The sequence below is a fragment of the Bos grunniens genome, chromosome 24 (assembly GCF_055505025.1).
Source record: "Bos grunniens cultivar Pamir isolate PY7600 chromosome 24, Bosgru_T2T1.0, whole genome shotgun sequence".
Taxonomy (NCBI): domain Eukaryota; kingdom Metazoa; phylum Chordata; class Mammalia; order Artiodactyla; family Bovidae; genus Bos; species Bos grunniens.
Window position 1 is genome coordinate 60,420,326 of NC_141188.1, and position 142,907 is coordinate 60,563,232.

General features: G+C 42.7%; 4 long non-coding RNA genes across 5 annotated transcripts in view; 2 read left to right on the forward strand and 2 right to left on the reverse strand.

The window, feature by feature from the left end:
- LOC147346383 (uncharacterized) overlaps positions 1 to 5,386 on the forward strand; it is a 23,441-nt gene extending 18,055 nt beyond the window's left edge. The window contains exons 1-2 of one of the 2 annotated variants that reach the window (XR_015153585.1): positions 4,062 to 4,731; positions 5,121 to 5,386. This is a non-coding gene — a long non-coding RNA (uncharacterized LOC147346383). Of the gene's footprint in view, positions 1 to 4,061; positions 4,732 to 5,120 lie in introns of those variants that run through there. The other variant, XR_015153584.1, reaches the window with a different exon arrangement.
- A 7,784-nt stretch (positions 5,387 to 13,170) lies between these two features.
- On the forward strand, positions 13,171 to 74,874 carry LOC147346384 (uncharacterized). The gene is made up of 2 exons (XR_015153587.1): positions 13,171 to 13,299; positions 74,489 to 74,874. It is a non-coding gene; the product is annotated as an uncharacterized LOC147346384 (long non-coding RNA).
- LOC147346385 (uncharacterized) lies at positions 46,562 to 64,003 on the reverse strand. Its single transcript, XR_015153586.1, has 4 exons — positions 63,873 to 64,003; positions 55,202 to 55,318; positions 47,438 to 47,574; positions 46,562 to 47,269 (listed from the first exon to the last, which is right to left on the reverse strand). It is a non-coding gene; the product is annotated as an uncharacterized LOC147346385 (long non-coding RNA).
- Positions 74,875 to 102,353: 27,479 nt separating the features above from the next.
- On the reverse strand, positions 102,354 to 111,521 carry LOC147346386 (uncharacterized). Its single transcript, XR_015153588.1, has 2 exons — positions 111,320 to 111,521; positions 102,354 to 102,518 (listed from the first exon to the last, which is right to left on the reverse strand). It is a non-coding gene; the product is annotated as an uncharacterized LOC147346386 (long non-coding RNA).
- Positions 111,522 to 142,907: the final 31,386 nt, after the last annotated feature.

A 142,907-nucleotide genomic window follows, 5' to 3' on the forward strand; every position in this document is an offset into this window, starting at 1 on the left:
CCTAATTAAAACATTTATTGAGTGCCTACTGTATGAGTAGGTGCTTCCGTGGTGACTCAGATGGTAAAGAATCTGCCTGCAAAACAGGAGACCCTGGGTTCGATCCCTGGGTCGAGAAGGGAATGGTGATCCACTCCAGTCTTCCTGCCTGGAGAATCCCACGGACAGAGGAGCCTGGCGGGCTAGAGTCCACGCGGTTGCAGAGAGTTAGACTCGACTGAGCGGCTGACACTGTGCTGTGTGAGTACTGCATCGTGCCAGCGTATCAGACACTGCGCTAGAAGATACGCAGAGTGGGGACAGAATACGGTCTGATGATGGTCCCCTTGGAGACCTGTGTGAAACCAAGGAGCACACACAGGGGTCTGGAATTACAGTTTCCTTCAGATTTATGGAGGAACAAGTATCTATAAAGAAATCTACAGTATGTTCATGATGTCCAGTAAAAAAACAGGAGAAATTATTTCTTGGCAACGGAGCAAGTTACCTGCTCACTGCATCTTTCAGCACCTTGTCTCCTACGAGGCTGTGGTTTCTATGGCTCAGCCAAAGCCCCAGAACTTCGCACGTGAAACACGGTTTATCCCGGAACTTCTAGTCAAGCTAAACCACATATTTATTTTTCTTTGACGTTTCAAAGAATGCCTTCAGAGTTTCTTCTCATTACCACCAGGGAGGAAATCTATTAGAATAAGTTTCTCATAATGCTAATTCATAGGAGATCTTGATTTATGTTACACTAGATAACCAGCTTTAATTCTAAACTGTAAGAGAAAAAGTAGGTCTTTAGTTTTGATGGGTCAAATGACTCGGTTGCCAGCACCAGGTTCGTGACCATCTCCAGTGCCGACCTTCTTTGGCTGAGTGACCTTAAGGGTTTATTTTTCCTGCCCTGCGGCGCTTGTGGGGTCTTGGCTTCCTCACCAGGGACCGAACCCCGGCCCCCAGCAGTAGAAGTGTGGCGTCCTAGCCCCTGGGTCACCGGAGAAGTCCCAAGAGTTTCACTCTCTGTCCTGGAGCCATTCATCTTCTCATTTTGCCCAGGTCTTTCAAGTTTCTGTATTTCTTGTGTTTTGTAAATATTCAAATCAACCTATTTTCTTAGAAAACATATATGGCCATGCAAAAGGAACAAAGCCCCACTGTAAACATAGTACTTTTACATTAGCAAATTCCTTTCCAGTCACTTTCACAGGAGTACCTGTTTCACAGATAGATTAAACAATAAATCACACACTATTTAGCAGAAGAAACAAGCAGGGACAAGTTCCTATGACTGCCCAGTAGATGGCGCCAGATCCCACGTTACCAACCGGCCCCTTCGGAAACTGGGATGGGATTTCATAAATCTGGCAGCATCTTATTTCTTTGAGGAGGAGCAAATCGTCTTCACATTTTTTTGTTCAACTGTCATATAGCCCAAAGCTTTACGCTTTTGAATTCGACACACTGAAGGGATTGTTATCTTTGAGGGCATTTTTTAAAGGTTTTAACACTTGTGGAAAGCCTATAAATAAAAGCACTCTTTAGAGGTACTTAAGCGTTCAAGGAAAAATGTGCACACTATAGAGTTCTGAAATACTTTTTGAATAATAACAGTACAACATCGCTTGTGACCTGTGTATGGATGAGAATGATTTTTTTTTAATTGAGGTATAGTTGATTTACAAGGCTGTTAGTTTCAAGTGTACAGCAAAGAGATTGATCCAGTTACACACACACATATATATTTTTTCAGTTTATTTTTCCTTATAAGTCATTATAAAATATTGAGTATAATTCTCTGTGAGGCTGATTTTTTTAGGTGTTTAGAGAAGTTTTCATCTTCTCACACTGTTCCCATGAGCTCTGAATCCGCTGCTCGCTGCAGGCTGCGCTCTGGGCCTTGTGCAGATGGAGCGACAGGACAGTAACTTGCTTCCGAGGTGGTGGGTTCTTTTTGTAGCAGTAACGCCAAGCGGGGAGTAAAGCAAATGTCACGCTTAGGCTACTGAATACAACTGTTGTAGTAACTAACCCGAATTAACAGTTCAGCACATCGGTGCGCATAATGCAACCATATCAACACTTTCCAGTTTTTTACATAATTGAACAGTGCTTGGGGTTTTTGTATGAATATTTTTGGAAAGTGCTGTTTTCAGCATCTTTAAAAATGTGTGACTTTATATTGTGAGCATCACTCTTTGCTTTATACATTAAGGATATATTAATATTTACATTGGGAGAAGTTAAAATAACAAAAGTAATAAATTATTCTGCCTTCATATGTGGCCATTTGACATTTGACTCTTGTAAGATCTATTGGAATATTTGCATTACAAGTAGCTGTTCTTTACTTTTCTTTAGATAAGTGGCCGTGTTGTTACCCTGTGTATTTAGTATTCCACAGGTGAGCCACCTCCACGGGGTTCATAGTTATTTGTTTCTTAGTATATATTCTCATCTAAATCATATGGAAATTCACTTTGATATATAGCTGAATTTTCCAGCAAAATAAACTTATTTTTTAACCAAATATGTAAACATAAAAAAGCTATGTCATTTGAAACCTTCTTAGGTATTTCCTACTTTCAAAATATACTAAATATTTATAATATCTTCCTTTGATGAGATGCTCCACTTTATAATATTAGTCATCTCTTCTTATTTGCTGCTTGCTTCTAAATTAACATTCCTACAGAGTGCCTGTGATTTATGGTTTTGTATGTTTTATCATCTAGGTAATCTAACTACAAAAATTATTTAATAATCAGTATAGCATAGATACAGATATCAGAATGCATTCTGGCTGAAAATACCTGCCTAACCATGCCATGGTCTACTAGCTGAATTTCAGCATCTTAATTTACTTCCTGTAAATAGTCTGACTCACCAAATGGCACTCTGAATATTAGTCTGAGTCCCAGATATTTGGTTTTGTCAGAAGAACTTGGGCCGGGGATAATGTAAGTATTCTGGTTCCCACTGAGAGGACGCATTTCCTCTTTGTTACGGATGAATGAAGTGGCATTTAGTCCACTGGGGTCGTGAGAGTTTAGCGACTGGTCTGGAAGACTGAGGGTCAGCTCCGTTACAGCAAAGTCTCCAAGCTGTGAGGCCCTTCCAGAGAAACCAGCTTACCCCGTCCTTCTATACCTGACATCTCTCTCTCCTCTTTCTTTGGCCGAAGTGTGTGGGATCTTATCCCCGCCCCCTGTGTCGGAAGAGCGGAGTCTAAACCAGGAGCACCAGGGAAGCCCTGTCACACCTCTCTCGCTTTGTACTATCGTCAGCAGAGATTGAGGAAACCTAAAGGATGCACCGGGAGAAATTCTCCACACTGACACAGAAAGAAGTCAAGTGGGTTCTTTAGGATGAGATTCATTTCAAGATAGCTTAATGGATGCTTTTAACTCAGAATAGCAGGGCTGCTGGGCTTCCCTGGTGTCTCAGAAGGTGAGGAATCTGCCTGCAATTCAGGAGACCCGGGTTCGATCCCTGGGTCAGGAAGATCCCCTGGGGAAGGAAGGTCATGGCAGCCCACTCCAGTGTCTTCCCTGGAGAATCCCATGGACAGAGGAGGCTGGCGGGCTGCAGTCCCTGGGGTCGCACGGAGTCGGACACAACCGAGAGACTAACACACAGCACGGCTGCTGATCCCATTAACTCTGCAATTTGGGAATTTAAATCCTCGATTCCCCACTTACTAGACCCATGAACTTGCTGTCTCCGTGTTAAATGGGGTTTACAAAATTCCTAATACATAGTGTTTTAGGAGGGATAAATGCACACAAAAGTCTTAGTACAGTCCCTAGCACAGAGACACTGCTCAGTGAAAACTGGTATCTTAACTACTTTGGCTAGGGCATTAGCCCAGAGTGAATGCTGATGACTCCCTGTCATGGCTGGTTTACATCTTATACGCTCTCCTCACGGTTTCCTCTCTCCATCCCCCTTTCCTGAACCTGCCTCTCCCTTCACAGGGGAAGGACCAGGTGTTATCCCTCTCAGCACCCTCCTCACGGTTTCCTCTCTCCATCCCCCTTTCCTGCACCTGCCTCTCCCTTCACAGGGGAAGGACCAGGTGTTATCCCTCTCAGCACCCTCCTCACGGTTTCCTCTCTCCATCCCCCTTTCCTGAACCTGCCTCTTCCTTCACAGGGGAAGGACGAGGTGTTATCCCTCTCAGCACCCTCCTCACGGTTTCCTCTTTCCATCCCCCTTTCCTGAACCTGCCTCTTCCTTCACAGGGGAAGGACGAGGTGTTATCCCTCTCAGCACCCTCCTCACGGTTTCCTCTCTCCATCCCCCTTTCCTGAACCTGCCTCTTCCTTCACAGGGGAAGGACGAGGTGTTATCCCTCTCAGCACCCTCCTCACGGTTTCCTCTCTCCATCCCCCTTTCCTGAACCTGCCTCTTCCTTCACAGGGGAAGGATGAGGTGTTATCCCTCTCAGCACCCTCCTCACGGTTTCCTCTCTCCATCCCCCTTTCCTGAACCTGCCTCTTCCTTCACAGGGGAAGGACCAGGTGTTATCCCTTCAGCACCCTCCTCACGGTTTCCTCTCTCCATCCCCCTTTCCTGAACCTGCCTCTTCCTTCACAGGGGAAGGACGAGGTGTTATCCCTCTCAACACCCTACCACCTTTAGGTTGACCTTCTACATCCTTTCCTTGAAAGCGTTGTTTCTCGAAGCACTGTGTTTCTCGAAGCACAGTCCCTGACCAGGATCACCTGGAACCTTGCTAAACATGTAAATTCTGGGGCCTCACCACAGACCTGCTTCCCTGGTGGTTCAGTGGTAAAGAACCTGCCTTCTAAGGCAGGAGATGTGAGTTCGATCCCTGGGTGGGGAAGATCCCCTGGAGGAGGAAATGGCAACCCATTCCAGTATTCCTGCCTGGAGAATCCCATGGACAGAGGAGCCTGGCGGGCTATAGTTCCTGGGGTTGCAAAGAGCTGGACACGACTTATCCACTGAGCACCCAAGTGCCACAGGCCTACTGGATCAGATTCCCTGAGCAGGGCCCGATCAACTATGATTTACTTGGTCCTGCTGAATGCTAGTTTGATGATCAAGACTACAAACCTTGAGCCTCTCACATTCCAAATCCCCTTGACCCAAGTGTTCTCTCCCTGAAGGTTCTAGAGAAATGAAGTCATTTCCCAGGATGTTTACCGTGAATCTAGGGGATTTTAAAGAGTGATTCATGGCTGACGTGGCTTGACTCATCTCTGCACAGTGGAAACAAGCCTGGGGAAAGAGACTGCAGAATCCATGGGGAAGGACTTTCCTGGTGAGCCCCTGGGGGCATGCTGTTAATATTTTCCGCTTTTTATCTCTTTGTTTGTTGATGCTTCCATGGCTTTTAAAAATCGATTTGTAATGGACAACAAATTGTAAGCTACTTAACATGTACAGTGTGATGATTTGACATGCATTGTTATGGACTCCAAAGAGTGAACACTGACCGGGATCTTCAGAATGAATCCAGGTGGAAGAAAGCAATTCTGGATGAGGGCCCTTGAAGCTGCCAGCTCCCCCGTGGCTGTGTTGTATTTGTTTTACGAGAAGAATCCATTCTTATTGGATGGGGTCGGACATGACTGAGCAACCAACACACACACACACACACACACACACACACACACACACACGCAAGACCCTGTTCTGAGTAGGCCTATTTCTACACCTTTAATGTGCCAATATTTAATTGCGATAGTCCCTGAAGGGCTGCTGGAAAGTTTCTGCCAGTGACACACACAGTGGGTGGCTCTCTCACTTGTCATTTCGATCCACTTTCCTCTTATGATGGAATACAGAAAGCTAAAATCCACTTAACGCTCGCTGACAATTAGGGTGTATACAGGACCAGAGATCACCCTGGTCCTTGAGGGGTAAGCCGGAGTCCAGGGACCTCGAGGAGAGCCTTTGCTTTTGGATACAGATGACTCTCTTTTCTGATCTGGTTCCTCATCTTCTCCTGGGGAAATGGCCTTGCTTGGCGGAGCCTCCTAAGCAGCTTGAAACCATTAGGAAGAAGTCACTATCTTTCAGCTGCTGAAAAGAAATTAACAAGTGTCTGCCTCCTGATATCAGTATGAGAAAAAAAAAAAAAAAATCATCACATGCCTGAACTGTTACTAGTTGGATTTTCTGTCACTTGCAGCCCAACATGCCACTTCCTTATTCTGTTAATTTACAATGTTGTTTTAATCTCTGCTGTACAGCAAAGTGATTCAGTTATACACACACACACACACACACACATATATATGTGTTCTTTTCCATTATAAAAACCCCTTCCTTATTCAGTGTCTCAACAGAACTAGGCTAAAAGAAAATTTTCATTAATAATTTAGAGTGGAGATAGTAATAAGACAGAGGGATCAAGGAGAAAGGACAAATGAGCCTTGGAGACTGGATTTAGGAAGTTAAGGAATAAATTATCAGCAGGTTTCTATCTGGGGTGGAGCCCCATCTGCTTCTGTTTGCTCTTTCTTCCTTTTTTTTCCTAAGACTTTTTTATGTGGACCATTTTTAAAGTCTTGAATTTGTTACAATACTGCTGCTGTTTGCTTTGGTTTTTTGGCAGAGAGGCCTGCGGGATCTTAGCTGCCTGACAGGGATCGATTGAATCCTCCCCCTCTGCCTCAGAAGGCGAAGTCCTGACCTTCGGGCCACCAGTGAGTCCCGTGCTCCTTCTATGGACAATAATTTTATACAAATGTGATCTCCTATACAGGTTCAAAGAAGGGACCCCAAATGGGTGTTAGAATATATTTGTTCTGCGTGCACTGCTTCTCAATGGGGTTGCACTTGACATTTTAGATATGATGTTTCTTCATTTGGAGAAACGATACATTGTGGGATATTTATCATAACAAGGGTCCGCTCATTAAATGCCTGTAGTGCCCATCTGTTATTTTGACAAACAAAAATGTATCCTCGTATTTCCGCTGCCACCTGGGAAGGTGGCCATGTGTTTGGTTGAGAAATACCTCCTTTCTCGCCTCTGATGCTGTGCCCTGCACACTCCAGTATGTGGTTAAATGGCTCATATTCAGCGACATGCTGGTAAGCTAGCTCTCAAAAAAAAAAAAAAAAGCCTTAAGTTGTATCCTTTGCCAATTTCTGGGCTGTAAATATTTCAACACAGCAATTTTCATGTTATCTGAGGTTTAACCACTGGCTTGTAAAATTTCTGAGTATTTAATAATTGGCTCTTGAGAGGTGGTAGGGCTAGCTCCAGCACATCCCTGGGCACAGAAGTTCAGAGCTGGAAGCTGGATCCTCCAGCACCCCTTATTTTATGAAAGAAAGAACGCAGTAGAAGGTTTACAGTCAAGTGTGTATATTTTGCCGTGATCAGCCAGTCTTTGACCACACAATGCCCCTATCAATTCCCCGGGGCTGCGGGGCGGGGCGGGGCGGGGGCGGCGGGGCAGGGGTGGGGGCGGGTAAAGTGTTATGCTCTTTGCTACTAAATGATTATGGGAGATGGAAGTGTCTCTGTTCATGGATTTAGCTATACATTCATTTCCAGCACTTGGCCTTTGTCCTTGTGAGGATTCTCATAATATCTGCACGTTGTTTAGGTTAAACACAGAAGGTTGCATTTATCTGATGCTTCCCATGATGCAAAGGGGCATCCCAGGTGGCTCAGTGGTAAAAAATCCACCTGTAGATGCAGGAGACGTGGGTTCAGTCCCTGGGTCAGGAAGATCCCCTGCGGGAGGAAATGGCAAACTGCTCCAGTACTGTTCCCAGGGGGCGCGCTCTCCCCCATCCCCGGGTCTGCAGTAGGTAAACCTAAGTCTCTGGCTGGAAAGAGAAGAAGCTCCTCTTGGCGAGCTGCATTCCCCTGAGGTGCAGGGCATCTTCTCTTGGTCAGGAGAGAGGCAGCGCTTCTCTCAAGGTCTAAAGGGCTGCATCTGAGACAGCCTTTTGGAGCTCGGGGCTCGTCTGTGAAACTCCAAAGAGGGAGTGGGAGTCTTCCATTTTATGGGACTAGCTGGTTGCTGCTGCACCTGTCCTTGATTTCAACTAGAGGTACCCGGTTATCTGACTTTCTCCGCTCTCCCTGCCTCTCACATTCACTAAATCAATACTTCCATGACTATATACAAAACTCTCAAGTTTAGACCTTAGGTCATACAGTGATTTAGACAGAAGCCTAGACACCATCTGTAGGATGTTCCCTTGCCTGGTGCAGCCTGACAGTAATTTTATGGGATGATATGCAGCTATGGTGTTAGAGCCAGGACTAGAACTCAAGCGTCCCAATTTCCAGGTGTCAATTAACTAGACTAATGTCATACAGCGAGTAAATAGCAGACCCTGGACTCAAACCTCAATTGGCTTACTCACTATATACAGCTTCTTTTTTTTTTTAGAGAAAGGGAGGTAGTTTCTGCCAACTTTCTTTAATCTCTTAAGTAGTTCCAATAATTCTAGGCTTGATGTGACCTTGGAAAAACCATACATAGCGTTGACTATATGGACTTTGTTGGCAAAGTAACGTCTCTGCTTTTTAATACGCTGTCTAGTTTGTCATAGCTTTCCTTCCAAGGAGGAGGAGTCTTTTAATTTCATGGCTGTAGTCACTGTCCACCATGATTTTGGAGACCAAGAAATAAAATCTATCCTTATTTTAAAGTTGAGCAAACTGACACCCTGAGAGACCCTGAGAGGTTCAATAATGTGGAGAGGTGCCTCAGGCAGAGCTTGTCTGCAAAGTTGGAGGACTTTCTCTTCTGGACCACTGGTCAGGGGTACTATTAATATGTTCTAAACTCAGCCAGGAACCATCAATACCATCATAAACATTAATTAGAGCCACAGTAGAATATCAGGAAGTGGGTGCTGGGAAATCTGTTCCCATCTCCAGTGAGGAGCTCCCCAAGCCACTGGTTCCATGGAAGTGGTATTATTCAAGGTGGGATGGTGCTGGGAGAGAGAGTGGCAGGGGGCAAGGGTTCCCAAACTTCAGCAGGATCACAGCTGCCTGGGTGCTTATTCAAACACGATTCTTGGGCCATCCATGCAGGGATTCAGCTGCAGAAGGACGATGGAGGGACTGTGCATCTATATGTTTCATTAGCATTTGCAACATGAATATAAAGGGAAGGTGAGAAATGAAACAAGAATGAAGGGATTGAGGGTCAAGCATTGAAAAGGCACGCTTTGCTCAGCTTTGTGTTCTGAATTTAATGATTGTTGTTGCAGGGTGCCATGGACAGGCCAGGTTAGAAATATCTCTTTTGGAGCCCTTCTTGAACTGGTGGCTGAAAAATCCAAGACTGTTTTTAAACATAACATAGAGGAAAGGAAAGTAGCCTAAATACAGATATTGATTTAGATCAGAGGTGGGCAGAACACAGCCAGCGTGAGATAGGTCTGGGACCTGGGACCCTTCGCTGCAAAGCTTGCCCCTGGACACACCTCCCCTTCAGCTACAGGGTACGAGGCAACCACACGGAACTGAACATAACTGCGGGTACGGCTGGAGAAGCCCTGCGCCGAGAGGTGCAGAGAAAACTCCTCCCGTTTCTCAAGAGCCGGGAGCAAAACACTGCGTGTTGGGAATGAGAGCAGGGATGGCACATGTCCCACACGCTCAGCGTCACACAGGGATGGGCAAGCTACCCGAGCCACGCTCCAGCCTGACCCCTGGGCCCCCCTACTCCCACCCCGTGGCAGGAACAAGGCCCTCCCCCCACTTCCAGGAGCAAGCAAGGGAGCCGGATACTTGATTTCACGCCCGCCGGCAGCTGGCCCAGGAGCCCCAGAAAGCCTTGACTGAATTTCTTGTCTGGCCTTTAGTCAGTTTCTGTTGATCAGGGAAGGCAAAGAATCATGGTCGGGATCAAAGGACCAAATCCAGCCCACTGCCTTGTCCTGTCAATTAAATGTTATAAGAGCACAGTCTTACGCATTCATTCACCTACAGCCTAGGGTGCTTCTGTGGGGCTTCCCAGGTGGCTCAGTGGTGAAGAATCTGCCTGCCAGTGCAGGAGATGCAGGAGACGAGGGTTTGATCCCTGTGTCAGGAGCATCCCCTGGAGAAGGGGGTGGCAACCCACTCCAGGATTCTTGCTTGGGAAATCCCATGGATAGAGGAACCTGGCGGGCTACAGTCTGTGGGGTCGGACATGATTGAGCGTGCACGCTGCGTGCTACAGGATAGCATAGAGAGTTGCCACAAGAGACCATGTGGCTCACAAAGCTTAAATATTTAGGGTTTGATTCTTTCCAAAAAAAAAAGTGCATCAACTCCTTTTACAGAAAAAAAAATATATATATATTTAAAGGTGATTTACAATATTGTGTTAGTTTCAGGCATACAGCTTCAGATTCTTTTCTGTTACAGGTTATTACAAGATATTGAATATAGTTCCTTGTGCTATACAGTCAGACCTTGTTGTCTACCTACTTTATATGTAGTACTGTGTATCTGTTAAACTCCTACTAATTTGTCAGTCCCCTGCCTCTTTCCTCTTCGGTACATAAGCTTTTTTCTATGTCTGTGAGTCTATTTCTGTTTTGTAAATGAGTAAGTGATACTATATAATATTTGTCTTCGTTTGACTTCACTTAGTATGATAACCTTTAGATCCATCCATAGGGCTTCCCAGGTGGCTCAGTGGTAAAGAATCTGCCTGCCAATGAAGGAGACACAGGAGATATGGGTTTAATCCCTGGGTTGGGAAGCTCCCCTGAAGGAAAAAATGGCAACCCACTCCAGTATTCTTGCCTGGAGAATCTGCTGGACAGAAGAGCCTGGCGGGCTACAGTCCATGGAGTTGCACAGAGTCAGACACGGCTGAGTGACTGGGACATGCAGATCCATCCATGTTGCTGCAGTGGCATTGTTTCATTCTCCATATGGCTGAGTAATATTCCATTGTACACGAGACCGCAACTTTATTCCTGCACCTGTAGATGGATGCTTAGGCTGCTTCCATGTCTCGGCTGTTGCAAATGGTGCTGCTGTGAACCCTGAGGGGCATGTAAATTTTCGACTTAGAGGTTTCGCCTTTTCCAGATATATGCCCAGGAATGGGCTTGCAGGATCATATGTTTTTAAAAGAATCTCTAGACTGTTTTCTATAGTGGCTGCACCAATTTACATTCCCACCAAAGGTCACCCCTCTGTTTTTTAGAGAATGCGTTTAGAATATAGGTCCTAAGTAAGCTATTAACGTATTCTTAGGGCTTGTGTCTGGAGAAGGAAATGGCACCCCACTCCAGTACTGTTGTCTGGAGAATCCCATGGACGGAGGAGCCTGATGGGCTGCAGTCCATGGGGTCGAGAAGAGTCGGACACGACTGAGTGACTTCACTTTCTCTTTTCACTTTCATGCATTGGAGAAGGAAATGGCAACCCACTCCACTGTTCTTGCCTGGAGAATACCAGGGACAGCGGAGTCTGGTGGGCTGCTGTCTATGGGGTTGCACAGAGTCGGACACGACTGAAGTGACTTAGCAGCAGCAGCAGGGTTTGGGTCAGGAAGATCTCCTGGAGAAGGGAATGGCAACACACTCCAGTATTCTTGCCTGGAGAACTCCACGGACCGAGGGGTCTGGCAGGCTACAGTCCATGGGGTTGCAAAGAGTCAGACACCACTGAGCGACTAATACACACACAGGGCTTGACTATGTGCAGAAACATACTTGGATCTCACTGTCGCCCCAGCCCACATGCCAGAGTAACCTGTGTGGACAAAGCCAGATAACGACACATATGGCAGAGGCAGCGTCTCTGAAGAATATCTTATCCTGTTATTGCATTGAGTTTTGAAGGAATTTAAACGCATCCCACTCTCCTTTTTCTAAAAAGCTCAGAAATTTAGACAAATTTCAACCTTTTGGTTTGTGTTTTTCAAGCTTCTGCTTTTCTGAAGATCAGCTACTTTGCTGAGAACAAGGAAAAACGGAGAAAAGGAGACGGTCTCAGGGTTCTTTGTGTCCACCCCAGTTTTATAGCCTCTGTCTTGCTGAAAGCCAGGAATCTGCCCTCTTTTTCCCAAGGCCACTGACAGACTATTCACATTCTTGCTTAGAGATTGAGAGAAGCTTTCACGGTTCAGCTGCTGACTCATCCAAAATACTAAAGCATGCCTGCTGAGCCCTGGCTCTGGAGATGCAGAGATGTATAAAATGCATTCTCTGCTCGCAGCCTACAAGCCGCAAGAGACACAGAGCAATTACCTGGAAGACAGCCTCAGATGTGCTGAAATAAAGCAACTATGGCAGCCCAGGGAAGGTCCAACCAAGACTGCTTGACAGAACAGAAAAGCACATATGCTTTGTATCTTAAGTGATGCTTGTCTTTACAACACGCAGATTTAGATGTCAAGATGTCCATTCATTAAAAAAAAAAAAAAAGCATTACTCTCGAATCTGAAACTAATCAGCGTCAAATAGAAGAATCATGTTTAACTTCATCATCTTCCACCGATCTTTGCCTAGTTGCTGTATCAGGTGAAGCCAGTTGAGATTGGGTTCAGGGCACAATGTGGAGCCCCTGGGTGCTCAGGAGAAGACTGGGGTTCAGACAGCACAGGGGACCCTGGATGCCTGGCGTCTGGGCTGACGTATGAGCGAGGTGTCTCCAGGAAGGGTACCTTCAATCAGTGTCCTTAGAAGTGGGTCTAGGCTATTGAGCTGGCACCTCTTTCCAGGCAGACTTGTTTTAATGGGTAAGGAGTAAAGCGAGCTCTAAAGCAAGGCATCTCCAATGTCCCTGCAAATCAGGGTTATCAGCTGAGTTTTCCTCTTTTGGCCCTGCACCATGCAGCTTTGAGATCTTAGATCCCCAAGCAGGGAACAAACCCAGGCCCTTGCATTGGGAGGTGGAGTCTTAACCACCTGTCCACCAGAGGAGGGCCCCTGCTGAGCTGTTTAGACTCCTGCTGCCCAGGGCCCTCTCCAGAGTGACCACATCGTAATATCTGAGGGGAGACCCCAAGGGAATAGTTTTAAACTCCTCAGAGGAGCCCAGAGTACAGCCATGTTTTGAAATCAGTGGATCTCAATCACCTGAAGGGCTTGTTAAACTTAGTCTGCTGAGTTCTCCACCCCAGGGTCTGATTCAGTGGGTCTGGGCAGCTGGAGAATTTGCATTTCTAAAACATTCCCAGGTGATGCTGACCTGGGATGGTGGGGTCAGCACGTTGTGAACCACTACTGTAAAGGAGAGCAATAAAGGGGGCGGTCGTTTGAGAAGCAGAGTTCCTGCCTTTTGAGGAGAGAGGTGCAGAGACCAGGCTGGAGACGCATGTGCAATGTGCCCGTGAGAGACACGTCCCTGGGACGGTAGGCACCCACCTTCAAAACGGCCTCGGCTAGCGAGGAAAAGTGCTTTATGGGGTGTATTTTTCTCTTTCTTTTTTTCAACCTCTTTCTGTTTCAAACTCTAGTTCTCTTTCAAACTCTAGTTCTCTTTCAAACTTTCTTTCTCTTTCAGACTCCTCTTTCTCTTTCTCGGACTCTCTTTCTCAAGCTGTCTCTAAAACGCTTTAAATCTCTCTCTCTCCCTTTCTCTTTCGAGATAAGAACTTTGTTAAAATACTAAAGAGCATTTAAAGGAATCTGGCACACTCAAAATGGCTTTAATTTTACAGAAAACTTGAAATTTGAAAAATAAAGTAGCTTTTTGCAAAAAAGCAATCTTGAATGATAGATATTTCTGATGGAACAGCTTTGTCGCTCTACAGGAAAAACTTGCAGTTATGTAGCCCGAAGAAATATGCCGTAAGAAACAATAGTTGAAAAGTAATACACACAGAATATGAATAATTCAATATATTTGACCTCTTTGTCTTGATGTCAGCAGAGGAGCACACCTAGACAATTACCTTCATTATTTATGAAACGGTCTCTTACTGCCCGAATCTAATTTCTTCAGCCCATCTTCCACTTTAAAATGGATGCTCATTATATTTTATTTTAAATTCCTTTTAATAGCCGTATTCTCAATTGAGTGAATAATCTCCTGGATACACTGCTTTCTCCTTTATTTAAATATTCTCTCAGAAAATTATTTCATCTTTTCACGTGACTTTGCCCACTTTGAGAACTCAAGAATATTTAAAAACTCCTTGCTGTAGAGGTCATGCTTTTATGGCGAAGGGCTCTTACAGGATGCAGAATCTGTAGAAGGTAACCTGTTTCAAGAAGGAGGAAGCAAGAGGGGGCAGAAAAAGCACCTGCTTTGGAGCTGACCAGCTCTGCAGCTGTGGCCTGTTAACAAGCCAGTTTTCCAACGTGAGAGTTACTGTGTCTCCAACAAGGTTGCTGTGGGTGTTCAGTGGGGAAATACAGAAGTGTCTGCTAGCGAATGCTTTTTCAGTTCATACATGCCCGTTCCTCCATTCCTTGCAGGGTCTATTTCATTTGTCAAATGTTTGCTTAGATCCTTCCCTGTGGCATGTTTCAGGAATATAGAGATGGATACATGTTCCTTCTTCAGGAGGACTTCATAGTCTAAAATGAAAGTGTTAGTCACTCAGTTGGGTCTGACTCTTTGCAACTGCATGGACTGTAGCCCTCCAGGCTCCTCTTTCCGTGGGATTCTCCAGGCCAGAATAGTGGCATGGGTTGCCCTTCCCTTCTCCAGGGGATCTTCCCAACCCAGGATTAAGCTGGGTTCTCCTGCATCGCAGGCAGGCTCTTTACCGTCTGAGCCACCAGGGAAGCCCTTCATAGTCTAAGGAGATAGACAAGCGGACACTTGCAGGACAACGTGGCTGGTGCCGCATTGGAGGGTGTCTGTGGGGTCCACGTGCTCTCTTGGCCTCCCTCCAGGCCGGAGGCGCAGGCAATGGTGAGGGGGGGGGGCCCTCCTGGGGTACTTCGCTCTTCTCAGGAGTCACAGCTTGGTGCTGTCTGATATCTGAAAATTGTTCCTGTTTTTGTCTAAGTTTTCACTTGTAGTGTGGGGTAGTTCTGGACTGTCTTCCTCATGGCCAACGTGGATGTCCAGAAAAAGCATTGTGCAATAAATCCTGAAAATTCCTCGAATTATGAACATTTCTTCTCTGTAATATTCTCCAAAATATACAAATTTGGGGGATTTTAGAAATAACTGCCAAGAGTATATAAGGCTTGTGTAGGTTACTCCATCTGCTCAAAGTGACTAAGGGATTTACTTTCAGTCAGTTCTAGTTTCCTGGACTTAGAAGGCAGGATTCACAGCCTCATTCTTAGGGCCCAGGTGTTACAAATTTAATCCTATAACATCTCTTTGTAGAACATTACACTCTTGTAATTATTTAATTAAACATCCCCTCAATACTATTTTCCTGATAGACTTTAATCTTCATAAAGTCAAGCACCTACATCATTTTAAATGGTGCCTGCACTATGCCAAAGCCTTTGGGTGGATCACAACAAACTGGAAAATTCTTCAAGAGATGGGAATACTAGGCCACCTGACCTGCCTCTTGAGAAATCTGTATGCAGGTCAGGAAGCAACAGTTAGAACTGGACATGGAACAACAGACTGGTTCCAATTTGGGAAAGGAGTACGTCAAGGCTGTGTATTGTCACCCTGCTTATTTAACGTATATGCAGAGTACATCATGAGAAATGCTGGGCTGGAAGAAGCACAAGCTGGAATCAAGATTTCCAGGAGAAATATCAATAACCTCAGATATGCAGATGGCACCACCCTTATGGCAGAAAGTGAAGAAGAACTAAAGAGCCTCTTGAGGAGAGTGAAAAAGTTGACTTAAAACTCAACATTCAGAAAACTAAGATCAAGGCATCTGGTCCCATCACTTATGGCAAATAGATGGGGAAACAGTGGAAACAGTGTCAGACTTTATTTTTTTGGGCTCCAAAATCACTGCAGATGGTGACTGCAGCCATGAAATTAAAAGATGCTTGCTTCTTGGAAGAAAAGTTATGACCAACCTAGACAGGATATTAAAAAGCAGAGATATTACTTTGCCAAGAAAGATCCATCTAGTCAAAGCTATGGTTTTTCCAGTAGTCATGTATGGATATGAGAGTTGGACTACCAAGAAAGCTGAGCACTGAAGAACTGATGCTTTGGGTGTCAGAGAAGAGTCTTGAGAGTCCCTTGAACTGCAAGGAGATCCAACCAGTCCATCCTAAAGGAAATCAATCCTGGGTGTTCATTGGAAGGACAGATGCTGAAGCTGAAACTCCAATACTTTAACCATCTGATGTGAAGAATTGACTCATTTGAAACGACCCTGATGCTGGGAAAGATTGAAGGTGGGAGGAGAAGGGGATGACAGAGGATGAGATGGTTGGATGGTATCACTGACTCAATGGACATGAGTTTGAGCATATTCCTGGAGTTGTTGATGGGTAGTGAGGCCTGGTGTGCTGCAGTCCATGGGGTTGCAAAGAGCTGGACACGACTGAGTGACTGAACTGAACTGCCACTCTTAACTTACTTTTTTCATACAATGAATGCTGAGAGGAGAAGCTTAAAAATGCTTTTCCTAACTTTAAGGGACTCTACAACACTCTTACACTGAAAAATTTGTTGTAATATTAGTGAAGCCAGAGTCAGTGGTGGAAAAATTTCAAAGGATTCAGCAACCATTTATTGAGCACTTAATGTGTTAGTCACTCAGTTGTGTTCAACTCTTTGCGACCCTGTGGACTGTAGCCTGCTGGGCTCCTCTGTCCCTGGAATTCTCCAGACAAGAATACTGGAGTGGGTAGCCATTCCCTTCTCCAGGGGATCTTCCTGACCCAGAGATTGAACCCAGGTCTCCGGTATTGCAGGTGGATTCTTTACTGTCTGAGCCACCAGGGAAGCCAAAAAAGTGAAAGTGTTAGTCACTCAGTCGTGTCCAGCTGTTTGTGACCATTCAACTATGTTCTCCTTGTTATTCTCTGCCCTTGATGTATTGAGTATCAATAACAAAAGGAGAGCAACAGCCGCAAAGATCAGCCAGGGCAGAGTGCGTGTGCAAAGGAATAGTGGACATAATTTATGTGACACACCTGAGTAAAGCCAGTGTTTTAGACGCTGAAAAGTGGTAACTGACAGTGATGAGCAATGGAGAAGAAAAAGAAGGGCACGGGGGGTGCGAAGGAGTGGGGGTGCCGGGCAGGTTACGATTTAAATCAGAGAAAGTAGGTCTTCTTGAGAGAGACAGCTCAGAAGCATCAAAAATTTGAGGGAGGTGAAGGTATTAACCAGGCCAATATAAGAGCAGAGTGTTCCAGACAGAAGGATCAGGCCGGGCTTGTCGAATGTGTCTGGAGTGTTCTAGGAAGAGCTGAGAGGCCAGTGTGGCTGGAGGGAATACGAGACAGTGGAAAGAAATGAAATCAGGTCAGGGAACAAGGCAGAGATCACACAGAGCCTTGTAGACTAAAAAAATAAATTAACTTCCTCTGAGATAGTTTTCAACATTAAGTAAAGAAACACTGTCCTCTAATTGTAATTTTCTGAATCAAATAATTATAGTTTCATTATTATAAGTCAATAGACCTCAGAATTATTAAAACAGATCTTTGAATAATACAGGGAAGATCACTGACCTTCTTAGTAAATCGATATATTCAGAAACCTAACTTTATGAGGACAAATTTCATAATAAACATGGATTTAAAATAAGCTTTGTGAAAACTGTCATTCAAATACTTAATTTTTTCCTAATTAAAGGCTAACCTAGTGTTTGTAGCATCAAAAGCATGTGATGTGTATCACCAGCTTCTTTCCTTAAAAATTAAGTAATATTTAACATACATTTTATTTTATTCTTTAAAAACTGGAGTATAGTTGCCTTAAAATGCTGTGTTTCTGCTGCTTTTGTTGTTGCTCGGTCGCTCAGTCGTGTCTTGACTCTGTGCGACTCATGGACTGCAGCACGCCAGCCCTCCCTGTCCATCACCAACTCCTGGAGCTTAATCAAACTCATGTCCATCTCCAGCCATCGTATCCTCTGTCATCCCCTCCTCCTCCCGCCTTCGATCTTTCCCAGCATCAGGGTCTTTTCCAATGAGTCAGTTCTTCACATCAGGTGGTCAAAGTATTGGAGCTTCAGCATCAGTCCTTCCAATGGATATTCAGGACTGATTTCCTTTAGGATTGATGGGTTTGATCTCCTTGCAGTCCAGGGGACTCTCAAGAGTCTTCTCCAGCACCACAGCTCAAAAGCATCAGTTTTTTAGTGCTCAGTTTTCTTTATGATTCACTCTCACATCCATACTTGACTACTGGAAAAACCATAGCTTTGACTATACAGACCTTTGGCAAAGTAATATCTCTGCTTTTTTTGTTGTTGTTGTTGAAGACTTTTTTTATGTTTACTTAATTAAAAAAAGTTTTAATTGGAGGCTAATTACTTACAATATTGTGGTTTTTGCCGTACATTCACGTGAATCAGCCATGGGTGTACATGCGTTCCGCATCCTGACCCTCCCTGCTGTCTAGGTTTGTCATAGCTTTTCTTCCAAGGAGCAAGCGTTTCTGCTGCAGAACAATGTGAATCAGCTCGATGTACACACATCCCCTTGAGCTTCCCTCTCCCTGCTCCCCCATCCCACTCCTCAAGGTCATTACAGAGCACTGAGCTGAGTTCCCTGTCTATACCAGCAGGTTCCCACTGGTTAGTTATTTTACACATGGTAGTGTATGTAAGTTTTAAATTATTATTTTATAATGGATGAATTAAAGATTTTAGGGCTTAGAGTAACTTTTAAAAATATTCTGATATAAAATCAAATATCAAGAAGGATATAGAAAAAAGAAAGCAAAAGAAATTCCAAGGAGGTAAAAAAAAAACCCCAGAAATCATCACACTCAAATAAGACTAATTTCAAAATGAAAATACATAGAATAGGCAACCCCCCTGTTTTTAAAAAGACAAGTATTCGAGCTTCCAGAAATGTGATAATCTGAGCTTATGTGAGTGGGTTATCTTAAAAATACTTACATAGTATGAGCTCAAAAGACCATGATCACCAGTACTCAAAACAAAAAAGGAAATAAAAACGACCATAGTAAGGAGGAATCACGCAAGCCCACAGTAGTTGGGGACTGGCTTTCTGATGGTCAAATACTGACACAGGTGCGTGTGAATTGAGTCAGGACTGAATGTCCTGCGTTAATTCTGAGCCACAACCCACTGCCCTGGTTTAAGGAACTGGGAACATTCCACGCACTGTTCCTGAGCGAAGCCGGGAAGCGGCTCCTTGTCCAGGGTTTGGGACGGAGGAAAAGTCATCCATGAGGATTCTGGTTTCCTCTCAGATGTAAACATGAAACTTTTCTCATAACCCTAGGTACAGGAGACGCTCATAGCATAAATCAGTCAACAGCTGAAGACAAACGTGAATAAAAACCAATAAATTATAAACCAATAAATAAAGGCAGAAAACAATGACATAGACATGAGTGTCGACTCCCTAAGAATTGGAAATATTGGGAAAATTTGAAATTGACCAAAAATAGACTTCAGATAATAAACAGATTTCAAGTGAAACAAAAGGTGATGAAAAAAGAACATGAGAAATCAGAAAACGAAGTCCTAGAAATGAGTACCTCAATCACTGAAATCAAACAGATACTTGATAGATGAGCTAACAGCCATCAGATACAGATAAAGGCAGTGTAGTGTTGAGGCTGTATTGGAAGAAACAGTCCGAACAGCATCAGGAGAGACAGTGATGGAGTGTGTGAGCAAGTATGGGATGCAGAGGGTAGAATGTTTATGGCCGGCGGGGATCGACTCTGCGGCCAGCCTGGGGGAGCATCAATTGTATTTGTTTCCTTGGGCTGTTAAAAGAACCACTATTTTCTAGGTCTGTTTGTTCATCATTGCATCCCCACCACACTGTCACTTTGTAATAAGTCTTGCTGTCTGGTCTGTAGAAACTCCAACTTTGTTCTTTAAATTTGGCCAGGTTCTTTGCCTCTCCATACAAATTTAAAATCAGCTTATGTATTTTCACAACATATCTGCTGGATAACCAGAATTACATTTACTACATAAATAGATTTGGGAGAATTGACATCTTTATAATTTGAGTCTTCTCATTCCTCTATTATTTAATCATTCTCTGATATCTTTTAGCAATGTTTTTAAGTTTTCTCTGTATCAATAGCTTGAAGTGAAGCCAAGCTCAGTTGTGTCCAACTCTTTGCGACCCCATGGACTGTAGCCCACCAGGCTCCTCGGTCCATGGGATTTTCCAGGCATGAATACTGGAGTGGGTTGCCATTTCCTTCTCCAGGGGATCTTCCTGACCCAGGGATCGAACTCGGGTCTCCCACATTGTAGGCAGATGCTTTACCATCCAAGCTACCAGGGAAGCCCTTATTCCTATGTATTTGATATTTTTTAGAGAATTGTATATGGTATTGATTTTAATTTTATTCTCCAATAGCTTTTTAATTCTTAATGTGAGTATATATACCATATTGAGTTTATAACCAGTGACTTTGGTAAATTCTCTCTTTAATTTTGATAATTTGGGTTCCTAGGTGTGCAATCATGCCATCTGTGAATGACAAGATTTCTTTTTTCCCTTTCCATTATACTATTTACGTATTTATTTTTTGCCAATTGAATTGGCTAGGATCTTCTCTATAATATAATTAGAAGTGGTTGTGGTGAATATCCAGGTATTTTTTTCTCATCTCAGGAAGAAAACTTTCAATAATTTTCCACTACCTGTGATATTAGCAATAGTCTTTTTTTATAAATAACTTTTATTAGAAGGATAATCCCTTCTAGATTTCATTTGCTGAGAATGATTTTTTTTAATCATGAAATGCATTTTCTGCATACAATATCTCATTTATTCTATCAGTTTGGTAGAAATCTATTAAGGACAATATTGGGGCAATTGATGAAATTTGAATATGGACTGTATTAGAACACAGATTTCTTCATTTTGTTAATAGAATTATGTTTATGCATAAGAATAGCCTTTTGAAGATTTATGCTAAAGTTTCTATTTCTAAAACTTACTTTTAAATTCTGCAAAAAATAGTATCTATCTCTCTACTAAGAACATAAAACTATACACATTTGTACCTGTCTATATACAAATATGGTAAAATGCTAATAGTTGGTGAATTCAGGCAAAGGGTATATGGGATATTCTTTTATTATAGGTTTGGAATTTTTCAAATAAAATTTTAGGACAAATAAGGATTCAACTATTATAATAAATTTGATATTGAACTTTTACCTTTCTCAAAGGCTGTCCTTTTCCATTTCAATGTAATATTTACAAAACCATTTATATATTAAGCCCAGAGGAAATCTCGATAAATGTCAAAACTGAATTCAAATAGACATTATTCTCTTTCCATATGAAATGAACTGTGAAAACTGATCTCAAATGGTTAACTAAAATGAATCAATTTTGGATTAACATTTAGATGAATACTTATTCAAAAATTAATTTGAAATTCACATTATATTTAGATATGAAAATCATATAAAATTATACAAATTCTGGACAAACCAGAAAAATCAGAAAAAAATCCACATTTTAAATGTTTCACTTTATTGTTAAGAAAGAAAAAATAATGAACTAAAAAAATGTTCCAGGAAAGTAACTGCAGAGTAGCCTGTTTGCTTTTGCTATTCTCATTGCTGCTTTCCTAGTTATTTCCATGCCGCAATTTCTTCAGTACTTCCTCTAAGAATGAGCACCTTGGGTTTCAAATTTCTGCTTTACAAACAATGCAGAGCAAGAATACTGGTTAAAAATTAGTTAGAAACAAAATGCCAAAGTAGAGATAAAAGTGTTCTGACACTGTATGTGAAGTTTGGTGTTGAAAGATATATATACATACAGCAGCACCCGGCCTTTGGCACACCCAAACTCTCAATAACGGAAAAGAAAAGAAGCATGATGATCATCATGTTCCATCAAATGTTTAATAAAATGGTCCTGATGATTAGTTTTTCATCAGATTGTTTTCTGATAGGTTGAGGCAGGAGAAATAGCAGGCTACCAAAACAAAAATAGATTATTAAAAAAAAATCGTGGTATATATGGAACTATGTGTAATTTTGTTCTATATTTTCCAAGTCTTTTTAAAAATGTGTTATCATATTTTCATAATTATAAAAAATTAAAAAGACATTAACACACAAAATGGATGAGTCCTCAGGGAGGAGACACCAACCAGCCCAAACTGCATTAACTGTATTCTTGATTAGAAAGTGAGCTGGGGCATGGGGTCAGGGGAGCAAATGTCAAGCCACAGTGCTCTGCATTCTTGCCAGAGAAGAGCCTCTCATGCAGGGAATCAATTATAAGCCCTACAGTGCGCGTTTACACACAGTGCTGTGAAACGCAGACAGCAAATGTTCAAGGAGGGGCCTCGAGTTAGAAAGAATTTGCAAATGAAAATGCACAAGTGGTAGCGACTCGGAGAAGAGGACGGTCTGAGGGGAAAGCAACCTGAAGAAAGAAGAAAGATTGGCTGTGTCTTCATAGTTTATGTGAACTTCTAAGAGGGGCTATAACTCATTTTGAGAGCTTTAATGAAGCATCACCGACCTGCACAAATGGCGTGTATTGAAATAACACAGTTTGGTTCAGGTTCTAACATATTCGTATACCCTTGAAACCGTCACCACAATGCCTTCTTGCTCCTTTGTAATCTCTTTTCGGTAGTTCCCCCCACTCCAACTCTAGTCAATCACCAGTTACTTGCTTTTTCTCTGTAGATTAGTTTTCATTTTCTAGAATTTCATACAAATGGAATCATACCCATTACCTGATTTTTTATTTGATATAACGACATGAGATTAAGTGAATGAACTTGCAGCAGCAGTTCATTTCCTTTTAGTGCTGCGTAGTGTTCCATGCCCGGGATGTTTACCTGTTCACCAGCTGATGGACACTTGGGCTATTTCCAATTTTGGCGTGTTAGAAATAATACCGCTAGGAACACTGGGGAATATAATTACTTCTTCCTCTTCCTCCCCCGCCTTCCTCCTCCTCCTCCTCTCCCCACCGCTCGCTCCCTCCTCTGTAAATACCGGGGTGCTGTGGAACGGCTGGGTCACGTGGGAGGGACATACTTAACTTTTAAAGAAGCCATCAGACTGGACTCCAGTGGCTTCCCGTGTTTGTATTCCGACCATCAGAGAAGGAGATTTCTGGTGACTCTACAGGGCCACCAACACTTGGTAGGCTCAGTGTAGTCATTCCAGGAGATGGGTAAAGATATCACACTATCGTTTTAACTTGTATTTCCACGAGTGTAGAAAAGCTGGTCCTACGCCTGCTTATCACCCCCCAACAACAGGAGAGGACAGAACCCCTGAGAGCCACGGCACAGGAGAATTCATGTCCCCTTGCAGACCTTAGTGATCATGAGAAACTCGGGCGCAGGGAGAGGTCCTGGGAAAAGCCCCCACGTGGCGTTGGTCCATCTGGGCCGCCAGGGGTTCTGTTCACCCCTGCTGCTCCACAGTGGGACTGAGCGACCCATCAAGAACTCCAGCTGAGTGCTTCCTACCAGCGTGAATGCCTTCCAGTACACGTCCCACATACACACATGCTCATGTCCTGCATTTCGCTGGACATGCCCGCCTTTCTTTGGATTTGGGCGAGTGAGGAGTTGTCCCATCATCAGCTTTTTGATGAGGTTTTAACAGTTGTGATCTTGCCAAATTATCTTTTTTTTTTTTTTTGGAAAAGGTACATCCTTTTCATCTTTTTACATCCTGATCATAAGCCAGAAGGCAATTAATATCATCTGAATGAACTTGCATGTGAAATGAGGTGAGGATGGGAGATGTTTTAAAATGGTCAGTCAATTTGGTCACTCAGTCATGTCCAATTCTTAGCAGCACGCTAGGCCTCCCTGTCCATCACCAACTCCCAGAGCTTGCTCAAACTCATGTCCATCAAATCAGTGATGCCATTCAACCATATCATCCTCTGTCATCCCCTTCTAGTCCTGCCTTCAATCTTTCCCAGCATCAGGGTCTTTTCCAAGGAGGCAGTTCTTCGCATCAGGTGGCCAAAGTGTTGGAGTTTCAGCCTCAGCATCAGTCCTTCCAATGAACATTCAGGACTGATTTCCTTTAGAATTGATTGGTTGGTCTCCTTGCAGTCCAAGGACTGTCAAGAGTCTTCTCCAACACCATAGTTCAAAAGCATCAATTCTTCAACACTCAGCTTTCTTTATAGTCCAACTCTCACATCCGTATATGACTACTGGAAAAACCATAGCTTTGATTAGATGAACCTTTGTTGGCAAAGTAATGTCTCTGCTTTTTAATATGCTGTCTAGGTTGGTCATAGCTTTTCTTCCAAGGAGCAAGCGTCTTTTAATTTCATGGCTCCAGTCACCATCGGCAGTGATTTTTGGAGCCCCCTCAAATAAAGTCTGTTACTGTTTCCACTGTTTCCACATCTATTTGCCATGAAGTGATGGGACCAGATGCCATGATCTTTGTTTTCTGAATGTTGAGCTTTAAGCCAACTTTTTCACTCTCCACTTTCACTTTCATCAAGAGGCTTTGAGTTCCTCTTCACTTTCTGCCATAAGGGTGGTGTCATCTGCATATCTGAGGTTATTGATATTTCTCCTGGCAATCTTGATTCCAGCTTATGCTTCATCCAGTCCAGTATTTCTCATGATGTACTCTGCATAAAAGTTAAATAAGCAGGGTGACAATATACAGCCTTGATGTACTCCTTTCCCAATTTGGAACCAGTCTGTTGTTTCATGTCCAGTTCTAACTGTTGCTTCTTGACCTGCATATAGATTTCTCAGGAGGCAGGTGAGGTGGTCTGGTATTACCATCTCTTTCAGAATTTTCCACAGTTTATTGTGATCCACACAGTCAAAGGCTTTGGTGTAGTCAATAAAGCAGAAATAGATGTTTTCCTGGAACTCTCTTGCTTTCTTGATGATCCAATGGATGTTGGCAATTTGATCTCTGGTTCCTCTTATTTCAATACAAATTTTACTTCCCAAAGTTACAAATATATTAGACAAAAGCATCACTTAAGTGGGAGTCAAAATGCTTCAAACATCCAAACGTTAGAATTTTTATAAAAGACCTCTTTTTCAAACAATAATCGCTGATTATATAAAATTCTGTGGCAATAATCAAGGCAGGTATACTTCTCAGTGGCAGTATCTGGTGATGGCACGATCCACCCACATGCAAATGAGTTTCAGTGACGTTAAACTAACGCAATTGATAGTCTGATAAAGTGCTGCTTTCTTGCCAGTGATGTGAAGACTTAAAAACTATTACAATATTGCCTTGTAATTATGTGCACATGGTGATTTTCTTAATTATTTTCTTCTGTTTTTTACTGAAGTACAGTTGATTTACAATGTTTCAGGTATGCAGCAAAGTGAGTCAGATATGTATGTGTACACACACACACACACACTGTTTTTCAGATTCTTCGCCATTATGGGTTATTGTAAGATATTGAATACAGTTCCCTGTGCTATACAGTAGGTCCTTGTTTGTTTATTTTATGTGGTATGTATTGGTTAATCCCAAATTCCTAATTTATCCCTCCACCACCCCTTTCCCTTTTGGTAAACGTACGTTTATTTTCTGTTTGTGACTATTTCTGTTTTGTAAGTAAGTTCGTTTGTATAATTCCTTTCACGTTGCTCACATAAATGATGGCACATGATACTTGCCTTTCCCCGTCTGCCTTTTCCCTTTTGTGGTAATCTCCAGCTCCGTCCATGTTGCTGCAAGTGACATCATTTCATTCTGTTTAAAGGTGTATAATCCCTCTTCTTTGTCCACTCGTCTGCTGATGGACATTCAGGTTGCTTCCATGTCTTGGCTATTGTAAATGGTGCAGCTGTGAACACTGGGGTTCATGTGTCTTTTCAAATTAGAGTTTTCGTCTTCTGGATGTGTGCCCAGGAGTGGGGCTGCTGGATCACATGGTAACTTTACTTTCAGTTTTTAAAGACCCCCGCTGCCGTTCCCCATAGGGCTGCACCAGTACACATTCCTGCCGACGGTGGGGATTCCTTCTTCTCCACACCCTCTCCAGCACTTGTTATTTGTAGAATTTTTAATGATGGTTGTTTTGACTGGTGTGAGGTGATTGATTATCTCATTGTAGTTTAGGTTTGCATTTCTCTAATAATTAACAACGTTAAGCATTTTTTCATGTGCCTGTTGGCCACCTGTATGACTTCTCTGGAGAAATGTTTGTTTATGTCTTCTGTCTGTTTTTTGATTGGTTTCAATTTGGTTCAGAAAAGAAACCAACTGGTTTCTTTTTGATATTGACTGTATAAGCTGTTTATATATTTTGGAAATCCCTTGCTGGTAGCATCTTTTGCAAATATTTTTCTCCCATTCTAAAGGTTGTCTTTTCATTTTGTTTATGGTTTCCTTTGCTATCCAAAAGCTTATAAGTATGCTTAGGTTTTATTTTTGTTTCCATTACTCTAGTAGATGGATCCAAAAAATATTGCTGTGATTTGTGTCAAAAAGTGTTCTGCTTATTTCCCCCAGGAGTTTTACAGTATCTGGTCTTACATTAAATGGTCTTTAATCCACTTTGAGTTTATTTTTGTATATGATGTTAGCCTGTATTCTGATTTCATTCTTTTACATGTAGCTGTCCAGCTTCCTTGGCACCGTTTAGTGAAGGGACCGTCTCTGCCCCCTTGTATATTCTGGCCTCCTTTGTTGTGGGTTAATTGAGCATAAGTGCAGGGGTCTTCTGGTTTTAAGAGAGAAACTTTAGATACAGTTTAATATAGAACAGCTTTTGTTGTTGTCGTTCGGTCATTTAGTCACGTCCAACTCTTTGTGACCCCATGGACTGCAGCACGCCAGGCTTCCCTGTCCGTCACTGTCTCCCAGAGTTTGCTCCAACTCATGTCCACTGAGTTGATGATGCCATGCAACCATCTTATCCTCTGTTGCCCTCTTCTCCTCCCACCCTTAGTCTTTCCCAGCATCAGGGTTGATACTATGAGTAAGTGTGGGTTACAGGGCTCATAAGAAATATATAAACGGAAGTACTACTTAAACTCTAAAACCCTGTACAAATCTAAGAGCTCAGGATGGTGACGACTGCCTGAAACATAGTGGCTTTCTAGTTAGAAAGTTAATAACTTCTCAGTCAAATACTAGGAAAGCTGACTGAAGTCTATTTCAGATGCCAAGCAAAACACCATCGCGGGAAGATTTCTCACAACTTCCATTGACGGTTACATAACACGCAGATACATTTTAGGAACGATATCTTCCTTCTGAGAAGATTACTTTCCTTCGTTGAGCTATGTATACCTCTCTGTTAGGTTTCAGCACAATTTCTTATCATCGGTGGGCTTGGGGCCCAGCATATAAACATTTTATTTTGGCAGAAGGAATTACCATCGACAGAATACGGGTAGGGTTAACATGGTATGTCTTTTTGAGGAAGCTGAAAGGTCATTGTTGAAACTATAAACTGAACATAGTCTGCCAATCACTGGAGTTAATTCCTCTGTCTCATCTGGACCAGCACCTGGTGTTAGGTGCAAGGCACGAGAAGGGCTGCACGTTGCAACCGAACTTACGCGAGTCCGTGTCGACCGCTGTGCTAGGCTTACAGAAAATCTTAGCAAATCCAATGCATGTTTGGGACTAAGCCTCAGTATTTCAGGTGGCTAAAGTCATTGAATTAGCCAAATGTGAATATAATGGTTGCTATCATTAGTAATGTTTATGAGACAGCTTTTACACAGTCGCACAATTTTAGGGAAGGTCGTTCATAGCCTTCCCCCCCAAAATAAGAAGGAAGGACCCAGGACAAAGCACCCCACTTGGCTTGCCCTCAGCTGTACCCTGGGCTTCCCTAGTAGCTCAGACGGTAAGGCATCACCTGCAGTGCGGGAGACCTGGGTTCAATCCCTGGGTCAGGAAGGTCCCCTGGAGAAGGAAATGGCAACCAACTCCAGCATTCTTTAAAAAAAAAATTTTTTTTTAATGGAAGGATAATTTCTTTCCAGAATTCTATGGTTTTCTGTCATATATCAACAAGAATCAGCCATAGGTACACCCATATTCTCGCCTGGAGAATTCCATGGTCAGAGGAGCCTGGTGGGCTACAGTCCATGGAGTCACAGAGTCAGATGTGGCTGAGCGACTAACACTTTCATTTGGCTTTTCCAGCTGTGCCTGGTTGAAACTGTCACTGAGTTCAACGCTGAAAGGGGAATAAGACATGGAGCCTGAGACAGACTGGAGGGACATTTGTGAGCGACACATTCCTTCTTTGACTCAATATATATTCCTTGAGCATCTGCTTCGTGGTGCAGTGGATCGTAGAATCCTTTCCTCCTGTGACTGCTAAGGCCACCCCACCCTTTCTGTTCGGAGCCCCCTTCTCCCTTCCTTGCTGACCCCCTGGGCTGTGTATCATGGTGCCCCTCCCTCCAAATTTGTTAACAGAGTTGGTTACGTGCAGTAGACTCTTCCTAAGGTTTACTCCAGCCCTCAAAGCATAGATTTTGCCTTAGAGGTAGGAAAGAACCCTAAACTTGTATCTATGAGAACTCCATTTAAGGGATTTCACTTGGAGATGGATAGCAGACTCTAAGCCCTGCCAGTGTTGTTTCAGAAGCTGGATTCACTTGTCTCTGGAGCCAGATGCTCTTCTGGATTTCCTAGTTACCAGACTTTGCTCTTGATTTTGTTTTTTAAGCTAGCTTGTTTGAAGAGGTAATTTACTTGTTTTTGGTTGCGCTGGGTCTTTGTTGCTGTGCTGGTCTCTTCTCTGCTGCAGAGCACAGGCTTCTCAGGCTGTGGCTTCTCTTGTTTCAGAGCAGGGCTTGAGGGCGCAGGCTGCGGTGGTTGAGGCACACAGGCTTAGTTGCCCCAAGGCAAGGGAATCTTCCTGGACCAGGGATCTAACCTGTGTCCCCTACATTAGCGGGCAGATTCTTATCCACTGTCCCACCTGCGACGTGCTCCCCTTGATTCTTAATCTGCTTCCTCTTGGGTTTCTGTCTCTTGCAACAAATAGACAGCTGGTAAATAAATGCATGATGAGTCAGACTCTGTTCTAGATTCCAGAGAAGCAGTGGTGAACAGGACCCAGAGCTTGTACTGATGGGTCTTCCATCCATAGGTGTGGTGTGTGTGTGTGCAAGATGTCCTAGACATTCCCAGGGAGAATGACAGAAAAACATGATCTACTGATAAAACTTTTCATTGTCCTAATTCTTCCCTGATTTACTCAGGCTGCTAAATCTGAATCCGTGAGGTGTTTGCACGACATACATACATTTCTGATGCTTGGTTGATTCAGGCAAGGTCTCATAGGTTTTTTGTAAGTTTGATCCTGAACCTCTGTTGGGGAATTCTCATTCTCTGAGTCAATAGAGAAAAATCTGCATCTGTGGAATAACGTAGGACTGTGTGACCAGGAATCTGTGGTTGGGATATACAGTGAGGTGATGGAAGATACAATCACCAAATGTAAAATCAGGATGGAAGTGGTGAATGATTATAAAGCAAAAACACCCTTCTGTTTTTCTGTACTCTTACTACTCAGAGCATCCTCTGTACTCCAAATAAATGTGTATGGACTTCCCTTCATCAAGCAATTCTGGGACACCAGCTGGGGACCCTACAATTTAACTCAGTTCTGACAGTATCTGCCTGGAAATAGCACCAGATCCCAGAGGTGAGGGCCCAGTGCCACAGTCTGCCCACTCTCCTCCCCACACCCCAGATGCCAGTCTTAAGTCCAGGTTGTCACCTGCGCTTCTGAAAACCACTATGGACTGAAGGTTCCCACATCCCCCTCCTCTGGTTCGATTAACGTGCTGGAGTGGCTCACAGAGCTCAAGAAAACATTTTACCCCCTAGAGAACCAGGTTATTAAAAAGAATGCGACTCAGGAGCAGGCCGATGGAGGAGATGCATAAGGCAAGGGATGGGGAGAAGGGCCTGGTGGTTCCAGGTTGCTGGTCTCCTCATCTCTAATTGGCCACCAACCTGGAAGCTCTCTGAACTCTGTCCTTGTGAGTTTTCATGGAAATTTCATGAAGCAGCTATGGTTGATTAAGTCACTGGTCAGCAGTGGTTAATTAAACCTCCCCAGAGGGCAGAGGTGGGTTTGGAGAGGGATGGGGCTGAAAGTCCAAACCTCTCATCACAAGGTGGATTCCTTTGGCAAATAGCCTCCATTGTTAGGGGTTTTCTGGAAATTATTAATACTTTTTGGACAAACTCAGGTGTGTTCAAAAGGAGCTTATTATGAATAATGAAAGATACCTGTCAGGAAATGTTGAGGGTTTTAAGCTCTGTGGCAGAAACAAGATTGAAGACCAAATATATGCATTTCTTCTTATAAACGAAAATATTACAATCGTAAATTGGATTCTGATGGAAAACATTAACGGGATTTACGAGAAAAGAATAAAAACATTAGAAAGTTGAAAGAAAAGAGGACAGAGAGAAAAATCATGTTTGGAGATTTCAATCTAAATTATAATCAGAATCCCAGAAGAAAAAATAGAGATAGTCTTAGAAATAAGACAGACTGACCTGAAACATATGCTGCTGCTGCTGCTAAGTCGCTTCAGTCGTGTCCAACTCTGTGCGACCCCATAGATGGCAGCCCACCAGGCTCCCCCATCCCTGGGATTCTTCAGGCAAGAACACTGGAGTGGGTTGCCATTTCCTTCTCCAGTGCGTGAAAGTGAAAAGGGAAAGGGAAGTTGCTCAGTTGTGTCCAACTCTTCGTGACCCCATGGACTGTGGCCCACCAGGCTCCTCTGCCCATGGGACTTTCCAGGCAAGAGTACTGGAGTGGGGTGCCATTGCCCTCTCTGGAAACACATTCCAGTCTACTAATAAAATGCTCACCAAGTGTCCAGCAAAATTGATACGTCGGAACCAAAGCCGTGACCCATGTTTCTTAAAGTGTGTCCCACAGGATGATACTCTCATCTGATGCTTGGTGACCTGAAACTAACGGACCACCAGATGTTTCTTCAGCAAAGGTGAGTTTGTTGACAACTGGAATTCAGGGTCTGCAACCAAGGCAAGCCCCACACAGGAAAGGAAGGAGACCCCATCGCTCTTTCCTAGAGAAGAAAACGAATTAGGAGGGCTGTGGGAAACAAAGAGTCCATGGCTTTTCATTGGCTAAATCCTCACCAGGAAAGAAGAGGAGTCTCTTTGTTCCCATTGGGCTTGGCCAATGCAGTCGGGTGTGAGGGCTTCCCCTGCTGGTCGCCCAACTCCGTTTAACTGAGATTTCTGTTCATTAATTTTTTTATGTGCTCATTTGGAAAATGGTTTCATGGCCTGAAAAGTGTGGGAGATTTTGCACAATACAATGGCTTCTGAAAGACTCACATTGTATATTTGCTAGTTAAATGAAATAATCAGAAAAAAAAATAGGCCAATTTATTTTAACCCACTATGTCTCTAATTTATGACCACTTTTGGGTGGGGGTAATACTTTCAACATGTGTTCTAATAATGTTGCACAGAACTTATGTTAGTGAAACAATGCCTCAGACATTTGCTGGTTAAACCGGTAACTTTCCACATATCTGTTTATCTCTACCATCTCTCATCATGTTCTTGATTTCTATCTCCCATCTATGTCTTCTACGCAAGCATTCAGGAAGGGTTTTTTTGAACAGCATGAATTCAAACATATTTATTGAAGATAAAAAGTTGAATAAAGTGAAAGTTATTAATAAATATGCAAAGACTTAGAATGTGTGCACCTATATGCTTGTTCTGCAAAGTTTATGCCATGTTGTACTTCAGATTCACAAGGATTTAATTGTCTAACTTATTCAAGAAAGAGGAAATTTTATAAATGCAATGACAGTAAGAACTGAAAAAAATTTAGAGTTGGGTCTAAACTATCATTGCAATTATAGTTATAAAATAATGCAAAAATTAGAAAGTAACTATTACTTGTTAAATGATAATTTAAGAATCTCCAAATTATTTAAGTGGCGAGCAGGAAGTTGTGGAAAGGGAAATGCTAGGGAAATAAAAATATGCTAACTTATAATTTTATAAGATGAAAGTTAATTTTTCTTGATATGATTTGGGAAAAAAGTATCTAGAATTTCAAAATATAAATATTCATAAAATAAGAAAATAGAATGACTATCTTCTAAACCAGTGTGTTAAAAAAAGATAAAATAATAGAGAAAAGGGGCTTCCCTAGTGGCTCAGCTGGTAAAGAATCTGCCTGCAATGCGGGAGACCTGGGTTTGATCCCTGGGTCGGGAAGATCCCCTGGAGAAGGGAAAGGCTACCCACTGCAGTATTCTGGCCTGGAGAATTCCGTGGGGGTCGCATAGCGTCGGACACGACTGAGCGACTTTCACTCACTCACTCACTCAGAGAAAAGACTGAAGTGAGACACCAGGTGGTTATTTCTAGGACAGATTAGGTGACTTTTTGGCCTCCTTTAAAACGTGTTGCGTTTTCATTATGCGTGTGTGCATGCTCAGTTCTGTCCAACTCTTTGAGTTCCCATGAAGTGTAGCCTGTGAGGTTTCTCTGTCTATGGAATATTCCAGGCAAGAATACTAGAGTGGGTTGCCATTTCCTCCTCTAGGGGATCTTCCCCACCCAGGGATCCAACCTGCATCTCCTGCACTGGCAGATGGATTCTTTACTTCTGCATCACCTGGGAAGCCATTTTCCTTATACTTGATACCAAATTTATATTACTTCAATGATTGCAAAAGATGTCAATATGTGTGTATATGTTTAAGAATTAAAGTCAATGGATTTTGGCAATATATATCAAGTCTTAAAATTTTTCAAACCCTTTAAGCCTGTCATTCCACTGTAAAAACCTATTCTAATGATTACATCTGAAATATAGACAAAGAATACAGAAGAAAGGTCATTTCATCTTTTTAAATGAACATATAAGTTATACCAAATGTTTCAAAAATTGACTATTGATATTTCACTATTTTATTGACTGAATTTATGGTGGAATTTTGAGGAACATATACTTGCAAATGGAATTGTCTTTCTGAAATGTTTTTCTTCCACTTTTTATGACAGTGATACATGTCCATTGAGGAAAATTATAAAAATCATAAAATCGTAAAGATGTGTCAATGTAATTACAGCAAAGGACAGTAAAGAGTTAGGTTAGGCACTGGGATATGCCAAGAAATATTTTTCAAATGAGTGAGTCACTACATCAGAGAATAGGTTCTGGCTGAATGACGGTTTCAGTGAACTCCTCATGGATTGGATTTATGATATTTCAATGAAAGTGAACATTTAGCATTTTTTCCAAAAGTTATCCTCTCATAAGCAGTTTCCACGAAACCACTGTGATATAAATAGGCCTCCTCATAAAGTATATCAGTAACCGACGAATAAGGAAATGAGTATTTTACAGCTCAGAGGATTTTATGTGTAGTAGTTTTATAATAGAGTGAAGTTACAATGGATAGCGGGGGGACTACAGCACTTTGTTTTACTCCTCGGTTTTAAGAACTTCTCTAGAGTGGCTGAACGGCTCTTAAAGCATCTCAAGGCATTTGTCATTTAGCATGCTGTGTAAATGAAGCTCGGCTCGAGCAGTAATTGAAAAGCTTTATAGTGTCAGTGCTGGCTCCCGTAGGAGGCTGGACAGGCTTCCAGGTACCAGATGGAGGCCCAGGAAACAGGAGGAGCAGGAAGCAGCTGGATCTGCAACAATCAGGACAGTGGCAGGGGTTCTCAGGGAGAGGATTAACTCTAGGGATCCAGTTCAGGTAAGGGCACGGCAAGTCTTATCACACAGATGTTCCTATCTACAGAGAAACCTGTGGCTATTGTTTAAGGACAGAGTGGAGACAGGAGGGTGTCAATCAAAAATAAATTCCTTTTAGGAATTCAGTGAGAAATTTAGATGGGGAAAGAACAGGAACAGGCTTGATGGAAGCTATAAGAGGGAGTGTGTCAGTAATGAAATGCGTGCTGTGCTTAGTCACTCAGTCGTGTCCGACTCTTTGTGACCCCTCTGGACTGTGACCAGGCCCCTCTGTCCATGGGATTCTCCAGGCAAGAATACTGGAGTGGGTTGCCATGCCCTCCTCCAGGGCATCTTTCCAACCCAGGGATCGAACCCAGGACTCCTGCATTGCAGGCAGATTCTTTACTATCTGAGCCACCAGGGAAGCCCAGTAGTGAAATGAGAGGATGTAATATCTGAACTTTCCAGGTTGCCAGAGATGTTGGTGGGGTAACTTAATTAAAAAAAAAAAAGAATTCTGAGATTGAGGTCTCAATGCTAGCTGGTCAGTTAAAGCATCATTGAAGCTGAGACTTGCTACCAGTCATAGAAGGAGGCAGTGGGGTTTTCGGCTGTGAGATGAGGCATGAAGCCTGGGCATGAAAAAAGAATGCATTTATCTTGACTTCTAACAGCACGACACATATGGATGACCTGGAAGATTTGTTAAAACACAGATTATTGGGCTTTGCCCCAAGTTTCTGATTTTAAAGTAGAGTAGAGACTGGGAATTTGCGTTTCAAACAAATTCTCAGGTTATATTGATAATGTCTGTCTGAGACCCACAACTTAACACCAGCTACAAAGCGGATGCCATATTCTGCAGGAGACTGAGAGGAAAAAGTAAGGATATCGATCGTGAAGTAGAAAGAAAGAGAGTGAAATGCAAACACGCTGAGCCCCAGGAGGACACTGGATTGTCACTGGCATGTCCAGGGAAAAACGGTGCAGATTTCCAAAGACTTTATGTAGACGCTCTTCATGAAAGCAGAGCATAAGTCCCCCGTGCTTCAGTGCAGGATGTGCATAGCGACCTCCTTCCAAAGGGCACAGTATGGAAAGAGACTGTCTTAGTCTGTTTGGACTGCGGTAATAGAGCTGTGATAGAGCACCATACACTCGGTGGTGAATAAACAACAGACATTTATTTCTCGGAGTCCTGGAGAATGGGAAATCCAAGCAAGATCGTGGGCCAACAGGTTTGGTGTCTGGAGAGGGCTTTCTGGCTGGCTTTTCCCTGTAATCTGTGAAAACATATGTGTGTATATATGTGTTTATATGTGTGTGTGTGAGCATTTATTATATATATAATGCAAATGTATAATATATGTTTATATATTATATATATGCGTGTGAGCATTTATTATATATATAGTACAAATGTATATGTTTATATATGTTTTACATATTATGTGTGTGAGCATTTATTGTATAATATATGTTTATACATGTTTTATATATTATATATATATGTGTGTGTATATATATATCTCTCAGTTGAGTTGAGAGGCCAGGAGGAGGCATTTTCACACCCAGTGAGGACAGCGAAACGGCAGCACCAAGGTGACGAGAGAGCCCTCTTCCTGCCTGGAAAGGACTCGGCGGGTGAAAAGCCACGGACTCTGCTTACTGCAGTCCTCCCAGCTTCCTTTTCCTCCCTGTAAAAGCGGCCTCCTTCCCTGTGTGGTCACACGTGCATACACGTGGTTGCAGACCCAGACTAACAATCCTCTGCTGATCCTGTGTAGACACGTCCTTGTTAGAAAAGTATCTGCAGTCTGTTTGCTTCAGGTCTGTGGGTCTTAAGGTGGAACGGGTGAGGGACCTCTCCGAGGTTTCTTTTGTAAGGACGCTAATCGCATTCATGGAAGGGCCTTCCCAGTGTCTCAGTGGAAAAGAACCTGCCTGCAATGCATGAAACACAGGAGGTGTGGGTTCGACCCCTGGGTGGGGAAGATCCCCTGGAGAAGGAAATGGAAACCCACTCCAGTATTCTTGCTGGAGAATCCTATGGACAGGGGAGCCTGGCGGGCTACAGTCCATGGGGTTGCAGAGAGTCAGACACGACTGAGTGACTGACACTTTCACTTTCTTTGCAAGACATAGTTACTCTAAGTCAGTCAGTAAACAGATATTTGATTTGCCTCTCTGTTTTTCAAATTTTCCACTTAATAAATACAACTGATAAATATTTATTTTTTGATCCATTTTGAATTACAAACTTCAAATGAAACAACTTTTGTAAAACCAATTTCTGTTTTTTTCTAAAAGATAGCACTTCCTTCCACACTGCTAATAATGGTTCCTTAAATTATGTTTGATTTCTGCCTTCTACCTTTCCAAAGATTCTTCAGAGGGTTTGTTTTTTTTTATTCACCACACGTCTATTTATTATCTTTTCACTAATTAAAATACTTTTTGGTGAAATATTTCAACAATGCAAAGTCCTCTTTAATTGCCTTTGGAGGATGGTAGGGAACCAACTAAGTAAAGAAGCCTTCCTTTCAAGGCTTTCATTTGGAGCTTTTTGATTGTTGTTTAAACTCTGTCCTAATGATCAGGCTATTTAGATTTTCTATTTCTTCATGATTCAGTCCTGGAAGGTTGTAGGATTTTAAGAAATTTGTTCATTTCCTCCAGCTTGTCCAATTTGTTGGCATGAACTTGTTGATAATAATCTCTTATAAACCTTTGTATTTCTGTGACATGTATTGTTATTTCTCCTTTCATTTCTAATTTTGTTTATGAGTATTTGCTTTTTTCTTAGTAACTGTGGCTGAAGGTTTGTCAATTTTATTTTTTAAAGAACCAGCTCTTAGTTTCAGTCATCTTTTCTTTTGTAGTCTTTTTAGTCTTTTTCATTTACTTCTGTCCGGAGTCTTATTCTTTCTTCTACTGACTTTAGATGTTGTTGTTCTTTCTTTAGTTCTTTGATGTATAAGGTTAGATTGAGATTTTTCTTGTTTCTTGAGGTTAGCCTACATGGCTGTAAACTTCCTTCTTAGTACCACGTTTGCTGCATTCCCTGCATAGATTTTGATATGATTTTATTTGTGTTTAGGTAACTTTTTCCTATTGCTCTTTACCTTTATTATTTTTAATTGAAGTGCTCAAACTACCGCACAATTGCACTCATCTCCCATGCTAGTAAAGTAATGCCCAAAATTCTCCAAGCTAGGCTTCAGCAATATGTGAACCGTGAACTTCCTGATGTTCAAGCTGGTTTTAGAAAAGGCAGAGGAACCAGAGATCAAATTGCCAACATCCACTGGATCATGGAAAAAGCAAGAGAGTTCCAGAAAAACATCTATTTCTGCTTTATTGACTATACCAAAGCCTTTGACTGTGTGGATCACAATAAACTGTGGAAAATTCTGAAAGAGATGGGAATACCAGACCACCTCACCTGCCTCTTGAGAAATTTGTATGCAGGTCAGGAAGCAACAGTTAGAACTGGACATGGAACAACAGACTGGTTCCAAATAGGAAAAGGAGTACGTCAAGGCTGTATATTGTCACCCTGCTTATTTAACTTCTATGCAGAGTACATCGTGAGAAACGCTGGCCTGGAAGAAGCACAAGCTGGAATCAAGATTACCGGGAGAAATATCAATCACCTCAGATATGCAGATGACGCCACCCTTATGGCAGAAAGTGAAGAGGAACTCAAAAGCCTCTTGATGAAAGTGAAAGTGGAGAGTGAAAAAGTTGGCTTAAAGCTCAACATTCAGAAAACCAAGATCATGGCATCTGGTCCCATCACTTTATGGGAAATAGATGGGGAAACAGTGGAAACAGTGTCAGACTTTATTTTTCTGGACGCTAAAATCACTGCAGATGGTGACTGCAGCCATGAAATTAAAAGACGCTAACTCCTTGGAAGGAAGGTTATGACTAACCTAGATAGCATATTCAAAAGCAGAGACATTACTTTGCCAATAAAGGTTCGTCCAGTCAAGGCTAGGGTTTTTCCTGTGGTCATGTACGGATGTGAGAGTTGGACTGTGAAGAAGGCTGAGTGCCGAAGAATTGATGCTTTTGAACTGTGGTGTTGGAGAAGACTCTTGAAGGTTCCTTGGACTGCAAGGAGATCCAACTAGTCCATTCTGAAGGAGATCAGCCCTGGGATTTCTTTGGAAGAAATGATGCTAAAGCTGAAACTCCAGTACTTTGGCCATCTCATGTGAAGAGTTGACTCATTGGAAAAGACTCTGATGCTGGGAGGGATTGGGGGCAGGAGGAGAAGGGGACGACAGAGGATAAGATGGCTGGATGGTATCACTGACTCGATGGACGTGAGTTTGAGTGAACTCCGGGAATTGGTGATGGACAGGGAGGCCTGGCGTGCTGCGATTCATGGGGTCGCAAAGAGTCGGACACGACTGAGCGACCGATCTGATCTGATCTGATACTTGATTTACGGTGCTGTACCAATCTCTGTTGTATAACAAAGTGAGTCAGTTATACACATACTATACATTCTTTTTTAAAAATGTTCTTTTCCATTATGGTTTATCCCAGGAGATTGGACATATTATATCCAATCCGATAGTTCCCCGTGCTATACAGTAGGACCTTGTAGCTTATCCATTCCAGATGTAATAGTCTGCATCTAACAACCCCAGACCCACGTCTATGTCCCCCCCTCCCCCACCCCTTGGCAACCCCAGGTTGATCTCTGTGAGTCTATTTCTGTTTTGAAGATAGGTTACTTTGTGCCATAATTTGTCTTCTTTTCTGACTTGCTTCACTTAGTGTGATAATCTCGTTATATCCATATTACTGCACCTGGCATTATTTCGTCCTTCTTTATGGCTGTGTAGTAGTTCGTGGTTTGCATGCACCACATCTGTATCCATTCATTGTGGATAGACGTTTAGGTCATCTGCATGTTTTGGCTACCGTGAGTAGTGGTGCTATGAGCATGGAGATGCACGTATCTTTTTGAATTATAGTTTTGTTACTAATGAAAGTAGCTGTTCACTTTTCCTACACTCTCCCCTTAACCTCGAACCTTAAAAACCTATCCTGATGAAGAAGAGTCAGTCTTCTGACTCTGTTTCTCTCCTCGGTTTTGTGTGCTTCTGCGTTTTTGTTTCTAGTGGTGGAGGTCCTTTCAACATCTCTTGCAGGGCAAGCCTAGTGTTGATGAACTCCTTCAGCTTTCGTTCTTCTGGGGAAGTTTTTACTTCTCCCTCCCGTCTGGATGACGACTTTGCTGAACAGAGTATTCTCAGATGGCAGTGCTTGTTTCAGTGCTTTGAGAATGTCATTTCACTGCTTCTTGGACTGTCGAGTTTCAGCTGAGAAACCCGCTGCTGGCCTAATGGGGCTTCTTTTGTAGGTCGCCGTTGTTTTTTTCCTGGTTGCCTTTAAAATTCTTTGTCATATGACTTTCAACATCTTTAATATAATGTATCTTGGAGAAGGCCTTTTTTGCACTGAGGTGTAGGTGTGTGTTTAGCTTTTAATTCCTTTCGTAAGTTTGGGAAATTCTCAGTGATGATTTTTAAAATTGAAGTGTAGTTGATTTAAATGTTGTGTTGGTTTCTCTGTAAATAAACTCTCTGCTCTCTTCTCCTGCTGGGATACCCTTGACTCTAATGCTGGTTTTCCTGTAAGAGTTGGATAGCTCTTATTGCCTCATTTCTAAAATCTTATCTCTCTTTCTTCTATTTGTATCATTTCTAGTTTTCTATCTTCAGCCTCACCAATTCTTTCTTCTATATGGTCTGCTTCATTTCCAAGGTTTTCAAATGCATTCTTCATTTTGTTTATTGAGTTCTTCAGCTCCAGAATTTGCTTGCTTCTTTTTTAGAACTTCTTCTCCCCCGCTGCCTTTTTTTTTTTTAAAGAATTTCAGTCTCTTTGGTAAAGTATTCTTTCTGCTTATTAATTTACTTCTAGCTCATTAAATATTTTTTCTGAGTTTTCTTGTAGGTTGCTGAATTTCTTCGACTTAGTTTGGTTTCTGTAGGATTGTCATTTCCTTTTTGTGGTACAGTGTTGCTGTGGTTCAGGTTGCTTGATGGGTTGTTCCCCTGCTGGTGCATCTGAAGTAGCAAACACCGTTCTACTTGCTTAAAATGATTCAGTAGGTAAGGAATGAAACACCTTTCGTTTGTTTCCTGGTAAGTGGCTCTACAGGCTTTTGGTCTCTCTTAACTTGAGCTGCCAATGCAGGAGACAGGGTTCAATCCCTGGGTTGGGGAGATCCCCTGGAGAAGGAAATGGCAACCCACTCCAGCACTGCCTGGAAAACCCCGTGGACAGAGGAGTCTGATGGGCTGTGTTCACGGAGTCTCAAAGAGTCCGACAGACTGAGCGACTAACCAGCAACCTGAGCTGCCTCTGCTTACATTTGAGAGTGAGCGCCTTCCGCCCTCTGCTGCCTCTGTCCACAGCATCTCCCAAGTCCCGTTAGCTCTTCTTGGGCTTTGCTGGTGCCTCGCTGGTGCGGCCTCCTGGGGCACCTGGGGCGTGGGCTCGTCTCTCACACCCGGGATCCCGTGAGGTGCATGCAGGCTGTGCATCTTGCAGGCGGAGGGCAGGCACGCCCGGGTGCCTCTGCCGTGACCCTCGTTGTAAGGTTCACGGGCTCTGCCACTGCAGGCTGGGGTGGGGGACGAGAGGCTAGAGTCATGAGCATCTCCGCATATGGAGGGACAGAGTCCCAGGCCCCACTGCCTCCGCGGCCCAGTTAACAAGGGGTACCGCTGCCCCGGAAGGACAGCTCCCCTGTGCTCGGAGGGTCTCTGGGCTGGGGGCTGCCCTGGCTGGAAGGCTGGGCTTGGCAGGCAGGGCCTCTGCCGCTCACTGGGCTTCGCCGCCTAACTGTAGGCGGGTGACGTTCTCCAGCATCCTGCTGCCCTGGGCAGAGCCACCTTTACTGAGCCGTGGACGCTTTACTAGTTGTAGACCGAAGGGGACAAACAGAGGGAACAATTCCTTCCGCCAAGCCGCTGACGTCACTCCAGGAAGCTTTAGTGTTAATGACAGTTTATCCTTTTAAAATGAGCTGTCCTTTTGTAGATTTAATGGCTTTAAAGAAAACTCTAAAAGAGGATTGAGAAGATTTATGTCTTTCCAGACTAGAAAAATCCCCAATACATTTTTTTTTTTGGTTTTGGTATTTTGCTGTTTTAATTTTCAATTATATTGCAAACACTCATTCTTTGTGATATGAGAGAATAAAGTAAAGCAAATTTTGGAATTTATTTTTGGCTATGCATTTCCCTAATAATTTATCAGTAGTAGGTAGTATATCTAGTTTGTCCAGCACTGACTGTCTCAAAAGAGAATGTAGAGTTCTGTCTTCAATGGCATCTCAATCCAATTGAAAGAGGAGGATGAGATTATTAACACTAGAATATTATGGGACAGTGTAGGTATTAGTTTGTATGCTAGGATGAGAAAAGCAGATACGCTGTGGATAAGAAAGGAGAGAGACCTGGAGCTAAAGCATTCACGGTGCCCTTCATAATATTAGTGGGATTTGTGCATATTGGGCTTCTCTGGTGGCTCAGCTGGTGAAGCATCCACCTGCAGTGTGGGAGACCTGGGTTTGACCCCTGGGTTGGGAAGATCTGCTGGAGAAGGGAAAGTCTCCCCACTCCAGTGTTCTGGCCTGGAGAATTCCATAGACTGGATAGTTCATGGGGTCACAGATTCGGACACAACTGAGCAACACTTCACTTTCACTTGATGCATATTAGGGCTTCCCTGGCAGCTCAGATGGTAAAGAATCCGCGTGCAATGCAGACCTGGGTTCAATCCCTGGGTCGGGAAGATCCCCTGCAGAAGGGAATGGCAACCCACCCCAGTATTCTTGCCTGGAGAATTCTTGCCTGGACAGAGGAGCCTGACAGGCTACCATCCATAGGGGTGGCAAAGAGTGCATATTGATGGATTTGCTATGAGTGCACAGAGGATGGTGAACATATGGTGGGGTAAAAACCAGTGACAGTAGTGTGTACTGTCTCTTGGTATATAAATCGGGACACCAGATACCAAGGAGTAGGACGTTTGAGACTGAAACCAAGCCTGAATCCGTGTCGTAGACTTGCAGTGAGCACAGGCTGAGCACAGAGCAACAGCTAAATACATACTGTTGAATCTTTGGAATAACACACGGTGAGGCGACCTGTTGATTTGGGCCCCGAAAGTTCGACTTTGTGTTGTGTGTGATGAGAAGACAGTTTTCCCCCGCACTTACTGGCAGTTAACACGTTAGTCATATCCTAGGTTAGAAACGGGGGAGTAATTGGGTTTGCATCTTGATTTTGAAAATGCAGTCAAAGTTTTATCTTTTCCTACTTTGAAGTACCTTACTATTTTTTCTCTTTTCTATCTCCTCTCTGCCAGTTTTCCAAATAACACCAATATCCGTTCTCAGCTGCACTCCTGTTGAAGGTTCCTGGTGATTCTCCAAATCTTCCCTATACACACTTCCTGGGCTAAAATACTGCCAGCATAACCTCACTATTGCTCAACAACATACGAAAAGCTCTTTATTGCCTTTAAGGTACATTTCAATCTTCCTGTTTCTAAAGTGTATGGTGTCTGTTACTTATTTCCTGCCAGTTTTCCGTGTCTCCCTGTGGAGCCTTTCTTTCAATCATTATGTTTATCCTCAATGTCCCCGGCTCATAAGAAAGTTTATTCTAGACTGAGTTAATTTATTCATCCTAATTTCCCAGCGTAGAATGCTGTTCTCCTTTCCTTCTAGTTAGACTTATATCATTTATTAATTTTTTTCAGCTGGTGCTGCTTTAGTAAAAAAAAAACAAAAAACAAAACTGCTTTCAGAAACTCTTTAGCCCATTTCCCTAGCTCCATGATGTAATTCATTGGCAAATTTAAGAAAGGTAAGGAATGAGCTGCTTTTCCATGTCTTCATATCAATCATACACATAAAGGAATAAATAGTGGGTGGAGAGAGCCGGGTTCATCACAGGAGCTTAATATATGTTGATTTACGAGTGGGCAGAGGACAGACCACAAGTGAGTCAGCCCCACGGAACTGAGGTGGGGGGACTTGCACCCACCATTGGGCACTGCAGCTAAGATTCCATAACGACTACTCCGTTTAACACATGGACAGGAAATCCCCATTTAATAGTTACTGTATCCTGTAAGAGTAGTGCTGTAATTGTCTTGAGTCTCTCCCTCTGGTCATGTTCCCGCTGAGTCTACCACCTCCTTTACCTGCTTCCCCTCTGATTTCCGGAACAGCTTACTGTCATCTTCATTTGATGTCACCTTTCCCTGGTTCCTTTCATTGGTTTAAACTCGATGACTTAAAAAAATTACTTGTAACTGAAGGATAATTGTTACTTGTAACTGAAGGATAATTGTTTACAACGCTGTGTTGGTTTCTGCCATACGTCAACATGAGTCAGCCATAGGTGTCCGTCTGTCCCTGGGATTCCCAGGTGGCGCTAGTGGTAAGGAATCCAGGCAGGCAGAAGACCCAGGCTCCATCCCAGGCTCCATCCCAGGCTGGGAAGATTCCCCTGGAGGAGGGCATGGCAGCCCATTCCGGTACTCTTGCCTGGAGAATTTCATGGGCAGAGGAGCCTGGCAGGCTGCGGTCCATCGCATTGCAAAGACTCAGACATACATTTGTCCCCTCCGTCTTGAACCTCCCTCCCACCTCCCACCCCTTCCCATCATTCTAGGTTGTTATAGAGCTGTGGTCTGCTGCTGCTGCTGCTGCTAAGCCGCTTCAGTCGTGTCCGACTCTGTGCGACCCCATAGACGGCAGCCCACCAGGCTCCCCCATCCCTGCAAACTCGATAATTTTTCTATTATCTAGGATAATCTTCTATCTTTGTTTTTCTTGATACTGAAGATCAGTTTAGCCCAGGTGGTATTCAATGAAATGTGTCCAAGGGATTAGAAAAATGTGTTTGCAATTTTCTTTCCTTGGTGTTTTAACTCGGTTTCCTTGTTTTGGGAAAGCAAATACTGTAATAACCCAGCATGGAGGAAATGCCAGCCTGTAATTCAGTCTCTGACTGACCCGAGAGCTCCGAGTCACGCTGACAAGGGTGGTGGGCCTGCCGTTGATGCATTTCCCGGCCGCCCTCCCAACTTTCTCAGTCAAGGTTCCCCTAAGCCAGCGCCCTGTAAAGGTCATCCGAGGTGCGGCCCAACCTCAGAATCTCCTTTCTGCATAGGAAACAAAAACTCTCAACTTCAGTGCTCAGCTTATGCACGTTGAGTTCACTCAGACTCTCGTCCATCTAGTCAGTGATGCCATCCAGCCATCTCATCCTCTGTCATCCCCTTCTCCTCCTGCCCCCAATCCCTCCCAGCATCAGAGTCTTTTCCAATGAGTCAACTCTTCGCATGAGGTGGCCAAAGTACTGGAGTTTCAGCTTTAGCATCATTCCTTCCAAAGAAATCCCAGGGCTGATCTCCTTCAGAATGGACTGGTTGGATCTCCTTGCAGTCCAAGGGACTCTCAAGAGTCTTCTCCAACACCACAGTTCAAAAGCATCAATTCTTCGGCGCTCAGCCTTCTTCATATTCCAACTCTCACATCCATACACGACCACAGGAAAAACCATAGCCTTGACTGGACGAACCTTTGTTGGCAAAGTAATGTCTCTGCTTTTGAATATGCTATCTAGGTTGGTCATAACTTTCCTTCCAAGGAGTAAGCGTCTTTTAATTTCATGGCTGCAATCACCATCTGTAGTGATTTTGGAGCCTGCATTAGGGACAAGGGAGTGGCAACCCACTCCAGTCTTCTTGCCTGGAAGATCCCATGGACAGAGGAGCCTGGTGGGCTAGAGTCCATGGGGTCACAGAGAGTTGGACATGACTGAGTGACTAACACACACACCTACATTAAGACCTCTGTAATGGGCAGACTTATCTTGATCTATTTTTTCACACATAGGTCACTGTCTCCAACCTTTTAAGACTTTCCTGATCTAACTAACAAACACAAATCTCCCTCCATCCAAAGCAAACCAAATTTCAATAATGATAGTTTCAGCAAAAAATAAAATTGTGTAGCATATTCACATATAGGCATTCCTTGACTTAAGGATGCATTGTAAACCCACTAGTGAAATTGAAAATTTCATTAAGTCAAAATGTATCTAATACACTTGACCTACTGATTATCATAGTTTAGCCTTGCTCACCTTAAACAAGCTCAGAACACTCCCTTAAACTTGTAGTTGGATAAAATCTAGTACAAAGCGCATTTTATAATAAGGTGTTGAAGATCTCATGTAATTTATTGAATGCCGCAGTGAAAGGGAAAAACAGAATGGTGGCATGGGTTCAGAAAGGTTGTCTGCGTGTCAGTCGTGCGCACTTGTGACGGTGCGGCTCACGGGGGCCCGTGGCTGCCTGTCACTGCCCCGCGTCACAGACAGCACTGGACAGCCGATCAGGAGAACATCAGAATTCAAATTCGGAAGTAGGGTTCCTACGTAATGTGCGTCCTTCCCGCACCATTCACAAAGTTGAAAAAAGTCAGGGACGACACAGTGAAACATTTTACAGCCATTGATAATTTCATTTCCCAAGAGTATGATGTTAAGATGCTCCAGTATCTTCTTCAGTGGCTCAGCGGTAAAGAATCCTCCTGCCAAAGCAAGAGACATAAGCGTAGGAGTAGGAAATGGCAACCCACTCGAGCATTCTTGCCTAGAGAATTTCATGGAGAGAGGAGCCTGGCGGACTACAGTCCATGGGGTTGCAAAGAGTCGGACACAACTGAGCATGCCCACACACACAGGCAGAAAAAAGCACTATCTCAATTTTGTAAATTTGTATGTTAAATCCTACCCTTTCCTCATGCATGTCCAGAAAAAAAATTATGAAAGGAAAGATATTTGATGTTGACAGGGGTTAATTCTGTGTGGTGGGATTAACTATGGGGTCTTTTTTTTTTTTTTAATGCATTTTCTTTTCTAAAATAGATATGTGCTTTTGAATAATTAGAAAAAAATGCTAAAATATATTTTCCTTAGATATTAGATGCTCCAGAGTTGCCCTGCTGAGTGAAGATATCTCTAAAGGATAAGAGAGCTTATTAGCTAAGTGAACTTATTAGCTAAGTTCACAGCCATGGGGCACAGCTGCCATCAAAAACTGAGCTGTCAGGACTGGTGGTTCAGTGGCTTAGACTCTGTGCTCCTAATGCAGGGGCCCAGGTTCCATCCCTGGTCAGGGAACTAGACCCCACGTGCTGCAACTAAAAGATCTTGCATGTTGCAAGCAAGACCTGGTGCAGCCAGATAAATAATAAATACATATTAAAAGAACCAAGCTGTCAGAGGTCCCATACGAATCCCTCAATCAGTTTGAAAGCCACTGTATTATGTGAGGAACTTTATTAAACTTTTAACTTGAGAGGACCAAGTCCTGAGTTCATGAAGATATTCAAAAGGGAGTTGGAGAAAAAAGAAACCCTAAGAGCTCCATAGTTTCATTCCAGGGTTGCCTGGTTTGTTGAAAAATTGGCATAAAACATAATTATCCAACTGGGGGCAGCTCCCAGACAAGAGAACATTTTCTTTCCATGACAACAATACTCAATTCTATGCAGTCTTGCTCCACACACTTACTGCCTTAGATAAAGACGGTGTCTTAATTCATAGGCGTCTGTTGTGTCCTGGCTGAAGCTCAGAGCTTCACTTATTGCTCAGTCTCAAAAACTATCCTTAATGAAATTTTTTCAGTAGCATTATCTCCACCTTTTCATCAGTGGCTCTTGTTTTTCTAAATTATTTTAATGTTATTCTTTAATAGTTGTCAAACTTTTGGGGGAGTTAAGAGAAATATAAGCAAAAATATGCAAGTATATGATCAGTATTACTTGTTTTATTTCTTATACACAGGATGTATTTTTAAATAATGATAACCTAGACCATAGTAAGGAAATAAATATAAAATACAATATTTTAATTTTTCCAACTTGACTTTGGGTATTCAACTTTTGCATAAAAATGTTATCACCGTTTTTCTTTCTTTTGATCCTCTAATTCACTGCTGCTTTGTAATTTAAGGTATACATAAATTAGTTTCTCTATAGCTAGCCAAGAACATTTTGAGCATTAATTTGCATTTTTATCGGTCAAATAAAAGCAGAAATTAAATTAATGCAAAATTCTGCTAATGAGTTCTTGATTTATAAAAATGAGACATGCTGTAAGAAACATGAGTCATTCATTTAGAGTTTAATGTAGAGAAGGCAAAAATTTAAAGAAAAATTTAAAGCTTTTATATTATTGAAATATATTATTGTATGTTTTTATGCATTCTATTTCCTGAAATTTGCGACATCCTGATGTATAATTAAAAGAGTTGTTAATTAGACATATTTTTAGTCATCTCAGGCTACCAAAACAAAATACCATAGCCTGGGTGGTTGAAACAATAAACGTGGATGTCTCGCAGTTCTAGAGGCTGTGAGAACGGTGAAAAGTCCACGATGAAGGTGCTGGCAGAGTCGGGTCCTGGTAAAGGCGCGCTCCAGGGCTTGCAGACGGCGGCCTTCCTGGTGTGTCTTAACCTGGAGGATGGTGGGGGCATGTAAGTGGGGAGAGAGGACAGTGGTCTCTCTTTTTTTCTCACAGGGACACTAATTCCATCATGGGAGCGCCATTCTCATGCCTCATCTAAACCTAATTACCTCCTATTCCACCCCCCCGCCCCCCGCCCCCCGCCCTGGCGCGAGTACCATCATATGGAGGGCATGCTGAGGGCTTCAACACAAGACGTTTGGGAGGACTCAGACATTTGGTCCATCCCAAGGCACCTATGCTCTAGAGTCGGGCCGCTCATCTTTTCTGAGAAGTGTGTCTCCATCTCACATATCTAAGGGAAAGAGTCACTGAGTTAGACTGGTGACAGTGATGAGAGATGTTTATTTGACATAGTGTGGGCAAAACCCTTCTTCTTTCAGAAATACCCTTGAAGAGAGAAGGGTCGATAGATTTTAAGCTGTAATTGATCATAATGAGCTTCAGGATCAAGGTGACAGCTAGAAACCTCCTTGACCCTATTTCTGAGCAACTGAATTAACCATTGAGCAGCGTGCTATGGCCCAATTGAAAGACCCTCTCCATATGGATAAGAAATGGTCATATTTAATCCTCTATGAATTTGTTATTGTTATTCATAGCCCAAAGCATCTTAAACTGTCTATATCTCTATCTTAAACTATCTATATCTCTTTCTTTTAATAAATTAATTTTTTCTAAAACCAAAATCCTAACATACGTAATATTTCAGACTTTATCAATCTAAAAGTGAATCAGGCACAGATTTCTGCATGAATAAGTTTATTCTTACCCATTGTTTAAATGGTTGTGCAATATTCCATTTACCTTAATATGTATGTATAATCAATCCCCTAACTTTGAATATATGTCACATTATTATCTTTCTAACTAATATAAACAGCATATAAAACGTACTTCAGGTGGCTAGCTCTTTGCATGCATACGTGCTTATTTACTTTGCATCTGTTTCAAGAAGTAGAAATGCTGAGGCATATAATTATGACCTTAGAGCAATGATTCTTGATTGCCTGTATTCCCTGTTTGCACTTTACATCCTTTTTATTTCTTGGACCACTGAATTTTGATCTCTGAGTTTATTTCACTGAATCATTTCTAAGACTTAATAATTATGTCCTCATTTTTATCTTACTTGAACTCACTGTGGCATTTGGAATTGAATTGCTGACTACTATTTTTCTTTTTTAAAATGTTTTTTTCCTCTTTAACTGTAGTCACCATCCTGTCACTACATTCCAGGACTATTTTAAAACTGAAAGTTGGCAACTTGTTCCTCCAATTCCCCTTGCCTCTGACAGCCACCTGCTTGTATCTATGAGTTCATTTTTGCTTTTGTCTTGATTTTTAGATTCCACATATAAATGAGATCATGAAGTATTTGTCTTTTTCTGTCTGAAATTTCATTTAGCACTCAAAGTTCATTCATGTTGTCATCAACAAGGTTTCACTCTTTCTCTGTGGCTGAATAATCTTTGTGTATACGCATATATATCTCGCATCTTCTTTATTCACTCCTGTATCTACAGGCACGTGGCTTGCTGCCATATCTTGGCTATTGTGAATAACGCCGCAACGAACATGGGGTTGCATAAATCTTTTAGTGTTTTGTTTTCTCTGGATAAATATCCAGAAATGGAATTACTGCATCATATTGTAGTTCTGATTTTGATGAAACTCCAGTTTTCCATAGTGGCTGCTGCAGAGACTTCTTTCATTCTGGGCCCCCATCAAAAGTAGTAGCCTAAGTATTATTTGGTAAAAGGGTCAGAGCAGCACACCCAAATGTGGGGTTAGTTCCTCCAACCCACAGCAAAGCTGAATTGCTTTCCAGGGCTTATAATGTCTGCCCCCACTGGCAGTTTGTGAGAACCCCCATTCCTTCACATCCTTACCCACGCTTATTAACTGCATTTTTAAAAGCATTTTATTTTATACTGGAGTGTAGGCGATGAATAATGCTGTGGTAGTTTCTGGTGGACAGCACAGGGGCTCATCCATACATATGCATGTGTCCACTCTCCCCCAGACTCTCTCCCACCCAGGCTGCCACACAACAGTGAGCAGAGTTCCCCATGCTCTACAGGAGGGTCTTACTGGTTTTCCATTTTAGATGTAACAGTGTGTACATATCTTGATCCCAAACTGCCTACGTACCCCTTCACTCCCCGGCAGCCATCAATTCCGTCTTTTAATCTGTGGGTCTGTTTCTGTTTTATAAACAAACTCCTCTGTATCTCTTCTTCTCAGGTACTGCATATGCCACACGTTTTAGTGTTTACCAGTTTGTTGGGTGTAAAATAAACTCTCACTGTGGTGTTAATAAACTGAAATAAAATAAACCCAGCTCACCTGAAGGCTCATGATGTACTCTGCATTACTTTAAGTGCTTTGTGTTATTAACTCATATGTGCCAGGCTAAGTCACTTCAGTCCTGTCTAATTCTTTGCAACCCTATGGACTGTATCTCTCCAGGCTCCTCTGTCTGTGGAATTTTCCAGGTGAGAAGACTGGAGTGGGTTGCTATGCCCTTCTCCAGGGGATCTTTCCAACCCAGGGATCGAACCCAGGTCCCCTGCATCTCCTGCATTGCAGGCAGATTCTTCATCACATGGTGTTAATGCATTTTACTGATTATTAATGAAGGTTAGCGTCTTTTATGTATTTATAATTTTTGTTTCCTCTCTTTTGAGACATTTGTTTGTATTACCCATTTTCCTATTGGATTATTTATCTTAAAAAGCTGTTTTGATGCAATTTATATATTTTGAGTAGAATCCTCATTTGCTTGCTCTCTTTTGGCTAGAAAGAAGAAAACGGTGAACTTATGGTGAAGAAGATTCTTGTAACAAGGGGTCCCCTGGATATTGCTCTGGCTGCTATCTCACCCTGTCCATTCACCTCTCGCCTCTCAGAAGACATTAGTGAACTTTCCCCAGGACTCTGTCATCTCACCTTTGTCCCACTGGTTCCTGGAGGTGCGGGGTGAGGAACGGGGGGTGAGAGAGAGGGTGGCAGATGCATACCCCAGCTCCTAGAACCTTCTATTTCTCTTTGTCCAGTCACTGTTGCCAACATAGCCTTGAAGCTGTGTTCCTTCCCTCGAGTGCGCTGGTCCTAACACCAGTCTGCCGTTCATTTCGTTAGGTCGGAAGTGGGCAAGGGGCCGGCTTCCGGCTTCATTCTGCCATTTCACCTTGTGAGTCTCTGGGGCAACTTTTAAAGGCTGCCCTTGATGTTCATTTTATATTTTATTGATGTTTATTGGAGTATAGTTGCTGCTATATGATATTATATTAGTTTCTGCTGAAGCAAAGTGAACCAATTACACACATACATATATCCCCTCTGTTTTGGATTTCATTCCCATTTGGGTCAGACAGAGTGCTGCGTAGAGCTCCCCATGCTGTGCGGGAGGCTCTCACTAGCTAGTATTTTATATACAGTGGTGTGTACATGTCAATCCCACTGCCCCAGTTCATTCCACCCTCCCCTTTCCCCCTTGGTATCTGAAGTTTGCTCTCTACATCTGTGACTCTATTTCTGCTTTGCAAATAAGTTCATCCGTACCAGTTTTCTAGATTCTACATGTAAGTGATATTAATGATTTGTCTTTCTCTTTCTGAATTATTTCAGTCTGTGTAACAATCTGTAGGTCTATTCACATCTCTGCAAATGGCACTGTTTCGTTCCCTTTTACGGCCGAGTAATATTCCACTGTGTATGTGGAGCACTTCCTCTTTATCCATTCTACTGTTGATGGACATTTAGGTTGCGTCCACATCCTAGCTATTGTAAATAGCGCTGCCATGAACACTGAGGTGCACGCATCCTTTCGAATTCCAGTTTCTCAGGATATATACCTGGAGTGCTTTTGCTGGGTCACATGCTAGCTCTATTTTTAGCTTTTAAAGGAACCTCTATACTGTTCTCCATACTGCTATGTAGTGGCCGTACCAATTTACATTTCTACCAACAGTATAGGAGGGTTCCCTTTTTTCCATACCCTCTCCAGCATTTATCATTTGTAGATTTTTTGATAATGGCCATTATGAGCAGTGTGAGATGAGGCCCCATTGTGGCTTTGCTTTGCGTTTCTCTAATAACTGGTGATGCTGAGCATCCTTTCATGTGTTTGTTGGCTGTCTGCCTGCTACTTAGTTATTTCTTTTGCTTCTGTAAACCCCTTTTCCCTTTCACGTTCTATTCTGTGGATCGTTCTAAGATTTCATCATTGGCTTTTATGCTACTACCCACATTTTACAATGCAGAGAGCACCACATTTTCATCCTTGGCCTTCCCGGCTTTTCTCTCTTCATGCTATACTTTGGGATGGACAGGTGTGGGGGTCATGTGGCCTTTCGGCCTTCAAACCTCCTTCTTGCTTGGGGATGTCCCCATGCCATGAGTGATGAGGAGCATCTGGGTAAAGAGGATATCCCTTCATTACACACTGATGGACAGGACATAGGTGAACGGCAGACTCGTAGCAAACTTGGTGTTTAACTCTGGTCTTTGACTAAGTGGTATTACGGTGGAGGAGGGGGGACAAGTCTGTGAGTCCTTGCTAGAAGCAAAGTCCCTTTCTTATTAAGGTGACTGAATATTTTTTTGCTTACACTCAAGAACTCTTACTGGAATAACACATGCTCTTGTGAGTGATCTTTTCTATGTGTGCATGTGTGCACAGTCATGTCCAACTCTTTGCAACTCCATGGACTGTAGCCCACCAGGCTCCTCTGCCCATAGGATAATCTTGGCAAGAATACTGGAGTGGGTTGCCATTTCCTCCTCCAGGGATCTTCCTGACTCAGGGATCTAATCCACATCTCCTGCACTGGCAGGTGGATTCTTTAGCCCCGAGCCACCTGGGAAGCCCTGATCTTATCTATACCCGTGACTTAAACTACTGTGTGTATGTTGATGACTTTTAACTCATAGCTCCATAAATCTCTACCGAGCTCCATTCCAGATCGGAATACCCACCTGCATACTGAATATTTCTATCTAAATCCCTGTGGACATCACAATTTGATTTAAAAATGAATTATCTTCTCTTCCAAATCTCTGCTCTTCTATTCTCAGTCTCAGAAAGACAATAGAAAATAAGTATAATATAGAAGAGTAAATGAAATACTATTGTAAAATAAGGGCTGTGAAAAATAAAGCAGGGAAAGGGTGATTGACAATGTTGGGGGAGGGGTAGTCATTAATACCGTTTATAAAGAGTAGTGAATATAGATCGTCCTGAGGAGTTGACATGTAAGTAGATACCTGGAGGAGGGAAGGGAGCTAGTCAACCAGATATTAGAGGAAGGACCATCCCAGGCAAGGAGAACAGCCAGTGTCAAAGCCCGAGGGATGTTTGGAGTGTGTTAGGAATAGCAAGCGGGCTGGTGCAGAGTGAGTGCCAGGGCAGTATTAGGAGATGGTGTCAGAATTGAGGGCCAGTAGCGTGGTACTGAAGAAGGAAAGGAACGAGATCTGATTTGAAGTTTAAGTGACTTCTCTTTGGCGGTCATCCAGATGGAATTCTGGAAATGGCCTTTGGCTCTTCCTTCTCCCTTAACTCACTTTTTCCAAACGACCATGCTACCCATCGCAGTTCCGTCTTCACGTCCGTCTGTTCAGCTGCCCTCCGAAAGTCACCCCCGCCGTGTTTACAACCCGGTTCCTCCGTCCTGGCTCAGAGCAACTGATGAACAGTGCAAGCTACTCTTTCTGCTGTTCTAGCCAGGCCTTTTGATTGAACACATTTTATGACTTGTCTCTGTTTCAATATTACTTTTCAATTTATGCCATTGGAATTATCTTGTACTTTCCAAAACATGAAAAGAAAGAAGGTTCTTAACTGCCACACTTTTATTGGGTGTCATCCTTTTCAGAGTGTTGAGGTGATCCACGGACGCTTAACGACTGCTGGGAAAAAGAACTCTCCACTTCCTGATCTTTATTGCACATTAAAACAGACAAAAACAAATAAATATGATCTACTTTCTAGAGGAAAGTTTGTCTCTATGTGCCATGGGTTTTCAAATGATATAGTAACTAATAATATAAAGTTCTGGTTTATCTTGTAGCACATCTAAGGCAGGTATTCTAATGTGATTTCTTATTTTAAGGAGTTTGCAAAAGAAAACAGTGGCACAGTCTCAGACTTAAAATTGTGGCATTGGTACTAACCCTATATTGCAAGAATAAATTATAAATGTCATTAATTTGCCTTTCCTATTTAATTAGAAGTCTTGGTGTGTATTTCTTCCCGCAACTGAACTAGTCTGGCTAAAGGCTTTAGGTTTTTAGCAAAACTGTTCACCATTGTCTCAGCAAACCTTAACCAAATCTTGTTTTTGGATCTTCTAACTAGAGAAATCTGTATGCAGGTCAAGAAGCAATAGTTAGAACTGGACGTGGAACAACAGACTGGTTCTAAGTCAGGAAAGGAGTACATCAAGGCTGTATATTGTCACCCTGCTTATTTAACTTATATGCAGAGTACATCATGAGAAATGCTGGACTGGATGAAGCACAAGCTGGAATCAAGATTGCCGGGAGAAATATCAATCACCTCAGATATGCAGATGACACCACCCTTATGGCAGAAAGTGAAGAGGAACTAAAAAGCCTCTTGATGAAAGTGAAAGTAGAGAGTGAAAAAGTTGGCTTAAAGCTCAACATTCAGAAAACAAGATCATGGCATCTGGTCCCATCACTTCATGGCAAATAGATGGGGAAACAGAAACTTTATTTTTCTGGGCTCCAAAATCACTGGTGATGGTGACTTCAGTCATGAAATTAAAAAACACTTGCTCCTTGGAAGAAAAGTTATGACCCTAGACAGCTTATTAGAAAGCAGAGACATTACTTTGCCAACAAAGGTCTGTCTAGTCAAAGCTATGGTTTTTCTAATGTATGGATATGAGAGTTGGACCATAAAGAAGGCTGAGTGCCAAAGAATTAATGCTTTTGAACTGTGGTGTTGGAGAAGACTCTTGAGAGTCCCTTGGACTGCAAAGAGATCCTACCACTCCGTCCTAAAGGAAATCAGTCCTGAATATTCATTGGAAGGACTAATGCTGAAGCTGAAACTCCAATACTTTGACCACCTGATGCAAAGAACTGACTCATTTGAAAAGACCCTGATGTTGGGAAAAATTGAAGGCGGGAGGAGAAGGGGACGAGAGAGGATGAGATGGTTGGATGGCATCACTGACTCAATGGACAAGAGTTTGACTAAACTCTGGGAGTTGGTGATGGACAGGGAGGCCTGGCGTGCTGCAATTCATGGGGTTGCAGAGTCGGACATGACTGAGTGACTGAAGTGAACTGAACTGATGTAAGGATAATCTGGGGTAGATAACCCATCAATGAAGAGCCATTCTTCCAAGCATTCCACTAGTTAGTGCTTGGAAAGCGTGTTCTCACGTCCTCTGCTTCTCTGCCTGCTGCGTGCCCCGTGTTTCTCTGCCTCTGTCTCGGTTTCTCTCTTTCCCCTTCCTACCTCGACTCCACTCCTTTTGTGTTCATCTTCCATCTCCCATGCTACTTTAGGTGATTTTCCTTGTGTGGTGTTCTCTTTCCTCAGAATGTCTTAGCTTTTCAAGACCAAGCTATTTATCCTTTAAGAATACAGATCTTCCTCAACTTATGATAGGGTTATCTTCCAATAAACCCACTGTAAAATTCTAAATATCATAAGTTGATATTTATGCACTGAATACACCAAGCCTACTGAGCATCATTGCTTAGCCTTGCCTCTCTCAAATGAGCTCAAAACACTTCCATCAGCCTACAGCCAGGCAAGACCATTGAACACAAAGCCTATTTTATAATGAAGCATTGACTGTCTCATGCAGCTTCTTAAATTTTATACAGAAAGTAAGAACCAGAATGGCTGTGTGAGTGCAGGATGGTTGGAAACGTACCAGTTGTTTACCCTCATGACCGCTTGGCTGACTAGGAGCTTCACGAGGGAGCCCAGGAAGAGATCAAATTCAGAATGTGAAGTATGACTTCTGGATGCACATTGCTTTCATGCACCACTGTAAAATTGAAAAATCCTAAGTTGAAATATTGTAAGTCCCAGACTGTAAGATCGAACCAAAAAAAAAAAAATTATTCCCCCAAACAAACAAAAAAGATTATCCCCCATGAAGGCTTCCCCGCCTGGCCTGTCCACTGCCACCCTTTTGCCGTATCTGGGTGTCTTTCTGTATAAGCCCTTCAGTTCAGTTCAGTCAGTTCAGTTGCTCAGTCGTGTCCGACTCTGTGCGACCCCATGAATCACAGCACGCCAGGCCTCCCTGTCCATCACCAACTCCTGGAGTTTACTCAGACTCATGTCCATCGAGTCAGTGATGCCATCCAGCCATCTCATCCCCTCATCCCCTCTCCTCCTGCCCCCAATCCCTCCCAGCATCAGAGTCTTTTCCAATGAATCAACTCTTTGCACGAGGTGGCCAAAGTACTGGAGTTTCAGCTTTAGCATCATTCCTTCCAAAGAACACCCAGGACTGATCTCCTTCAGAATGGACTGGTTGGATCTCTTTGCAGTCCAAGGGACTCTCAAGAGTCTTCTCCAACACCACAGTTCAAAAGCATCAATTCTTTGGCGCTCAGCCTTCTTCAGAGTCCGACTCTCACATCCATACATGACCACAGGAAAAACCCTAGCCTTGACTAGACGGACCTTTGTTGGCAAAGTAATGTCTCTGCTTTTCAATATGCTAAATCCTTAGTCATGCCAAATTCAGATTGGCTTCAGGAGAACCTCTTATTTCTGAAACCTCACTCTGTATCATGGCTCAGTGTCTTGGTTAAACAAATAAAGGGTTAGTGAAGAAATTTCACGAATGGTTGATTATCCAAATTTGAGTATTGTCAACAACTAGGACAATTTTTGATTTCCAGAATGGTTTTTCTCAGCCACTTAAACTTTATTTTAGAAGTCTTATCCATTTCTGTTGTGTCGTGGAACACAGTAATTTCGAGTATAGAAATCTAATGTGCTTTAATAGAAGCATACTAAAGGTAAAATTCAAGGAATAAACGATGGTCTCGCTTCTAAATCACAGACTCATCAGTCTTCTGCATGTCCTCTCACAGCTGTGGTCTGGTTTTATTCTCAATAAATGGCAGCTCTGGGACTCCCAATCTAATATCCTAGATGAAGACCAAGCTGATTTGGGTAGATATTGTGCTGTTACTGTTTTTAATTTCTGTTTCACTTAATTGAGAAAAGTCCATTTTAAGATTAATTATAGACTTTATTGATTGTTGACTCAGACATTTCTGATTGAAATAAATTTAGAATTTTTTGTCTTTAATTCCTTGGAATTGGATGGTTTAGATAGAGGCCTGTGTGCCTGTCCTGATGGCCCTGTGCGCCAGAGCAGCTTTTTTTGTGAAGCTCCCATGTCAGGCAGGGAGACAAGGAACAGAGCCCTGGAGATAAAATCCCAGAACTAAGTGTTATAGACAGGGCTGTGTCTTGGATCTCCTTATTTAACATTTTTGTTTTCACAACTCAGGCCAGTTTTCAGAAGAACCACGTGTGTGTTCCTTGCCATATTACAACAAATGGCTACTGCTTTAAAGTGCTTACTTTGAGTGGTGGAAAAGATTTAAAGCAGCATGTTGCTATTACACATTCTCCAGCAGTTCATCTTTCTTTAAAATTAATTTTTATTGGCGTAAAGCTGCTTTACAATGTCGTGCTTGTTTCCGCTGTGCAGTAAAGTGAATCAGCTCTACACACACATAACACACCTCCTCCTCTTTGCATTTCCTTCCCAGTTAGGTCACCACAGAGCGCTGGATAGAGTTCCCCATGTTACACAGGAGGTTCCGCTAGTCACCTACTTCACACAGCAGATATATGTCAGTGCCAACCTCCCAGTTCACGCCACCCATCCTTGCCCCCTTGGCATCCACATGTTTGTTCACCTGTGTCTATTTCTCCAGCAGTCCATCTTAATTCCCAAATGAAGTGGCCTTTCATTTTAAACAACAAATCAAATTATTTGGTTTTATATGAACTTTGCCTGGTGGCTAAGACAGTAAAGAATCTGCCTGCAACGAGAGATACCCAGATTGGATCCCTGGGTTGGGAAGATCCCCTGGAAAAGGGAATGGCTACCCACTCTCTTGCCTGGGAATTCCATCGACAGAGGAGCCTGGAGGGCTACAGTCCCTAGGGTTACAGAGTCTGACATGACTGGGTGACTAACACATGAACATTGCCAGTTAGATATCCGGTGGTTTGCATAATGTATATGGATTTATTCCTAATCATTAGCACCGACAGGTAAAATACCAACCTTTAAACTCTTTCAGGTACCTTTTTTTTTTTTTTTCTCTCAAATCAAGCATATCTACTAGCTTAGCAGCTTAAAACAATCACTGTTGAATTATTTCTTGATTCTTGCATGTGGGCTGGTCTCCCCTGGTGGCGGTTCTTCTCTAAGTGATACGTTGTCTGGCACGGGGTCCTCTCAGGGGTGTCCTGGGCTGGAATCCTAAGATGGGTCCCTCACATGACAGCAAGCTGCTCCTCCCTGTAGCTTCTCCTTGCGGCACGGTTACATTCCAAGCGGATGTTAAGTGGGACGCCGCCCATCTGCTTAGGGCTGGGGCCAAGAAGGTCTCATGGACTTGCATTCCATTAGTCACGTGCCCAAGTATAGGAGAGAGCTCTTTACAGAGGAGGTGAGATCAACATCTGCCTCTCAGCGTGGAAGCGGATGTACAATGTCCTGTTAGTTTCTGCTGCACAGCAAAGTGATTCAGTTATGATACACGTGCATTCTTTTTCATTGTGGTTAATCACAAGATACTGAATATAGTTCCCTCTGCTATACAGAAGTACCTTGTTTCCCCGTTCTGTATTGAATCGTTTGCATCTGCTAAGCCTCAGCTCCCAATCCTTCCCTCTCCCAACTCCCTCCCTTGGCGACCAGAGGTCGGGCCTCTATGTCCATCTGTCACTGTTTCATAAGTACGTTCCTTTGTGTCCTATTTTAGATTCCACATATAAGTGAGGTCACATGGTATTTGTCTTTCTCCTTTCTGACTTGGAGAAGGCAATGGCACCCCACTCCAGTACTCTTGCCGGAAAATCCCATGGACGGAGGAGCCTGGTGGGCTGCAGTCCATGGGGTCGCTAAGAGTCAGACACAACTGAGCGACTTCACTTTCACTTTCATGCATTGGAGAAGGAAATGGCAACCCACTCCAGTGTTCTTTCCTGGAGAATCCTAGGGACAGGGGAGCCTGGGGCTTCCGTCTATGGGGTTGCACGGAGTTGGACACGACGGAAGCGACTTAGCAGTAGAGCAGCAGTTTCTGACTTGGCTCACTTGGTATGACAACGTCTCGGTACATCCACGTTGCTGCTAACAGCGTTTATCTCATCCTTTTTTATGGCTGGGTGGTATTCCACTGTGTATACGCGCCACATCATTCCTCATCCACTCACCTGTTGATGGACGCTTGTGTCTAAGTCTTGGCTGCTGCGCATACAGGGCTGCGCACGTCTCTCTGAGTTCTGGCTTTGTTCAGACGTGCGCCAGGGTGGAATTCAGCATCAGACGCCTCTAGTTGTGTCATCTGCGTGGATCCTTTAACTCCATCAGGCCTCAGTTTTTTAAATTTATGGAATGAGCATAGTAACATTTGTTTTTCATAGGGTGCTGTGAGGCTTAACTGCAGTGATACATATAAAGCTCTTAGCATAGGGCATGGCGCAGAGTAAGAATCCCCTAAATACTTGATTATTGTTATCAGTATCATTCTAAATGGGTCAGTGTGCTCCAAAAGGAGCACACCCAGGAACTTGGATTTTCTGAGCTCAAACTCAATATTAAATTAGATCACCAGAAATTGACATCTTTGGACTAAATTACTGAAGTCTCTGAAGTACTCAAACTATGATAGAGTAGGATGCTTTCAGGTTGAATCAAGTGTTTATATGACAACTGTATGTTTCAAGCTGACTTTCGGCAGCAGCATTCAACGCAGGGCCAGGCCACGGTGCCAGCATGCATTGGAGCTGTGTCTGTGCTCCACTGGTTTCCCACTTGCCCTTAAAAATTGCTTCTCTCCCACACGGCCTTTCTGCTTGTCGGCCAATCCTCTGTTCCTTGTTCTTTCTTGTCTCCTTGTTTCTCCATTCACTAGGAGTTTCTTCTCTGATTCTTACCTACCTGAATAGTCAGCCACTATACTGGAACTAACCGGGATGTATGCTTAGGATTGCTAACCCTGCCCAGGCCAGTGTATCTGTCAGTTAGGGAAACAGAATAATTACAAAGGTTATAGATTAAGGGACTTCTAGGAGTAGATGGACGTGAGTCTGAGTGAACTCCGGGAGTTGGTGATGGACATGGAGGCCTGGCGTGCTGTGATTCATGGGGTTGCAAAGAGTCAGACATGACTGACTGAACTGAACTGAACTGAACTGAGGAGTAGATGGGGAAACAATGGAAACAGTGAGAAACTTTATTTTTCTGGGCTCCAAAATCACTGCCGATGGTGACTGCAGCTATGAAATTAAAAGATTCTTGCTCCTTGGAAGAAAAGTTATGACCAACCTAGACAGCATATTAAAAAGCAGAGACGTTACTTTGTCAACAAAGGTCCGTCTAGTCAAGGCTATGGTTTTTCCAGTGGTCATGTATGGATGTGAGAGTTGGACTATAAAGAAAGCTGAGCACAGAAGAATTGATGCCTTTGAACTGTGGTGTTGGAGAAGACTCTTGAGAGTCCCTTGGACTGCAAGAAGATCCAACCAGTCCATCCTAAAGGAAATCAGTCCTGAATATTCATTGGAAGGAGTGATGTTGAAGCTGAAACTCCAGTACTTTGGCTACCTGATGTGAAGAGCTGACTCATTGGAAAAGACCCTGATGCTGAGAAAGATTGAAGGCAGGAGGAGAAGGGGACAACAGAGGATGAGATGGCTAGATGGCATCACCGACTCAATAGACATGAGTTTGAGTGAACTCTGGGAGTTGGTGATGGACAGGGAAGCCTGGCGTGATGCAGTCCATGGGGTCTCAAAGAGTCAGACATGACTGAGCGACTGAACTGAACTGAGTGGATGTTGGCAATTTGATCTCTGGTTCCTCTGCCTTTTCTAAATCCAGCTCATATATCTGGAAGTGCTATGTATATCTGTCAGTGGACATTTAGGTTGCTTCCATGGCTTGGCTTTTGTAAAAAGTGCTGCTATGAATATTGGCGTGACGCATCCTAATTAGAATTTTGTCTAGATGGACGCCCAGGAGTGGGAATGCTGGATCATGAGGGCTTCCCCGGTGGCTCGGTGGTAAAGAAATCGCCTGCCAGTGCAGGAGGTGCAAGAAACACTGGTTTGCTCCCTGGGTGGGGAATATCCCCTGGAGGAGGAAATGGCAACCCACTCCAGTACTCTTCCTGGGAAAATTACATGGAGAGAGGAGCCAGGTGGGGCAGGGGGCGGGGGGTGGGGTGGGGGCGGGTATGTGGGGTCGCAAAGAGTCAGACACGACAGAGCACGCACGCATGGCAACTCTCTGTTTTATGAGGAACCTCCTTGCTGTTTTCCATAGTGGCTGTACCAACTTATGTTCCAACCAACAGTGCAGCCAGGTTCCCTGTTCTCCACACCCTCTCCAGCATTTACTATCTGTAGACTTTGGTAATGGCCATTCTGACTGGTAAAGATGGCACCTCATTATAGTCTTGATTTGCATTTCTCTAATAATCAGTGGTGTTGAGCATCTTTTCATGTGTCTTTGGGCCATCTTTGGAGAGATGTCTATTTCGGTCTTCTGAATATTTTTTATTGGGATTTTATTATTGAGTTGTATGAGCTGTTTGCATATATTGGAAATGGTCCTTGTTGGTCGCCTCACTGCACATACTTTCAGTCTACCTGTTGCCTTTTCATTTTGTTTATGGTTTCCTTTGCTATGCAAGACCTTATGTCTGTTAGGTCCTTTAGGTTTAGTTTTGCTTTTATTTTTATTGCCCTGAGAGACGGGCCTAAGAAAGCACTGGTAAGACGGCTGTCAGAGGACACTTTGCCTCTGTTGTGGCCCAGGAGGTTTACGGTGTCGTGTCTTATATTCCAGCCTTTGAGCCATGCTGAGTTTGTTTATGGCGTGAGGTGTGTCTAACTTTGTTGATTTACATGCTGCCACCCCGCTTTCCTAGGGGACTTCTTTATGTCCGTCAACTGTTCCTTGCACAAGAACAGCCCTAACTGGTGATTTATGTAGGACAGTCTTGAAAAAAGGGAAAGTGAATGTGTTAGTCACTCAGTTGTATCCGACTCTTTACAGCTCCACGGACTGCAATCCACCAGGCTCCTCTGTCCATGGGATCCTCCAGGCAAGAATATTGGGAGAGCCACAGGATCTCCTGGGGATCTTCCCAACCCAGGGATCGAACCTGAGTACAGTCACAGGTGATACTAAGTGGAGATCTATTTCAGATGTAACTTGAACAACAGACCCTCAAATCAAGGCCAGTATGAGCTGAAGATTTCAGTTGAAATAAAAACAGGTGACTTCATGCTCCTATTCCAAAATATCCTCTGCCAGTTGTATTTGTACTTGGAAGACGCTGTGTATTTTCCCTAGGCAAATTCCCAGGCCTTTCTTATGACTTCCCCTCAATGTTTACTTAATTATGAGCAATAGGTCTTTTATATGCCACCTACAGCAAACCTTTCCCTTTAATTATTCCCTCTTTGTGTTCATTCAATAGAAAGATGAAAGTGATCTTTCTTTAAAAAAACACAGAATTCGTAAAGCTATATCCTTCTTACTCAGTGCTCTAAAAGGAAGCATTTTTTTTTTTTTTGCATTCATGGCATTAGATCAGAATTCAGTGAGGAAAATCAGATACAATGATTCCAGAGTAAAAGAAGTACCTTCCTTGATGCTCCAAATCCTTAGATTCTTGTTAGCACTCTTATAATTGCTGGTAAAAAAAGCAATGTAGCTCTTCCAAGCACTGTGAGCTAAGGCCCTTGTTAGCTGAAAGGCATGGATCTGGAGTCAATGGTAGCTGTAAATTAGTTTAGGCAGGTCTGCACTCACAATCTGGGCTGTATTCAAGGCTCAGCGCATCTCAGCTGGCCTATTCATTCACAGGGAAGTCAGGTGTCCGGGGTGGCCGTGTGGGCAGGCTAGGAGATACAGCTGATGTGCTCAGGGTTTTCTCTCCTATGTGCTGACTGAGTGCAAAATCATAGGCTTGGGCCATCAAGATGCTGGTTCTCCCAGCAACCCTTTGCATTTTCTGGGTCTAGCTTCCATATAAAACCTCGAGGTGTGTGAGTGAAATCCTCCTGGGGGAAGAGAAGTGTCAGAGAAAGGAGTGATGGAGCTGTCCACTGAGGATTGCTGGCACCCATCGAGGTGAGGAGACAGGCAAGGCTCCTTCTCCAGAGCTGCAGAGAGAACACGGGTTTGCCAGGACCGTGACCTCAGATGTCTACCTCCAAGATCGTGAGAGAAGAAGCTTCTGTTGCTTCAAGCTGCACAGTTCGTGGTAATTTGTTATGGTAGCTGTAGGAATGGAGAAGGCAATGGCATCCCACTCCAGTACTCTTGCCTGGAAGATCCCATGGATGGAGGAGCCTAGTAGGCTGAAGTCCATGGGGTTGCTAAGAGTCAGACATGACTGAGCGACTTCACTTTCACTTTTCACTTTCATGCATTGGAGAAGGAAATGGCAACCCACTCCAATCTTCTTGCCTGGAGAATCCCAGGGTTGGTGGAGCCTGGTGGGCTGCCGTCTATGGGGTCCCACAGAGTCGGACACGACTGAAGCAACTTAGCAGCAGCAGCAGCTGTAGGAAAGGAATACATATGAATTTGAGAACAGTCAAGAGTTTTCTGCAGTTTTTTTTCCTCCAGCACCTACTTATTTTTATCACCAGGATTCCTTTTTGGTGGCTCTCGCACAATGATCACTTTATATACCATTGATGAGGTCAGGAACAATCAGGAATGATAGTTTCTCTCTGCAGTAGGTAATCATTAAAATAAGGTAGAGAGATGTATTCAATATTTCACGTTATGGAAATGATATATCTTTGAGTGCAAAAGGCAAGTTATCAAAGAGTATATAATATTTCTTTTAAAATATACATGTATACAAGTGAAGTGAAGTGAAAGTTGCTCAGTCATGTCTGACTCTTTCTGACCCCATGGACTATAGTCCATGGAATTCTCCAGGCCAGAATACTGAAGTGGGTAGCTATTCCCTTCTCCAGGGGATCTTCCCAATCCAGGGATCGAACACAGGTCTCCCACATTGCAGGTGGATTCTTTATCAGCTGAGCCACCAGGGAAGCCCCTACGTATACAAAGATACTTAAAAATAAGTATGGAAAGGAATATGTCAAAAGGGAGATAGTGGCTACCTTTGAGTCACAGGATTATGGATAATTTCTATATTCTTATTTACTAATAATTACTTTTCTATTTCTCCAAAGAACATTTATTGTATGACCCAAAGTTAAATATTGCTTCACAGAAGATTAATGCAGTTTATACTCAACTGTAGGATTTCCCAGGGGTGAACTAGTGGAAAAATACCCACCTGCCAATGCAGGAGACAGAAGAGATTCTGGTTCGATCTGTGGGTCAGGAAGGTCCTCTGGGGGATGGCCTGGCAACCCACTCCAGTATCCTTGTCTGGAGGATCCCATGGATGGAGGAGTCTGGTGGGCTAGCAACAGTCCATAGGGCAGCAAAGAATCGGACATGACTGAAGTGGCTTAGCACACACGCACATACTCAACTACATCTTTTACATGCTAAGCTTTTCTCTTGGGCTTTATACTATGCAGTTCATCGGGTCACAAAGAGTTGGACACGACTGAGCAACTGGACTGGACTGAACTGATGCTTTAAATTGGATTATCTTTTACTTGCTTCAGCCAAAAAAATCAGAATGTTTGCTCTACTTGTAAAACAAGATTGTTCCAATGACCAAATGAGAAGTATATAATAGAAACATAAACATGCATGCCATTTGTTCCTGCTGTTTAAACTCGGAACATTTGAAACACTTAAACACAATTATGCTTGGAGACTTCCCATTAAAGTAGACGATGAAGCCCATCATCTCTCCCTTTCTTGGAAATCACTAGAAAATGAATTGTTCCAGAGCACAGATCTCATGGAATGAACTTCCTTAAACACCTGGCCCAAGTCTCATTTCCAAAGTCCTTGATCTGGAATGTGGGTTCTGGTAAGACTTGGGCTCCATCTACCTCCATTTCTTTCTCTGCAGGCGGGACCCATTCCCCCCAACCCTGGCCGGGCTTGTGGGCTGACTTTCAGTAACACAGCTTTTGCTTTCACCTTGCCACAGCCAGAAGTCTCCCTCCCATGCTTCCCTTCTTACTGCAGGTGTTTTCTTCCTCTTTTTAAAAACTGAAGTGCAGTTACTTTCCAAGGCTGTGTTCATTTCAAGCGTACAGCAAAGTGACTGTTATGTGTCTATTTTTCAGATTCCTTTCCATTATAGGTTATTATAGGACATTGAGTACAGTTCCCTGTGCTATCCAGTAGGTCCTTATTGTTCACCTGTTTTATATATCGTGGTGTGTATACGTTAACTTTAAACTCCTCATTTATCGCTCCCCTCCGTCACCTGTGGGGCTTCCCTGGGGGCTCAGATGGTAAAGATCTGCCTGCAGTGCAGGAGACCCGAGTTCTATCACTGGGTCTGGAAGATCCCCTGGAGAAAGGAAGGGCAATCCACTCTAGTATTCTTGCCTGGAGGATCCCATGGACAGAGGAGCCTGGTGGGCTACAGTCTATGGGGTCACAAGAGTCAGACACGGCTGAGAGACTAACACTTTCACTTCACTTTCCCCACCCCTCTATTTCCTTTCTACTACAGTGATTCTTACCTCTTTCTGAGTCATGGACAGAGTTGAAAATCTGTTAAGACCACGGGTTCCTCCCTAGAAACATGTTCAGATGCACCAAATACTCACATACAATCTCAGGGCCTTTCTGTGCTCCTTCAAGTTTGCCTGGTCCCCACGGCCACTTGGTTAAGACTCTCTGGATTTGACTTCCATCCACTATATGAGTCAGGTCACATACAAGTCCCCTTTCTGCTCTGAGATCTGTCTCAGTCCGTTTAGACCATATGAATTCTTCATGCATTTTTGCCACCTTATGTTTGATAGGACTTATTACTAATATTGCCTTCTCCCATTCATAATAAATCCAGTGTTTGCCTTAATTCTTTCCTTGAATATTGGGATACATTTTTAAATTTTTACTTGGAGGATGGTTGTCATACAATGCTGTGCTGGCTCCTATTGTACAGCAGTGCAGATCAGCTGTGTGTACACCGATATCCCCTCTCTCAGCCTTTGTCCCAGCCCCTAGTTCCAGCCTCCAGGCCATCACAGAGCACCGAGCTGAGTTGAGGACTCTTATGACTCTTTATATTTCCTACAGTATCTAGAGAAAATGTCCTTACCCATGATAGGTTCTTTTCAAATATTTGTTAATGCAAAGTTCCCTTCATATTGAATTTTCTATATTTGCAATTTTATTTTTGAGGTTTTAGATGTGACTTTAGAATGAAGCCTAAAGTATTGATAAATGTATAACAAATATTCATGTAGTCGGGTGATGCAAACACCACGTTTGGGTACAAATGGATCAGGGTTTAAACCTTAGCTTTGCCAGTTACTAGCTTTATGAGCTAAAAATCGTAATTCCTCTTACTTTCCTTTCTATGTGTAGAGATAATAATACATATGCACTTTGCACAGTGAAGATTAAATGACTATTTAAAGAAATTGCCCAGTACCTCATGTGAAGGAGGCTCTGAAAAACAATGGCCATTATGATTCTTTATAAAACACACTTTCATTTTGCATTAAGCTGTTGCTCTTTCCGATTGGTAAGGGGAGGAGAAGTTCATTTTTTGGTTGTATTCCCAAGAATACAAGCTAAATGAATTTTCTTGGCTGTCTGCTATCATTTTGGTTATTAAAAAATCTCCAATTTTCTGGGTATTCATATTTCTTTATTGAAAGGAAATTATTTTCTTCCCATCACCTGGCAAGAACTGAAAGTCATATTCACTTCTTTAATAAGAGACAGTACAACAAAAGAAAATAAGAGATGAAAGCAAAAGCTGACTAAAACACACACTTTATTGGCTTATCTCTATGTGTCATGTACTTTCAATTTTAGTTCTACAATTTTTTAATGTTTGTAATGGGAGGATAATTACACTGTTGTTAGTTTCTGCTGTACAATGTGTGCACGTATCCCCTCCTCTTGGGCCTCCCTCCCGCCTCCCCGCCACCCCGCCCCCCCTCCCCTCTTCCTGCTCCAACCCATGCTCGGGGTCATCACAGAGCACGGGGCTTGATCCCTGCTTTTAGGGCACTTCCCACTACGATCTGTGTTACACACGGCGGTGCACGCATGTCATGCTGTGCTCTCAACTCGTCCCACCCTCTCCTCCCCTGCTGTGTCCACAAGCCGATTCTCCACATCTGAGCCTCTCTATTCCTGCCCTGCAACTTGGCCCATCAGCGCCATGTTTCTATTAAAAAAAAAGCAAGAGATCTACAGTGAAGTGAACAGGGTATACAACAAAGCTGAGATGCCAATAAAGAACCTCATGGAACCTTGACTGCCACACTTTGTCATCGTTGTTTGCTTACCGGAATACCTTTTACTTTTCAGAAACGATCTGTTCCCATTACATAAACTAAACCTCGGAAGAATGCACAGAGAAATAGGCTTGCTTATTTGTTGTTGTTTTGGTGCTGAGCCACAGACGCTGCTCAATGTGAGTGCCTTTTGCTTTGCATAAAGGAATTTCCTAGGCAAAGACGCCAGCGTACGCTGGTCAACAGTGCTTGAGCTGGAGCACTCGCCGCCCAGGGCAAGGACCCTGCAGGGCTGCTGTGGGATTCAAATAAGGGACACGGAGTCCCCGTCAGTCTACTGATGCCCTCGTTGTCGCTACCTGATCCGAGCTTTGAAACTCGCAATGCTTTCTAGGGTTAAAATTAGGAAGGAGTTGTATGAAAACTGACAAGCTATGACATCACTCTTAATTTGTTCTGTTCTTTAGTACAAAAAACCCCATATATTTTGATAAAGCTAACAGGGCCCAATTTTGATCCTCTAGGTAGGGCCTCTGGTGTCAGATCAGGGTCATTGTGTCAATTCCACTTTGAGCCCTTCTGATTAATTTTTTTCAAAACTGTACCATACTTATTTTCTAAAAAATTTTTATTAAAGTATAGTTTATTTACACTATTGCATTAGTTTCTGCTCCACAGCAAGGTATCCGTTATACATATACCCACTCTTTATTTTCCCACATAGGTCATTACAGAGTATTGAGCAGATTTCCCTGTGCTGTAAAATGCAGTAGGTCCTCATTACTTACATATGGTAGTGTGTGTATGTCAATCCCAATCTCCAAACTTATCCCCTCACCCACCCCACTTTCCCCGTTAACCATAATTGTTTTCCACATCTGTGACTATTTCTATCTTGTAAATAAGTTCATTTGTACCATTTTTAGATTCCATATATATAAGTGATATCATATTCGTCTGACTTCACTCATTATGAGAGTCTCTAGGCCCATCCATGTTGCTGCACACGGCATTGTTTTGTTCTTTTATATGGATAATGTTGCATTGTGTCTATGTACTACATCTTTCTAGGTTCCTGCAGAGGTCCAGCCCCAGCTGATCCAGGGTATTCAAAGGGGAGATGGCTTCGGCGAGTTCACTGGATACAATAGCTTTATTTAAATATTAATTAGAGATATAAAGAGTAATAGAATGAGGATAGCTCAGTAGGAAAATTCAGCGGAGAAAAGAGGCTGAGTAGCTTGGTTTACGTGGAAAATCAATATAACCTGTGACATCAGGTTAGCTCTGACCACGGAGGCCACAGGCGCCCTCTCAAATAGCAGAAGGTGCCCCACCTTAGGCACCTTCTCGAGTGGGTCTTAGAAACCCAGAAATAAATGGTCGCAGAGGACCTCCGTGCTCCAGATGGAGACTCAGCCAGAATGTGAAAGGAAAGAATGACATGGGGAGACCAAGCTTCGGTGAGCAAGGCCCGTAGCTTTATTTTCAACAGGGGCTTTTATACCATAAGTTGCACATAGAGGATAATAGGAGGCGTGAAATCATGCAAAGTCAGCAGTCTTTGATCCTTATCAAAACCAGGGTTTCTTTCCTGCAAATTTATCGTATACAAATGGTTTAGGTGATTTACATCATCTTCTGGCCAGAAGGCCTATTAACATTTTATGACTCTTGACAAAGGTTTGTCAACCATAAGACTTATTTTCTCTAAGAGTAATTATTTTAAGGTTTGGCGCCATCCTCCGAAGGTGTTAGATAAAGTTGCATTCCTATAGGGCAGAGGTGCAGTGGGTTTACAACAAAGGAAAGAATTTATTACCTTAAGGGTCTAAAGTTGCTAACACCAAGGCCACTACTTATTTTTTCTACATACCAAGTATATTAATTAATACACATTCAAGGATACAATACAGGGGATGTGGAAACTTGGCAGCAAGCATTGGCTCATCAATGAAATCCTTTACTAGTTTTATTCTGACAGTTTCTAACTCTGAGAGGCTCTAAGCTATTTGAATACCTTAAGCTTCCCGTGCCTCTCGAGGCTGAGAGACTGTAAACAATCGTATGCATAGCTGTAGGAGTCTGGGTAAACTTGTCAGGCGAGTTAGAGAGCTATCTGAGGGGTTTGGATTTAAACACTCCTAATGCCCAGGAACTTATTAACTGGAGCTGTAAGTTAACTCTCTATCAGAGAGAGTGAGATGGTGGTGGGGGACAGCCCCCAGTAAAGTCAGAGGTGAGAGCACAAAGCAGTAAAGTAGGCAGACTCTGGTTTTTGGGGGTAGATGCTCGAGAATATCCAGGGGGACTCCTGAGGCTCGATCCCGCCTTTACGTATGCTGAGCCTCCTTCCTCATGACCTTTGCCACGGGTGGAGCTCCTCACGCTGGCTCCCGGCAGGTTCCTGTTAGTGGACATTTAGACTGCTTTCATGTCCTGACTATTATAAATAATGCTGCAATGAACACTGGGGTGCATGTATCATGTATGTATACATACATACATATATGTATATGTACATATATAGAGATATATATATGCCCAGGAGTGGGATTGCAGGATCATATGGTAGATCTATTTTTAATTTTTAAAGAAATGTCTATACTGTTCTCCATAGTGGCCATACCACTTTACATTCCCACCAACTGTACACGAGGGTTCCATTTTCCCCACATCCTCTCCAGCATTTATTGTTTGTAGACTTTTTGACAATGGCCATTTTGACTAGTATAAGGTGATACTCATTGTAGTTTTGATTTGCATTTATCTAATAATTAGTGATGTTGAGCATCTTTTCATGTGTTGTTTGGACATCTGTATGTCTTCTTTGGAAAAATGTCTGTTTAGATCTGCTCGTTTTTTGATTGGGTTTTTTTCTGGTATTGAACTGTATGAGCTGTTTGTATATTTTGAAGATTAATCCCTTGTCAGTTGCTTCTTCTGCAAATATTTCTCCCATTCTGAGGGTTGTCTTTTTGCCTTTTTAATGGTTTTCTTTGCTATGCAAAAGCTTCTAAGTTTAATTAAATCTCATTTATTTTTGTGTTTATTTTCATTATTCTAGGAGGTAGATAGAGAAGGAAATAGCAACCCATTTCAGTGTTCTTGCCTGGAGAATTCCATGGACAGAGGAGCCTGGTGGGCTATAGTTCATGGGATCATAAAGAGTCAGACACAACTGAGTGGCTAACACCCAGGAGGTAGATTAAAAAAGATATTGCTGCATGAATGTTTTCTTCTGAGTTTTATAGTGTCTGGCCTACATTTAGGTCTGTAATCCATTTTGATTTATTTTTCTGTATGATGTTAGCGAGTGTGCTAATTTCATTCTTTTACATGTCCAGTTTCCCCAGCACCACTTATTGAAGAGGCTGTCTTTTCTACATCATATATACTTGCTTCTTTATCACAGATTAGGTGAGCATAGGTGAAACGGGTTTATCTCTGGGCTTTCTTTCTAGTTCTACTGACTGATATTTCTGATTTTGTGCTGCTGCTGTTGTTAAGTCACTTCAGTCGTGTCCAACTGTGTGTGACCCCATAGACGGCAGCCTACCAGGCTCCCCCGTCCCTGGGATTCTCCAGGCAAGAACACTGGAGTGGGTTGTCATTTCCTTCTCCAATGCATGAAAGTGAAAAGTGAAAGTGAAGTCACTCAGTCGTGTCTGACTCTTAGCGACCCCATGGACTGCAGCCTACCAGGCTCCTCCATCCATGGGATTTTCCAGGCAAGAGTACTGGAGTGGGGTGCCATTGCCTTCTCTGATTTTGTGCTAGTACCGTACTATTTTAATGACTGTAGGTTTGTAGTACAATCTGAGTCAGGGAGCCTGATTCCTCCAGCTCTGTTTTTCTTTCTCACAATTGCTTTGACCCTTCATGGTCTTTTGTATTTCCATACAAATTATACAATTTTGTGTTCTAATTCTGTGAAAAATGCCATTGGTAGTTTGAGTGGGGATTGAATTGAATCTGTAGATTGCTTTTGGTAGCATAGTCATTTAAACAACATTTATTTTTCCAATCCAAGAACATGGTATATATCATCTCTCCATCTGTTTGTGTCATTTTTGATTTCTTTCATCAGTATATTATAATCTTCTGAGTATAGGTCTTTTTGCTTCCTTGTCGAGGATTTTTGTGTCTATGTTCATCAGTGATATTGGACTGTAATGTTCTCTTTGGTTTTGTAATATCTTTGTTTGGTTTTGATATCAGGGTGTTGATTGCCTCATAGAATGAGCTTCAGAGTTTTGTGTCTTCTGCAATTTTTTGGAAGAGTTTCAGCAGGATAGGTGTTAACTCTTCTCTAAATGTTTGATAGAATTTGCCTGTGAAGCCATCTGGTCCTGGACTTCTGTTTGTTGGAAATTTTTTAATCATAGTTTCAATTTTAGTACTTGTGATTGATCTGCTCATATTTTCTGTTTATTTTATTTGGTTCAGTCTTGGAAATTTGTTTCTTCTAAGAATTTCTCCATTTTTTTCTAGGCTGACTATTTTATTGGTGTAGAACTGAAGTCTCTTATGATTCTTTGTATTTCTGTGGTGTCTGTTGTAATTTTTTTTTTTAATTCTAATTTTATTGAGTCCTATCCCTTGTGATTCAGTTCAGTTCAGCTGCTCAGTCATGTCCAACTCTTTGAGACCCCTTGGACTGCAGCACGCCAGGCCTCCCTGTCCATCAGCAAACTCCCGGAGTCTACCCAAACTCACGTCCATTGAGTCAGTGATGCCATCCAACCATCTCATCCTCTGTCGTCCCCTTCTTCTCCTGTTTTCAATCTTTCCCAGCATCAGGGTCTTTTCCAATAGGTTAGTTCTTTGCATCATGTGGCCAAAGTATTGGAGTTTTGGCTTCAGCATCAGTCCTTCTAATGAATATTCAGGACTGATCTCCTTTAGGATGGACTGGTTTGATCTCCTTGCAGTCCAGGGGACTCCCAAGAGTCTCTCCAACACCACAGTTCAGTTACAACATTTTTTTCAATCATTTTTATTGAAGTACAGATTTACAACGTTGTGCTAATTTCTGCTGCACAGCAAAGTGATTCAGACGCTACAGACATACACATTCTTCTCAATATTCTCTTCCATTACGGCTTCTCACGGGACATTGAATGCAGGTCTGTGCTGTACAGCAGTGCAGCCTGCCGTTTATCCATTCTCCGTGCACAGTCTGCATCTGCTCACCCCACACTTCTAGCAGGTCTGTGCTGTACAGCAGTGCAGCCTGCCGTTTGTCCATTCTCCGTGCGCAGTCTGCATCTGCTCACCCCACACTTCTAGCAGGTCTGTGCTGTACAGCAGTGCAGCCTGCTGTTTATCCATTCTCCGTGCACAGTCTGCATCTGCTCACCCCACACTTCTACTCTCCTCCACCTTGGCAACCGCAGGTCCGTTCTTCACGTCTGGGAGTCCATTTGGCAGCTGAATTCATTTGTGTCAGTTTATATTCCATATAAGTGATGTCATGTGGCATTTGTCTTTCTAGAGATTAGTATGGCAATCTCTAGGTCCATCCACGTTGATACAAGTGGCGTTATTTCATCATTTTACAGCCAAGTGGTGTCCACTGTAGAGACATACCCGTCCTTTTTTACCCATTCGTCTGTTGATGGACACTTAGATTGTTTCTGTGTCTTAACTATTGCTGCTGTGAACAGCAGATGGTTAATTTTATGTGCTGATTTGACCAGGTCGTGGGATGCCCAGACACCTAATCCAATACAAACACTACGAGGGTGTTTCTAGTTGAAGTTAGCATTTGAATGGGTAGATTGAATGATATTCAGGTTTCAGCTCTTCCACAAACTGAGAATATGTTCTGCCACTGATGAGAAGCCAGGAGAACATTCCTTTCCAAGCCTCCTTACTATGGAGAGTTTTCTGTACCTCTTGGCTTGATTTTTTGAATAACACATTATTGAAGATCATCCAGCTTTCAAACTCATTGTATCCTTGTAACTTGAGATCTCTTGATCCTTCTTTCCCTGTCTTTGGACTTGATGCTCCCTTGATCTATTTCAGAGGTGACAAGAGCCTTTTCGCCTTGTTTTTATGTGAGGCAGTATCGCATGGTGATTGGGAGGGCAGACTTGGCTTGCCTGTGTTTAAATTCCAGCTTTATCATTTACCAGGTGTGTGATTTGGGCAATTTACTTGACTCTTCTGATTCCATTTCCTTATTATTCCTTTCTATCAGAAAAACAAAAGGGATCCACCTTACAAGGTTGATGCTTATAAAGAACTTAAAGCAATGTCTGTCACACTCCATAAAATGAGCTAGTATCACTCTTCAGGAAAAGGTCTATTTTCTAGACTGGTAATATCCTTCAGACATCTTTTTACCAAGCCAAATCTGATCACTTCCCCTCCAGCCCCATCATCCTGCCATGTCCACTGAAGGCCTCAGGTGACATTTATTCTGTGATGGCCTAATCTTTTTTTTAATGATTCTTTATGCCTAAACCTGATGGGCCGAAAAATAAGGAATATATTTACTATAATGCTAAATCTTATTTATAAGGTAGTCTCTGTTTTTCAGCAATGGGAAACAAAAGGGTCAGGGATCAGTCCTACCACATGCATATAATGAAGAAAATAGTTGAGTCCACATTTCACAACCCCTGGGCTGGCACTTTGTCTCAATTATTCTGCTTCTCAGAAGCTTTACTAGCGTTTGTTCTTTATTGGCAGACACTGTGCCCTGCTTTTATATTTCCAGATAGGGACGAGACACATAAGGTCCACGTTGTTCTTACTGAGCATTTGTACAGATGAACAGACGATTCTGATGAGAACTCAGAGAAAGCAGTAAAGCTAAGAGAGAAGCAAAATTCTTTCTGAGGTAAATGTCAGTGGCTCTGACTTCATTTCAAACCTTTAATTATTGTTCTGCTGTCTCATTTATGAGGGAATGCCTGACAAAATTACCCTTGGATAATCCACGGTAGGCTTTTGCATTCTCTGTGTTAGCTCAGGAATGCTCTTCTGACCCTGGGGCGTGTGCCGTTGACACCCTCAGTACTCATCCGTGTTTTCCATTCTGTGACTACTCCTCTTCCAACTTCCATTCTTCCCAGTTACAGGACCCCGGAATGCTGCTCAGCTCTCTCGATCATTCACCCTTCCCAGCTGCTTGTTGTCAACTTAATTGCCTCCCCCTCCCCAAAGTTCCTATGTTGAAGCCATAACCACCAGTAAGTACCTCAGAAAGGGACGATCTTTGGAGACAAGACCTTCAACGAGGTGATTAAGTTGAGATGAGGCCACGAGGGTGGGCCCAAGTCCATTCTGACTCGTGTCCTTGTAAGTTGAGGGAATTTAGACATGTGGAGAGATGCCAGGGGCCCACAGGCACAGAAGGAAGACCGTGAGAACAGGCAGGAAGAGGACGTCCATCCGTGAGTCATGGAGAGACTCCTCAAGGGGAACCAATGCTGACGGTACCTTCATCTCTAACTTCCTGTCTCCTTGATTGCCTCTTTCTAATTGTGAGAAAAATAGATTTCTGTTGTCTTAGCCATTCTGACTGTGGTATTTTTTCCTACAGCAGCCCTGGGGAACTAATTCAGTACCCCACTTAGGAAACCGCCGACTCTTGCACCAGATTCAACCGGTCGTCCAAACCCCACCTCGGTCCCTTCTAGAACTGCTCAGCCTTGACAGTGTCCCTGGCTGAGTCTCCAAGTCCACATAATCCTACAGCAAGATACAAATGGCCACATTTTGCCAGACCAAGTCAACCCTCTGGAGTCCACCTCCCACAGTTAACAAACTGAAGAAGCGTTGAGAACACTGATTTATTTGATTTCCAATCTGGGGGGGTCAGCAATCCAAAATGGCCATATGAATGGAAGCAGACTGTGATTACGTTCTCCTTCAGCTCGAACACCACCCTTCCCAACTCTGTTTTCACTTCTCTCTTGAATGTCTAAAGACGTCTGCAGTGGATCAAGGAGCTTTTAGTTCCAAACTGTCTGAAGAAGGCAAGGGCATCTGCAGTTTTCTAGAGCTTCTGTAACAGAGTGCACCACAAACGGGGTGGCCTAACACAACAGAAGTTCTCTTGCAGTTTTCTGGCTGGAAGTCTGAAACCGAGACGTCAGTAGGGCTGTGCACTCTCTGAAGGCTCTGGGGAGAACCCGTCTCCGCCTTCTCCTTGCTTCCAGCACAGCTGGCACTCTTTGGCATGCCCTCACTTATAGACACACAGCTCTCTCTGCTTCTCTATGTCGCTGTATGTCTCTCTCCACGTCTCCTCTCCCCTTCTCATAAAGACACCAGTCATATTGTACCAAGGGTCCTCCCTACTCTAGCATGGTCTCATCTTAACTAGTTACACTTGCAATAACCTTATTTCCAAATATTCTGAGATTCCAATAAGAACAAAAACCCAGTACAGTTTCTAAAAAGAGTGATCCCAGATATTGACAGATGATTGAGAAAATCTGAGATAGGTTTTTTTTTTTCAGTATTTGAACAGTTGTAAATACTTTGGCTACCTGATGTGAAGAGTTGACTCATTGGAAAAGACTCTGATGCTGGGAGGGATTGGGGGCAGGAGGAGAAGGGGACGGCAGAGGATGAGATGGCTGGATGGCATCACTGACTCGATGGATGTGAGTCTGGGTGAACTCCGGGAGTTGGTGATGGACAGGGAGGCCTGGTGTGCTGCGATTCATGAGGTCGCAAAGAGTCAGACACAACTGAGTGACTGAACTGAACTGAACTGAAATCTTGTATATCTAACTCTAGTTTGGGAAGGGGCCACGAAAAGCTAATCAACACGGCCTGGACAGAGAATGAGACAGTGTTTATAGTTAAGAAAAGTACTGGTTCAGGAAATGACTGTAGAAAGTTTTTTGCAATCTCTTTATTAAAAAAATTCTTTACATAATTATAAAAGTTAACCCTAGTTTAACGGTTAAAACTAATCATTAAGGTCAATTCTGGGGCATTTACTTGCTAAATCTTAGGTAATTGTCAAAGCAAATCTCCAGTGACCTGTGGGTGACTGTTCTTCCCCAGTGTAAGACCGCTGGAGCAACTAATTGGAATTTTTTGAACCCTAGGGCTCCCTGTGAAACCTGCTAACTCATACTTCCCAAACTGAGTTAAATTCAGAGGATGCTACTGGAAGATTTTTTTTTCCTTGAGTAAAGTTATACACTAGTTCTAAATGGTGCATTTTAATCTTTGCCAAAATCATTCATCATGGACAGTCATTATACTTGAATGTCTTCTAACTCAGAAACAGCTTTCCTCTGACCCAGGATCTACCTTAAGCAAACAGAGTCGGGGGGTCATAGAAGAGATCCTTTAAGCATGCACTTAGAAGTTCTGTAGAGGCCCCTTAAAACACCATGCATCTGTTAGTGAAGTGTTCACTAGAACTTTCCTCATCACACACACAAACAGCTATCTCCAGTTTCGGTACAGAGAAGCCCTCTCCAGGCCAGCTCATGGAATGCTCCTCAGGTTTTCACTGCTTGGTTTCCTGCTTTGTCAGAACCCAGGTCCCTCCCATTCCCTGATGGCTCAGAAGGTAAAGAATCTGCCCACAATCTGGGTGGACCTGAGTTTGATCCCTGGGTCAGGGAAGATCCCCTGGAGAAGGAATGGCTACTCACTCCAGTGTTCTTACCTGGAGAATCCCATGGACAGGGGAGCCTGGCTCTAGTCCACGTGGGTCCCAAAGAGCTGGATATGACTGAGGGACTAACACACACACGCCCCCTCCATTGTATCAGTATCTTTTCAGCCGCTCTCCAATTCATTCTTTTGGACAATGTTTATATGCAGCAATTACTCTTTTTAATGAAAAGATTGAAGGTGGGAGGAGAAGGGGACGACAGAGGATGAGATGGCTGGATGGCATCACTGACTCGATGGACATGAGTCTGAGTGAACTCCGGGAGTTGATGATGGACAGGGAGGCCTGGCGTGCTGTAATTCATGGGGTCGCAAAGAGTCGGACACGACTGAGCGACTGAACTGAACTGAACCCTGGCAGAGCTGCACTGACGTACAAGCCCGCCCTCACTGAGGGGACCTGGTGCCCAGCCTTCCTCCTGTGTCACCACGTCCCCTAAACTCTCCACAGTGTCTGCTTCCTCACCCTGTCGCTCTTCAGCTCGCTGACGTTCGGCATCGGCTCCACCTGGGAAGCGGAAACTACTCCCACTGGGCCACTTAACGCTGTTGAAGGGTCTCTTCTTTCTTGTCGCCACACCCTTTTCTCCTGGTTCTCCTGACTTGTGAGTTTGTTCCTTGGCTGCCTACTCTCTATTTCTCATGCTCTTAAATAATGGCCCAAAGTATCCCCTAGTTCAACACGTATTTATTAAGCACCTACAATGCATCATGCATTTTCCTGGATATTGGCAACAAGACCATTGTCCCAATTCTTATGGAAATGAGACCTTCTAAGACTCTGAACCCTTCCTAAGTGATTTCCCATAGCTTTAGTTATTTTCTATGAGTTAATAATTCCTAGATTAACATATCAAGTCTTGCACAAACCACTATTGAGAGCTAGACCCATACTTTTATGTGCTTGGAAAACCCTCTAATTCAACTGTCTCAAAATTAACATATTTTAAATATCTACTCTAATAGTGCCTATAGTTAATGGCACTATTAACAAAGGAAGAGGTCCCCTACATTCTGTTATCATACTCATCCCTAAAAACTGACATTCATGGCTGTCAATTCTACCTCCAAAATAATACTCAAGCTCGATTCCTCCCATTAAGGGGTTATATTCTATTGCAACTGTTTACTTTTAAGCCTTCATAATCTGCATTTTTTCCAACTGCTTTTTAACTGGTGTCCCATCTCTAGGTCCAGTTTCTCTGGATGGTTCCACATCTAGCATCAGAATAAAGTTGAAATTGTAAAAAGGACCTTAGATTTTAAAACATCACCATGTAGAAGGTGAAACAAGTAAACTACAATGTCAGGAAATGTTTGTGACGCATAAAGAACTGCATATCCACAAGAAAAAAGTAACTTCACAGGAAAAAATAAAAAGAATTGGCCAGGAATTTCCGAGAAGACCATCAATGACCAATAATCGTATGAAAGACATTCCATCTCATGGGTAGTTAGGGAGACAAACCACAGAGATTCCGTTTCACACTTCCCATGTTAGTAAACAATTTAGGTTAATTAGTGCCAAGTACCATTTGCATAAGAAACAACAAAAGTCCTCACTGCTGCTGGTGGGAGTGTAAATGGACTTAAGCACTTAGGAAAAAAAACTTCCTAGCAAAACTGAAGGTGTGTATAACCTCCCTCCTCCAGCCTCTCCACAGATACTCTATACTCTTGCACATACATGAGAAAACCATGCACAGAAGCATTATTCATAAAAGTGGAAATAAGCCAAATGTAATCAACTGTAAAATTAGGAAACTAATAACAGTATATCCTTACAGAAGAATTCTACTCGGAGTATATCCTTACAAGGGAATTTCAAATACATTATCAATTAAGGTAAGTCACAAAAGACTCCACACAGAATAATTCCATTTATAGAGCTTCACAAATGGGCAAAAGCAACACAGAAGTGTAGGGGTATGCACTCAGGGGATGAACACAGTATTTAGCATTCTGGTCAACTCTGGGCTAGAGGAAGGGAAAGGCAGTCAGCGGAGCCAGGTAGGGGACTTCAAGGTGTAATGTCCATTCTGATGTAAACTCTGTGCATGTGATTCCATTTAATTTGCTGTAATGTCAATTTTTTACTGGGAAAAAAGATCATCAACTTCCGTTTGCTGTATTTCCTGTCACTTTAACATCATCAGCCCTGAGCTGTATGCCGGTTCCATCACTCACTCACACACACACACACCCCACCATAGTTTATTCCCTTTAGGCTACTTTTTCATTATGCAAAAAAATTATTTAATTTCAGTCTGCTCTGATTTTGCAACTGCTTCTCCTGTCTCTAAGAATGTCTCTTTCTCCCCCATTTTCTCACTGTTGGGGAAGTCACTTTAAATGACATCGTCCCTGTGACTCTTTCCAACCCCATGAGGCAGGGTGGCTCCCTCCCTCTTTGACTCCACTGCCCCGTTCAGCTTTCTTTCACTGCTTCCCCTAAATCATATTAAAGCTATTCGTGTGACTTCATGTCATGAATACAAAGATACTAACTCTTGTCTATCTCTTTATAAAATTCTCATTTTTACTTTGGCACTTGGTAAGTGTGCCTCAAATTATTTTATTTGAAGAAAAACAAAAATTATTGCAACATTTGAGGCATAATATTATCAAGTTCTTTTTTGTATAGTGATGCAAAATCCACTATTATTTACAGGAGAAAACTTGCAAGATACACAAGTGGTGAATTTAGAATAATAGAAATAAGATTACAAAAAATCAAATAATGTCAGTGACCAGAGTGTTTGGCCAAAAAAAAGTAGATACGTGATCACAATCTTACTCAGAAGACAGAGGGAAAACTTGAAAAGGTCAGAGATTTGGTACTTTCAAATCCATAAAATGATGGCGCAAGACAAACTCTTTAAGATAACAAACTAAAACATTGTTCATAAAGACTGGGACTTGAATTTCTGATTGCTGAAAACTAAAAAAGAAAAGAAAAAATCATAAAAGAGTAAATTCTTGAGGAAGGCAGTGAGTAGTGCTGAGATGGGGATATGAGTTCCCACCATCAGTAGAAATTATAATTTTTCCCAGACCAAAAGAGCAGTATTTTTATCACCTGATGCGAAGAGCTGACACATTGGAAAAGACCTTGATGCTGGGAAGATTGAGGGCAGGAGAAGAAGGGGGTGACAGAGGATGAGATGGTTAGATGGTGTCACCAACTCAACGGACGTGAGTTTGAGCAACCCTGGGAGATAGTGAAGGGCAAGGAAGCCAGGAGAGTTGCAGTCTATGGGGTTGCAGAGAGTCAGACATGATGTAGTGACTGAACAAGACAGCAAGTGTTTCCAAGAAAATAAGAGAAGGGATTCTAGAGGGCATTCTGCACGCCTGAGGTGGAAGGGTTGATCCTTATCACAGAAATATCCGTCAATTTCCTCATGTAGAAAACTGAATAACTTTTACATAATGCGATGCACAGGTAGGACACTGGTTGGTTTCCATGATAAGAAAGTATTCCAGCTCCCCTGATAAGAGAGTACGCCAGCTCCTAGACTAATTTGAACTATTTGATTTCCAATTATTGTATCTACTTAATTCAAAAAGACTTTGTTTCAGGTGACCTAGTAACTTACCTTCAAAACCTGAAGATTTGCAACAGATGAGGTTTATTATAAAAGCTATTGGGAACAAGGAAGTCCCCAAGTATTTCTGTAATGGCAGCATCTTCAAGCATTCTTTTCATAGGGAACAATACCAATTTGATACATTTGTTTTGAAGCAGAGTTATTCCTAAAGAAGTACATCTTAACAGATCTTATCCCAAGAAAAAACAATTTGTCACTTACTGTGTGGTGGCAGGCTACATACAGTCCATGGGGTTGCAAAGGGTTGGGCATGACTGAGCGACTTAGCATGCATAAGTTCAGTTCACTTCAGCTGCTCAGTCGTGTCCGACTCTTTGCGACCCCATGAATTGCAGCACACCAGGCCTCCCTGTCCATCACCAACTCTCGGAGGTCACCCAAACCCACGTCCATCGAGTCAGTGATGCCATCCAGCCATCTCATCCTCTGTCATCCCCTTCTCCTCCTGCCCCCAATCCCTCCCAGCATCAGAGTCTTTTCCAATGAGTCAACTCTTCGCATGAGGTGGCCAAAGTACTGGAGTTTCAGCTTTAGCATCAGTCCTTCCAAAGAATACCCAGGGCTGATCTCCTTCAGAATGGACTGGTTGGATCTCCTTGCAGTCCAAGGGACTCTCAAGAGCCTTCTCCAACACCACAGTTCAAAAGCATCAATTCTTCAGCGCTCAGCCTTCTTCACAGTCCAACTCTCACATCCATACACGACCACAGGAAAAACCATAGCCTTGACTAGATGGACCTTTGTTGGCAAAGTAATGTCTCTGTTTTTTAATATGCATGCACAGACACAAATGAAACTTATTTTGCAATGATAATCATTTTGCAACATGTATTTACATCAAATCATTAAGTTGTACACCTAAAATGAATACAATGTTATATGTCAATTATATCTCAAAAATAACAAAAAAGCCTAAAAAACGCAATCTGTTTCTTGAAATCATATGACTTTAAAAAGATAATCTACCAAAGATAAAATAGGAGACCTATATAAATGTCTTTTAATTCGTTCCCCTTACCAACCTACTCTTCTACGACATGAACAATATGCATCAGTATGCTGAATAGTACTGAAAAGAGAAATGATAAATATGATTATATTATTCTCAGCTGACTTCCTCAATGCATTTTCAAACGGTATCTTTTTATTCCCCCCAGTACAGACTTGCAGTGAATCTACACCAAGCAAAGGCTCCTGTTCGTTTGCAGGGCACACACAGCATCAGTGGGAGCCTCATAAAGTAAGTGCCTGCTCTTCCTGGGGGTTTAGTCGGTGCACATTAAGAAAGCGTCGGTAGCTGCTTGTGCTTTTATAGCCTCTCAGTGGAAGTTAACAGTGGCCAAAGGGACTAACTTTATTTTGCTTTTAAAAGAAGACATGAAAACATCTCTTCTGAAACTCATGGACCACATCTATAGAGCTGATGAGGGACTAATTAAAAAAAAAAATTCAACACCTTGTTGACAAGGCTCTGAGGGAATTTACCCAGGAAGGTATTCTCTTTTTCTTTCTTTCTTCTTTTTCTTTCACATTCTGAGACTCATAAACAGCAATTCAGTTTGACCCACTGAATTAATTTCTAACATTCTCACTGGAGTACCCAAGAGAGCTGTGGCCTTGGGCAATTTGGTGTAACTACTCATATCATCAAAACCTCCCAGAGGCATGCTTGCGGGAGTCCTCAAGACCTGCTCCAGAGAACAATCTGCTTTAGTTTTAGACAATGATGTTTTGACACTTCACCCAAATGGGAGATTGGGTCATTTAGCACTCTAAGAATTATTCCACAGCTACAGACAGCGTCCCAAACCCTGACATGCCACAGACCCAATAAAAGGATGACACAAAGGCTGGATAGAATAGATATGACACACGCTTACCTGATATTGGACGAGTTCCAATAGAGTCGTAGGCAATTTGTGATTGCTTGGTAAATATTTAGTAGCTAGCTTGTGGTGCCTATATCTGAATTTAAGATAAAAAAAATACTATGATGTGAAATATGCAGAAAACCTGTCACACCCAGTCTTCACTCTAGTTTATATGTTGTGTTTTGCTCATTCATTTGTATGGAAGTTCTGTCTGGGTTTATTCTTGAGCTATGGTGGAAGGACAAAAGAGCCTACCTGGTTATTTTCTCCTTTGGTATTACAAAAATGTAGGCACCGAAATTTAAATTCACTTTTAGTATAGCTGAGTCAGCCCCACTGATATATAGACTGTCTCCAAGGTATACTTTATATCCAGCTGGGAAATAAAACATGGAAAGTGTTTTATAAGATGTGATGATAGAATAATAAAGATTATTCTTAAGATAGGGTCAATTCTCTAGATGAGAAATTTGGGAGATATTTTCTCACCTCTGTCATATTATGGATATTTATCACAGCTTAGAAGAACAAGAGCTCTACTCAATTTATTTGAGCGACTTGGTCTGTCTTTCTGGAAACGTGTGCAGCCTCAAAGGTTAAGAAGTGTTTCACTCTAGTTAGAAATCTGAGATGCCGGACTTCTAACAGAAGTGCCTTCTCCTGTTGTTCCGCCTAAGGACAACTAGAAACTCTAGATGTTTTGTTTAACAAGCACAAGAAGACTTTGAGAGGTGGAGGGAAGTCAGATAACCTAGGAGTCTTGGGTCCCAAGAAATGACACAATGGTGAGCTTCTTGGGGTTTTGGTCTTGTGTAAGCTAGATCAACATGAACTGCAAACTTCCATATGTTCAAGCTGGTTTTAGAAAAGGCAGAGGAACCAGAGATCAAATTGTCAACATTCGCTGGATCATCAAAAAAGCAAGAGAATTCCAGAAAAATTTCTATTTCTGCTTTATTGAGTATGCCAAAGCCTTTGACTGTGTGGATCACAATAAACTGTGGAAAATTCTGAAAGAGATGGGAATACCAGACCACCTGACCTGCCTCTTGAGAAATCTGTATGCAGGTCAGGAAGCAACAGTTAGAACTGGACATGGAACAACAGACTGGTTCCAAATAGGAAAAGGAGTACGTCAAGGCTGTATATTGTCACCCTGCTTATTTAACTTCTATGCAGAGTACATCATGAGAAATGCTGGGCTGGAAGAAACACAAGCTGGAATCAAGATTGCTGGGAGAAATATCAATCACCTCAGATATGCAGATGACACCACCCTTATGGCAGAAAGTGAAGAGGAACTAAAAAGCCTCTTGATGAAAGTGAAAGAGGAGAGTGAAAAAGTTGGCTTAAAGCTCAACATTCAGAAAACAAGATCATGGCATCTGGTCCCATCACTTCATGGGAAATAGATGGGGAAACAGTGGAAAGTGTCAGACTTTATTTTTTGGGCTCCAAAATCACTGCAGATGGTGACTGCAGCCATGAAATTAAAAGACGCTTACTCCTTGGAAGGAAGGTTATGACCAACCTAGATAGCATATTCAAAAGCAGAGACATTACTTTGCCAACAAAGGTCCATCTAGTCAAGGCTATGGTTTTTCCTGTGGTCATGTATGGATGTGAGAGTTGGACTGTGAAGAAGGCTGAGCGCCGAAGAATTGATGCTTTTGAACTGTGGTGTTGGAGAAGACTCTTCAGAGTCCCTTGGACTGCAAGGAGATCCAGCCAGTCCATTCTAAAGGAAATCAGTCCTGGGTGTTCATTGGAAGGACTAATGCTGAGGCTTAAACTCCAATCCTTTGGCCACGTCATGTGAAGAGTTGACTCATTGGAAAAGACTCTGATGCTGGGAGGGATTGAGGGCTGGAGGAGAAGGGGACGACAGAGGATGAGATGGCTGGATGGCATCACCAACTCGATGGACGTGAGTCTGAGTGAACTTCCAGAGTTGGTGATGGACAGGGAGGCCTGGCGTGCTGTGATTCATAGGGTCGCAAAGAGTCGGACACGACTGAGTGACTGAACTGAACTAAATGCAGATCTGGAGCTGGAGAAGCAACTCAGAAACATGGATGAAATGAGATATTTGAAAATCTCCAACAAAAGCCTGCTCTCTCAAGCCAACACACCACAGAAGGGACGGCCTAGAGAGAGAGAGAACTTGTCAGCAATCAGCCTTCCTACCTCCACAGCACCCAGTGGTGATGAGCAACAGAGAGCTTGCCTCCTCCCCACTGTTGGGTGTGGTCAACAAAGCCTCATGGAGAAGCAGGAATTTCACCACTGCCCAGCACTAACAAAACCAGTCCCTCTCCAATATCCCTCTTTTTTTTTTTTTTTAACCAAGACTCAACCCTAGGTGAAAAAAAGAAAGAAAGAAAGAAGTACCCCTGGCCAGGCATCAGCTGAGGTCTAGTGAGGAGCCAGAACCGTCGGCCCTCTTCCCATCCCACTCCAAACCCCCTGGGCCACGGAGGCCAAGGGGGGGATCTGGACCTCCACCCTCACTGGCAGTAAGCCCTCCCCTTCCTCCCCCAATCCCCTGATGGAGGGCTGTCACAGGAGGCCAGACCAAAGAGAAGATAAAATAAGATCTGGAGTTCCATACATAACACCCTTACAGAGGATCAGGGAAGTCACAGCTTAGATGAGTATGAGAGTGTCAACAAGCAACAATGCCAAGATGAAGGAGAGCTGAGTTCTTTGATAAAAACTGCAGAGCAAGTGTTATGGAAGTGCTTCAAAAAGCAATTACAAACACACTGGAAACATGTGAAAAACAGTAGAGAATTTGGAAATATAAAGAAGAACCCCATGGGATATTTGAGAAGTGAAAAATATAACTGAAAATTTACAAACACATTGGATGGGCTCAAGAGTAGAATAAGACAAAAGAAAGAATTAATGATCATGAAGGGCAGAAGGATATAGCCCATCTGAAAAACAGAGAAAAAACACACAGAAAAAGTGAATGAATAGAACTCTGGGGACTTGATGGACTCTAAGAAACATCTAATATTCACGTCACTGGAAATGCATAAAGTGGGGGGAAAGATTGGGCTGAAAAATATTCAAAGAAATGACATCTAAAAACTTCCACAGTTTGGTTCCACAGTGACCTTAAATTTAGGTGCCTACACTTTTTATACCAAAGAAGAAAATAACCAGATGAAAAGAACGCTTCTCTTTTCCCTTACATGACAAATAGCTGATTTAAACAGATTATTCCAACTGCATTTGTTTCTTTTGAAGTTAGCCTCAGCCTGTTTCAGTCATAACATTTTCATGGTGTTCTTTCTGCTGCCTAAGCCCCATTAATTTAAGATGAGCTATGCTTATGGAATATATGCAAATAAAGTATAAGTCTGTTGATAGGCACTAATATAGAAATTTAAATGGATTTGGAAATACAAGAAGAAAAAAATTTAAACAGAAAACCCAAGGCAGAAGTCATGATCTAGAAATAAATATAACCTATGGCTCAGAAAACCAAGTTGAAAATTTAGAACAGCAATAAAACAAATATGAGATTTTTATTTCTACAATATCAAATAAATGTCTTTACATACTTTTTATACTTTTGACCAGCTGGTTGGATGTTATGTATAGTAACTTACTGAAAAAGCTTGCTAAGGAGAAGATAATAAGCACAAATAAATAATAATCATCATTTGAGTTTTTCCTATTATCAGGTACTGTTTTAAGTACTTTTATTTACTTAGTCCTTGAAATAACCCTATGACATACTATTATTATTCTATTTTATGGATGAATAAAATGAGGCAGAAAAAGGTTAGGAAACTCGGCCATGATCATAAAGCTGGTAAGTGCCAGAGCTAGTAACTCGGGCAGTCTGACTCCAGAGACTGCAAATATAACCAGTAAGAGATATAGTATCTTGAAAGAATCAAGGAATATGGATGTACAAAAATGCAACAAAGAGCATTTTTAGGAACTCCTGAGTTCCCTGAGTCATATAGCAAATTCCCATTGGCTATATAGGAATACGTATCCATTTGCTTAACAGAGACTTAATGGACACTTTCCTAAGAAGTTCATGACCTGAATATATGTCTCTCTGAGTGTGTATACATATATATACACACACATAACTGAATCACTTGGCTGTACACTTAAAACTAACAACATTGTAAACCAACTATACTCCAATAAAATTAAAAATATCAAATCACCCTTAAAAAAATAAAACAGAAATTTAAGGTGAAAAGAACTTAAAAAAAAATGACTCTAATGACCATGATGAATAAAGCTAAGCAATTTTTTTAAAAAGAAACTTTAATCGTATGATAATCTCTATGGAAAAAAAATATGTATGAAGTACAATGGGAATACAAATAAAAGAGAAATGAATTCTGATGAATTGCAGATTCTGAGAAAATGATAATAAAGATATGACATCTGATGTGTGTCCTGTGATATCTGCTGATTTGATGAATAAAAAGAGTTTTTCTAATAGAATAACACATCAAAGGGCACAAAGGCATTAAAATCCTTGACATATTTTTACGTCAAGGATTTAGAATCATAAATGACAGTGTTGTAATAGTATGACAGAAACACAGGGAGCATCTGAGTCAGGGAAAAGGCTGGAGATGAGAGTGGAAATAAGGTTGCAGGCACTTACTCAGTGAAGGGGCCAGTGTCTCTGATGAGCAACTCGATGTTGATTCTTTCTGCGGCGGTTGGAAAGGTCGTTCATGACAGTACAAAATAGAATACCGCAGTCTGCAGGCCAAATCTGGCCCACCACCTGTTTCTCTGCAACCTGTGAGCTAAGAACAGCTTATATGCCTTTAAAGGGGTTTTAAAATGGGAAGAAGAGTAATATTTTATGTCATGTGAGATTTAATTCCAGTGCCTGTAATGAACAGGTTACTGGGAAACAGCCATGCCCGTGTGTTCACACACTGTCTGTATCTGCTCTCACGTTACACTGCAGGGTTGAGCAGTTATGACAGACACTGTACAGCCACAAAGCCTAAGAGATTTATCATTTGGCCTTGTATAAAAGGATACAGGCTAACACAAGGCAGAGAAGAAACCGAACTCAGGAAGAGTGTTGTAAGAAAGCATTACTGAGATGCTTATGGTAACTGGAGCCTGTAACAGGGCAAGTGTCAAGGTGGGCTGGAGGAAACATGTACTTGAGAAGCTTCCAAGTAGCACAGTCATCAAGCTCTCTTGATGGATTGATCAAAAAGATGAGGGAACGAGCTGACTCTATGGTGACAAAGGATGCATAGATGGATATTACATGGATCACAAATGCATATTTCCCTTGTGGCCCAGCTGGTAAAGAATCTGCCTGCAGTGCGGGAGACCTGGTTTGATTGCTGGGCTGGGAAGATCCCCTGGAGGAGGGAAAGGCTACCCACTCCAGTATTCTGGCCTGGAGAATTCCATGGACTGTATAGTCCACGAGGTCGCAAAGAGTCGGACATGACTGAGCAACTTTCATATCACAAATGTGTAGACAGACAAAGCCAAATTAAAGACGGCAGGAAGAAGGGCAGATTAAGGAAAAGGAAGAAGATGAATTTAATTCTGTACATGGTAAATGCAGAGTCTTTGTGGAGGCATCTTTTTTACCTTTTATTCTTTGCCTACCAGCTGAATCAGGAATTACTGACCAAAGGTGCCTATCTTTGTTGTCCCTCTCTCAGTTATAAAATCTTGTCACCTGCAGGCTGAGGTCTGCCAGGGCTTGTCCATTTATAGCTTTTCTTTGTAACAGGAGTCTGTCCATCCCCTGAATTGATGTGACCAGGTGCACAGAAAGCCCAGGTCTCCACACTGAGCCCTCTCCACTGTGGGCTGGCGTCAAGCAGCTAGTTTTCAGTCCCCTCTCCATGGAGCTGGGGTGGGTCCAGCCACGAACAAACATGCTGAGTATGGATTCTGACCAAACCTGACTGAGTACCTCACTCACCTCAGGTGCCTCCTCTGGGCTGTGCCACAGCTGGGGTTCTGCATTTCCCTGGAACCCCAAGTTTTAGGGCAAATTATACAAACACCAAGAATGCTCTGTATAATTATTACCTCCTCAATTGCCAACTTTAAATCTGCCTTGAAAGATGATTGTTGATTCAGTTTCAGCATTTTTTTCCCTGTTTTGCTCAGTTATTCATACCAAATAAGTACTTTTCCAGTGATTACTATAGGTAACTACACTTCAGCTTCGACATGACTGTGCAACTCAGGAATCAGAGGAGCCTTTCTGGCCCAGCCTGTCTCCCCAGGCTGGGTGGAAAGCCTGCCCGCCTCTGTGCTCTTCACTCTCAGTGTCTTTATTCGGCTGCACTTGTCTGTCTCTCCCATCAGACGGTGCACCCCTTTAGGCCAAAGATGAACCCTTTCCTGTCCTCAACACCCAACAGGTCCTGACAAGTAAACACTTTCCTTTTCCCCCCTTGAATTAGTAACAACAACAAATCATATCTGAAGTTCTCTTTGGGTTGACTACAGATCCAGCTCTGACCTATGCATGTTGCATGCATCTACTCATTCAGCTCTGAACAAGAACCTTATGATACAGGTATATTTATTATTTTCAGTTTATCTATGGGGGAAGCGATGTTCCAATGCTGACATCCTTAAGCAACATTCCAGGATGTCTCACTTGTTATGCTCCTCTAAGAAATGGATGGATGCAAAGGAGGATGGACAAACAGGTCTCCCTGGGAACATAATCGCTGAAACATATAGGATATGTACAAACTTATAAAATAGGATGAAATATACAATCATGAAAATATATGCTTCATCTTTGTAATGCACTTAGAGTAGGGAACATGAAATGGACACACAGAATCATAACGGAAGTTAGAAAGTGATTAAATTAGAAAGGTATATGTAAAATGCTAACGTCAGATTGAAGCTACTTCCAACAAGGACAGTTAGGAAAGGCTTGATGCCACTTACTGCTGCTTCACTCAATTAGTCATCAACAAACATGAATCCACTGCACAGTATCAACTGGTATATGCTGGAGATAAAATGTAGCAAATTTCTGAACCCTTGATTGTTAAAAACAAGACAAAATTACTATTTCTAAGTGGCTAGAAAGCAATTAATTTCTTGTGACTTCTAAGGCTGGAAAAGTCAATTTCAAAATACAGCTGAATAACAGGAAGAAAAAAGAAAAGCCAATTTCCTCTCTGCTCTCAGGAACCACTTTAGTGAGTGCTTGCAGTGTTGTAGCTATGAGTCCTCTTTCTGCAGTTTTAAGGCAGCCCTGCTGCTGCTGCTGCTAAGTCGCTTCAGTCATGTCCAACTCTGTGCGACCCCATAGACGGCAACCCACCAGGCCCCGCCGTCCCTGGGATTCTCCAGGCAAGAACACTGGAGCGGGTTGCCATTTCCTTCTCCAATGCATGAAAGTGAAAAGTGAAAGTGAAGTCGCTCAGTCGTGTCCGACACTTAGCGACCCCATGGACTGCAGCCTACCAGGCTCCTCTGTCCATGGGATTTTCCAGGCAGCCCTAAACACTGGTAAAATAAGCCAAAGCTTCTGATGTACAGGCTAACCATATTCTGTAAAGGTTCTCTTCCTGGTGTCAGTCAGTGGGGGTAGAGACGGCAGATTTCTGACAGATTATGTCAACTGATTTTTTTTTTTCCTGTTGGTTTATTTATCAGTGTGCTCAAAAAAGGACAAAGGGGGAATAACAGACTTGTGCTTTGAGAACCGAGGGCAGGATTGATAGGGATTCCCGATGGGAAAAGAAAAATGGTCACAGAGAGGAGAAGGCGATACAGACCGGCATGCAGAGCCTGGGCCGAGCACCTCCCCACAGGCGCAGCGCCTCTAGGAACTCGCTCTCCGACCCCGACTCCAGCATTCCTCTCCTGCACTGTTAGGAGTGCTCAGTCGAGTCTGGCTCTTTGCGACACTTTGTACTGTAGCCCGCCAGGCTCCTCTGTCCATGGGATTCTCCAGGCAAGAAGACTACTGGAGTGGGTTGCTGTTTCCTCCTCCAGGGGATCTTCCCGACCCAGGGATCCAACCTGCATCTCTTCCGTCTCCTGCATTGGCCGGCGGGTTCTTTACCAAGAGTGTGATGCAGCGTTAGAGTCTCTAACACTTGCTCAGTCTCTGCAGCCTCTTGTCGGTAACTGGAAGCATTGGGCCGGTGTTGAGGGAAAACTTGCACAGTGATCTGGAGTGGCAGACCAGAGAAGGACAAGCAGCAACCTGGACCAGGGGTGCTTCCCTGGGATGCTGAGTGACAGAGCATCACTGACCTTGTGGTCTTGCGAGAGGCAACGGGGGAGTCTTGCTATTATATTTGCACATTAATGGAAAGGATGGGCCAACGACCTGGAAAACCAGGAACACTTCAGTTCCCATAAATGAATATGATATATTCTCTGCTCTCAAAGAACTCACAGCTGGGTTTTGATGAATGAGTTGAATTCAAGCTCGTTCAGGCAGGTAGGAAAGAGCAAAGGCAAGAAGGTGGAAAATCCCCAAGCATGAAATGTTTCTTCTTTTTTAATTGGAAACAGAAAAGGTTTTTCTCTGTTCCAAAAAACTTACTTAAAATGTACTTTTGGAACCTAATCCATTTATAAACTGGGGACTTCCTGAATAGATTAGAAGAACAATTACACTAAGGCTTCACAGATGCACTGCAAGAGAGATTTCTGCTTGAGAATGAAAACAGGAACAGTTATTTTCAGTTCCTAATTAGCAATCAGAAATGAGCTAGCACATTTTAATCCCATAAAAAGTTATCATTAGTAAGCATCATTTATAGACTGGGGCTTCCTCGATGTCTCAGGAGTAAAGAAACCACCTGCAATGCAGGAGATGCAGGTTTGATTCCTGTGTTGGGAAGATCCTCTAGAGGATGAAGTGGCAACCACTCCAGTATTCTTGCCCAAAGAATTCCACGGACGGAGGAGGCTGGTGGGCTACAGTCCAAAGGGTGACAAAGAGTCAGAGATGACTGAGCATGTACCCAAAGACTGTTTAACTACAAATATCTTGTTTAATTGACTCACGGTCACAGCAGATATTGACTTTTTATTAATCTACAAAATTTTAAAGGCCCTTCTAATGTTAAAAGTAACAAAAACATAAATAGAATAAGAAATGTCTTCAGTTCAGTTCAGTCGCTCAGTCGTGTCCGAATCTTTGCGATCCCACGGACCGCAGCACGCCAGGCCTCCCTGTCTATCACCAACTCCCAGAGCTTGCTCAAACTAATGTCCATTGAGTCAGTGATGCCATCCTATCATCTCATCCTCTGTTGTCCCCTTCTTCTCCTGCTTCAATCTTTTCAGCATAAGGGTCTTTTCCAATGAGTCAGCTCTTTGCATCAGGTGGCCAAAATATTGGAGTTTCAGCTTCAGCATCAGTCCTTCCAATTAACACTCAGGACTGATCTCCTTTAGGATGGACTGGTTGGATTTCCTTGCAGTCCAAGGGACTCTCAAGACTCTTCTCCAACACCACAGTTTAAAAGCATCAACTCTTCGGTGCTCAGCTTTCTTTATAGTCCAACTCTCACATCCATACATGACTACTGGAAAAACCATAGACTTGACTAGACAGACCTTTGTTGGCAAAGTAATGTTTCTGCTTTTTAATATGCCGTCTAGGTTGGTCTTACAAATGTTAAGAAATGTCTTACATTTACAAAATATCACCTTTAACAATTTTTAAAGTATTTGCATAGATACAGTTTTTATGCTGCTTGAAGGCTGACTCATTGGAAAAGACCCTGCTGCTGGGAAAGATTGATGGCAGGAGGAGAAGGGGATGACAGAGAATGAGATCCCTTGGATGGCATCACCAGCTCAATGGACACAGGCTTGAGCAAGCTCCAGGAGATGGTGAAGGACAGGAAAGCCTGATGTGCTGCAGTCCACGGGGTTGCAAAGAGTTGGACACAACTTAGTGACTGAACAACAACAACTCATTATATTATCTCAAGCTCCTTGCAAGATACGTTCATTGGGCAAGTGACAGCTCCATTTTTCAAAAGAGGAAACAAAGTTATAGAGATTAAAAGACTGGCTGGAGACTACAAAATCACTTACTGATTTTTATCTCCCAATTCCTCCTAATCCAGACCTCTTGCTAGTATCTCAAAATGCCTCTCTTGTGTCTATAATAATCCCCAGGTTTATAGAGTCCCCTGCATAAAAGATCATGCCTAATACTTAATCTGATCACTCAGAAACTAGAATTAATTATACTAGAAGCTGAAGTTGAATGGTTCTATGAAGACCTAAAAGACCTTTTAGAACTAACACCCAAAAAAGATGTCCTTTTCATTATAGGGGATTGGAATGCAAAAGTAGGAAGTCAAGAAACACCTGGAGTAACAGGCAAATTTGGCCTTGGAATACGGAATGAAGTAGGGCAAAGACTAATAGAGTTTTCCCAAGAGAATGCACTGGTCATAGCAAATACCCTCTTCCAACAACACAAGAGAAGACTCCATACATGGACATCCCCAGATGGTCAACACTGAAATCAGACTGATTATATTCTTTGCAGCCAAAGATGGAGAAGCTCTATACAGTCAGTAAAAACAAGACCAGGCGCTGACTGTGGCTCAGACCATGAACTCCTTATTGTCAAATTTAGACTTAAATTGAAGAAAGTAGGGAAAACCACTAGACCATTCAGGTATGACCTAAATCAAATCCCTTATGATTATACAGTGGAAGTGAGAAATAGATTTAAGGGCCTAGATCTGATAGATAGAGTGCCTGATGAACTATGGAATGAGGTTCATGACATTGTACAGGACACAGGGATCAAGACCATCCCTGTGGAAAAGAAATGCAAAAAAGCAAAATGGCTGTCTGGGGAGGCCTTACAAATAGCTGTGAAAAGAAGAGAAGCGAAAAGCAAAGGAGAAAAGGAAAGATATAAACATCTGAATGCAGAGTTCCAAAGAATAGCAAGAAGAGGTAAGAAAGCCTTCTTCAGTGATCAATGCAAAGAAATAGAGGAAAACAACAGAATGGGAAAGACTAGAGATCTCTTCAAGAAAATCAGAGATACTAAAGGAACATTTCATGCAAAGATGGGCTTGATTAAAGGACAGAAATGGTATGGACCTAACAGAAGCAGAAGACATTAAGAAGAGATGGCAAGAATACACAGAAGAACTGTACAAAAAAGATCTTCATGACCCAGATAATCACAATGGTGTGATCACTGACCTAGAGCCAGACATCCTGGAATGTGAAGTCAAGTGGGCCTTAGAAAGCATCACTATGAACAAAGCTAGTGGAGGTGATGGAATTCCAGTTCAGCTATTCCAAATCCTGAAAGATGATGTTGTGAAAGAGCTGCACTCAATATGCCAGCAAACTTGGAAAACTCAGCAGTGGCCACAGGACTGGAAAAGGTCAGTTTTCATTCCAATCCCAAAGAAAGACAATGCCAAAGAATGCTCAAACTACCGCACAATTGCACTCATCTCACACGCTAGTAAAGTAATACTAAAAATTCTCCAAGCCAGGCTTCAGCAATATGTGAACCGTGAACTTCCAGATGTTCAAGCTGGTTTTAGAAAAGGCAGAGGAACCAGAGATCAAATTGCCAACATCCACTGGATCATTGAAAAAGCAAAAGAGTTCCAGAAAAGCATCTATTTCTGCTTTATTGACTATGCCAAAGCCTTTGACTGTGTGGATCACAATAAACTGTGGAAAATTCTGAAAGAGATGGGAATACCAGACCACCTGATCTGCCTCTTGAGAAATTTGTATGCAGGTCAGGAAGTAACAGTTAGAACTGGACATGGAACAACAGACTGGTTCCAAATAGGAAAAGGAGTACGTCAAGGCTGTATATTGTCAGCCTGCTTATTTAACTTCTATGCAGAGTACATCATGAGAAATGCTGGGCTGGAAGAAGCACAAGCTGGAATCAAGATTGTCAGGAGAAATATCAATCACCTCAGATATGCAGATGACACCACCCTTATGGCAGAAAGTGAAGAGGAACTCAAAAGCCTCTGATCAAAGTGAAAGAGGAGAGTGAAAAAGTTGGCTTAAAGCTCAACATTCAGAAAACGAAGATCATGGCATCTGGTCCCATCACTTCATGGGAAATAGATGGGGAAACAGTGGAAACAGTGTCAGACTTTATTTTTCTGGGCTCCAAAATCACTGCAGATGGTGACTGCAGCCATGAAATTAAAAGACGCTTACTCCTTGGAAGGAAAGTTATGACCAACCTAGATAGCATATTCAAAAGCAGAGACATTACTTTGCCAACAAAGGTCCGTCTAGTCAAGGCTATGGTTTTTCCTGTGGTCATGTATGGATGTGAGAGTTGGACTGTGAAGAAGGCTGAGCACTGAAGAATTGATGCTTTTGAACTGTGGTGTTGGAGAAGACTCTTGAGAGTCCCTTGGACTGCAAGGAGATCCAACCAGTCCATTCTGAAGGAGATCAGCCCTGGGATTTCTTTAGAGGGAATGATGCTAAAGCTGAAACTCCAGTACTTTGGCCACCTCATGTGAAGAGTTGACTCATTGGGAAAGACTCTGATGCTGGGAGGGATTGGGGGCAGGAGGAGAAGGGGACGACAGAGGATGAGATGGCTGAATGGTGTCACTTACTCAATGGACATGAGTCTGAGTGAACTGTGGGAGTTGGTGATGGACAGGGAGGCCTGGTGTGCTGCGATTCATGGGGTCGCAAAGAGTCTGACACGACTGAGCAACTGCTCTGATCTGATCTGTTCTGATACTTTTAAAGAAATCAAGTGTTCACCTGTTACTTCTAACAGTTTGATAATTCTGGGAGGTAAGCAGAGACCGGGGACATACACACTTGTAGTCTGAAAGAATTAATCCATTGGGGTGAGGTCTAACAAACATTTTTTTTTATATTCCTAACTCAGTAGGGTTTGACATGATTTATTATTTACACATAGAAGAAGAAATCACACATTTTAAAACACTGCCGTTAGCCAAAGCAAGAATGTTAGCCTCAATTTTTCCAGTTAAATTGTATCACAGATGAAATCAATATCTCCAGTGGCTGATAATAAAGAAGTAAGGGGAAATGTAAACTGAGATTGACTTAACAAAGGAAATTAATGTAATTATGTTCATAAGATAAACCCCAAATTGGAAAGAAACCTGTCAGATAAATTATCTCATCAACACTCCAGTTTGATGCTCTAAGCAACATGATCTATGCCAATTAGGGCCACTGTTCCACAGCAAAGAAATATTATTGCTATATTTTTTAAGAAGAGGAAATAATGTTGGATACAGGAAAAAAGCGGATATAGAGGCCACAGATGAAAAGTCATAGTTGCAGAGGCCACATGTAAATAAGCAGAAGATATTGCATATTTGGGGCTTCCCCAGTGGGTCAGTGGCAAAGAATCTGCTGCAGTGCAGGAGACATGGGTTCGACCCCTGGGTCAGGAATATCCCTTGGAGAAGGAAATGGTCAGGAATATCCCACTCCAGTATTCTTGTCTGGAGAATCCCCTGGACAGAGGATCCTGGCGGGCCACAGTCCCTGGGGCCACAAGGAGTCAGACACGACTGAGGTGCTAAACAACAACGCTGCATATTTACAAACAGTCACTTTTTAGTTAAGAATATCCTCTACTAGGAAGTAGTGCTCTTGAGAAAGAGAAAACACGTGCTTTTCGTAAATATAAGAGTCTGTTGGACAGGTACACAAGGTTATCAATCTCCAACACAGAGGATGAGGTAAGAAGTAAAATACTGTAAACTTTCTTATTTACAGATGGCTCAGACATGACTGAGCGACTTCACTTTCACTTTTCACTTTCATGCATTGGAGAAGGAAATGGCAACCCACTCCAGTGTTCTTGCCTGGAGAATCCCAGGGACGGGAAGCTTGGTGGGCTGCCGCCTATGGGGTCGCACAGAGTTGGACATGACTGAAGTGACTTAGCAATAGCACCCCTCACAGGGCTTCCAAGTGGTGCAGTGGTAAAAAAAAATCCACCTGCCAATGCAGGAGACACAAGAGACAAGGGTTCAGCCCCTGGGTCAGGAAGATCCCCTGGAGAAGGAAATTGCAACCCACTCCAGTATTCTTGCCTGGAGAATCCCATGGACAGAGGAGCCTGGTGGGCTACAGTCCATGGGGTTGCAAAGAGTCAGACACGACTGAGCGACTAACACACGCACACACCCCTCCCAGGCAGAGACCATGCCCACCACCTCTGTATCACAACACCCTTACCTAAGAGTTTGGCATTTCGTAGGCACTTGTTAAATAATTCTGAATGCAGGCATCAAGTGTTCTGGTAGACTGAATTTTCTGACTCACTAAGGTTTGTATTACGAACCCTATGAAGATTGCTAGTTTTTAAGGAATCAGGATCCATGAAACTGCATTTAGTCCCTAAGCATTTCTGACCATTTTCTTTTATCACTTGAAATATTAATAAAAATCTTCAAAATCACTCACTGTCTCAGGCTTGCCTTAGGGATAAATAAGTGAGTGTGCAGTGCTAAGATTTCTTTTTTAATGTTTGCACTATCTATAAGTTAATAGATTCTTAGGCTAGATTATTAAGTTACCTACAAAAGTTATAGGTTTTATCGATAAGCCAACTTAGATTTGAATAAAGTGCTGGCTAAAGCATCATTTCTGAACAAGGAGTGTTCTACATTTGATACCTGGGTTTCCTCACTTTCTTCTCAGTCATGTGACTCTTTTGATTTCATTTTTTTACATAAGAAGAAACTGCCAGGAGTGATTCATTCACTTAATTGCTAGATTCTTACTGAGCCCACTTTACGTGCTAGAGGTAGCAGCAGTGAACAAAAATACCCCTTATCTCCACTGGGCTAACTTTCTCATTTAAAAAGGTAAGTAGTAAATAAATAAATGGCCAGAATATGTAGTTTGCCAGAAGAAAGTAAAGTGAAGTGGGGGAATACGGTGTGTATGATGGAAGGGGGTGCAATTTTAAATAAGACAGCCAGGGAAGACTTTGCTGAGGTGCTCCCTGAGCTCAGACCCCAAAGAGCAAGGCAGCGGGACCATGCAAACAGACGGGGAAGAATGCTCCAGGAAGATGGATCTGAGAACGCAGAGGTGTGGAGCTGTGAGCACCCCTGGGGTGTGTTTAAAAAACAGGAGGCAGCCAGTGAAGTGGGGCAGAGGCTGAGGAGGAGGATGGGTGTGGGGAACAGGCTTGGGGGATGAATGGATGGAGAAGTGTGCACAATGGACTGCGATCCAGCTTTCAAAAAGAAGGGAATCCTGCCGTATGTGACAAGAAGGACGAACCTGGAGAGCATTATGCCAGGTGAAACAAGCCATTCACAGAAACAATACTGCATGGTTCCACTTATATGAAGTATCAAAATACTCAGACTCATAGACACAAAGAAGAGAATGGTGGTTGCCAGGGACTGGGGGAGGAGGGAACGCAGAGTTGCTGTTCAACGGCTCTGAAGCTTCAGTTATGCAAGATGGATAATTTCTAGAGATCTAATGTGTGACACAGTACCTGTAGCCAACAATACTGCATTGGGTACTTAACAAGTTTGTGAGGAGTGTGGATCTCGTGTTGTGTTACTGCCACACACATGCACACAACGTGGCAGAGGGCACTTTTGGAGGTGATGGAAGTGTTTGTCGCCTTGACCGTGGTGACCAGTTCGTGGATGTACGCGTAGGTTAAACTCAAACTGTATAAATATTGTAGCTTCTAGTATAGAATAAAGATGCTTAAAAATGTTCAAGGGTATTATTTGCATACTTTAACTCACATATTGCAGTAGAAGGGAATGAGAGGGTGAAATCAGGTCTAAGTAGGTACATATATTTGATGCGGAGGATAAAGGAGTTTCTATCTGATGCCTTCTATTTTTTTTCTGAAAAGTAGAGCTAGATAAAACTGCTAAGAATATGGAGTAGGATGGATTGTGGAATTTGGAATGTTCCAGAGGATAAAGAAAGTTAGAAACAGTCATTTTGGAGATTGGAGGATACATTAAATAGTACTTCAGTTGGGTTGTCAAGAGAGTGAAAAGTCCATTACAAGCCAGTGGAAGCTGAATATACTGGAACTAATATTCCTTTGCATGTGACTTTCTCCAGAAGCATTCAGAAAATGACAACTGTGCTCAGGCATGGAAGAAAATGAAGAGCTAATTCAGCCAGGACTGGATGAGAAGAAGACAGAAAGACTTAGGATTTCAACAGGAGTGATGCTGCAACTGTAGGTCATGGCTTCTGATTAGGTCAGGTGAGAAATGACGGAAGTTGGTAACAGAGGAATTGGTAAGAAACAGGTCAGTGGCCTGATGGCTCAGAAAGAGTGGAGGATGATTACAAGGGAGTTATTGGGGCAAGCAAGCTGGAAGGAGCCAGAGAAGAGATGTGGTCAGGGGGAAAGCTGATTGAATCAGTGATTTTGAAAGTGGAACAGTATTTGTGATGACGAGATCCAAGGTGTGGCTATGGGAGTGGATTGTTCAAGTGAAGGAGAAGATGATTGGAGAAAAGGTGAGAGGATCAGGCAACAAAAGCAAGTAAACGTCCCGTCTTCGTGGTTTTATAATGAGAAGCGTGGCAAGATTACATTTCAAAAGAGTGGTTCACAGGTGCCTAGAAAGACGTTTCTTGGCAAGAGGTTTTTTTTTTTTTTAAAAACATTTATTAATTTCAAATGGATCAGAGAAAGAATTTATGACTACATGTTTCCTAAATAAATACTCTAAGAAAAGAGAGGGCGGGTGCCTAAAGTCAAGAAGCTTGGCTAATTTTGTCAAAGGAAGGGAGCATTGAGGCCATGTTGGTCAGCTGATAGCAAAGGGCAATTTTAAAAATATATCTTAACCAAGGTGTATATGTTTATTTAAAATAAAGCTTCGTTCTTTGTTAAAATCTCCCCCATGAGCCTTACTAAAAAAATATAATTCTAAAGTAATACTTACATAGATCACTTTTTAAGGAAAATTGATAACTAACTGTGGATCTTGTAAAGGAAGAAAATCTAAGAACAACCATAGGGACATGATAATCAGTTTTTGTCCAAGTTTTATAAATGATGCCCAGTATTATAAATAAAAATGACTCAGTCTAGAAATATCTATTTAACTGTCCACATAAGTCAACAAAAAAAATTATTTTTTTGGAGAAAGCACAGGCTTTTATATATAATACATCTCTGAAACTCAGTTACAGCTGCATATCTGAATGATACAAGAGATATATAAGCCAAGAAAGGATTCTATTTCAAGTGAGTTAAAACAGCAGTGCAGACCTTAGTCCAACTCCTCACCCAGCTCTCTCCTCATTGCAGAAGCACATGAACTTCTGGTTCCTAGGTCAAGTTCATGTACTTATCGATATTCCAAACACAGAAAAGGGGGAAGGAAAGTGGAGGACTCATAGGGATCACAGGGGACAATTAAACACATCATTCTTCTGATGGACTCTCCAAAGAAGCTACCTCTTGAATCACTCATGGCTACCATGCCTTGCAAGGCCTACTCTAGTGACAAAGAAAGTCCTGCTAAAGGCAAACTTAGAAAGAGTATGAAAAAGCAGAGACATCACTTTGCTGACAAAGGTCTGTATAGTCAGAACTATGGTTTTTCAGTAGTCACGTATGGATGTGAGAGTTGGACCATAAAAGAAGGCTGAGCACGGAAGAACTGATGCTTTAGAACTGTGGCGCTGGAGAAGACTCTTGAGAGTCCCGAGAACAGCAAGGAGATCAAGCCAGTCAATCCTAAAGGAAATCAATCCTGAATATTCACTGGAAAGACTGATGCTGAAGCTGAAGCTCTAGCATTTTGGCTGCCAAATGTGAAGAGCTGCCTCATTAGAAAAGACTGTGATGTTAGAAAGGTTGAGGGCAAAAGGGGAAGGGGGTGACAGAGGATGAGATGATTAGATAGCATCACCAAATCAATGGACATATATGTGAGCAAACTCTGGGAGATAGTGAAGGACAGGGGAGCCTGGTGTGCTACAGTCCACAGGGTCACAAAGAGTCGGACACGATTTAGCATCTAAACAAAAGAGGATTCAAATTAAACCCCACATAGCCAGAAATGATTCCTTGTTCAGAAAGAGGGAGGATTTTGATGACACACTTGTTATTAAACAGTCCCACTTGAAAATTTTCTATTTCAAGTCCAACTCAAGAAGAGTTATTTACCAAATAACTTCCCCATGCTTATCATCTTTAAATAAACTTCGCTTGGGCGTCTTCAGTGTATTTCTTCAGTTCAGTTGGAAGAAACTGATTCTGACTCCCCATGAGCGAAAGACTTTTAGTGGAAAGACATTTTTACTGTACCTATTCACAGAGTAGCTGGAAAACTAGCCCATGGCAAGGACAGAAATCCAAAATGCTCATGACTTTCAGAAAGCAACACGATGGACTTTCCTCTCAACCTCCCTGCCAAACGAGTCCCATCCACCTGGTTGTTCTCTCAATGCAACTCTAAGGACATTTTCAAACCCAGGAATGGAATCTGCTTGTCCCACCATGGGTCGCAACATATGTCTATCATTACAAACACCATTCCTGACTCTCTCAGTTTGCTGGGGCTGGCCATAAGAAACTGTAACAGACTAGGGAGCTTAGCAGAAATTTATTCCTCCCAGTTTGGAGGCTAGAAGTCCAAGATTAAAGTGTCAAGAGGACTGGTTCCTTCTGAGGGCTCTCTCGGCTTGCAGGTGGGCCCTCTCACTGCGTCCTGGCACCGTCTCCGTGAGCTTCCAGCCCCGGTGTCTTTCCCTGTGTCCCAGTCTTCTCTTCTTATAAGGATACCAATCAGCTGGACTAGGGCCCGATGTAATGACCTAATTTTAACTGAGTTACCTCTTTAAAGACCTTATGTCCAGACGCAGCCACATTCTGAGTCCCTTGTGGCTCAGCTGGTAAAGAATCCGCCTGCAGTGTGGGAGACCTGGGTCCGATCCCTGGGTTGGGAAGATCCCCTGGAGAAGGGAAAGCCTACCCACTCCAGGATTCTGGCCTGGAGAATTCCATGGACTGTATAGTCCATGGGGTTGCAAAGAGTCGGACACGACTGAGCGACTTTCACTATACAAACGCACTTACAGGCACGGCCAGAAATAATGTTTATCAGCTGTCTGGGCTTCCCTGAGCCCAGACAAACCAACGTAACATCAGGCATCACAAGGAGTAATCTGGGGGGAGAAAGCCATTCTGAGAAGAGAAATTGGAAATGACTGATAAAAACAAGTAAAATATTTTAAAGTAATCTAAGAGGGCTTAGTAATCCTTAGTAATCTAAGAGGGCTTCCCTGGTGGCCCGGATGGTAAAGAATCTAAGAAATGCAAATAAAGCCACTAGATGATCCTACTACACATTCAAAAGCCATATAAAATCACGGATAGGAGAGGATGATAGCAAAGGGAATTCTCCTCCTCTGCTGGCCAGTGTAAACTGATACTGGTGAGCAGTTTTGCAATGTCTCATGGAGGTTGAAGACTCCATGCCCCAGAAATTCCACTTGTATGTATAAAAACACAATTCACACCTGTGTACAAAGAGATAAACAAGGTGTGTTCAAGGCAGTCATTTCTGGGATTGAAAAAACAAATCCCCAAACAACCTAATTATCCATCAAGTGAATAATGACAAACTTATAATACCAGTGAAAGTAAGTGGATAGAGATCCATGCATCAGCACAGACGGATCTCACTAAACTGAGCAGGAAGAGAAGGAGCATAAGCAGCAGAACATGATATTATTTGCATAAAGCTTAAAAACGTGCAAATCCAAACTGCTTGAGTCACTTAGGAATGAAACCTATATAGTAAAAATCTACGTAAGAAAGAACATGTGCATGCGTGCGAGTGTGCGTGCTAAGTCGCTTCACTCATGCCCAACTCTTTGTGACCCCATGGACTCTAGCCCGCCAGGCTCCTCCGTCCATGGGATTCTCCAGGCTAGAACACTGGAGTGGGTTGCCATGACCTCCTCCAGGGGATCTTCCTGACCCAGGGACTGAACCCAGGTCTCCTGCATTGGCAGGCAGTTTCTGTATCACAAGCGCCACCTGGAAAGCCCAAGAAAGAACATACGGCATGATAAACGCCAGATTCTGGACTGTGAAAGGGCCGAGGAGCCTGGCAGAGCTGGGGGACACCTGGGGCTCGAAGTCATTAGTGCTGTTCCATTTCTCGAGCTGCATAGTACAAAGTACTCGCCGTGATGTATTTAAACCTTCTCTGTATGTACTGAATTCATCACAGGAATTTTAGAAAAGATTCCTACCTTCACTCAATTACAGAAGGGCAAATATTACAGAAGGTTTAATTTCCCAGAAAAAAAAATATTGATGCGGAAGCGCTTCTCTTTTGAGGCATTTCTTTTTCAGGCCGGATGAAGTGAATCCACACACTGGCAGGTCACAAAGCTTCTGACACAAAGAATCTTAATTTGCAAAGACCTAGCATACATGAAAAAAGAACAATTAATTCTAGGCATGAAGGTAATTATTCAAATCCAGTGCGCATTCCTAGCCTGGGACGAGCACAGAGCCGGGATCTGTGCAACTTTTTCAGGAAACACAAGAGCGTAACGTAATGTGATGATACATTCAATTGATTCACTAGAACAGCATTTTTAAACTTACACTCTACTTAGAGAGCAGTAAAACCCTCACAGATCAATGTTGCAGTGCCTGTGTTGTGTAGCCCAGGTGTCTGAGATCAAATAACCAGATAGCAGTGACCACGTGCTGTGCTGCGTTTAGCTGCTCAGTCGTGTCTGGCTCTGAGACCCTCTGGACTGTAGCCCGCCAGGTTCCTCTGTCCATGGGATTCTCCAGGCAAGAAGACTGGAGTGGGTTGCCATTTCTTCCTCCAGGGGATCTTCCCGACCAAGGGATCAAACCCGGGTCGCTCTTCTGCATTGCAGATGGATTCTTTACCAGCTGAGCAACCTGGGAAGGTCAGCAGTGACCATTTATTTTTTAAAAAGATAATTCTAATATTAAATAACTTAGGCTAAACAGAGAGAAAAAAGTAGTTTTATTCATGTGAGTAACTCATCTAACATTTAAAGTTTGGTAAAAGGAAGGTGGGCTTCCCAGGTGGCTCAGTTGTAGAGAATTCGACTGCCAGTGGAGGAGACAGCGGTGAGATCCCTGGGTCGAAAAGATCCCCTGGAGGAAGGCATGGCAACCTACCCCAGTATTCTTGCCTGGAGAATCCCATGGACAGAGGAGTCTGGTGGGCTGCAGTCCACGGGTTGCAAAGAGTCAGACACGACTTAGCTACTAAGCCACAACAACAAAAAGGAAGCTAAACCAACATTGCTGGGTACAGAGTAGGCATAAGAAATAGGTCTTATTCTGCCACATTATAAATAAACTGAGCATTAGGTCAGATAAGTTATGTAATGCCAAACAGCCAGAAAGGAGCCAGATTGGAGTATGAATTCCATTCCTCTTCATTCTAAATCCCATACCCTTCTTCCTGGGAGACAGCTAGCTAATAAGCAGAAAAAAACGTAGACAGTTTCTCTTCTGGCATTTTTCAGATGACATTAGAGGAGACATTGCGTGTGTGTATTTAAGATTATGTGATTATAAAACTGATTTTAAAAACAGAGATGATAATCTCCTTCTTAACAAGGTTATTTGTGGAACAGTAAACAAACTCAGAATTTTTTTTTTTTTTAAAAAGGGCAACATCAGACACATATTTGGCAAAGCACTAGCTTAGGCTGTAGAAGACCCCACCATACCGGACCCTGCCACTCCTGTGTGGCTGAGAACAAGTCCCGTGATCCTCTGTAAGGACAATAACTACTCAAAATAGTTATGGAAACAGGACAGAAGTCAGATCACTTACATCCGGTTACTCTGTAGGTACAACCACTGTCTATAAATAAAATTATATTCCTCTATAGAGTATTTTAGACTTTAACCAAAAATTCTACTATTTTTTACATAGTAAATTTGTTGTTTAATCGCTCAGTTGTGTCCGACTCTCTTGCAACCCCCATGGACTGTAGCCCACCAGGCTCCTCTGTCCATGGGATTCTCCAGGCAAGAACACTGGAGAGAGCTGCCATTTCCTTCTCCAGGGGATCTTCCTGACCCAGGGATTGAACCCCCATCTCTTGCATTGCTGGGGGATTCTTTACTGCTAAGCCACTGGGGAAGCCCTGTAAAAGGTTCTTCTCTTTTGAAACTGGGCATCTGATATTTGGGGGTTGTTTGTTTTAGAACTACATATAGATACTGAAGTCAGAACGCTTATATTCAGAAGTAATTTTTTATTTCTGAATTCCAGTTCCACTCAGTCTTTGATGCTGCTATTCTTCCCCGTTATTTCACAATGAGGTTGGAAAGGAAGGCTGAGTACGAGACATCTTAAAGAAGAACCTTTAAGATCTTACTCACTGAACAGATGAAGGAACAGGAGTGGCAAGGGGCACACCTCGCAGGGCTTCCAGGGTGGTTGCCTGGCTGACGGCCTGAACAGCGCTGCCACTGACCAGGGCAGAAGCTGGAGGGACGGGATCAGATCTCACAAAAAGATGACAAGGTACGTTTTGGATATGTTGGACTGGAAGAGCCGATGGATGACCTAAGGTGCCTTGGATGTCCGTGGCTCTGGAGCTCAGTAGGAGGTTGTGGGCTGGGCACCAAAGAGCCTTCGTTATTCATGAGTTATCTGCTTTAACCTGTCAGGCACAGAGCTAGACTCTGGAGCTCAGTAGGAGGTTTCGGGCTGGGCACTGAAGAGCCTTCGTTATTCATGAGTTATCTGCTTTAACCTGTCAGGCACAGAGCTAGACTCTGGAGCTCAGTAGGAGGTTGTGGGCTGGGCACCAAAGAGCCTTCGTTATTCATGAGTTATCTGCTTTAACCTGTCAGGCACAGAGCTAGACTCTGGTGACTGGAGGTTGAAGAAAACAGACCCCTACTCTCATAGGTTAGAATATGAGAGATGTAAAGACAAATGGTAACACGCTGATACATGCTCTGGATTGGGTATATTAAAGATACATGGATGCTAAAGAGAGGCCCGAATCTTCCTGAAGGGATCAAGGATATTTCACAAAAATAATGGTTATTAACTCTGTCCTGAAATGGGTGTTAGACTTTTAAAGTACAGATTTCAAAGTTGTCTTCTTGGACTTGGGACAACACTTACAGGATTGTCTGAGTTAGCAAATAAAAACATCTAACTCCCAGTTCAATTTGATATTCAGATAAACAGTGAATCATTTTATAGTATAAATATTCTTTTTGTTAATATGAAATTAAATTGACTGGACAACTGTATTTTTTTCTGGCAACCATAATTATTTATCAGTATCATGCAGCCATGAAATTAAAAGACACTTACTCCTTGGAAGGAAAGTTATGACCAACCTAGATAGCATATTCAAAAGCAGAGACATTACTTTGCCAACAAAGGTTCGTCTAGTCAAGGCTATGGTTTTTCCTGTGGTCATGTATGGATGTGAGAGTTGGACTGTGAAGAAGGCTGAGCACCAAAGAATTGATGCTTTTGAACTGTGGTGTTGGAGAAGACTCTTGAGAGTCCCTTGGACTGCAAGGAGATCCAACCAGTCCATTCTGAAGGAGATCAGCCCTGGGAGTTCTTTGGAAGGAATGATGCTAAAGCTGAAACTCCAGTACTTTGGCCACCTGATGCAAAGAGGTGACTCACTGGAAAAGACTCTGATGCTGGGAGGGATTGGGGGCAAGAGGAGAAGGGGACGACAGAGGATGAGATGGCTGGATGGCATCACTGACTCGATGGACGTGAGTCTGGGTGAACTCCGGGAGTTGGTGATGGACAGGGAGGCCTGGTGTGCTGTGATTCATGGGGTCGCAAAGAGTCGGACACGACTGAGCGACTGATCTGATCTGATCATTTAAAGAGTAGTGTGAGAGAGATGAAATTAGTTAAATATCAAAAGATAGTTATTTAATGTTACCTTGTTTAATGATATGTCACAAAATGAAATATCAAATAGTCACTGTTAGAAACCAGACAAAATTTTAAGACTAGACAATGTGTATCACAAATACTATCTTTTCCAAATGTTTCTTAGAATATATGGTAATTTACTGATGTTTTAAAAAATATCTCTGAAACCTTGGGGGGGAAAATCACATACATTCGGCTTTTGGCATCTGCAGTACTCACACTAGTAAGACAAGACTCTCCGTGGCCTGAATGACATCCAGAGAGCACTGCTGCTGCCGCTAAGTCGCTTAGTCGTGTCCCACTCTGTGCGACCCCACAGACGGCAGCCCACCAGGCTCCCCTGTCCCTGGGATTCTCCAGGCAGGAACACTGGAGTGGGTTGCCATTTCCTCCTCCAATGCATGAAAGTGAAGAGTGAAAGGGAAGTCGCTCAGTCGTGTCCGACTCTTAGTGACCCCATGGACTGCAGCCCACCAGGCTCCTCCGTCCATGGGATTTTCCAGGCAAGAGTACTGGAGTGGGGTGCCACTACACTCCCAAATAACTTTAGCAATGTAAAAACGGTGACATCTGGTTCTCTGACCATGACGACAGCTGCGACTCCGTTGCTAGAAATGTCACTGCTGATTCCACGTGAGTCATGTTGGTGAGTCTGCTTGTGAAACTACGTTCAGCCCAACAGTCTTGGTAACAATGAGCAAAACAGGTTATGGAAATCCTGACTCACACCATGGTAATTTAAAAAGTTACATTTTAACCATTAATTTCAACATCTCTCACCTTCAGACATTTCCAAGGTGGCAAACGACAGAATTAATCACCCTGGAATTTTATTACCCAGCGATGGAATGTGATGGTTGAAATAAATCATCTCTAAATGTTGAAAATCTGTACTTCCCAGATACACAGCCCTCCCACCTGAGGCCTTGCTGACCCCAGGGAGAAGGGAGGATAGGCAAGCCTGATTTGGTGTTCCCCTAATGTGCCTGGGCTACAAGGCAGGAGAACGGGGTTCGATCCCGGGGTCAGAAAGATCCCCTGCAGAAGGAAATGGCAACCCACTCCACTATTCTTGCCAGGATAATTCCACAGACAGAGGAGCCTGGCTGGCTATAGTCCATGGGGTTGCAAAGACTAGGACACGACTGAGCGACTAAGCACGCATACAATAGAAATGCAAGCTTAAAGTTATTTAGCAACAAAAAAATAAAGAACAGTACCCAAAACAGGAATGAAAGTAAAATTATTTCTACTAAATCTTCTTAGTCCACTTAGTGATCTTTTTTACTGAGACACATCAAACACATTTCTGGAGATAATCTAGTCAGCAGTTTGCTTTGATATTATCACTGTCATCTCATTATTGAAAAATGGATAAAAATGTCTCCCAAATCTTGAAAGCTTTTGTCTAATTTAATAAGTGTAGATTCCATAGAATCAAAGGTAATGTTATCTCATTTTAACAAAACTCATATAGTAATTAGTACGTACCAGGAACTATTCCTAACATTCTATTATTAACACTAACTTACTCTTTATTTAAATAAAGGCAGAAATAGTATGGACCTAACAGAAGCAGAAGATATTAAGAAGAGGTGGCAAGAATACACAGAAGAACTATACAAAAAAGATCTTCATGACCCAGATAACCACGATAGTGAGATCACTCACCTAGAGCCAGACATCCTGGAATGTGAAGTCAGGTGGACCTTAGAAAGCATCACTATGAACAAAGCTAGTGGAGGTGATGGAATTCCAGTTGAGCTATTTCAAATCCTGAAAGATGATGCTGTGAAAGTGCTGCACTCAATATGCCAGCAAATTTGGAAAACTCAGCAGTGGCCACTGCTACTGCTAAGTCACTTCAGTCGTGTCCGACTCTGCGACCCCACAGACAGCAGCCCACCAGGCTCTGCCGTCCCTGGGATTCTCCAGGCAAGAACACTGGAGTGGGTCACCATTTCCTTCTCCAATGCATGAAAGTGAAAAGTGAAAGTGAAGTCGCTCAGTCATGTCCGACCCTCAGCGACCCCATGGACTGCAGCCTTCCAGGCTCCTCCGTCCATGGGATTTTCTAGGCAAGAGTACTGGAGTGGGGTGCCATTGCCTTCTCCACAGGACTGGAAAAGGTCAGTTTTCATTCCAATCCCAAAGAAAGGCAATGCCAAAAAATGCTCAAACTACCGCACAATTGCACTCATCTCACATGCTAGCAAAGTAATGCTCAAAATTCTCTAAGCCAGGCTTCAGCAATACATGAACTGTGAACTTCCAGATGTTCAAGGTGGTTTTAGAAAAGGTGTAGGAACCAGAGATCAAATTGCCAACATTCGCTGGATCATGGAAAAAGCAAGAGAGTTCCAGAAAAACATCTATTTCTGCTTTATTGACTATGCCAAAGCCTTTGACTGTGTGGATCACAATAAACTGTGGAAAATTCTGAAAGAGATGGGACTACCAGACCACCTGATCTACCTCCTTAGAAATCTATATTTAGGTCAGGAAGCAACAGTTAGAACTGGACATGGAACAACAGACTGGTTCCAAATCAGGAAAGGAGTATGTCGAGGCTGTATATTGTCACCCTGCTTATTTAACTTCTATGCAGAGTATATCATGAGAAACACTGGGCTGGATGAAGCACAAACTGGAAACAAGATTTCCAGGAGAAATATCAATAACCTCAGATATGCAGATGACACCACCCTTATGGCAGAAAGTGATGAAGAAATAGAGAGTCTCTTGTTGAAAGCGAGAGAGGAGAGTGAAGAAGTTGGCTTAAAGCTCAACATTCAGAAAACTAAGATCATGGCATCTGGTCCCATCACTTCATGGCAAATAGATGGGGAAACAGTGGAAACAGTTACAGAATTTATTTTTCTGGGCTCCAAAATCACTGTGGATGGTGACTGCAGCCATGAATTTAAAAGACACTTGTTCCTTGGAAGAAAAGTTATGAGCAACCTAGACAGCATATTAAAAAGCAGAGACATTACTTTTCCCACAAAGGTTCATCTAGTCAAAGCTATGGTTTTTCCAGTGGTCTTATGTGGATGTGAGAGTTGGACTATAAACAAAGCTGAGTGCCAAAGCACTGATGCTTTTGAACTGTGGTGTTGGAGAAGACTCTTGAGAGTCCCTTGGACTGCAAGGAGATCCTACCAGTCCATCCTAAAGGAAATCAGTCCTGAATATTCATTGTAAGGACTGATGCTGAAGCTGAAGCTCTAATACTTTGACCACCTGATGTGAAGAGCTGACTCATTTGAAAAGACCCTGATGCTGGGAAAGATTGAAGGCAGGAGGAGAAGGGGACAACAGAGGATGAGATGGTTGGATGGCATCACTGACTCAATGGACATAAATTTGAGTAAGCTCTGGGAGTTGGTGACAGATAGGGAAGCTTGGCGTGCTGCAGTCCATGGGGTTACAAAGAGTCGTACATGACTGAGTGACTAAACTGAACTGACTCTTTATTTAAAATGCCAATAGGAAAGCAGTGGCCCAGAGAGATTCTCCACAATTAAATAAAGTAGAGCATGTCAGGACCAGAAGTAGAACCCAGGCAGGTGGGTTCCAGAAGAGGGCTCTTGAACACAATGGCAGGCTGGCTCTCCCATACTAAACTGTTGATAACATTAATTTACAACCATATTCAAACGAACCTAGGCAAGTATTAAGTGCTGACCAGGAACCAGACACTTTACCCAAAAGATCTCAGATCTTTAGCACACCACTGAGAGTCAGTTTTTATCATCTTCAGGTCACTGAAAAAGCCCAGAGCTTGAGACTTGAAACATGCTAGGCTGGAGGTTTCAGCCGAGGTCTGAATGGCTTTAAAGCCCGGGTACTTTCTGTTCTCCAAGACTGCCTCCTTATGGTGCCTTGGGAGTAGTACTGGGGCTCTTCACTTTTCAGAACTCTTTTTCCCTAGGATCTATTTGCGTTGAAAAATGCTACAAGAATACTCATAATTAAATAAGGCAGGTAGAACACAGGCGTGCACGCCCACACCCGCGCCAACAGCACCTGCAGCTTAACCTGTAGGAACAGGCTTTTCAGCAAAGACAGTTTCCTGAGAGAAGGAACTACAGTCCATTCATCCTGTGTTCTCAGAATCTGAGACAGTGTTTGGATAAAGTTGGTGCTCAGTAAAATTCTGAATGAAGTAACTACTGAAGGCATATCCACATTCCTTTAATGCAGGAATTTCTATTTAAGATAAATGTCAGGAAATACATGAGTACAATTTATTACATAGCCGTTTCCAGGACAAGGGAACCACTGATAACTTGGTTCCTAAAGTCAAGTTCTAGTGAAAACTAGAACTCCTAGCACCACCTTCTTATAACCCCCAAATCAAAGTTACATATCCCTTCAAATCTATTAGGAAATGAAATCAACTCTAAACAGCAGCAAACTAAGTTATCATTAGGAGAGCGTCTATCTACATTTCACTTACACTTACTCTGAGCCAAACAACCTCTTCCGTTCAGTCGCTCAGGCGTGTCCGACTGTTTGCGACCCAATGGACTGCAGCACACCAGGCCTCCCTGTCCATCACCAACTTCCAGAGCCTGCTCAAACTCATGCCTATCAAGTCAGTGATGCCATCCAACCACCTCATCCTCTGTCGTCCCCTTCTCCTCCTGCCTTCAATCTTTCCCAGCATCAGGTCTTTTCAAATGAGTTAGCTCTTCACTCTTATCAGAACTCTTACCAGTGCTCTAAAGCTTTATTTCCTTTGTGTTTCTTGTAAAAAAAATTAATAAATGGAAATCTCAAATAGAGTAAGGAGAGACAAGCAGGGGGAGCCCTCACACCCTGGGACATGGCCGAGCCCAACAGGAAGGAGAAGACTGCTTTCCTGGCAAGGTCTCAGCCAGTGAAAAGCCATGGACTCTTTATTTACCACAGTCCTCCCCGCTTCCATTTCCCCTCTGTGAAAGCATTCCCCTTTCTCTGTCATCTTGGGACCTGCATGGCATATGGCTTGCCATGGTTACAGACCCCAAGTTACAATTCTCTGCTGATCCTGAGTAAACTCATCTTTGTTGGAGAAACGTCTGCCAGTCTCTCTCAGGTCAACACATTACAGATGAAAGAATATATGTATTTCTTAAAGGAACTCTGGAAAATGAAGAGGATGAATGCTAAAGTAAAAACTCAAACTAACAAAGCGCTGGTTAGATGTCTTGTCTTTGCCCACACATGAATATAGATGTTTTAGAAATAATACATATTATTTATAAAAATCAGATATACACACTTGTATTTATATGGAGTGCAGACTGACCACACTATGCGATGCCACGTAGGTGTGCGATGCCACGTAGGTGTGTGCACACGTGGGCACAGACACGCTCCTTAGAGGCCATCGACTCGGAAATGGTTTGTTTGCAAAGTCTTTTTAGGTCAGCTTTTGGTGGCTGGATCACACGTTCTCTTTGAAATCAACGTAGTAAGTTGGCACTGTGGGAATGGAAACAGTTTCTGCTCTGCAAGGAGACAATGATATATTCTCATCATGTACCAAAAAAGACAAATATATATAAATAGTATTAGGAGGAATACAAAGTGGGAAAGGAAGAAAGCTTTATATATCCAGGACATGAAACACACAGAACTCAGCTTAACATTGGCCTCTGGCCTTATAGTTCAGTGGATCCATTTCAAGCCCCACTGCAGCTCTGTGGTCAGTCACAGAGTCCTCTGAGAGACACGGAAGAAAAGGGGAGGTCACTCTCCAACCCAGCTTAGAGGAGCCGTGCATTAAGATAAGCTCATCAAAATGCTGAGTTTGCAACAAAGAGCACTGCAGGAAAACAGCCTAGTGCTTTGTTCACGCAAATGGCTGTCACACCAGTTAAATCCTCAGTGGCTTCTCTCATTGTTTTTTTCTGTGATATTATTTATTTTCCAAAATTTTAATAGTCATTAAAAAAGCTCAGATAACAATAAACATTTACATGGTGAATTCTGCTGAAGAGAGTTAGCTAAGGAAACACCATGTAAGCATCTACTATACAGTAAAAGATAAAGGAGTTGAAATGAAGGATTCAAACATGCAAATAATTTTTTTTAACCTAAACATCAGGAATAAGGTCCTTAAGTCTCTCATCACTTTTAATTTCAGTGTTTGAGATGCACCCCTTCTCTCAACAAAACAAAGCCAGAACTGAAATAATTTCTAACCTTTAATAATGAATAATGAGCCTGTAATAATGAAACACGTGAAATCTCATTTTACTAAGCACAACACTGAGTATCAAATGGGACAGAATAGAAAGTGCAGAAATAAACCCACGCATTTATGCCAATTAATTGACAACAAGAAGGCAAACACAATGGAGAAAAGACGGTCTCTTCAACAAGTGGTGCTGGGAAAACGGGCCAGCTGCATGCAAAAATGCAAGTAGATCGTTCTCTAGCACCATATACAGAAGTAAACTCAAAACGGATTAAAGGCCTAAATGTAAGGTTGGGTGCCAGAAAACTCGGGGAAAACACAAGTAGAACACTCTTTGACATAAATTAGAGCAGTATGTTTTTGGATCCATCTCCTAAACAAAGGAACTAAAAGCAAAAAATAAACAAATGGGACCAATTAGACTCACAAGCTTTTGCACAGAAAAGGAAACCGTCAACAAAGTGAACAGAACCTACTGAATGGGAGAAAATACTTGTAAATGATATGACAGACAAAGGGTTAATATACTACGCATATAGAAAGCTCATACAGCTCAACATAAAAAAAACACATCAAAAAAACACACAAAACAGGAGAACACAGACACAACCAACTAAAAAACTGGCAGAGAAACCGAATAGACATTTTCCCAAAAAGGAAATGCAGATGGCGGATAGGCGCAGGAAAAGATGCTCAACACCAGCACCAGGGAAATGCAAATCAGAGCGACAGCTAGATACCCATCAGAATGGCCAGTGTCAAAAAGAGCAAAACTAACAAATGCTGGCAAGGACAAGGAGAAAAGAGAGCCCTCACACACTGTTGCTGGGAGTAAGACGTATGCTGCTGCTGCTGCTGCTGCTGCTAAGTCGCTTCAGTCGTGTCTAACTCTGTGCGACCCCATAGACTGCAGCCCAGCAGGCTCGCCCGTCCCTGGGATTCTTCAGGCAAGAACACTGGAGTGGGTTGCCACTGCCTTCTCCATAAAGAGGTGTAACCACTGTAAAAACAGTATGGTTGGTTCTCAACAAACTAAAAATAGAACTCCCATACATTCCAGAAATTCCATTCCTGGGTATGTATCCAAAAATCCCCGAAACACTAATTAAAAAGAAATACACACCCCAATATTCATAGCAGCGTTATTTACAACTGCCAAGATACAGAGGCAACTTGTGTCCATCAACAGATAAATGGATAAAGGTGTGTCTCTCTCTTCATCTAAGGAATACTATACAGCCATAAAAAAGAATGAAATAATGCCATTTGCAGCAAATGGATGGACTTAGAAATTATCATACTAAGTGAAGCAAGTCAGAAAGAGAAAGACAAAACCATAAGATACCACTTATATGTGGAATCTAAAAAATAACAAACTAGTGAGTATACCAAAAATGAAGCAGACTCACAGAGAGAACAAACCAGTGGTTATCAGTGGGGACAGGGAAGGTAGGAGGGGCGATACAAGGGTAGGGAATTAAGAGGTACAAACTGTTGTATACAATAAGCTACAAGGATATACTGTGTAACATGGAGAAAACAGACAACATTTTAAAATAACTGTAAGTGGAATATAACCTTTAAAATTGTGAATCACTATATTATACACATGTAACTTCCCTAATACATCAACTATAATACAATAAATGAAAAACAGAATGACTATAGAACTGAAAAGACCCTGATGCTGGGAAAGATTGAGGGCAGGAGGAGAAGGGGACGACAGAGGATGAGATGGTTGGATGGCATCACCGACTCAATGGACATGAGTTTGAGTAAACTCCGGGAGCTGGTGATGGAAAGGGAGGCCTGGCATGCTGCAGTCCACAGGGTTGCAAAGAGTCGGACACGACTGAGTGACTGACCAACAACAAAAATAGAACTGAAGGTATTTTACAGAAATACCTTCTGCTTTTCTTTTAGCTATTCCATTTTTTCCAAAGGAAATAAATATTTAAGAAAAAAAAATTGACTTGTGATACATGGCTGAGTATTTTCCAAGTTGAACTTCCCAAAAGCTGTATCATGCCACCGATTTGAAAGAAGCCTGATGAAAAATACTTTTGTGTGTTTGTGTGAGTGGACATTATGTGTGAGTACAAAGCAAGAAGGTAATCTCCAAGAAAAATAAAAGTGGATTCAAAGCTCTGTTTTCATAGAGATGATTCATTTTCTGTACCTTTTCATCACACTTGCCTACTCACAGCAGCTGGCGGCAAGAAACCAATTCATGCTGCTTGTAAGTCTAGTTGTAACGGATTTTCATTTGTATGATATATTTAATCTATAATTCAGCAATCTATATAACAAATCTCTTCTGTTCATTTGGATCCCTGCCAGGATAATATTCAGTGTTGTTAATATTACAACAGCTGGTCATCAATATCATTAACAGAACCAAAGTGTGTTAAACTGTTTTCAAACCTGTGGTGGTCTTTTTGAAGCTGTGTAGAAGTGGAAACTACTACTTCAACACATGGGAAAAGCCATCCATGTGCTTCGGGACCAAACACATCCATCATATGGCTCAGTGAATAAGAAAGGTCCTGCAGACATCAGTGCAAACACTTAATGTGACTGATTGGCAGAGACAGAGCCATGTAAAAAGTCAGCCCGTCTAATTCCTCATTCTTTTATGCACTTGGCTTACAACTGTCAGTGCAGCAAATTGCATCACTTCATAAAGAGCCTTTTTGCTCCCAAACTCTTTACACACTGACAGTCTTTTGAAAGCAATTTTTCAGCCTCAGATGACATTGTAACTCTTTATTATCTCAGCTTCCTGACCTACCTGCCATGTTGTGTGGGGCCACCCAAGACAGGCGGGTCATGGTGGAGAGGTCTGACAGAATGTGGTCCACTGGAGAAGGGAAAGGCAAACCACTTCAGTATTCTTGCCTTGAGAGCCCCATGAACAGTATGAAAAGGCAAAATGATAGGATACTGAAAGAGAAACTCCCCAGGTCGGTAGGTGCCCAATATGCTACTGGAGATCAGTAGAGAAATAAGTCCCAAAAGAATGAAGGGATGGAGCCAAAGCAAAAACAATACCCAGCTGTGGATGTGACTGGTGATACAAGCAAGGTCCGATGATGTACAGAGCAATATTGCATAGAAACCTGGAATGTCAGGTCCATGAATCAAGGCAAATTGGAAGTGGTCAAACAGGAGATGGCAAGAGTGAATGTCGACATTCTAGGAATCAGCGAACTAAAATGGACTGGAATGGGTGAATTTAACTCAGATGACCATTATATCTACTACTGTGGGCAGGAATCCCTTAGAAGACATGGAGTAGCCATCATGGTCAACAAAACATTCTGAAATGCAGTACTTGGATGCAATCTCAAAAACGACAGAATGATCTCTGTTCGTTTCCAAGGCAAACCATTCAATATCACAGTAATCCAAGTCTATGCCCCAACCAGTAACACTGAAGAAGCTGATGTTGAACAGTTCTATGAAGACCTACAAGACCTTTTAGAAGTAACACCCAAAAAAGATGTCCTTTTCATTATAGGGGACTGGAATGCAAAAGTAGGAAGTCAAGAAACACCTGGGGTAACAGGCAAATTTGACCTTGGAATATGGAATGAAGTAGGGCAAAGACTAATAGAGTTTTGCCAATAAAATGCACTGGTCATAGCAAACACCCTCTTCCAACAACACAAGAGAAGACTCTACACATGGACATCACCAGATGGTCAACACCGAAATCAGATTGATTATATTCTTTGCAGCCAAAGATGGAGAAGCTCTATATAGTCAGCAAAACAAGACCAGGAACTGACTGTGGCTCAGAACATGAACTCCTTATTGCCAAATTCAAACTTAAATTGAAGAAAGTAGGGAAAACCACTAGACCATTCAGGTATGACCTAAATCAAATAAATCCCTATGATTATACAGTGGAAGTGAGAAATAGATTTAAGGGCCTAGATCTGATAGATAGAGTGCCTGATGAGCTATGGAATGAGGTTCATGACACTGTACAGGAGACAGGGATCAAGATCATCCCCATGGAAAAGAAATGCAAAAAAGCAGAATGGCTGTCTGGGGAGGCCTTACACATAGCTGTGAAAAGAAGAGAAGCGAAAAGCAAAGGAGAAAAGGAAAGATATAAGCATCTGAATGCACAGTTCCAAAGAATAGCAAGGAGAGATAAGAAAGCCTTCTTCAGCGATCAATGCAAAGAAATAGAGGAAAACAACAGAATGGGAAAGACTAGAGATCTCTTCAAGAAAATTAGAGATACCAAGGGAACATTTCATGCAAAGATGGGCTTGATAAAGGACAGAAATGGTACGGACCTAACAGAAGCAGAAGATATTAAGAAGAGATGGCAAGAATACACAGAAGAACTGTACAAAAAAAGATCTTCACGACCCAGATAATCACCATGGTGTGATCACTAACCTAGAGCCAGATATCCTGGAATGTGAAGTCAAGTGGGCCTTAGAAAGCATCACTACGAACAAAGCTAGTGGAGGTGATGGAATTCCAGTGGAACTATTTCAAATCCTGAACATGATGCTGTGAAAGTGCTGCACTCAATATGCCAGAAACTTTGGAAAACTCAGCAGTGGCCACAGGACTGGAAAAGGTCAGTTTTCATTCCAATCCCAAAGAAAGGCAATGCCAAAGAATGCTCAAACTACTGCACAATTGCACTCATCTCACACACTAGCAAAGTAATGCTCAAAATTCTGCAAGCCAGGCTTCAACAGTATGTGAACCATGAACTTCCAGATGTTCAAGCTGGTTTAGGAAAGGCAGAGGAACCAGAGATCAAATTGCCAACATCCGCTGGATCATCAATAAGGAAGAGAGTTCCAGAGAAAGATCTATTTCTGCTTTATGGACTATGCCAAAGCCTTTGTGTGGATCACAGTAAACTGTGGAAAATTCTGAAAGAGATGGGAATACCAGACCACCTGACCTGCCTCTTGAGAAACCTATATGCAGGTCAGGAAGCAACAGTTAGAACTGGACATGGAACAACAGACTGGTTCCAAATAGGAAAAGGAGTACGTCAAGGCTGTATATTGTCATCCTGCTTATTTAACTTACATGCAGAATACATCATGAGAAATGCTGGACTGGAAGAAACAAAGCTGGAATCAAGATTGCCAGGAGAAATATCAATCACCTCAGATATGCAGATGACACCACCCTTATGTCAGAAAGTCAAGAGGAACTCAAAAGCCTCTTGATCAAAGTGAAAGAGGAGAGTGAAAAAGTTGGCTTAAAGCTCAACATTCAGAAAACGAAGATCATGGCATCTGGTCCCATCACTTCATGGGAAATAGATGGGGAAACAGTGGAAACAGTGTCAGACTTTATTTTGGGGGGCTCCAAAATCACTGCAGATGGTGACAGCAGCCATGAAATTAAAAGACGCTTACTCCTTGGAAGGAAAGTTATGACCAACCTAGATAGCATACTCAAAAGCAGAGACATTACTTTGCCAACAAAGGTCCGTCTAGTCAAGGCTATGGTTTTTCCATTGGTCACGTATGGATGTGAGTTGGACTGTGAAGAAAGCTGAGCGCTGAAGAATTGATGCTTTTGAACTATGGTGTTGGAGAAGCCTCTTGAGAGTCCCTTGGACTGCAAGGGGATCCAACCAGTCCATCCTAAAGGAGATCAGTCCTGGATGTTCTTTGGAAGGAATGATGCTAAAGCTGAAACTCTAGTACTTTGGCCACCTCATGTGAAGAGTTGACTCATTGGAAAAGACTCTGATGCTGGGAGGGATTGGGGGCAGGAGGAGAAGGGGACGACAGAGGATGAGATGGCTGGATGGCATCACCGACTGGATGGACATGAGTTTGAGTGAACTCCGGCAGTTGGTGATGGACAGGGAGGCCTGGCGTGCTGCGATTCATGGGGTGGCAAAGAGTCGGACACGACTGAGCGACTCAACTGAAGTGACTGACCGACTTTCCATGCTCCATGCTGTTCCTTGTGCCTTGGAAGCTCTTTGCTTTTCTCTTTGTTCATTTGATTCCTTCTCATCCTTCAGATCTCAGAGCCAGCATTACTTTCCCTGGGAAACTCTGCTGTGGCCGTCTGTCTACGTCTGGCTCCCACAGCAGAGGCACTGATATTGACATGAACCTCTTCTTGGTAACAAGTGTCACAAGAACCATGTCAAAGTTCATCCTTTTTCTCTCACAAGGCCATCAACACTAAGAAGGCAGAGATCAAGCCTGGTTTGGATTATCAAGTATTATCAAGTTCTACAGAGGCTATCAAAGAGTGGATCCTGGGGGCTCCATAAGTATTTTTAAATGGAAGAATTAGTTTCCTTAATACTACTATTATAAAAATGAAATACAACAAATTTTATATTAAAATCTTATTGTCATTAATATTATTTTTTATTTTTCCTATAAGCTCTTCCTACACCTTTGGAATGAACTAAAACATAGCCTTAACATCCTACTTTCAGAGATGATATAAATCCATGAATTACTAAAGCTACAATTTTTACAGATACACTCAATTTTCAATTATATGACTCGAAAAGTCATCATCTCTTGAGTGTTCTTGCCCTTCACTCCCATCAGTTCAGTTCAGTTGCTCAGTCATGTCTGACTCTTTGTGACCCCATGAATCACAGCACGCCAGGCCTCCCTGTCCATCACCAACTGCCGGAATTCACTCAGACTCACGTCCTTCGAGTCAGTGATGCCATCCAGCCATCTCATCCTCTGTCGTCCCCTTCTCCTCTTGCTCCCAATCCCTCCCAGCATCAGAGTCTTTTCCAATGAGTCAACTCTTCACATGAGGTGGCCAAAGTACTGGAGTTTCAGCTTTAGCATCATTCCCTCCCAAGAAATCCCAGGGCTGATCTCCTTCAGAATGGACTGGTTGGATCTCCTTGCAGTCCAAGGGACTCTCAAGAGTCTTCAACACCAGTTCAAAAGCATCAATTCTTCAGTGCTCAGCTTTCTTCACAGTCCAACTCTCACATCCATATATGACCACAGAAAAAACCATAGCCTTGACTAGACGGACCTTTGTTGGCAAAGTAATGTCTTTGCTTTTGACTATGCTATCTAGGTTGGTCATAACTTTCCTTTCAAGGAGTAAGCGTCTTTTAATTTCATGGCTGCAGTCACCATCTGCAGTGATTTTGGAGCCCAGAAAAATAAAGTCTGACACTGTTTCCACTGTTTCCCCATCTATTTCCCATGAAGTGATGGGACCAGATGCCATGATCTTCGTTTTCTGAATGTTGAGCTTTAAGCCAACTTTTTCACTCTCCACTTTCACTTTCATCAAGAGGCTTTTGAGTTCCTCTTCACTTTCTTCCATAAGGGTGGTGTCATCTGCATATCTGAGGTGATTGATATTTCTCCCAGCAATCTTGATTCCAGCTTGTGCTTCTTCCAGTCCAGCATTTCTCATGATGTACTCTGCATGTAAGTTAAATAAGCAGGCTGACAATATACAGCCTTGACGTACTCCTTTTCCTATTTGGAACCACTCTGTTGTTCCATGTCCAGTTCTAACTCTTGCTTCCTGACCTGCATACAAATTTCTCAAGAGGCAGATCAGGTGGTCTGGTATTCCCATCTCTTTCAGAATTTTCCACAGTTTATTGTGATCCACACAGTCAAAGGCTTTGGCATCGTCAATAAAGCAGAAATAGATGCTTTTCTGGAACTCTCTTGCTTTTTCGATGATCCAGCGGATGTTGGCAATTTGATCTCTGGTTCCTCTGCCTTTTCTAAAACCAGCTTGAACGTCTGGAATTTCACGGTTCACATATTGCTGAAGCCTGGCTTGGAGAATTCACTCCTACAGTTAAGATGAAAGAACAGGTGTCACTGAACTTGTTTATACAGGTGATGGATTTAAAACTGTTTAAAGTTGAGTCAGTTTCAAAAATCCTCTTGAATAATAAAATCTCAGGTTAAACTTAGATCTTTTGTAGAGTGATTTTGACAGAGGTGACAAGAAGAAATATTTCATTCTGGCATAAAATTAAATTGTTCTTGGATTACCAAATCCAACCTACAGTTTTATTATCTGTTTTTAATGTCTTAGATCATGCAGACTAAACTGAAATTTCATCCAGGCCTCCTCCATCCACTCAACATGTTCCTCAGCAGTCAAGCTCAAGTGCACGCATGTTTTGGAATTTCAGTCAGCAATGCAGGGCAGGCATGGATGTCATGTTAATGACAAAAACTTCTGTATTCCTGTTCTTTCAAGTAGGAAGAACAGTTTTGTTCTCCTTTCTCTAAAGCTGTTTCTCTTTCATTTTCTTCCCCAGAAGCTGGAGGTGGTAAACGTCCTTCAGAGAACTCAACTTAGATTATGGGACATTTCTCTCCACTTAAAAACACTTGAAATTGTTTTGTGAAAATGAGGGGGTAGAGTTACAGTAAATTGGGTAAATTATTTTACCTTAGCTTCCCTCACATCTCAGTGTTTTGGTTTCAAGTATAATGTGTATCATGGTATTTAAGTTTTGAGGCCATCCATTACCTTAGGGTGCTTATTATTAGTAATTCTGTATGAGATGGGAAGAAAGCCAACATAAAATCATGCCTATACATTGAAATGAGGACACATGTAAAAGTCTGACTTTAGGGAAAAATGTTTAGGGAGTAAAGGAAATATCTGTGATCTTATTTTTTTAATGAAGATGTTCACATTCATGTATTAACTTATATTATCCCTAATGTTTTGTGAGGTTCTCGGGCAAGAGCAAAAATGGAGGCTGCATTTTTATGATTAATGTTAAGGTTATAAACAAAGCCTATGCCTGAGGTGCAAGGACTGATACCAAGTTAGGGGCTGAACGGGCCCCCAGGGAACAGGGGTACAGGTGGAATTTCCCTCATCTCTCTCATTTCCCACTCGGGATTTCTAGGCCACTCAGAGAGTCTCTCATAACTGTGTCACCATAGCAGAAGGGCAGGGGCAGACAGCCCCGTCACGGGTGGGGAGGAACCCGGTTCACCCAGCCACCCCTTGGGGGCATCCACAGCAGAAGCAGGCTGTGGTGTCCCCCCGACTTCACATGGCGCTCTGGACACTGCCCCTGGTGGTCTTCCCCCACAATTCCCAGCTGCCTAGTTGGCTACTGGTGTTCCAACTCTCAAAGGAGACTGGACAGAAGGAAAAATCTTGACATGTTTGGTGTATGCAAAGCCCTTGTATTAGGGCAGCCGGAACAAAAGACAACAGACTACAGGGCCTAAGGGCTTCCCTGGTGGCTCAGATGGTAAGGAAGCAGCCTGCAGTGCGGGAGACCCGGGTTTGATCCTGGGCTGGGGAAGATCCCCTGGAGAAGGAAGTGGTGACCCACTCCAGTATTCTTGCCTGGAGAATTCCAAGAGCAGAGGAACCTGGTGGACTACAGTCCATGGAGTCACAAGAGTCAGACATGACTGAGTCACACACTCATACACTCACTCCCACTCACACACACACACACACACACGTGGCTTAAACTATAGGCATCTATTTCTTGAAGTTTTGAAGGCTAGAAACCCGAGCTGGAGCTGTCCACAAGGTCATTTCCCCGAGGCCTCTGTCCTTGGCCTGTGAACCCCACGTTCTCCCTGTGTCCTAGCCTGGCTTTCCTCTGCGTGTCGCCCCGATATCTCCTCGTGTGTCCCATTTCCCTCCTTCTCTAAGGACACCAGCGGCTTCCCAGGTGGCTCAGTGGTAAAGAATCCACCTGCCAACGCAGGAGATACAGGTTACATGGGTTCAATCCCTGGGTCAGGAAGATCCCCTCGAGGAGGAAATGGCAGCCCGCTCCAGTACTCTTGCCTGGAGAATCCCATGGACAGAGAAGCCTGGTGGGCTACAGTCCATGGGGTCACAGAAGAGTCGGACATGACTGAACACTCTCACACACATAAGGACACCAATAAACTGGATTAGGGCCTACCCTAACAACCTCATTTAACTTGGTCACTTCTTTAAAGACACCATCTTCAAACATAGTAGCATTTTGAAAACGGGGTTGGGGCTTGAATGTATGAGTTCAAAGGGGACATAATTCAGCCTATCACAGCCCTCTTTGGTGTGGGACCTCACTGGGAGTCTCTCCTGCCCAGCTCTATAGGCAACCCCCGTTTTAAAAGCTTATGATCATCCCATTTTACACATGAAGATATTGAGACACAGGGTGGCTAAGTAACCTTGCCAGGACCCCAGAGGAAGCAGGCAGTTCACCTCCAGAGCCTGTTCTTTTGGCCACAACCCTCTAAAGTGAAAGTGAAAGTCACTCAGTCGTGTCTGACTCTTGCAACTCCATTCTCCAGGCCAGAATACTGGAGTGGGTAGCCTTTCCCTTCTCCAGGGCATCTTCCTAACCCAGGGATCGAACCCAGGTCTTTCACACTGCAGGCGGATTCTTTACCAGCTGAGCCACAAGGGAAGCCCAAGAATACTGGAGCAGTAGCCTATCCCTTCTCCAGCAGATCTTCTGACCCAGGAGTTGAACCAGGGTCTCCTGCATTGCAAGCGGGTTCTTTACCAGCTGAACTAACCCTCCAAGACCTCTTTATGACGGAGGGTCACATGACCCCAGCCACACCAAAGAGACTTTCTCTCTAGGAGTCTCTGACTCTGAGCTGGGCAAAGACAGTCCTTTCCCTCTCTTATCCCAAAGTTGAAAGCTGATCAGCCTGCTACTGGACATTTACACCACTAGCTGGAAAAGCTTGCTTAAAAGAACCAAATAATTATAGGAAGATGCACAGAAAGGAGACCTGGCAAATCCAAATGGTGCTAGGGACCCTGGTCCCTGTTGGCCCTGCCCTTTTTGAGGCTCGACCAGTTCTTCCTAAGTCCAATTCCCTGCCAGCTCATCTGGTAAAGAGCCCGTCCACAATAAAGGGACCTGGGTTCGATCCCCAGGTTGGAAGGACCCCCTGAAGAAGGAAAGGCTACCCACTCCAGTATTCTGGTCCAGTATTCATGGACTGTATAGTCCATGGGGTCGCAAAGAGTCGGATGCGATTGAGTGACTATCATTTCACTTCAGTTCTCCCTATATTTAGCACTAACCAGCATCCTTTTGTGAAATTTGTTTGTGCTTTTTTTTTTTTTAGCCAGAGTCAGCATTTGTTGCTTAGAACTAAAATAACCTTGACTAACACTCAAGAACCTATGATACAAAATTGAATTTGCTTTGGTGATGACCTTTCTTCATTGTTTAGATCCAACAGACATACTTAAACCAACATAAGTTGCCTTATTTAAATTAGTTCTTTTACTCCACAAACCCTGTTTTTCTGGTCTCTGTGTTAGGGAGGTCAATTTAACAGGAAGCCTATTCCAGTGACTAGCTTGGAACTGTTTGGGAAGCCAACTCTGTTCTCTCCAGCCCTCAATGTTCACTCTTACTATTAGTCTCTTTTATCACTACAGCATGGCACCCTGACACTTTAAGAAGGGATCATTAAGCTGTAGTTACATATCATTTGGCAAGAAAGAGTGAAAATCACTCTATGGAATTCATCAGTACTGAAAATGACTTGGGGCATAATCAGCAATGTGAAAAGCAAACTGCAGGTAGTTTATTTTTAAAATCCCTGTTATCTGCTGCAGAAAGAGACATGGTAGCAGCAGAAAGTGATAAGCAGTTGGTATATGAGTCGTGGTGAGACACCATTCAAATTCTAGAAAATAATTCTAAATTAAAATGCCACCCATTGTGGCTCCCCATTATTAACAGGGATCAGTTAATTTAGGCAGAACTACCAACCTGGCTGGAGTGAGGGCACAGCTTTAATTAAAAACGCTTCAACGTGGCTGAAAATTCACTTGCATAGTCAAGCTGAATAAATGATTGGAAATTAAAAAAAGCTGATGGGTCAGTTTCTCTTTATCTCTGCTCTTTGTTGGGATGAAGATACTTATGAACGTTCTCTGTATCCCTAACACTGTGCCCGCCATTGGTAGGGTTTTTCCTGTGGTCATGTATGGATGTGAGAGTTGGACTGTGAAGAAGGCTGAGCACCAAAGAATTGATGCTTTTGAACTGTGGTGTTGGAGAAGACTCTTGAGAGTCCCTTGGACTGCAAGGAGATCCAACCAGTCCATTCTGAAGGAGATCAGCCCTGGGATTTCTTTGGAAGGAATGATGCTAAAGCTGAAACTCCAGTACTTGGGCCACCTCATGCGAAGAGCTGACTCACTGGAAAAGACTCTGATGCTGGGAGGGATTGGAAGCAGGAGGAGAAGGGGATGAGAGAGGATGAGATGGCTGGATGGCATCACTGACTCGATGGACGTGAGTCTGAGTGCACTGCGGGAGTTGGTGATGGACAGGGAGGCCTGGCGTGCTGCGATTCATGGGGTCACAAAGAGTCAGACACGACTGAGCGACTGATCTTATCTAATAAATCAGTAGAAGATAGCTGTCTTATACTAAAAGGAAGAAAACTATATGGGTAAAAGACTGGTGGAGGACAGTTTTTGCAGCTCCCAGCAGAGAGAATCTTCCAGCCTTCTGAGCATCCAGTGTGACTATGACGACATACTGCATAGTGCTCAGTCGCTAAGTCACATCTAACTCCTTTGTGACCCCGTGGACTGTAGCTCACCAGACTCCTCTGTCTATGAAATCTTCCAGGCAAGAACACTGGAGCGGGTTGCCATTTCCTCCTCTAGGGGATCTTCCGGACCCAGGGATCAAATCCACGTCTCCTGCGTCGCCTGCACTGGCCTGTGGATTCTTTACCACTGAGCCGCCTGGGAAGCACCCAATTTGACTGCACAGTGCATGGTAAAAATTTCAGTATGCTGATCCAAAAAGAGTTTAATGGAACAAAATAGAAAGCCCAGAGATAAATCCACGCACCTATGGACACCTTATCTTTGACAAAGGAGGCAAGAATATACAATGGAGAAAAGACAATCTCTTTAACAAGTGGTGCTGGGAAAACTGGTCAACCACTTGTAAAAGAATGAAACTAGAACACTTTCTAACACCATACACAAAAATAAACTCAAAATGGATTAAAGATCTAAACTTAAGACCAGAAACTATAAAACTCCTAGAGGAGAACATAGGCAAAACATTTTCTGACATAAATCACAGCAGGATCCTTTATGACCCACCTCCCAGAGTAATGGAAATAAAAGCAAAAATAAACAAATGGGACCTAATTAAACTTAAAAGCTTTTGCACAACGAAGGAAACTATAAGCAAGGTGAAAAGACAGCCTTCAGAATGGGAGAAAATAATAGCAAATGAAGCAACGGACAAACAACTAATCTCAAAAATATACAGGCAGCTCTTGCAGCTCAATTTCAGAAAAATAAATGACCCAATCAAAAAATGGGCCAAAGAACGAAACAGACATTTCTCCAAAGAAGACATATAGATGGCTAATAAATACATGAAAAGATGCCCAACATCACTCATTATCAGAGAAATGCAAATCAAAACCACAATGAGGTACCATCTCATGCCAGTCAGAATGGCTACTACCCAAAAGTCTATAAACAATAAATGCTGGAGAGGGTGTGAAGAAAAGGGATCCCTCTTACACTGTTGGTGGGAATGCAAACTAGTACAGCCACTGTGGAGAACAGTGTGGAGATTCCTTAAAAACCTGGAAATAGAACTGCCATATGACCCAGCAATCCCACTGCTGGGGATACACACTGAGGAAACCAGAATTGAAAGAGACATGTATCCCAGTGTTCATTGCAGCACTGTTTACAACAGCCAGAACATGGAAGCAACCTAGATGTCCATTGGCAGATGAATGGGTAAGAAAGCTGTGGTACATATACACAGTGGAGTATTATTCAGCCATTTATTCGAATCAGTTCTAATGAGGTGCATGAAACTGGAGCCTGTTATACAGAGTGAAGTAAGTTAGAAAGAAAAACACCAATACAGTATACTAACGCATATGTATGGAAATTTAGAAAGATGGTAACGATGACCCTGTATGTGAAACAGCAAAAGAGACACAGATGTATAGAACAGTCTTTTGGACTCTCTGGGAGAAGGTGAGGGTGAGATTATTTGAGAGAAAAGCATTGAAACATGTATATTATCACATGTGAAACAGATCGCCAGTCCAGGTTTGATGCATGAGACAGGGTGTTCAGGGCTGGTGCACTGGGATGACCCTGAGGGATGGGATGGGGAGGGAAGTGGGAGGGGGGGGTCAGGATGGGGAACACGTGTACACCCATGGCTGTTTCATGTCAATGTATGGTGAAAACCACCACAATATTGTAAAGTAATTAGCCTCCAATTAAAATAAATAAATTAATTAAAAAAAAAAAAGTTTATGAGAGTAGACAGAGGAAGCAGCTTAATTTAAAAGACCCAAACATTAATTCATAGGACAATATACAGAACATTGAGAAGTATTACCAGTACAGGAATACATCATCTCTAAGATTATACAGTCAACACAGCCTCTGCATGGATTCTCAGTGTCAGACCTAGCGTCCCTGACTTACTCCCAAAGCTCTTACTGGGACTTGGGACCAGCAGGCGGGGCAGCACGCCATTTCTTAGGGCAGATGGGTAACTGTGCTGGTCTGACAACAATCCAGACAAACTAACTTTTGAAACGCATTTTAGAAGAAAATATGTTTATAGTCGTGGTCCCCCCCCCAGCTAACCCCTATCAACCACTTTTTAGAAACATAATGGCACACACACCATGGGCTCACGAGTTTCAGTTCTTCGTTGGCTCTGCCGCATAATCCAAGAGCTTGGAGGAGTGAAACATCACTGACTGACGTAGCTTCAGAGAGTGAGAATACTGGTGATAATGACGTAAAGACAAGACTACTCCCTACCTCATGGGCTCCTTAAAGGTCTTAGATAAAATAATCTATTAGTGTCAGGATAATGCTTGACATATGGTAAGAGCTCAGCAAATACTCCACCTTTTAAGAACAGTGCTGTGAACTGTAAGGGCCATGACGCATATCAGGGAGTAGCATCATCACCATCCAAGGGAACGGGGCTTAAGCTAAGCCTTGAAGGAGATGGATGAGTCCTACCCTGTGACCTCAACTTCTTTAACAACTGTTCCCAACGCGCCTACCCTGGCTTCCCTGGGGGTTCAGCAGTAAAGAATCCACCTGCCAAGCAGGAGACGTGGGTTCAATCCCTGGGTCAGGAAGAGTCCCTGGAGGAAGGCATGGCAACCCTTTCCAGTTCTTGCCTGGGAAGTCCCATGGCCAGAGAAGCCTGGTGGGCTATGGTCCATGGGGTCACAAAAGAGTTGGATGTGACTTAGCTACTCAACAACAACTCTAGGCTGTAGAAACATTAGAGAAATATGAAATTACAGAAAAATCCTTACTGACCAAATCTGGAGTGTTAAAATTGCCTCCAAATAGAAAATCGGCAAATTTTTGAGATTCTAAGCCACAAGGTAGATTTCCTAGCAGCAGAGGCAGCTGTCCAAGGCTGCCTGTCAATATCTAGCAGTGACGAAAGGGTGGAGTACCCACGAGTCCTGACTGCCCTCTGCTGTGATCTGATAGACTGAATTCCCAATTCCTCCCCTCTTACATTATTTGATCTCCCTATAGCAAATCCCTAAGTAGCCCATGTGGCCCTCAACCTCCACAGTTCCCTGCCACCCAGAGTCTCCTGACAAGCCAGACAGACAGGAAGGGGCAAAGCTACACTCACCTTTCTGAAAGCTGTTCCTTTAGCAGAGCAATGTTGCTTTTTTTTTTTTTTTGGTTATCTTTTCAGTTTATTTGAAGCATCTGGGAAAGATTTATGTCCCTATTTCTGATACAGTTTGCCAATTTCCATTGTTTTAAATCATCAAGGCTCTTTCTGAAACAGAGCCAGGCTCCTCATCAACCAGGGGTCCTAAATGAAAGTCTGGAAGCTCTTATAGGCAGGATAGCCGCAGACATAAAGGTTAGTTTCATAAGATCTGTTTTATAGAGGCCTCATGGTCCTGCAATGTATCCTTTCTTCATGGAAAGTGAGAGATATGCAGATGAAAACCTGCTTCAGAAAAGGACTGAATAACTTCATTCACTCTAAGGGAGAAGCTGCCAATGAAGCCCACTTTGTCATCAGGCCCACGGAGTGGCATACGCCTGACAGATGTCAACGGGGGCGTGGAGGAGTTGTGCATATATACGGGGCAGAAGAGTCGGGGGACTATCCTCATCTTAATTACAAACATGGTAAGTGGTACCTGCACAAGTTCATCTTAGGGTTGGAGATGCTACTATTAATCCTAATATTCAATTAATCTCTAAGGATCACAGGTTTCCCCAGTGGCTCAGCAGGTAAAGAATACACGTGGAACAAAGGAGGCACAGAAGATAGGCTTGATCCCTGGGTTGGGAAGACCCCTTGGAGGAGGGCACGGCAACCCACTCCAGTGTTCTTGCCTGGAGGATCCCGTGGACAGAGGAGCCTGGTGGGCCACAGTCCATGGGGTTGCACAGAGTCAGACATGACTGAGCGACTGAGCACACAAGGCTCAGGTAGAAAAGTCCTTCCCAACCAGGAAGTCAGAACACGCAAGGCCACAGAAACCAGCCGCTCAGGGCTGGGCTTCTCCCTACAGCCTGGACTCTAATGCTTCACATTTCTGTGCTGCCACCCTGCATTTCTTCCCCTGTCCCGTCTTTCAACACCTCTTCCTTCTTTCATTAGTAATGCATTCCTAGCCTCACTTCACTCCAACTTATTTAAAAAAACACATAGTTTCAGGGCTTCCATGGTGGTCCAGTGGTTAAGAATCCACCTGCCAATGCAAGGCATATGGGTTCAGTCCCAGATCCGGGACGATCCCACATGCCACGAGGCAATAAGCCTGTGTACAACTACGGAAGCCCTCGAGCCCTCGAGCCTGTGCCTGGTAACAAGAGAAGCCACCACAGTGAGAAGCCCGCACACCACACCCAGAGGAGAGTGGCCACTCCCTGCACCTAGAGAAGCCTGCACACAGCAACAGACCCAGCGAAGCCAATACATAAATGAATACATAAAAACAAAAAAACACAATAGCTCTGCAACATGATTTTTTTTATTACTTTGACAATCAAATCAAGTGTGTTACTTGCTCAGTCGTGTCCGACTCTTTGCGACCCCATGGACTATAGCCCCCCAGGCTCCTCTGTCCATGGGATTCTCCAGGCAAGAACACTGAAGTGGGTTGCCATTCCATTCTCCAGGGGATCTTCCCGACCCAAGAATCAAACCCAGGTCTCTCACGTTGCAAATGGATTCTTTACCATCTGAGCCAACAGGGAATACAATCAAATCAAACATCTGATGTTATAAAATGTATATCACATGCCTTGGCAAATAAAATGATGCATAGTTTAGGTTCTGAATCTGTGAAAAAACTCAAGTCAAGTCAGTGGAGCAGGGTGTGGGGGCAAAGCAATAAATATGATACAAAACTTAGCACTAGTTCATCAGATAAAACCAGGGATGCAAAATCAAAACATACCAATAGAGCTATTATTAGGAACACAAATAGACAAGCAGAAAAAAAAAAAAAAAAACTCTAGGATTTCATTCTTTTCAAAGGTCAGATGGTCAAAAAAAAATGATGAGAGATGGCTCTTAGCAGAAATGCTTACAAAAATTTTTAAAAACAGTAGGTCTGTTTGGTGGACTCGTGCATTATGAAGAATCATCAAATTTTATCTGCTTCAAAAAGTGATTGTATGACATTAAGAGTGTGAGGGCCAAATCAGAGGACTCATCAGAACCACTTTTATGCTGCACCAAACCACTTGCAGTATTCTGAACTGCTGCTTCATGTTTATTGCATATATATTTCATATCTTAGAAAAAGGCTGGCAAAGTAAACCACAGGATCCTAGACGGAATTCATCAGTATGTTGGAAATTCTTCGTCATGTTTATCACAGCTGAAGATCTGTGGATGTTTGACCTTAAAAAGATTAGGAGCTATTATGGGAGCCATTACATCTGACCTACTGAGGAAGTAATCAGTCCGTTCTACAAGTGGAAAGCCAGAAGCTGGACTTCCACCTCTGAGGCCTTCATAGAGAGGATTTATGCCTTGGGGAGGAGTTAGATAAGATATATTCTGCTGCTAAGTCGCTTCAGTCGTGTCCAACTCTGTGCAACCCCATAGATGGCAGCCCACCAGGCTCCCCCGTCCCTGGGATTCTCCAGGCAAGAACACTGGAGTGGGTTGCCATTTCCTTCTCCAATGCATGAAAGTGAAAAGTGAAAGTGAAGTCGCTCAGTCGTATCTGACTCTTAGCGACCCCATGGACTGCAGCCTACCAGGCTCCTCCATCCATGGGATTTTCCAGGCAAGATACTGGAGTGGGTTGCCGTTAAGGGCCTTTAAACTTTGAGATTTCATGCACCTTTGGAATCCAGCAAGTATAGAGTTTATTGGACTATATAAATACTTGGGAAAGCCAAAGAAGGAATGGAACTAATACAGCAGTGGAAAAGCACGCAGCACCAAGTATAAATGCAGCCAAGCAATCACGACCTTCTTTCCTTGTCCTCCCTGTATCATTATGGAGCTGTTCATCTGAGCCCTGCTCAGTCATGTGTTCAATGTACTACGCTTACTTTAGCCCAGAGTCAGTAAGTCACAAATGTTTAATTGTGCCTCTGTTTAGAAAACAGTTTGCAAACTGGAGATGCTGTTTGCACACAGGCAGCCCAAAGAGCTGTATTCTTGTGGCGAGCTGATTCACCTGCCATCATGCATGGGGCTCAGGGGCCTCCAAAGTGGCGCGCTTGTGTTCACACCAGATTTGTCAAGACAATCCACTGGGGCGTGGGGAAAACGAATGCTTTATTTGCATATTTATCTAAAGTTAAGAAAGAACGTAGGCTTTATTAATAGTTTCTAGTGGACTGACAAATGTCTCTTAGTTAAGTGTCAAGGATGGAAATCAGGGCAGAGTGGGAGTTCTACCAGTAGAAGGCGATAAAGATGCGGACTCTATATTACAAGGTGGGCTTCTGGTTAAATGTGTTTATAGGATGTATTATCTCAACTACTTCAACTCAAGCACTCTTTACAACATGGACACTTAGCCTAAAGATATCCTACAAATGTATAACAAGCGCCTACTGTAGCACAGGGAACTCTGCTCAGCGTCGTGTGGCAGCCTGGGTGGGAGGGGGCTTTGGGGAAGAGTGGACACATGCGTGTGCACGGCTGGGTCCCTACACTGTTCACCAAAACTGCCACAACAGCGTGTGCTAATCACTATATCCCAATACAAAATAAAAAGGTGAAAAAATATGCCCACGTGGAAACCATATGTGATTGATAATATTTATAATGAAGGTACATGAGAAGAAGGAGAAAATGCCAGACTGAACCTTTGCCTCCTGCTAAAGCAAGCTCTTCTCCCTCCACTTGAGGGTTAAAGTAATAATAATCTGATGAGATCAGACAAGAGCCCAAAACTAACATCAACAAGACTATTTAAAGCATGAATTTGCATCTGGTATAACTAATGATAAGCTTCACAATAAATACATATTCGACCTTCAACTAACATTCTATGGTAGCATGAGGTTGTCATGATGAGCATGATATTTAAAAAGTAAGCCACTAGAACACCATTAATAAGATTATAGTGGGAGAAAAATGATTCTATACCAATACCATAAATGAACAAAAAAGAAGTTATATATTAGGTTTAAATTTTTTTCTCTTATACTTTTAAAATGTCAATATTTTAAAATATTTTAAAATATTTTAAAATGTCAATGTTTTAAAAACTGTATTAGAACATGTACAAATTTATAATTGTGGGTATACGTATAATATGTACATGCATATTATATATACACACTAAAATAGATAGCTATGGTAGGTCTTACGACATCAGCTGATAAGGAATAAACATATCACATACATATAAAAATATATTTGTGTATGTGTGTGTATAATAATCATTTTATTTAGAAAATGGTGGTTTACTTATGAATGCTCAGTCATTTCAGGACTCTGAAAGACTGGTTAGCCTCTGGGGCATTTAGATTTACCTTTCAAAGAATACCTTTTTGTACAATAGTTTATATTTACAGATAGTTGAAAAACAAACCAGATAATCTGTATTCTAAACTCTTAATGATTATATTTCTATCAGTCAAGTCTCTCAGGTCTGAGACTTTAATTTTATGCCGATGTTATTCCAATGGCTATTTCCACCAGATGAATACCTCCGGGCCAAAGAAACAATCTCGTCTGTGTTATTTTCCCAAATTACAGATATTAAACATACATAACCATGAAGCCACGTGGTGATATTTCCATGCAACACTCCCCAACTGACTCAAATAGGTTGTGTTTATACATCTGATTAACAAATTGAAAAAATAAACCAGCACCAGATACCAAAAGGAGATAACACAACTACACTTTTATGTATCATGATTTATCCATATTTCATTTTTAGGCTGGTATAGCTAGGTCAAAGTTGAAAATAGGTGTTGTCAGTGTCTTTGACAGTGGTAATCAATGAAACCATTTTTATGTTTGTTAATTTCTGCACAGCTTAAAGTATTTTCAAAATAATTAGCAAACTGAAATTCTTCTATGTTAGATGGGTTTTATGTTTCTGTTTTGAATACTGTATTTTTTTTTAGTATATCATGTTCTTTGAATATACTCATTACTTTTAAAAAATATTCTATGTTTTAGATCTGTTTTAGGTGCACAACAACACTGAGCAGAAGGGACAGAATTTCTCATATGCCCCTGACTTGCATGCACGCTTTATCTCCCTCATTATCAACATCCCCCATCAGAGTGGGGGGGCATGTTCAACAGATGAAACCGTGTTGACAGATTATAATCAGCCAAAGTCCACAGTTACATTATGGTTCATTCTTTGCTTTGTGTATTTTGCAGGTTTGGACAAATCTATAACGGCCTGTGTCTAGCTCTACAGTGTTGAACAGAGCCGTTTTACTACCCTAACCATCCTCTGGACTCTGCCTTTTATCCCTCCCTCCCCCTCAACCCTTGGCATCTACTGAGCTTTCTACTGTCATCATAACTTTGCCTTTTCCAGAATGTCACATGGCTGGAATCCTATAGTGTGGAGGCTTTTCCGACTGGCTTCTTTCACTTAAGTGATGTGCATTTAACATTCCTGCATGTTTTCATAGCTTGACAGCTCATTTGTTTTTAGTGCTGAGAAATATCCCAATGTCTGGATGTACCACAGATTATTTATCCATTCACCTCTTGAAGAATATTTTGGTTGCTTCCAAGTTTTATCAATTATGAATGAAGATGCAGTAAATATTCATATGCAGGTTTTTGTGTGGACATACATTTTTCAACTCCTTTGAATAAATACCAAGGAGCATGATTAATGGATCACGTGGTTAACACTGCATTTAGTTTTGCAGAAAACTGCCGCGCTGGCTTCCAAAGTGGCTGTTCCCTTTCACGTTCCCACCGGCAGTGATGAGAGCTCCTGTCGCTCCACGTTCTCCCCAGCATCTGGTGCTGGGTGTTCCAGATTTGGGCCGTTCTAATAGGTGTGTAGAGGTATCTCCTTGTTTTAATTTGCGTGACTCTAATGTGGATAGAATATCCACATAGAGTGTGGATATTCTAATGTGCCCCACATAGAATGTGGGGCATCTTTTCACATGCTTATACCCATCTGTCTATTTTCTTTGGTGAGGTTTTATTTTTTAAAGAACATTCTTGAAAATTTTGTTAATTTGGGGTTAAAAACATTAAAATGAAGTGGTTAAGATAAACAGAGAAACAACAGAGGGATGTATCAGGGAGCTTTCTGCTCCTAAGCTGCACAGGAAATCCCATTATAAAATTTATTAGCAGATCTTCTAATCAGCTCAGCCTTAATATTCAAACTTCAGTGAACACTAGCCCAAATTCAGAAGCAGCAACCCCTCTCTCATGTCATTATCAGTTTACTTTCCCACTTCTTAAGTATGCTTTCTTTTATCCCGATATTAATTACAATGGCTCAGTAAAAAATAGCATGAATTAAAGAGTACATAATTAGTTTAATCAAATTCTGATGATATTGCAGATTTGTCCTTGAAATGGTCTATCTAGTTCCCAGAAGAAAAGGATCAAATTAATTAACACACTTAAAGGGGTAAAATCTCTTATACAATCTAGTATTTAGTCCAAATTTAGGGACTCATTGAAGTGTTGCTCATAGTAAAATGTCCAGTAAAAAGATATTTTGAAAATCCACATTTGAAAGAAAATGTGGACCCAACTTCTCAACCAAATGAGCATTCTTTTTCAGAGAGAAAAATCACAGAATTGAAAAGAGAAGAGAGAAAGAGAAATCTGTTTACAGATTCTGACTTTCCCCTTTACTTGGTATGTATGTGGTGGGTTATCTAACTGAGGTCCCTTTATGCATACTTTGTGATAATAGTACAGACTCATATTGCTGAATAGAGAGTAGCAATCCTGCTAAAGATGACATCTGACATTTTCTGACATCTGAAAAATTAGTGCAAATATAATTTTGCAATAAAAATGTTTTCCTTCTCATCATTCCCTCTGGCCAATACATAATGAGCAAAACATTGCTTTTTGCTCATTTTTAAAAGTATCTTGAAACATGTAAAATATCATGTATGAAATGAGACGCCAGTCCAGGTTCGATGCACGATACTGGATGCTTGGGGCTAGTGTACTGGGACGACCCAGAGGGATGGTATGGGGAGAGAGGAGGGAGGAGGGTTCAGGATGGGGAACACATGTATACCTGTGGCGGATTCATTTTGATATTTTGCAAAACTAATACAATTATGTAAAGTTTAAAAATAAAATAAAATAAAAATAAATAAATAAATAAAAGTATCTTTGCTGTGGCTCATTCTTCTCAGGTCACCAGCGTCTGGTCACCACCAGTTAGCCTCTTCCTCTCAATAAATCTTGTCACACCAAGCCCTTAAACTTCAGGGACACTAACAGACTTCCTAAATATCTTAAACACTTCAGGAAATAGAACCAAAGACAACTCTCTATTAATCAGCAGCCAGTAAAACATGTTAGGCTTCCCTAGTGGCTCAGCAAGGAGATCAAACCAGTCCATCCTAAAGGAAATCAACCCTGAATATTCATTGGAGGAATGATGCTGAAGCTCCAGTACTTTGGCCACCTGATGCAAATAACTGACTCATTGGAAAAGACCCTGATGCTGGGAAAGATTGACGGTGGGAGGAGAAGGGGACGACAGAGGATGAGATGGTTGGATGGCATCATTGATTCAATCAATGGACATGAGTATGAGCAAGCTCTGGGAGATAGTGAAGGACAGGGAAGCCTGGCGTGCTGCAGTCCATAGGGTTGCAAAGAGTTGGACACGACAGAGCAACTGAACTGAACTGATACTAAGATGACCAGTGGTGGAATCAAACAAATACACTAACAAAACACACGCTCTGGGCAAGCTCATCTTCAGAATCCTTAATCACCTTTCAGCCACTGTTATCCTCCAGACAAAGGAATGCCCACTTCTTTTAAGAAAGCCTACTTTACTTCCCAATTGTTTTCTGTCCTTTTAAAAAAACATTGAGCCTAAATTATTTCTCTCCATAGCTTCATACTATTGGTCCAAACTCAGCTTTCTGAAACAAGTCATAAAAATGTGGTGCCCCCACTACATACAGCCTTTCAGAGATAGTCTTGCTCCGTAATAAAAGCTTGCTCCAGACTTTTCTCTTTTCGAGGTTGGCCATATTTAGGTACTTCCCATAAGACATATTTTTAAAACTTTTTCCTGAAAATACGCAAATGGAATATCCTGGAAACCCACATTTCAAAGAAAATGAGTATATTTAAAATGGCCAAAACCCCAAATTACAAAGCTATGAAAAGTAGACAGTGGAATTGATAAAGAAGACTTTGATCACAGGACCAGATTAACTTCCTTAAAGCACATGAGGCCATTTTCAGCTTTGCATCACAGCACAATTTCCAATAATGGCAAATATTATAGCTTTCTCCCCATTACTTAAAAATAAGCAACACTAATTGTTCAGATAATGAGAGGCCTAGACATAGTTGGGTAGCTAGTTATTGATACAGAGCCTTCTAATGGTGTGGTTACTGGTGAGCCAAGACATTGAGTCTTCTCCTTTACCACCATACACGTGAGGAGGGCTACACAGTCAGAGCCCCGGGCTGTTTGGCTCTGTCCACGGGCAGTTTGTACCCTTTGTGATGTGCAAATATCATCCTTTTGAGAGGGTAACAGGCAGGAAGGCCAGGGGTCTCCAAATAGAGGAAATAGCCTGCAAGTGTCAGACATTTTTATCTCTCTTAAGCGGCAGGAGGAAACAAACTAGCAATATTTTTTCCTTCTCTATACAAATTTAAAGGGAGGTTTCTCTTAAAATATTGTGTTGCCATAATGACACCCGGTTTCGCCTGAAGTTAGCTATTCTCGAGCCTAGAGATAACCAATGCCTTTTTCTTATGGAAATGTTTGTCTTAAGCTATGCTAATGTACTATGCCTTTACCCCAAACTCTGTCTCCAAGTCGGTTCCGCCTCTTGGCCCAGAACCTACTTGACAAACCAGTATGGATATTGTTCCCCTAATCTATGTAAATGAAACTATTTGTATGGTGGTCTGCCCTTCTTCAAGATTCAAGTTAATCATTTTATGGCCCAGGATAAACCATTTATCCCAAAATGCATCTTATGGGTGAGGGGCCTGGTGCCATTCTGAATTTTAAGATATTCCTTTCTTTCATTAACAGACTGCTAGTGACTATATAACATCCAGCTAAAGACCAGCAGGGGGCTACTCTTTCTGCCCCCTTCTGATGCCTATGTCAGAAGCTTTCTCTATCTCCTTTATACTTTAATAAAACTTTATTACACAAAAACTCTGAGCGATCAAGCCTCGTCTCTGGCCCCGGATTGAATTCTTCTCCTCCGGGGGCCAAGAATCCCGGTGTATTCACGTGATTCAACAACAACCTTTCACTTTCCTGTTGGTGCCATGATATAAACATATTTGGGGGAAAGCAGTTTATTTCACAAGTTATTAAAATAATTAGAAGTTCACTTCCTATGAAGAGGGCAAAACCTGCTACCCAACATCTACTTATCCCACCAGATATTCCCATTGCGACACTCTTCTGGGTTAGGTATGAAGGCTGTTTTGAGATTACTTGTATTATCTAGAAGTGCTTACACTCTGAGTAGTTATGCCAGTTTCTTGGGTATATCAAACAGACTTCTATAAACATGCTGGGAAATTAGAAGATAAAACGATGGCTAAAAGACCAGAAGTCCACGATGCTCTAGAGGATATAAAAAAATGAACAAATGGGGTGCTTTGGCAGATCAAAGGGCAGCCTGATAGAGTTTCTGGGAGTTTGGAGGGAAAGGTACAGATAGGACACAGGCTGGGAAGAACGCTCCCCAGAAGAAGAAAGGGACAGTCACCGTGGGTCACAGCTGGTCTCCCATCCTGAGCGGATGTGGTCCTTGGGCCCGGGGAGGCATGCTTGGGTGGCACACCTGAGCCTGCGGCCAGCTCTCCCAGACTCTTCTCATAACTGAGCGCTAGACTACAGCACAAGCCGCCTTCTGAAGCCCGCTGAGCCTGCGGCCAGCTCCCAGACCCTTCTCATAACTGAGCACTAGATTTACAGCACAAGCCACCTTCTGAAGCCCACTGTCTCTGCCCAAAACCTGCCAGAGACATTTTATATACAAAGCAGGCTAGAATCTCCATGAAAATAATAACTTCTGACAACAGCTGGGGTGAAGATAGTGCCCGAAGTTTCTCTGAAGTGTTGTCAGTCACTTTCGAGCACTGAGTGTGGTAAGTCGTTCAGTCGTGTCCGACTCTGTGCGACCGCATGGGCGGTAGCCCACCAGGCTCCTCCCTCCACGGGATTCTCCAGGCAAGAAAACTGGAGTGGGCTGCCATGCCCCCGTCCAGGGGATCTTTCCAAGCCAGGGATCAAGCCCGCATCTCTGACGTCTCCTGCGTTGGCAGGCGGGTTCTTTACCACTAGCGCCACCTTTTAGGGCATCATCAGCAAATAAGGGAAGGGCAGAAGCATCGGATTTTCTAATAGCTTGAGTGCCCAGCATCCAAGGAATTTTGAGGAGAGATGGTCAATCCCTGTCCTCTGCCAGCGTATCACTGGCAAGAGGGGAGGCGGTGGATTAGGATTAGAAGTGTCCATCAAAGGGACTTCCCGGGTGGTCCAGTGGCTAGGACTCTGTGCTTGAGATGCAGGGGCCTGGGTTCAATCCCTGGTCAGGGAACTGGATCCTACATGCCGCAACTAAAGATTCTGAGTGCCACATCTAAGACCCAGCACAGCCAGAAATAAAGGAATGCCAGTCAATACCCCACAGGTCTGATTGTGGGGTAGGTCAGGTCTTGAGGTCACAGTGGAGAAGAGTCTTGTCCAGTGCCCACGGCTCTCTGCTTGAGAATCTGACTCAGCCCACCCCAGGTACTGAGGTTGGCTTCAGGGTCTACTGTCCACCCAGCACCAGGCTCCACCTTGCTGACATGTTCACAGACCAAGTCTGGTGACGACAAACTCGTCCACAAATAAAACTGTGCTATGTAATGCACAAAAAAGCTAATTCTATATAAGAACGTAGGAGGTACCACAGAAAAAGCAAGTAACACAGTACGGAGGATACAGAGCACTTCAGGTGAAAGTTAATGCCTGCACAGCGCTTTAACGATCAGCAGAGATTTTCCAAACAGACAGGAGAGAGACGTGCACTCTGGGAAAAGGGAAGAACATGTGCCTGGTGTGTGGGGAGAATTGAAAAGAGTTTGCGAGGGCTCAAACATCGGCATGAGAGAGAGAAGTGGTCTAGAGAGGGGCCAGGTTAGGAAGGCCTCTGACTAGCAGAAAAAGAGCTCTGGCTTCATCCTAAAAGGAGACACAAGCGCCAGGGACTGCGGCTCTGGCAGCCACGGTATCCACGCGACGGTCTGGAGCGCCAGCAGCAACAACGGCGCGCCATGCAGGAAGATCAGAGGTCACCGAAATAAACGAACCCGAAGGGAAGTTAAGCACCAAGCTGTGCGTACCTAGAGCTTCTCTCTCACACTAAACAGCAGGGGCTAGAGAGCTTGTGATTCCTCACAGTCCAAGTGGGGCTAGTGGTAAAGAACTCGCCTGCCAGGGCAGGAGACTCGAGTTTGATCCCTGGGTTGGGCAGATCCCCTGGAGGAGGGCAGGGCGACCCGCTCCAGTGTTCTTGCCTGGAGAATCCCATGGGCACAGCAGCCTGGCGGGCTGCAGTCCACGGGGTTGCAGAGTCAGATGCGACTGAGCAGAGCAACACACGGCACAGTCAAAGCTTAGCAGACTCAGTGAGTTAAGACAGACTCTGAGGCTTCTTCCTGGCCCAGGACGAATGTGGAGTGACCAGAAGGGCATGACAGGGGTCACTGCTGAGGTGACCAGACAGACACACATGGCCCTTGCCTGGCACCACTAAGCCTGGCCAACAGCATCTGCAAACTAGTCTGACCACCGCAGTCACAGAATCACCTGGGGATCCTCATTCAGGAGGTCTTCCCCAAATATCTGTATTTTTGCCGATTGATATTGACAACTGGGTATGTACTGGGAATACTGGTCTAGTCCTAGGATTGTACGTCAGTAAAGTATGGGGAACATCTAAATAAAATACAGAACACTCTCTTAAGAGTAAAATTTTCACTTCGCAAATGAATCAACAGAATTGAAGGCCTGTGTAACTTCAAACTTATACAATGAAGTCAAAATGTTTTGATTCTGAGCATCAAAGAAGAGTGGAGTACAAATCAGTACCAGCTCAGCAAGCTATTAAACCCACCTTAGCCGTGGGTACCATTCTTGGAAATGTGTGGAAATATTCACACAAGGTGGTTGGGAAGATAACACAACTTACTTGAAGTTACTAGCAAACGCCCCTGATAGAGCAAAGCTCACTAAATGCTAATACTCTTGAATTTCCCTGAAAAGCAAAATGTGAAAGAAAATATATGGACAGTGCCTCTCATCACTGAAAAATACATAAGGATGTACCAAGTGACAGGTGTATGAATCAATGAAAAGAATGGATAAGAGTAGGTAAGATACAGAAGTATGAACGTTTCAAGCCATGGAACCAACCATTAAGTACAGTCTAGAACCAAGCACGTCCTCCACACTCAGCTGTCATATGTGTTATCCTATTCCAGGGACTCTTCTGGCTCAGCGTCAGGACAATCAATACATTTTATCTTCTCTGCGATCTATGGCTCAAGGATCTTAACAATCCTTACCAAGTAAGCTCTATCGTGTCTACATCTACCGCATTTGTTTATTCGTGCTTGCTTTTCCTTGATCCTTAATTTGAATAGAATCATCTGTTCAACGTACTGAAAGGTGCTTCCTCTTGTTTTACCGTCAATTCAAGTTCACGTGACTGGACCCGTGAAGGAAAAGAAAAAAACTGGAACCGGAGGAGAGAGGCATTAGAAGTGCTGAAAACTTACAAATCTCACTCTGCACTTTTTATGTACAGAGAAAAAAAATCTTGTGGCAGGATAAGTTGCTGATTTATTAATCTGATGGTGTATTAATACCTAAATGGGCTCGGGAAGATCCCCTGGAGAAGGGAATGGCTACCCACTCTAGTATCCTTGCCGGGAGAATCCAGGGACAGAGGAGCCTGGCAGGCTACAGGCCATGGGGTTGCAAAGAGTTGGACACGACTGAGCGACTAACACTAATACCTAAATGCCAATTCATTTCTTGTTAATAAATTAGTTTTCCCTTGCATCCTCACCCATCTCAGGGTAGCTCAAGTCTTTAATTTCTTATATTCAGGGTTTTGGAATGCACAGGTTTTTTTTTAAGCATAAGTCCTTTGTAAAGTTCTTTTTAAAATTGCAGTCCTTTGCAGAGAATGGCACCTCTGAAGCAACAGGAGACATCAGGAGAGGCTCCTGGAGGCCCCAGATGAATCAGGTCTGAGGCTCCAGAGGGGGCGGAAGTGACCCAGTGCTGTCTGCCCTGCACACCCCACGTGCTAGCACCTCTGTGCTGAGGGCCCGTGGGGCACCTATTTGAGAATTGGCATAAAACCCCTAGGTTCAGAGACATACCAAAGATGACCACAAAACTCAGAGACCCAACAGGCAAGAAAATGGGGTGTCTCATCCATGATCAGGAGGGCCTTGAGACCCCTCTTTGAAGTTACGGCCCTTCCCAAGCCCCAGGACCTTAGGGAGACCCTACCAAAAGGAACCTCTGCCAGTGAGGGCCCAGAGGAAGAACAGGGATCATTCAAAGGAGATATTTAAAGTGTGCTGTTCCAACTGAGGGCTTCCCTGGTGGCTCAGATGGTGAAAGAATTGGCTTGCCATGTAGGAGACCCGGGTTCAATTCCTGGGTTGGGAAGATTCCCCTGGAGAAGGGAATGGTAACCCACTCCAGTATTCTGGCTTGGAGAATCCCATGGACGGGCTACAGTCCTTGGGGTCACAAGGAGTCGGATATGACTGAGTGACTAACACTTCTTCCAGCTGAGCTTGTGGACTGAGGCTTGTACTCACTGCAACTCTATTATTATGGCCTCTGAATAACTTTTCTTAAGTCTAATTTTATAGTGATGAGTATATTAAAAAAAATATACGCCCAGCTGAAAGAACTTAGAAGCTGAGGCAGAACTTTAAAGTTAACAAAATAATAGTAACAATGCAGATATGTAAACTTGCCAGTAGAGAGCCAAAGGCTGTCTTTTACATATGATTTCTATCCTCTTTCTTCGATGAAGCATTGATTTTTATGTTAATAACAATGCAGCTTTGATAGATGGCTGAGTTATCTGAAACGAAGGGTTAAGAAATTTAAACCTTGTCGCTTAGAGTAAGACATAAACAAACAGCTGTGAGATGTTCCATCTTGATTAAGGTTGCCACAAACTCGAATAATAATAAACAGTCTATAGCTGCTACATGTACAGTGCCTAGAAAAAGAATTTATTGCCCAGGATTATTTATTATGAAAAAATTATTGTAACTAACTCAAAGGAGAAGTTAATGTTGGGTTGTTTCCCATGATATGTAGATAATAAACACTTGATAGTCATATAAGATGAACAGTATTACATCAATAAATACTAGATTTGTGTGTGCAAGCCCTCACTGCTGCTGTTGCTGCCGCCAAGTCGCTTCAGTCGTGTTCGACTCTGTGCAACCCCATGGACTGCAGCCTACCAGGCTTCTCCATCCATGGGATTCTCCAGGCAAGAATACTGGAGTGGGTTGCCATTTCCCTCACAAATACTTTAATTATACCATTCCTAGATGTCAGATTAGTGGAATTAACATCCTTTAGCAGAAAAATGGACAAAAAAGGAACAGCACCTGCTATATAAGTATTTATTTTTAATTAACACTTCCACTTAAGACAGTCTATATTACCAAGGAGCTAGGAATTAAAGAGAGGGGAAAATGTTACGTTATTTAATCACAGCAGCAAAGTTGTTTTAAAACGAAAAGCAAGGAACGGAATAGCAACTTGCCGAGTCAAGAGCTATTCTATCGCGATCTTGTCTTAAAGATGCTTACTACATTTCAGCGTTTCCTTTACTTGTCTTTTTACCCTGTCATTTCTTCCTCAGGTTTTAGATTGGGGTGTCAGGCCCATGTTCTAATTGACATGTTGCTATGCCAAAGCACACACAGTTTTGGCTGGGCTCT